The 144,179-nt window shown below is 41.9% G+C and overlaps 2 protein-coding genes and 1 pseudogene across 3 annotated transcripts; all 3 read left to right on the top strand.

Annotated features, from left to right (window-relative positions):
• Nucleotides 1-35,434: 35,434 nt before the first annotated feature.
• C11H13orf42 (chromosome 11 C13orf42 homolog) lies at nucleotides 35,435-60,433 on the top strand. The gene is made up of 4 exons (XM_090341733.1): nucleotides 35,435-35,854; nucleotides 56,155-56,302; nucleotides 58,464-58,713; nucleotides 60,256-60,433. Exons 1-4 carry the CDS (start codon nucleotides 35,435-35,437, stop codon nucleotides 60,431-60,433), a joined length of 996 nt encoding a protein of 331 aa, XP_090197859.1.
• Nucleotides 60,434-79,440: 19,007 nt separating this feature from the next.
• Nucleotides 79,441-126,595, top strand: LOC150057006 (putative guanylate cyclase soluble subunit beta-2). 2 transcript variants are annotated; one of them, XM_090342192.1, is made up of 15 exons: nucleotides 79,441-79,785; nucleotides 80,809-80,903; nucleotides 91,996-92,156; nucleotides 95,492-95,591; nucleotides 96,907-97,103; nucleotides 97,263-97,374; nucleotides 98,787-98,890; nucleotides 104,217-104,433; nucleotides 106,409-106,729; nucleotides 108,644-108,792; nucleotides 110,062-110,208; nucleotides 114,160-114,314; nucleotides 115,921-116,072; nucleotides 118,871-118,939; nucleotides 126,314-126,595. In XM_090342192.1, the coding sequence occupies exons 2-15, from the start codon at nucleotides 80,837-80,839 to the stop codon at nucleotides 126,457-126,459; spliced, it is 2,097 nt and encodes a 698-aa protein (XP_090198318.1). In that variant the 5' UTR covers nucleotides 79,441-79,785; nucleotides 80,809-80,836; the 3' UTR covers nucleotides 126,460-126,595. The 2 variants fall into 2 exon arrangements, with proteins under 2 accessions (XP_090198318.1, XP_090198317.1); XM_090342191.1 differs by lacking the exon at nucleotides 79,441-79,785 and adding an exon at nucleotides 80,588-80,620.
• Nucleotides 126,596-133,256: 6,661 nt separating this feature from the next.
• Nucleotides 133,257-133,534, top strand: LOC150057005 (ragulator complex protein LAMTOR5 pseudogene; annotated as a pseudogene).
• The last annotated feature ends 10,645 nt before the right edge of the window (nucleotides 133,535-144,179 follow it).

The following is a 144,179-nucleotide window of genomic DNA, read 5'->3' as shown; positions in this document are numbered from 1 at the left end:
TTTTGAGGGTCACACAGCTGAGTAATATGTTTTCTATCTTCCTGCTGGTTTGCTGGGGGTTACACCTCTGGTATGTGGGTAATGATAAGTTTCCTAGGTCAAAATGACTGACTTTACTTGTAACCCATTAATGTTCCATGAGTAACTCATATGAGGTAAAGAGCTTAAAAATCTCTGCATATTAGTTGGGTACATCGGCTCACACCTATAATCCTAGCTACTCAGAAGGCTGAGATCTGAGGATCAGGTTCAAAGCCAGCCTGGCACTAAAGACTGTGAGACTCTTATCTCCAATTAACCACTAGAAAATGGGAAGTGGGGCTGTGGTTCAAGGGGAGGGTGGTAACCTTGAGCTGAAGAGCTCAGGGACAGCGCCCAGGCCCAGAGTTCAAGCCCCATGACCCTCCCTCCCCACACAAAAAAATCTCAGCATATTATGTTTCTCTTTGCTGTCTTAACCCATGAGTCAAATTTTCCTCAGCTCTCCATGTAAATATGATGAGCCTTTAAAAAGACAATATATTACAGAACTCACTTTGGCCTATTGTCCTGTGGAGATGGTAGCTCCTCCATTCCTCAATCTTATAAAGCTCAAATCAAACCATGAGACCAAGCCATGCAGGACAGTAAGTAACTAACTCAGCAGTTCTTGAGATAAGTCGATTATCCATTAGCCCACCAAATACAAAATCAGGATGTTTACATGTTGGGGTTTTTAGTCCTCCTTCCCTCCTGACCCGCAGGAGGGATAGGGAGAACAAGCCCTGACCATGTCAAGCTGAGAAAGGAGAGGGCCGACTGACCACCCACACCCAGCCCTCCCTCACTGGAAGACAATCAGATGCTGTCAGGGAGATCCGTTAAGGCAGGAACTCATTTATTGAGGAAGTCCATTCAGCTAATATAGGATGCCACAGCCTATCAGCACAAAGGTGGGCAGGGTGGGGGAGGTACTCTAATTGAGGAAGTAGGTTGTATGTGCTGTCCAATAGGGCAGAAGGTTCGATCTCAGAGGTAGCCTTACAAACCACAACCATGCCCTCCAACCAGGCGGCAGGCATATCTCAGCCAGGTGAGGTCCCAAGACCAGGGAATGAGCACTGGGCTACGAGTTAGGCCTCCTTTTAGAGCATAGGTTTCCATTTCCCTGATGTGACATGCCCCACATTTACATACCCCCCAAAAAAGACCTTTTGAAACCATGCCTATAACTGCTGAAAAGTTGTCAAATTTAAATTATAAAGAGCCTTCTGACTCCACTGCTATGCAAGTAGCCTGATCAACTCTGGAATCAGTGTTAGCTCTCATTGCAATTGCCTGTTTTGTTCAAAATATGTGGCTTCTTCTCATTTTTACTGCTTCCATACCATAATATCCCTCCATACAATATCAGCTCTGCAATGATTAATGAATCTGCTGTAGAGGAAGTCCCACAGTAAGTCTCACATTTGCAATCCTTTCTGAGCGGGCCCACAGCATTTAAGAGAACTGAAAATTCTTATCTTGGTGGAGTCCATACAATTAGCTATTAGGGATATAAACCAAACTTGTTTTAGGTCCTTAACCTGCTAAAGGCCAATGTACAATCGATATGTCAAACAATTATCAAATTTTCCCAAAGACTTAATTTCATCACATAAGACATTTTCAACTTAAAGACAAATCATTGTGAGACAAATTATAACCAGGAGGCTTCTTGGTGTGCAATTGATTTCTATTAAAGTGTTGTTCCAGAGAATGATCATGCTCATAGTTTCTCAACCCTGTCAAGACTACATCTTACAGTTCAATGCTCTTAGTTAAATTTGAAGTTGGGATAAAAACAGTTAATCAGTTTCTACAATTACAAGAGAAATTTCTACATTTCTACAAAATTTTTTTTTGCTTCTTATAAAAGCAAAACCACAAACACATGACAAGAGAAAAATACCAGGCAATGGAAATGTTCAAAAGTGAGAAAGAAATTTGTAAGCCCAAATACATCTTGATCTAAAAAGTAACTTTTTACTGTCAACAGGACAGAATGTTTTGGTAGAATGCTCTCATTTATTAAACTTTCTGCCCTGAGGAAGATACAGCAGTGTAGCAAATAGTCATTTGATTCCTCTCTCTTGCTTAGGTCTTAGAAGAAAAAAAAATAACCACAGAGAGATAAGCAGTGTGCTTCTGTTGTGATTGCCTTGGGGAAAAGAATCAGTGAGAAGTAATGTCTGCTTTGATGAACAGAAATTGAAGCTCCAACATGCTGAGATTTGTGAATTTTCCCTGCCTTCGGGCGATGGACATTGAGATTTTGTGTGTGTGTGTATGTGTGTGTTGGTATTGGGGTTTGAACTTAGGGCTTGAACACTGTTCCTTGGCTTTTTAGCTTAAGACTGGTGCTCTACCACTTGAGCCATAGCTTTACTTCCAGCTTTTGGATGGTTAATTGGAGTTAAGAGTCTCATAGACCTTCTTGCCTGCGCTGGCTTTGAACCTCAATCCTCAAATTAGTTAGGATTACAGATGTGATCCACCAGTGTCTGGCTTGGTATGAGATTTTTAACTCTGAGCCAGATACTGTTCTGCATACCTTAAGTATATTAACTCATTGAATCCTCAAATCCTTAACAGGTAGATATTTTACTTACTCCTAATTCATAGATAAGAAAGTTGAGGTGTGGTGAGGCAGTAACTTGCCTAAATAGAAAGCCTAAAAAGCAGTTGAGTTGGGATTTGAATCTAGACAATTTGATTCTGGAATTTCCAGAACTAACCACTTCCTTTTGCTCTTTCTGAAGGGGAAAATATATCCAAAGTTTAATATCCATGGTCCCAGGGAGAGCCAATAACATCATGTCTGCAGTCAGTCACAGCCACTTGAGGATATTTGTCTTCATGGAAGGGTATTACCAGGAGCTGGAAGAGAACAGGGATCATGTAGGATCTATGATCTTGCTGCATTTTTCCTTTTTTCTTTCTTATATACCTAAAACTGGAATTCCTCTTTGGCAGTTATGCAGTGTGAACTCAGAACCTTCTCCTGCCAGACAGAGACTCTACCACTTGAGTCAAATCCCTCAACCCTTTTTGCTTTAGTTATTATTATTATTATTATTATTATTATTATTATTATTTATACAGTCTTGAGTTTTAGCTCAAAACTGTCCTGGATAGTAATCTTCCCTTTTATGCTTCTCCATAGCTAAGATAGCAGGTGTGTGTTTATGTGTGCACGTGCACACATGCACACACAAACACATACACATACATCCAATTTATTCATTTGCTGGGCTGGCTTCAAATGAAACTCTTCTGATCTCTGATTCCTGAGTACCTGAGATTGCAGATATGTGTCACTGCACCTGGTCTAGAAATTTTAAGTACTCTAGCTTCAGGATGCTTACCTCAGACAAGTGGTAGAGGGCTGTTGGAACTTTGGTTAGTGCATCTGGGCTCATTCATTCTGATCTGTGTATTGGGCAAATGGATAGTATAGCACATGGCTTTTCTCTGGGCTATATGCTGAGCTATCCTTTCATTCAAAATTCTTCTCAGAAGGAACAAATTCTGATTGCTTAGATCCTAGCTCTCTTAATGAAAAAATCTCACTCCAATTGCTATTCCCAAGCTGGCCTGATTAAGTTTAGGCAAACACAAATTGCATCCATTTTCTATGCAAATGCCATCTTTTTGCTTTTGTTTTCTGTATGTATTCAATGTTACCCACTGAGTTATTGGTTTTCTGCTTAACACTTAGCAGAACTTACTTACATGTTTCAGTGGCCACAGGTGGAGGTGGAAATAGGCTCACTTCTTATGGGTTAACCCTGGGACAAAGTCAGAGGCAGCTTAGTCAGAACCAGCCAGGGGGAGACAGAAAAGAGACAAAACATTCTGGGAACATGAGCAGGAGGAAAATGGAAAGAAGGGAAATAGAAGATGAGTGAGAAATAATGCCAGGATAGCCAAACTAAAGTGCGAGTTTGGGAAGAAGGGATAGGTCTATCACAGTAGTAGTTAATCAGAGATCTTACATAGGCAGGTCAGATAGGACAGATCAACAAAGAAGCCTTGTTGAAAAAGTATGAAAAGGTGTCAACACAATGGTGGAAGAAGCTGGAGCAGAGTGAGAGGAATGGAGAATCATGTGGTAAAGAGGTTTGTTGCTTCTAGTCCAGGGGGTAGAAGATTCAACTGAGACTTGACAATTCAAGTTTATAGACTGAATGAGGAGTGGCCTTGGCATCCTTATTGGAAGAATGTCTGTAAAGGAGGCTCAAGTCCTTTGCTCAAGATCATTGGCATAACTGATCTGAGTATCTTCAACTGGTTTATAAACATCATTCATTCTCAGAGGAATGACCTTGACGTTCTTGGGCCAGTCACTCCAATTCTCTTAACTTCAGCTACTAACTTCAGCTTGCTCCAGTTCCCATCTGCTGAGAGCATAACATTATTGTCTCAGTATAAAGAGACTAAGTCAGGCTTCTCTTACCCTAATCCTGGAAGGCTTTGGGCCTGCAGTTCCCAAGGTCTGGGATTCAGCTGGTTCAGTGCATCCATGTAACCTTGAGTCAAATGTACATGCATGGCCTTGTGTGGCCATCCTTGGCCAAATGCCACTTTTGGAGAGGGTAAAAAAAGATGCCACTGAAGGACAGCATGTGATGGGGCGAGACCACTGTTGGACAGTATGCTCTTGTGCTCTGGGATGCTGCTGCTGTTACAGTGATGAAACTATGGACAAAGAGCTTTGAATAAACATGACCATCATCCCTACTTTCCCAGGCATCTTTCTATGGCCTATCTGAGCATGCAACACACTCAGTTAATGCCTGGGAATGAAAGAAATGATGAAGTAGATCAATTCCTTATGTTAAGTTTGGTAATAATATTTATATATTTGAAGGATGAAGTTGGAAAAAACCCCACTAAGTGTATTGTTTGATTGAGCACATTCTACTTCAGGGCTTTTGCACTGGTCATTCATTTGCCTGGAAATATCTTCAATCAAAAAACATCACATCCTAATTTACTGAATCCTTTCAGTCTTTACTCAAGCGTCAACTATCAGAAAACTTTCCCTTTTAAAAACAAGTCTTAACTTTCCCCCACCCCACCCCTGTTTGCTTTATTTTCTTCCTAGCAGTGGCAGCCATCTGGCAATCTATTTTATTTAGCACTGTGCACCACGTCCTCTTCTGCATGCTAGAGGTACAGGAATAAGTGAAACAGAATTAAAATGAAAATTCTTTAATTTTTTTTTCTAGTTTCAGGATTTGAACTCAAGGTTTCACTGATGCTCTGCCTCTTGACCCATGCCTCCAACCTCGCTTTTTGTTGGTTACTTGGAAATACGAGTCTCACAGATTTTTCTTCCTGGTCTGGCTTTGAACTACAGCCTCCTGAGTAGATAGGATTATAGGCATGAGGGACAGGTGTCTGGGACACTTCTTTATTTCCTTTTTGAAAATTGTAATTAATAATAATATGAATTAATAATTATATTCACCAGCTAGAAGGTGCATTATTTAACAATCATTGCTACCCCTTATTTCCTTTTTCTTTAAACTACCTCTTTTTGCTAGTGCAGGTAAGAGCAAATCTTCACAGATGTGATCAAGTGGCAGAAAATGGCAACCAGAAGGTTTTCTCAGGCACAGTTGAAGAGAAGACAACACAGGGAATAGGATCAAAGTTCTTTACATGTCCGCATGGCGATATCACAATGAAACCCTTTGAACAATGCACACTAATAAAAACAGAAAAACAAGGAAGTAGAAAGAACAAAATGTGGCATGATTTTAAACATTTTAACACATATTAAATTATTTTAGTATGTTGTATTAAGTTATTGAGTTAGTGATGTATTTTTTCTTAATTTATGACATATGCCTATGACTAGAAATTTCAAATGATACAATAATAACTTTCATTTTATAATGAAAAGGAAGTTCTTTTTCCACTCCAGATTTCTTGATTCATTTATCAAGCTCCTACCAATAGTTGTTTTGTGTGTGTGTGTGTGTGTGTGTGTGTGTGTGTGTGTGTGTGTGTGTGTGTATGTGTCTGCCTTATTTATTTATTTAGCCAATATTGGTTGCTGTCCCTTAGCATTTTTTCTCAAACCTGGAGTTCTACCACTTGAGCCATAACACCACTTCTGGCTGTGTATGTGTATGTGTGCAGGGGTGGGCGGGGAGAGAGATAATTGAAAAGACGTAGAAAAAACATATTAGGTGAAGTCAGCCAGACCTAAAGGAATAAAACGAACATAGGCTCCATTGTTTCCCTCATTTGTAACCATTAGTATACGTCTAGGATCTTCCAAGCAGAGGATCACAATAGCTCAAAAGCTATATACATATGGCCATATAGGACGAGGCTAAGTGAGATGAACTCCAGGATAGGGAAATGACATTTATCCTGTGGTTGATGTTTTTAATGTACTAAGTGAAGCTATGCCTTTACTCTTCCTTTTTTTTTTGCCAGTCCTGGGCTTGAGCTCAGGGCCTGAGCACTGTCCTTGAACTTTCTCAAGTCCAGCACCACTTCTTTCTTTCTTTCTTTCTTTCTTTCTTTCTTTCTTTCTTTCTTTCTTTCTTTCTTTCTTTTCTTTTCTTTTCTTTCTTGCCAGTCCTGGGCTTGAGCTCAGGGCCTGAGCACTGTCCTTGGACTTTCTCAAGGCTAGAGCTCTACCACTTGAGCCTCAGCACCATTTCTGGCTTTTTTCTATGTATGTGGTACCAAGGAATTGAACCCGGGTCCTCGTGCATGCTAGGCAAGCACTCTACCACTAGGCTAAACTCCAGGCCCATAATATTTTTTTGTTGTTGTTGATTTGTCCAGGAGTACATAAGTTGTAGGATTGATAGAAGCAAAATTGCTGTTATGGTTACATGGTGGGGAACAATATTTGCTGCCGGGGACATTTGAATCTTTATAACATCATTTGAGGACCATACAAATTGTCAGTATAGGCGGACCAGCTGTGAATGAGATAAGAGCCTTCTAGGGCTATGTATCTGCCTCCTCAGGCTCCAGATGATTTTATGGGCCTTATATGGCCTTCCAGCTGGACCTTTCCCATCCCTGGCAAAGTATTGTTTTCCTTCAAACTTTACTTCAAATGAATATAAAACTTGATTTTACTCCTAGCATTCCCACTGTGCCAGACTAACATAGGGCTTGAGACTTCATCCCTTGCTGCCTAATTTCCTTTCCTAATAACAAAGATCTTTAATAGCTATGCAAATAACACTCTGGAGATGTAATTTATTAAAGTGGCAGCACAAAGTACCACTTACACACTAGGAGACTGACTTCCTAATTCAATTCCCCAAACCTTTATGAAAGGCTCAATTCAGGGGCCTGATTTCTTCCTTTTGTGCACATCTCTGTCACCTGTGTGTTCTTCCTCCGCTACAGAGAGGCATGCGGGGTGCCCTCAATCGGAAACTGGCCAGGCTTTACTAGCCCATCTGTGGCCATCAGAAAGTCTGTCTCCCGGGGAATCATGGGACATCTGATCCTCGCAAACATCTCTGTCAGGGACATGGCAGGAATGCCATAGCCCACGTGGAAGTCGTCACCAAAGTAAGAGTAGGGGAGGACAAACCGTAAGTCTTTGGCTCATAAACAGCACTTATGCCATTTTTTAAAGCAGCCTAGAGAAGAAAAAGTAGTTAATAAACATATCCTCTTCCTCTTTTGTGTTTTTTTTCTTTGACAATAAAGCAAATAATAAAATTACGAAGTAAAATTTAGATGGGTGAATTAGTGGCTCACTCCTAAAATCCTAGCTACTCAGGAGACTGAGATCTAAGGATCGCAGTCCAAAGCTAGCCCAGGCAGAAAAGTCTATGAGACTCTTATTTCTAATTAATCACCAAAAGGCTGGAAGTGGAGCTGTGCTTCAAATGGTGGAGCACAACTAGCTTTGAATGGAAAAAGCTCAGGGATAGCACCCAGACCCTGAGTTTAAACACTGGGACTGGTACACATACACACAAAAGATGTAAAACTATACGTTTCCAGTGGCATATGGGTAAGCCAATTCTTTGGGAGGGAAAGGAGATGTCCTGATTTGAATTGTTTACCAGTTTCAATGGTGTGAATACTCCTACTAGGCATGTGAGTGATTCAGCATTGCCTCTCCTTGGCTGGTCTGAGCTGACCTGAGCCCAACAGTGCACATGACCAAGAGAGCTTGACAGATTTTTAATTATGCTGTGGGGTCACTTGTCTAGTTGATACTGAGAAGTCATAAATCTTTTATAACTAATAATAACAAATACTGGTGTTTCGGTCACTATTGATTCTAACCAATCTTCAGAAACAATGCCTTCAAAAATTTGTTTATTGTGCCCATGGGTTTTCTGGGTCAGAAATGTGGACAGAAGAGATCTCTGGCACATGATAAGGACACCAACTCAGGCAACAGAAATGCTGTGGCCAGTTGATAACAGAAGATTCGATTCATTAAGAAGTTTCTCCACTTATACATCTGGTTGTGCTGCTGGCTTTCATCTGGGCCATGGCTGAGACCATTGGCTAGAATGTGTTAATGTGACCTCTATGCATAGCTGCTCTGCCAGTTTCATGGAATGGTAGCTAGATTTGAAGAATAAGCAACTCTAACCTTGTTTCTTTTAGCTTTTGTTTGTTTCTTCAGGAAGGGCTTGGGAGAGCTTGTATCATTTCTACTAAAGGTATAAGGGGGGGGGGGGCAACTTCAAGAACTCTTGCCTATAAGCAAGAGTGCCAAAGGCACAATTGTAACAAGGGTATGTTGAATGGAGGCATTTTTGTATTCAGCTTTTGGAAACAAGTATGTTTGAATTGACATGCAGGAAAGTCCCTAGAGAAGTAGGCTGGGAAGTGGCTCCTGGTTCAGCCCTTTTCCACTCTGGCATCCAGGTTTTTGAATGTTTGGAGATGTCTAAAAGCTCTGGCAACTGTTTTCTTTGGGGGTTTTAGACTCTAGGCCTATGTCACCAGAAAACAATATGAGAGGGCCATCTTACCTTAGGAAGCTAGAAGAATAGCATTCATTCATTCATTCATTTGTTCCACAAAGTTTGTCAGATACCTACTGTGTGCCTAGCACTGCACTGGGGGCTGAGTGCTGTGATAGACAGGTGTGTTGTGCATTCTTGGTGAACCAACAAAGTAACAAGTAAGTTAGGAGAATATTGACGGTGTTTCCAAGAAAAGCAGTAGTATGTGGGGGAGTGTGATTGACGGGATACCTACCTTAGATGGGAGGGTTAGTGATAGTCCTTCTAAGGAAATGACATTTGGGATGACAGGAAGCAAGTCTGATGGAAAAGTGTGAGGCGCATTCCAGGAGCAGAGTGAGAAGAGGAACTGATGAGGCTGTGCATTAACTTATGGATGCATCTGCTCGAAGATCGCATTTAACGTGATTTAAATTGCTCTTCAGCCTTGATCTGTTTCTCTTTCTCACACACACATACACCTTCAACTTATAGAGAACATTATGTATTAAATTCCTTTCTGCTAGTGGCCAACATTGCTATTCTCAGTGTTCAAGATATCCCCAGCCTGTGGAAGCCTGTTCTAGGAGTCCCCTGAACTCCTTTGACTTGTCTCCACTCATTTGTAAGTACAACTTTGCCTTCGGACACAGAAAGATGTCCAAATACAATTAATTCAGAGCCAGCTTAGGCATCAAAGTTCTCTACCTCCAATAAACCAGTAAAAAGCAAAACAAAAACACAAAAAATCTGAATGGGGGCCAGGCGTGTGGCTTAGTGGTAGAGTGCTTGTCTAACATGCAGGAAGTCCTGGGTTTGACTCCTCAGTACCACACACACAGAAAAAGCTGGAAGGGATGCTATGGCTCAAGTGGTAAAGCACTTGCCTTGAGAAAAGCCCAAGGACAGTGCCCAGGCCCTGAGACTGGTACCCAGGACTGTCAGGCAGTCCTGGCTCAAGTAGCAGTGGAGAAAAACCACTGTGGGAAGTCTGACCTTAATGTATGTGATATAATTTTATTCTGTGTTTCCATTAATACATGCTGACCTCACACATGCTGGCTGGCATTCTCAGTTAATATCGTTCTCTGTGGATTACTGCTCAACATTGGAGGTTGTGTTATGGTTGATTCAGGATCAACAGAGTGCAAGAAAAACTATGAGTTTGGTAAGTGAAAGATGTCTGGCCAGACAATGGGATATCAGGATCGAGCATTTCCAAAGTGTGCAATTCCTGTTAATCATTATATTCACGACTCGTCGTGGGGGAAGTAATTGAAAGAGAATGACAATCAGTGATAGTTTTAGGAACTGAGGTAGTGAAGAAAACTGGGCAGAATTCATCCTTCTTTTATTCTGGGACTGGGGTTTGAACTCAGGGTTTCATGTTTGCTCACTTGGCCCTCGATCTGTTGAGCCACATCTCCAGCCCACCTGGTTATTTTTGAAGACGAGAGAATTATCGACCTTTCTGTCCAGGCTGGCTTTGGGGCAGCATTCTAAGCACCAGGCACCAGGCTTAGAACTCTTTCCTAACAATGTTCGTGCTCTGATTATGATTCTTTGTTCATTACTATGTCATTATGATAATCAAATCATGGCTTTTGTAAGTATTTTCAACATGCCAAGTCTTTGTAACACAAAATACCCAAATGGAAAGTAAAGTAAATCAAGAGTCTTTATGGAGGTGATTTTGAGAACCACTAAGCATTGCAGCAGTGGGAAAATAAAATGTCAAACTGATGGATGAATTTATAATTTCTCCTTTTCATGTGCAACTGAAGTAACCAGCAAGTGGATATTGGCAGACAATTTACTCGACATTGAATTTAAAAGATAGGGTAGATCATTGTACCTAACCTGAAAGACTGCAGAGAAAGGAATCTCCAAAATCTCCAAAATGAAAGATGGCCAAAAAGTTGATGAAAAGTAGACAAGAACCTGAGAAAATATGTCAAAGGAAGGGATTAGAAAAGGCAAGATGCCAGATGAGTGACATCGCCACAGCAAAGATTAAAAACAAACAAGCCTGGGAAGTAAAATCTAGAAGAGGTAGGACAGAGTAGGAAATATAGAAGGAGAGGTGGTGTTCTGGACATGGACCAAAATCTGCTATAATATATCAAATTAGATCTTAACAAATATAAAGTTGGCTGGACCCTGGTGTCTCACATTTTAGACCCTTGCCACTCATGAGGATGACATTTGAGGATCACAGTTTAGTTAGCCCAGGCAGAAAAATCCTTGAGACTTGTATCACCAATTAACCACCAAAAAAGCTAGCTAAGGGGCATTGTTTAAGTGGCACAGCACCAACCATGAGGGGAAAAAGCTCAGTGAGGGTTCAAGTACTTGAGTATAAACTTTGCCACAGACAAATGGTAAACAAACAAACAAAAATCAAAAAGTTAGGCTGGATGTTGGTGACTTACATCTATAATTCTAGCTACTCAAGAGAATGGGGTCTGAGGATTAGGGCCCAAAGCCAGCTTGGGCAGGAAAGTCTGAAAGATTCTTATTTCCAGTTAACCACCAAAAAGCTGAGAGTAGAGCTGTGGCTCAACAGCCTTTATAAAATAAAAAAAAAATCCAGGGACAGAGAACAGGTGCTGAGTTTAAAGTCCAGTACTGACACACACACATCACCAAAAGTAAAAAGTTGGATGACTATCCTTAACAACTGCACACTTCAAAACTGCTAGGAAAGGTGCTAGGAAGGTGGCCTAGTGGTAGAGTGCTAGCCTCACATGCATGAAGCCCTGGATTTGATTTCTCAATACCACATAAACAGAAAAAGCCAAAAGTGGTGTTGTGGCTCAAGTGTTAGAACAAAAAGGAATCTCAGGGACAGTGCCCAGGGCCTGAGTGCAAGCCCTATGATGAGTGGGGAGGGGAAGCTAGGAGAGGATTTTAAATGTTCCTATTACCAACCCTGATGTGATCTTTATATAGGTATACATGTATTGAAATATCACATTATATTGCATGGATATGTGTAAATATTATATCAACCAAAATATTTTTAATATATGAAAATAAACTTAGCTGGGCACTGGTGGCTCATGTCTATAATCTTAGTGACTTAAGGGTTGAGACAGGAAGGGTAGAGGTAGAAAGCAGTTGAACCAGAGCAGTCTGTTCTTGTGAGACAAGGCTGAGTGATTCTAAGTGCTCTGACTAGACAGGTCTCCATCTTAGCTATGTGTAAATACACAGATGGCCTCTGACTAGATACACAGATGACTCTGACTAGAGTTCAGGAAGCAGATAAGTATTTGGTTTTTTTTTCCGTATATTTTTTATTGTAATTAATAGAAGGTTACATGATATTTGCCAGATAGAAGGTGCATTAATTCACATACATTGATACCCTTTCACTGTGGCTTGCATGTTGTCTGTGAGTACAGCTTTGTTCACAAATACTGCATCCAACTTGTAATGGGTTCCCTGGATCCACACACATTCTCAAGATGGCCACTAGCTTAGCCAGTAGAAAGGAAAAGCTCTGAGAATTTGGAGATAGAAAACTTTAGGGTTATTTTGGTTTCTTCCTAACTGAAAGGCTTGTCTGGAAGTCATCTGTCTCTTAAGATGATTCCATGTCCCTTACCACGACATCAATGAGGATGTGCTTGTTATGCTATTATAAATCTTTTACCTTAAACTATTATTTTGCAAAGTACTGGATTTTGTACCTGGATAGCTGACAAAGGCTTTCCTTTTTATCTTTTGCTTAAATTCCTTTTAGAGAGTCACCAACACTCAGCAAAACAGATTTAATTTTTTTCATGGGTTTTAAAAATTAACTCTAAGTAGTTATACAAAAGTTGCCATTTAACAAAGCAGATTATGACCATATCTTTATCAGTGTCACCCCTTTAATAATTCTAACCCATTCCTCCCCTACCCGTTTCTACTCTTCTTAATTTAGTAGGCTATTCACTGGATTCTTGACTGCATTCTCCCAATTTTTCTTTTCATTTGTCCACTCCTTTCGGAGTAAAAACACCAAGATAGATTCTTAAAAGTGGAATTACTGGGCCGGGAGTTTGGCCTAGTGGTTAAAGTGCTTGCCTAGCATGCATGAAGACCCGGGTTCGATTCCTCGGTACCACATACATAGAAAAAAGCCGGAAGTGGTGCTGAGGCTCAAGTGGTAGAGCTCTAGCCTTGAGAAAGTCCAAGGACAGTGCTCAGGCCCTGAGCTCAAGCCCAGGACTGGCAAAAAAAAAAAAAAGTGGAATTACTTGATCAAAGAACATGGACATCTTTAACCTTTTAATATAGGTTGCCAAATTGCCTTCTAGAAATATACATTCACTTCTTAATAGCAGTCCTTGAAAACACCAGTTCTCTTGAATCCTTACTAGAAGATATTAGCTGATTTTATAACATTGACAATTTTGAGATAGTGTTCTTTTAATTTGTACTGTTTTCTTGCTGGAGAGCTTGCAAATTGTTTGTACAAATTATGTGCCTGCCTTTTATGCTCATTTTCCTATCTAGCTGTTAATATCTTCTAGATGGATTTGTTGCATATCATTTATATATTAAAAATATTGCCATATTAACAATCCAAGTGATTCTTCCTTGCTGTTGACATTGAGGTTATTTTTTTTCATTCTCTCATATTAGGTTTGGGAAGTTTTTCTTGGGGTGGAGGCGGTAATGGGGCTTGAACTCAGCCTGGATGCTGTCTCTGAGCACTTCAGCTCAAGGCTATCGCCCTACCCTTGAGCCACAGCCCCACTTCCTGTTTCCCAGGGATTAATTGAAGATAAGAGTCTCTCGGCTTTGTATTGCCCTGGCTGGCTTTGAACCATCACCCTCAGATCTCAGCCTTCTGAGTAGCTAGGATTACAAGTGTGAGCCACCACACCCAGAGTAGATTTGGGAAGTTTTTATGAGGACAGTTCTGCTGTGCTTTCTTTGTCTCTTAATGGTTTCTGCTTAGAAAAATCTATTTTTTACAATAAAATACAATTGAAAAAAATTTAAAAAGAAAATATATTTTTTTCTTCCACATAAAAACATGGCTACCTTCTATTCCTTCTTTGTTTTGTCACATTTTAACACTTATCTAAATTCATCTGCAACTTATTTTAGGCCAAGTTGTAAAATGTTGACTACTGATTTTCTTTAACACCCAAACTGAAAATCACTTAGATAAATATATCTTTTCTACAGGATGTGGCTGTGGAACGGAATGGAGTGGGATAGAATGGGATGTCACTGGGAGAACTGGGTAATGTGTCATAAAAAGGCAGGTGAGATAGTTTGTACTAACTTCCATGTGATTGTACAGACAGGTTGGTGTGAACTGAATGATGTTGACACATCTGTTTGATAACAACAACTACTAGAACTAAATTCTTTGAATAATAAGGTTATTTTATTTTATTTTTTGGTCAATGGACCTTGAATTCTGGGCCTGGGCATTGTCCCTGACCTCTTCAGCTTAAGACAAGTGGACCACAGTGCCACTTCCAGTTTTCTGATGGTTAATTGGAGATAAGAGTCTCACAGATTTTCATGCCTGAGCTGGCTTTGAACGGTGATCATCTGATCTCAATCTCCTGAGTAGCTATGATTATAGGCATGAACATTGGAGCCTTGGGCTTTTTGGTTGATTTTGTTTGGTTTGTGTGTGTGTGTGTGTGTGTGTTTGTGTGTGTGTGTGTGTGCGTGTGTGTGTGTGTGTGCGTGTGTGTGTGTGTGTGTGTGTGTGTGTGTGTTGATACTGGGACTTGAACTTGGGCCTCCAGCTTTTCTTGTCAATGCTGGCATTCTACCACTTGAGACACATCTCCATTTCTGGCTTTTTGATGGTGAATTGAGATAAGAATCTCACAGACTTTTCTACTCAGCTTGGTTTTTAATCATAACCCTCAGATCTCAGCTTTCTGAGTAGCTAGAATTACAGACATGAGCCAGTAGTGCCAGGCTGCATCCCAGATTTTAAAATAAATTATAATTGAGCATTTTAGATTGCATAATAATTTTGCTCAACCAAGATTTAACTTGAGGGTGCAATTTTAAAACTAACAGCATTGTGTCAAAACACACACACACACACACACACACACACACACACACAAAAAAAAAAAAACCTTTCAATCTGGCTCTTAGTGTGCTGCTCGGACTTTTTTCTGTCCTACTTAACTGGTCCAAGAGCAGGGCCACATCGTAATAAATGACATCAAATAGCAAACTACTCTGGATCAAAACTCTTAGTGTTACATTTCCCACTGTCTATTGATAGTATAGTCTTTCAGATCCTACTCATTTCAATGACATTTTAAAATTGACTTTTTATGATAAAACTAGTTGCCTACATTGATCTTCAGTTCCAGATATCTAGAATGGTGCTCAATAAACACCAGTTGGTCCAATGAATTACACAGAATACTCATTTATCTTACTAGATTTTTTATTGAACATCAATTTGAAACTCTCTTTTTTTTTTTTGTGGATCATGAGGCTTGAACTTGGCCTGGGCACTGTCCCTGAGCTCTTCAGCTCAAGGCTACCATCCTACCCATGAGCCAAGCTTCACTTCCCGTTTTCTAGAGGTTAATTGGAGATAAGAGTCTCAGGTCCTTTTGTGCTGGTTTTGAACCTTGATCTCAGAGCTCAGCCTCCTGAGAAGCTAGGATTATGGACATGAGCCACTGCGCCCGGCCTGGAACTTTCTTATTTAATAATTCTAAGTACTTGCAAGGCTTCTTATACACACATACATTATAACATATGTGTACATCTTACAATATTGAAACCTTATAAGGTTTCAATCTTGAGATATATCTCAAGATTCCTTTATGGTAAAAAAATATCAACTGCGAGAAATGACACTTTGGTCTTTTATTTCCAACCCTTTCAAGTTTGATTTCTTTTTCTTATTAAAAAAAAGTCTCCAATGGGTGAAGTCTCCAATGTAAGGATGACCAATTCTGGACACCTCGTTCCTTATTTTAAGAGAGAATGCTGTACTGGTCATAGAGACTTGTGCTTGCTGTGGATTTTTTTTTATAAGTACTTAAAAATCAAATGAGGACTTTTCCCCCTATTTCTCATTTACTATGAGACTTTAATCATTTATAGGAATTCCCATAAATTCTCTGCCCTTTGTAGGTTGTTCTCACATTATTGAAAAATTATCAACTTTCCAGTGCCTCATAGTCAAATTCACCATCCTTCATTCATTTTCATCAAGGGAAATATGTGATCTAGATTTTCTTTTGTGTGCTGTAAATGCCAGTGTAGGAGAACAAATCAAAAATGTAAAAATTGACATGCTTTACTATCACAGTGTATTACATGAGTTGGCAGGAACTGGGTAAGATGCACAAAAATGTGAAGTGTGCATTTTATATTCCAAGTAAACAAACTTGTGGAGCTTTATGGTGGGTGAAACTCCACACCCTGAGATTCTGGCTTTTCCTCGCTTATTATATGGGAAATTTCAGTTACACATTCATTTCTATAACCCTGGGATCTTAGCCCAGCAGTAGGACTTCAAATGATAGCCACTAAGACTTAGAAACTGATTTCTTTGGAAGTTAATATAAATTTAACTAGAATCTATTTCCTAAATGGTGGATCAGCAAGCTTACATCTCCCCACAGCTGAGAAAAGTGTAAGAACTCTGTGACTGAAAGAAAGGTTCCAGAATTCAGTCAGATCAGATCTGTGGCTTCTCATCATCCCATCCTTTCACCCCCAGTTCTGTCCTGACATCTGTTTTTAAAATCACTGTCAGGAAAGCAAGTGTGTGGCTGTGTGACATCCACAGAAAGCAACCTCCAGAGAAGATGGCATAAATCGTAAGTATGTGTGTCATCACCCCGAAGATTGGCAGGCTGTTGACTTGCCTGGGAGCTTGAATTTTCACTTAATGCAGGAAATCAGCTGTGTTTCTCATGCTTGGTGGTGGTGGAAGCATATTGAACACAGTGGTTTCAATGACTCAGAACTGAAAAAAGTCTATGTGGGAGTGGGAGGGGAGAGAGACTGGTGGATTCGTTTTGGCATTGACTAGAGAAATGGAAAAGGAGTCGAGCTTATCAGCATTTTGGCATGCAATGACAGGCCTCTTAAATGCTTTCCAATTCCACATGCAAAAGAAGTAGAAAAGGAAAACCACTGTCCTCAGAGGAAAAATTTATTTGCTAGAACCTTCTTTTTAATAAGCAGCTTCATTCATTTTTCCCTCCCCTCCTGGGGTCCACAATAGCATTTTGTCTCCATCACACTAAAAGAATTGGGTGCAATTGGTGTCACAGAATCCTATCAATTCAGTTAAACAACCAGTGGGGAGAAAAAAAACCCCAGAAATCAATAACAGTTGTTTCACTGAATTGATGTGTTACTTCAAGTCATTCAGATCTATGGCTCGACGTGTGTGTTCAGTTGCTGCCATGACAGTGAGGTGTCACGTGAAGATAGACCCTCAAATGCAGGCTCACCATAGACAGCACTACAGATCAGGCTGGGCAAGGGCTTGCTGTGGTGTGCAGTAGTTTTTCTGGCTGGCACTGCCTGCAGTAGGCACTTTTGACTGATGTGGACAGTTACCTCATCAGAGTGCCTTTGGCAAGCATGGCTCTGTGGGTGTTATGATTACTTACCTTTTAGCGAACTGACAAGGTAGGAATGGTTACTCCCCCACCCCCATTCTTTTCTTACTTGGAGACTAAAGAGAAGCTGTTTTCTCTGCTTTAATAGGAGAAGTCGAAATAACCTCTGTTCATTGTCAAAGCCACTGTCCTTTCTTTAATCTCCTCTGCCCTCATCCATGCATAATGCAGTGGCTGAGAACATAGGTTTCAGCATCAGCGGTGGGCCCAAATCCCAGTAATTTATCTAACTGCTTTGAGTTTCAGTTTCCCTATCCTCAAAGTGGAAATTACATCCCTGCAATAGGACAAAGGATATGGAGTCTGCTACTTAAGGCCTGGGGCATTGTCAGTGTGGCCAGTCCGAAATTAGTTTGCTTGTTTTTTAATCTTTATTCTTATCACTAGAGATGATGATATGAGGATGTCTAATTTCAAAGTATGACTCATCACATCCTTCCTTCCTCACACACACCTTTTGACAAACTCTCTGAGTACTCTTTGTGAGAGCCACAGCAAGGGTCAGTATTCACTTACCAAGTTCTGAATCAGTTCATGACACCCCGAGGCTTCTAATGATCCTTCTTTATTCATTCAACATTGTAATGATGCCAACGGGTAGCCTGGAGCTGCAAGCTCTGCCAAGATGTGGGGATGCAGTGAGGAGGAAGGCATTTGCAGCACAGCCATACATATCTCATTCTCCTGCCTGGCAGAGAGCAGGAAGAGGCCACTAAAGCAGTGTAGTCCACAGGCAGGCGATCCCATCTGTGTGAAGTTCAGACACATGTAAGGCATTAGAAGTCAGATCAATGTCTCTGGGCATGAAGACTGATGGGGACAGGACACGGGAGGCTTGGGGTGCTGGAGGTACTCTAGATTATTGACTTGGACTTAAGTCTATTTTACATCTGAGCTGTGCATCCACAATGTGACCCTCCCTGTGTGTGTATGCATGTGTGTGTGTGTGTGTGTGTGTGTGTGTGTGTGTGTGTGTGTGTGTGTGTGTGCTTTAACTCCACTAAGGAGAATTAGAAACATAAACAACCAGAAATAAGCACTGCTAGTGCTGTCACTCAGCACGCAGTACCAGTAGGTACCATGACTGATCCAGCTGTTTTTCATACCTGTGGCACAGAGTTTCAGGTACACTGATGACTCTGAACACAGAAGGTCAGCTTAAATCACAGTTAGCTCAGGTGGGCAATTCCACCGTGGAAAACAGGGCCATGCCCAACAACAGAACTTGTTACCTGAAAGCCATTCAAATGTCTATGGGCTACATGTCTAACAATAATAGCTAGCTTTTGGTTAAGTGCTTATTTGTTCTAAGTGTTTTCTGGACACAGACTGTCCTGTTGTCTTTCCTATGATCTTATTAGGCAAGTGTATTTGGTTTGGAGAACAGGATGTAAAGATGATTGTGCGGGTTTTCATGTCTCAGTTCCTAATTTCCTTATTATGTACCATTGGAAGGAATCTTTGATGGCTTATATTTTAATTTTCTTGTCTTCAGAATGGCAGTAATGGCAGCTGTATATCACCAAGCTACTGGGGGTTACTCGGGTAGAATATTGAGAACACATTCCTGTGTGATACATCATGAGAAATGTAAACCTATGTATCACTGTTCTGCTTTCAAAAGTAGGAGGGCTGGGTCAGGAGTTTGGTAGAGTGCTTGCCTAGCAGGCAGGAAGGCCTGGGTTTGATTCCTTGGTACCATATACATAGAAAAAAAGCTAGAAGTGGTGCTGTGGCTCAAGTGGTAGAGCTGTAGCCTTGAGAAAAGTCCAAGGACAGTGTTCACACCCTGAGCTAAGCCCCATGACTGGCAAAAAAAGTAGGAGAGCTGAATCCCATGGTTTTCTGAGATTAAAAAAAGCCCAATCCTATGTGCTCTTTACTTTTCTCCCGCAAGTTAAGATAGCCAAATGTCCTGACAGGCTTATGGGTCTGCTTTCCTTCTTCTGCATGTCCAGGGCCAGATGTGGCATTGAGGTCCTCAGTTATTTTAGCTCTTGATTACATCTCCAGTATCCTCAGGGTGACCTAAGAGAAAATGTTGTTCTAGTTTTGCTGGCAGGACTTCGACTATTTGAGACATTAAAGAGTCTGAGAAGCTACTGGAATGGGGGATTGTGTTCCCACCTGGATTGAGGAAACTGCCTTCCTTCACCTACATGGTAAAGGTGTAAATCTGCTCCCACTTGTGAGATCCAAGACCCCAGCGTACATTCCACTATAAACATAGGGCTGCACTTAGGAAAGAAGAAGGTCAAGGAGCTTCTTAACATTGCCATCATAGAATATGGTACCACCACCTCTTCTGAGTGGGAGGCCCTGGCCCATTCATCCCATAACCCCCAGGACACCAGGCCTGGTTGTGCTACAGAAATGTAACAGAACTTTAGCAGCTTGCATCTCCCTGAAGCAAAAGTGTTTCTGGGCTTCCAGCAGAGTGGTACTCATTTCCAACTGTGTACAAGACCCTGAGCTCCCTGTACCAGGAAATACAGCATAGCAGAAAACAGAGATAGAACAACAGGTAACAAAAACACAGCTAGAAGAGGGCTATCAGGGACCATTCCCAGTGGTCTAATTCCAGGGACCACTTCCTGAGAACTTCCTGAGAACTGGGTCTTGGGTTTGTGGAGTCCCACTAATAGGTTTTATTGATGGCATGACAAGTAAATTGAAGGTCTGTGATTTAAAGATTGAGCTGCTGGATACAACCGGTGCCATCTTGGTCATATGGTGGATATAGAGTATTGTGTGGCACTATCTTGTCTTCATGGTAGTGGCAGGGAAGTCCCATCTCCCAGGGGATGGGTATGCCTGAATTCCTAGAGGTGGGGTTGGGGACTTTAACAATAGGTTACTAGACCTATCAGTCTTGGGTCATGACTTCTCAAGCTCCTTGTGGCCCTGACCCCTGACCTGACCCTACTGAGGCACAGACCATGTCAGACACCATTACACCATGCCTCGTGTTCCCATGTCTCCTGGCTCCTGGCTCTCCTCTTGTCCCCATGGTGTCCCACTTCAGCTCTCCATTGGGGAGATCTGGTTTGTTGGTATGTTTTTTTCCCCTGCTCTTTCTTTGCTTCACTACTGTCATGGCTCAGTTTTCTAACGTTGTTAAGTATACTCAAGGGGCTGCAGGAATCTACCAGCAGCCCCCAGATCTCCAATAAAGACTCCCAATTCGACTTCTCAAAATGTGGCATCTCTGTTTCTCACCAGCTGAGATCCCTTACAACATTAAGATAAATTATTATGGTATTGAAGTCATCCAGCTAGAGGGGAAATTTTTTCTATTAGAATTTCTAGAGCTCAAGTCACTTTTTTTTAAAGGTAAGGTAATGCATTGTATACAAGTTTGACCTGGAACTCACTATGTAGCCCAAGCTGGCTCCCAATTTGTTTTCTCCTGCACTAGCCTCTTCAGTTCTGGGATTAAAAGCATGTGTTACCATTCCTGGCTTAAAGCCACATTTTTCTTTTAGAGAGATAGGTGATATGTGTGACCATATTTGAACAAAGTAAACCTCTGCCAATAGGTTTCCACAGTAAGTAGAAATGTGAATAGTAAATGTTTATTAAGTATTTTTGCCTCAAAATCATCCTCAAAGCCTGCTAGTTTCCCTGCTTGTGGAATTCTGTTGCAGCATTTCAAACTTCAAAATATGTAATGAATTTACTTATCAAGGGATCCCTTTATGCATACAGAATTCTCGCGTTGTTAAAAATTATGTCTTATGTACTGTTTTCTGGAAAAGTGTTTCTTAGGCTAAAATATAGTTTTACCGAGATAAAATTAGTGTCCTTTTTTAAATTGGTGCCTGACAATTTCAACTCCACTTAAAAATGTCAGAAAGGGCTTTTTATACAGTGAAGGAACAAGAAGTATGCTCTGTCGCTATTTACTATTGATGATGAACATAAAAAAAAACAGTAACACAGTGAAAGGACTTTACATTTGAAAACCCTGAATTGCCTTTTTGCTGGCAGTGGCTGAATTTTATTCTCAACCTTCCATGTTCTCTTGATTTGGGTATCTGTAGCCTGGGGTAGCTCAAGGAAAACCTGGCCTTTATTGATCAATCAAAATGGTGAACATGGGGCTGGGAGTTTGACCTAGTGGTAGATTGCTTGCCTAGCATGCACGAAGACTCGGGTTCAATTCCTCGGTACCACATATATAGAAAAAACTAGAAGTGGTGCTGAGGCTCAAGTGGTAGAGCTCTAGCCTTGAGAAAGTCCAAAGACAGTGCTCAGGCCCTGAGCTCAAGCCCAGGACTGGCAAAAAAAAAAAAAAAAAAAAAAAAAAAAAAAAAGAAAAAAAGAAAAAGAAAAAATGTGGTGAACATGACCAGGCCAAAGGGTGTCGTCAGCTAGATTTTCTGGGATTAATGAATATAGCCTACCTCAAAAGAGAGCAAACTGAATTAGTTTTCAAAGTAATTGTTTGCCATGCGCTAGTGGATTATGCCTGCAATCTTAGCTACTCAGGAAGCTGAAATCTGAAGATTATGGTTCAAAGTCAGCCCAGCCAGACAAATTCTCAAGACTCTTGTCCTCAATTAACCACCAAAAAAGCTGGAAGTAAGGTTGTGGCTGAAGTGGTGGAGCACCAATCAAGAGTGAAAAGGGTAAGGAAAAGAGCCCAGGCCCTGAGGTCCAAGTCCTACCTCCCTTGTATATATAAGGCTTCTTAATATGAGTCATTTCTAACTGATTCTACTTGTATCCATACTTTCCTGGGCAAACATTTTTTTAAATCACATTTGCTAATTAAAGCAGATATACAGAACAGATTTCTAAGAATTTTTCTGACTTTGGCTTATCTAGCTCATGGCTACTTCCTATAAAAGATTGCCTTGAATAAAATTTCTGAGCAGGCTTCAAAAGAGATCAAGGCCCCCACCTAGTGGGGAAATAGGAAGCTGCCACTGCAGCTGAAATTAGTAGAGTCATTGGAATGAATGTCTGCCCAGTCCTTCCAGTGAGTGCATGGGCTTCCTGCAGCATCTTTAGGATTCTTTCTGGTACTTCTCTGTGGCTGCATGGGGCCAAAAATGACAGAAAGATGCTCTGTTGAGGGAAACAGAAAACAGCTTCCCCAGCCTCACGTGGCAGAGAGAGTGCTCCATGTGGCTCTCCACCCACAGAGGCACAGAGGGACTCCTGGCCCTGCATGAAGAAGGCCCTGTCTGCAGGGGCTACCTGTGTCCCTGCCTTGGACAGCTGCTTCTATCCTCCTTGGTGGAGGAGAGCATTTCACACAGCCCATGAGCCTAAGGCCCTGTTCTCTCATCTGTTTAAGGGGTTTAGCTCTTCCATTATCTAAGGCTCATGGGGAGTTTATGCCTGTCCATAAACTAGTCCAGCCATGGGGTAAAGATAATACACTCCTTTTCCTCTTAAGACACTTTACACTTGACCTCCAGGTGTCATCTGACGCCAGACAGTGGCCAATTCATGTTCCATGTTCCCAGTTGTCCATGTGTGAGCCCCTGGCTCTGCACAAGAAATTTTCTTTTCTTTTCTTTTCTTTATCCTTCCTTCCTTCCTTCCTTCCTTCCTTCCTTCCTTCCTTCCTTCCTTCCTTCCTTTCTTTCCTTCTTTCTTCCTTTCTTTCTTTCTTTCTTTCTTTCTTTCTTTCTTTCTTTCTTTCTTTCTTTCTTTCTATCTTTCTTTCTTTTGTAAAATACCATCTCCTCCCTGTGGGCTTCCTTCCTGGTGCCTGTCACAGCTTTCCATCATTTCATGTTTTCCAGTACATGATTATCCTGGATGTTGTCTGCTGCAGTGCCTGTTGCAGAGCATCATGTGTCCTTACTGGTTTAAAGAATACAGAGGCCAGAGTGTATGACCGAGAAGTAAGGCCTTGGAAGAGCTTTGATTTGCAGGCCCTTGTAGGTCTCCTCTCTCTCTAAGAGAAGCTGTTGTTAAGGAACTCATTTGGGTATAAAGTGCCATGTGGATGCACAACTTTCTCAAGGGCTGAGTCATCTTCATGTGCTTGATTCCATTTACTGTAAAAGAATCTGCTTTCCTGGGTCCCCAGATTAGAGGGAAGAGATGTGAGATGGAGAAGGCCAACCATCCCCGGGAGCCCCAGAACAGAAGGGAAAACACCAGAGGTGGGAGCCTTGCAGATCCTCCAGGCCAGGGTTTCTGGGACTGAGTAGGAGCAGTTTTGGCTCAGGCCTTACCCTCTGAGATTCTGATTGAAGTAGTCTATATGGGCCTATGTTTAAGGAGTTTCAGGAACGTTCCAGGTGATTCTGATGAGGGCTGAGGGCAGCTGTGGGTTGAAGAAGCTGGTCAGGAAAGACATCAGGATGAGGGAAAAATCCGGAGTTCAGCAAAGAGCTGAGGACACAGGCATGATTGTAAAAAAAAAAAAAAGTAGGGGGTAGGTAAGACATCTTCGGATGCACAAAAGCAACAAAGAAAATAGAAAAGGAATTCACTTCATCTCTGTTGTCAGGAGTGAATGATGAATGGATCACTAAGTTACCTGTTGACTGATGCTAGTAATTCTTGGTCATTTTTCCTTTAAGACATGGAAACTTCCTTGCAGTTCATCCATTTCCTTCTTCTCCCCCTCATCTTAAAAATGACATGTCAGATGTCAAATTAACCATTACTTATTTCCTCATTTGTCAAAGCAGTCAGGTCTGACATTGGCCTTTGCCAACCAAATAAAGCTAACTGTGATTTTCTCCTATCCTTTCCCTATTGTCCTAGGGCTGCCCCTACCTGTTGGTCCTCGTGGTCACTTTCCACAAGGGATGGCTAGGTAGTCATCCCTCTCAGAAGTCTGTATTTTGGAACTAGCCATATATTTGTGCCCCTTTCCCCCTAAAACAGCATCAGACAACACTGGGTGCTTGTGGACAATTCAGCAAATAAGGAGAAGGTAAGGCTTTTGAAATGTGTAGCTACATTCAATACATTCACTTCAAGGAAATCATTCTAACATTTTCTGCTGCATCTCTCTCTTATCCTTAGCTCATGAAATCAGAGTTTTGTTTGCATGTAATTACTTTATAATGATATTACTAACAGGAAAGATGCCTCTATAAGCCAATTAGATGGTGATCAAAAAGATTAGAGGGAAAAGCTTATTTTATCTGTTAAGACAAATTATTTCTATGTATTTCCATGGTGCCATCCTTTGCATAAAATGCCCATGACAGATCATTCTTCATGAAAGGCAAAACCTAAAGCAAGTAGTCCAATTTCTGGCCAGGGGTAGGTGTTCAATAAACATTGAATGAACTGGTGACAATGCCTTTAGCAGCAATATGTACTTGTAGTTCCACCATCCTCATCCATGGCCATAAAGTGAAGCTGCACTTAATAATTCCGACAAGCTTCCTTCTCTCTCCCCAGCCCTTGTCAGAATTATTTCTTGTGCTATCCATGTGGACCAGAGCTGGGGCGGAGTGTGTGTGACATGCTCCCTCTGATGGAAACTAGAAAAATTGCATGTTTAGCAAAATAAAAGAAATCAGCCATCAAACAGCAAGAGCTCAGTGTTAGCTCATGTGGCATTTTTATTTTTATTTTAACACCAGACAGATGAAGAGGGAACTATGAAGGACTTGGAGAGAAATCCACATTGGGCATAGGACATCCATGAGCCTCACAGAATCTCTCCCAGTAAATATTGGTTGCATAATTAAGAGTATAAGCCTAAGGGCTGTGGATGATGTTGATTTTAGACACAGGGGCGGTGGTGGTGGTAGTGATGGTGGTGGTAGGAGGTGGTCTGAAGGCCGGCAATTGAGGGGGCCTGAATAATTCTGCATAAGCCTGGGAATCCTGCTGAGTCTTGAAATATTTCAATATTCACTTTCAGTAATCACTTAATCTACCCAGCACTATTAACAAGGTGTGAGGCTTTCCTCCATAAGTGTTTTGAATTATAGCATTGAGATGGTCAGCCATTTTCCACTCAAAGAGAGTTAAAGGGGTTAGAGATGAAATATGCATTCTTGACAGGTGCAAGGCCTGCCATGGAAACCTCCCTTCAGCCTGGCATCAATATTCAATGTGAGGTGAAGTAGCGATTTCATTCGGGCCTTTCAAGAAGAGGCAAAGAATAAGTTTGGCTGGAAGGGGTAAGCTGGGGAGCTGAGCACTTAGAGGGGGAGATAATGTAATTACAGGCCAGGCTGGACAGGTTGCTGGCATGTTTGCCAATCTTCTGCAAACCTTGAAGGATTTGCTGACTCTAGCTACACCTGTTCCTAATTTACTTGTCACAAATAAGATGGGCACCTTTGCCCAGGAAAGAGGCTGTTGCTGAATGGAAAGATGAGGCATGCTGCTAACTCTCAGAGCTCTGAGAAGTTACAGGCCCCCTTTCCATGAAAACTTAAGAAGGAGACTGGGAGAGGATGGAAGTGTAAGGTCTATATGTATTTCTGTGTTATTCGGGTTGGTTCAGGCTATCTAGCCACTGCACTGTATGTATATTTTAGTTAGTATTGCTGAGAATTAAAGAATGAATCTTAATGCTCAAAGTAAGAAGATAATAATAATCCCCATATTAATGTCCTTTTGTTCCTTTCTAGGAAAAGCTGTCTTATGGGAGTGACCTTTATTAAGTCTCCTCTTTGGAGCTAGTTTTGTACTGAACATAGTCTCTTGAATAGTAAAGAGGGAGAAGAGGAAGGTGAGGGGAGGGTTCTTTGTATTTCCATATCTAGAAGATCAATTTCAATTCTAAGCATTTATGTATCTTCTTGGTATTTAAAGTTTATGATTCCATATCTAAGTATATAGATGTCCTGAGGGAATAGTATATAGTCAAAAGTAGAGCAGTGAATTAGTCAACTTGTTAATATTGAGGACCAACAGAAAAGATGCATCTTGAACGTAGGATTGCTATGTTACCACCAGGTAATAGAGTCAGGATCTATTCATTAAGCAGGCAGTGGAGGGGCAGAAAGGAACCTGCAGAGAGAGATGTGTGCACCTGTGCTCAGATTTACATTTGGGTGGGAGCCATTGACACATGTGCTTCTTTGGGCTATGCCATAGATACATAATAATTCAATGGGAACATACCTTCTTGCTTATAGAAGCATATATATGCATGTGTATAGACACACATACATAAATGTGCACATACATGAATATTGGTGCCAGTCCTGGACCTTGAACTCAGGGTCTGGGTGCTGTCCCTGAGCTTTTGTGCTCAAAGCTAGCACTCTACTATGTGAACCGCAGCTCTACTCCTGGCTTTTTTGGTGGTTAGTTGGATTTTTCTGCCCAAACTGGTTTTGAACCATCATCCTCAGATCTCAGCCTCTTGAGTAGCTAGGAGTAAAGGAATGAGCCACTGGCACCTAGAACTTGCTAATATTTTAATAGGACAGGTCTGATATGAGCTCTCTAAGAAAATATATTCTAGTGCCTTCTGTTGCTTTACGTTTCATTCTAAGTAGAGCACTAGGGGAATGCAGTATTTTGACTGATATTCTGACAACTCTGTTTATTGGTATTAAGAGTTGAACCCAGGGCCTTTTGTCCTGAATCACCTGCGTGGCATTCTCTGCCTCAGCCCTTTTGGTTTTTAGCTTGCTTTTGAGACAGAGTCTCCCCATTAAGCTTTCGCTTGGGCTGGCCTCAAGTTGTGATCCTCATGCCTCTACCATCTGAGTATCTGGGATTCTAACTGAAGTCAGGGATGAGGCCCAGAGCTGTGCTGAGAAACACAGTGAAGGAATCAGCCAAAGGGGTACAGTTATATAACCTCTCTGTAATCACTTTTACCATAAAAATCACATAAAAAAAAGAGTACATTTCTTTTTGGACAGTGTCATCCCTTCCCTTGCTCTCTCCCACCCCACCCATAGTTATATTGTTCATTTCAATATAGTGAATCAATGGGTCTTGTATATATAAATGTTCTCTTCATGAATTAAAAAAACAATACAGGGGCCGGGAGTTTGGCTTAGTGGTGGAGTGCTTGCCTAGCATGCACGAAGACCCGGGTTCGATTCCTTGGTACCACATACTTAGAAAAAGCCCGAAGTGGTGCTGAGGCTTAAGTGGTAGAGTTCTAGCCTTGAAAAAAATCCAAGGACCGTGCTCAGGCCCTGAGCTTAAGCCCAGGACTGGCAAAAAAAAACCAAACCCAAAAAATAAAAAAAACAAAAAAAATACAGTACTTATAGCACCAATAGCACATGAAATATTTATGATTTGAATCTACAAAATGACTATTAGTTTATAGACTATTTTACACTAGATTTTGTTCACTTGGGACACTATAAACATCTTATTGTGTTATTAACCATTTTCTAGGGCATCACATGAGTATTATTTATTTAGCTAATTCCCAGTTGTAGAAAATTTATAGCCAAATGTTTGCACATAACCATGATTGCTTTTGTAGACTGGAGTGCCCTAAGTAGAATAGCTAGGTCAAAATTATTGCATAATTTTGAGGATTTGGATTTTTATTTTTACAAACTACCACCACTAAAGTTATTCTAGTACATACTCTCACTCATGGTATATCTGAATGCCACCCTGCCTCTCCTCTCAGCTTTTCCTATCCTCAGAACATAGTTTTTTAGAAGTTTCCTCCCAAGATGGACATAGTAGGATACATGTGTAACCCCAGCAACTTAGGTGAACTAGGAAGATCAAAGTTGGACTAGCATGAGACATCATCTGTAAAACAAAGTAAAAGACTTAGGGGCATGGCTCAAGAGGTAGAGGGCTTGCTGATCAAGCATGAGGTGCTGGAAAAATGAAGGATCATGTCCTTCAAACATTATTACCTGAATTTAAATACCTTTGATTACCTATGATGGATGGCGTTTGGAATAAGTCTATACTTCCCATTGTAATTTGAAGGACTCTGGGCTCCAACTCTGACTGGCTGAATCTTTAGTCGTGTTCCTCAGCATAACCATGAGTCTTCTGAAGGCAAGACTTTATTTTGACCACAGGGGCAAGAGCAATGAGCTGGAAAGCTCTGGGGTGCCAGGGTGTTAACCTGTCGCAGAGGCATTTATCCTGGATTGTCAACCTCCAACTGTGGACATTAGGGAGAAATAGTGTGAATAATCTTCATCTCTTTTCTGGAAGTCTAACTGATCCTTAGACAGCAGAAGAGGGCCTGGGAGCTGAGGTAGGGAGAAGGAGACTGGTGTTCCTGAATGTGAAAAAATCTCAGCCAGCAGGTACTTGGTTTTATCTGACATCTGCAGGCTTTGCCTACATTGTAGCTGAAGATTAGAAAACTGCTCCCCCATCTTTCTGTTGATTGTTTGTGTAAATGTTTGGCAAAGAAATGTAAGTATTCACAAGAAGAATGTATGCTTATTTCTGAAAGTACAGATAAAATGCTACAGTATTGGGAAATAATTATGAATAAGGTTGGGTCCCTTGGTTTGTCTTTCTGAGTGTGACACAATCTGTTTCTAATTGTTCACATTTTTCTTACATTTTGGGACTATAACATGTATTTCTTCAATGATTTATTAAATGCGATTTTGAGTAATTTAATTTCATTTGCATTAATCTTATCAGAATGCACCTAGAAAAAGAAAACTAATGCACCAAGAGACTATTAGCTCCTTAAAGGAATGGTAGGCCTTGTAAAGGACTGGCAGTCTCTGCTTGTCTGGAGTTAGAGGGAGATTATCTGATAAACCAAACAACTGCAAGTGCTGGGAACATAGCTCAAGAGGTAGAAAACCCCTGGGTTCTCTCTCCAGTACAAAATAAAACAAAACCAGAAACAAAACAACAGCATGCTACACTGTTGGAGAGACCAGTTGTGGAAAGGACAGGCTGGGATTCCAGTTTCACTCTCATCTGAGACCCAGTCAACCAGCCCCTGAATGTGGCACAGGATAACCACTGACATGCCAGCCCGGAAGTCTACATTGCTTGCTGACTTGTGAACTAACACAGTCCTTGTTGTTTTAAGCCAACAAGTCTCGCTGTGGCTTACACATAGTGACAGAGAAATAAAGAAATCAAGCTTTCTTGAATCTGTGTGTGTGTGTTTTGATGGGTCATGGGGCTTGAACTCTGCCTGGGCACTGTCCCTAAGCTCTTCAGCTCAAGGCTAAAGCCCCACTTCCCATTTTCTAGAGGTTAATTGGAGATAAGAGTATCAGGTCCTTTTGTGCCCTGGCTGGCTTTGAACCTTGATCCTCAGATCTCAGCCTCCTAAGTAGCTAAGATTACAGGTATGAGCCACTGTGTTCAGCTCTATGGGGTTTTTTTTTTTAAATCTAATCTTTCCAAGTGGAATTTTATTGCAATTCCATGTGTCCTATCTTCTGCAGTAGGTTTCTAAGCAGTCATTGTTGCTGTAATGACTGGTGATGGCAGGCCCTCTTCAGGAAGCCTGACTGGCCTTCGCCTGCAGAGGGCACTTTTTCTGAATCAAATGAACATGCTTCGTGAGTTTTTGAATAAAGACATCTTCAGGAGTTACATCCAAGATTGAATTTGCCAAGTGTCAATGGCTCACACCTGTAATCTTAGATATTCAGGAGGCTTAGATTTGAGGATCATGACACCAGGACTTTTGAGGCTTGCAAATCTCAGTGACCCTAATATTTGCTTACCATTGACATGTTTCCAGGACCTCTGAGCACACTGAAGTAAGCAAAGGGTGAGGCCACTTGCTTTTGTGCTTTTGGTCTTCCTATGTGCAGGGTTGATCCCAGGGAGAGTTGGAGCTGTGCTGACTCTAGACTGTGTTTTGCCAGACCAAAGGCCCACTCTACTTCATTTAGTCAAAGAGACTGTCTGATACAGGAAGCTGGTTGACAGGGAAAATTATTTTCCTCTTCATTCATAGCACAACCACACTAAGATGTTCTAGTACACTGTTGCAAATGGACCAGCATGACATGGGATACAGGTTGTCTTACTTTGTCATCTTATCCTTCATTAAATATGCAATGCAATTATTTGATCTCTTCCTTTTCTCAGCTTCCTTGTTCCTCTGCACTCTTCCTTCCATCTTGCTCCATGCCACATTTCCCACATCTTGGAAATACTGAATTGACTCACAGTCTTTCTTTTTAAAGACACAGCCAATGGGAATTCCACACAAACAAGGGACAAAGCTATTGATAGTTTCTTGGAGTCAAGACACTTTAGAGGAAATATAGTTTTAAGCTGATGGGGTGAAGTTCACTATGACTTTGAGATGTATCTCACCGAGACTATTTCAGGTGATTCCATGCGCTATTCCAGGCAATCAACATGCCCTACCATAGGGCACGTGACAAGGTGCTCACCTGAATCCATGCTATGAAGGTGTGCGATTGGACAGGTGTCCTATGTACAGGTAAGGTGTTCCTGATAAGTGACCCACTTAGCCACATTCAGAATGGTGGGCTGATCTAGGATTTCCAAGCTGCCTGATTCTAAGGCTGGACCATTTGAGTCTGTGAATCCTTACAAATATGGAGTATATTTATCTGGAGATGGGAGGCCTTTAGAATCATGGCTGAGTCCTAAACATTTGCCTAGGAGAATAATTTGCCAATTGTATAACAGGAGCTACAAAATACCAATCGTAGTAATAGAATCTCATATTTTATAAAACAATAATTGCTACCTCAGATTGATCAAAGATGATAATTAAGTGCTCTATATTATCTCATGTAGTCTTTATTTTATTAATTTTTAAAAATTATTAAGTAAGTATACAGAGGTTACAATTCCATAAGCCAGGTTATGAGCACAATGCTTCTTGGTCAATGTCACACCTTCCAAAATTCTCCCCCATTTTCTCCCTCCTATTCCTACCCTCAAGGTATATAGTTGCTTTTTATTTTTGATTATAGTACATTGGCTATAATGGCTGCATCTGCTTCCTTCATCCATTTTTATTGTATATATTTAAGGTACCCAAATATGATGTTTGATACATATTCCTAGAATATTCATAATTTTACATGGCCACCCCAATTTTGGGGACAAGAGTACTGAAAACAGTCTTTTTTGGCAAAAGTCCCAAATACGACATGGTGTTATTAACTCTAGTGCTTATGTGGTCCATTGGATTTCCAGACTAAGAAGTCTGGAAATTCACAGGCTGTGAACACAATGGAATAGTACTCAGTCTTAAAAGAACACCCTACCACTTCCATGACATGGACAGATCGGAAAGATATGTTGATAGGTTAAAAAAAAATCCTGCATGATTACACTTATATGTGGACTCTAAAAATGAAAAAAGTTGCCTCCTCAGAGATAGTGAATGAAACCATGATAGGCTGGAGGGCAGAGAATGGAGACATGTGTCAAGCGTTGCACTGTTGGATGGCTTGGATGTAAGTACTCTCTAAGAAGGCTCATGTGTGGAAGGCTTAGTTACCTGTGAGGTTTTCTGAGGTGGGGCTGTGGGAAGTGATTGGATGGTGAAGGATTACCAAAGATGGATTCCCAGTTTGATGGCATTATTGAAAGGTGGTGACAGTGTTAGAAATAAGGCCTCACTAGAGGAAACAAGGTGACTGAGAGCATGCATTTGAAGGATGTATCTTGTCTCAGCTGTTCTTCTTTTTCATTCTTGCTCTCTGGCTGGAGGCCAACAGCCTCCACCACAAATGTACCTGTTACCATGATGTTCCACCTCACCTCAGGCCCCAAATTAAATAGAGCCAGCTGACCATACACTGAAACTTTTTATTTGTTTGTTTTTGTGCTAGTCCTGAGGCTTGAATTTAGTGCTGTCTTTCAGCTCAATGGATCAAACCTAGCATTCTACCTCTTGAGCCATAGCTCTACTTCCAGCTTTTTGGTGGTTGATTGGAGATAAGAGTCTCATAGACTTTCCTGCCCAGGTTGTCTTTGAACTGCCTTCCTCAGATCTTATGTTGAATAGCTAGGAATACAGTTGTGAGCCACTAGCTCTTGACCATATGCTGAAACATTTGAAACTGTGAATCAAAACAAATCTTTCCTCTCTTAACTTGTTTACCCTAGGCATTTTGTTACAGTAATTAAAACCTAACATAATAATCTCATTTAACCATTACATGAACCCTAGAAATAGTTAGTAGTGTGGTTTAAAATATTTGTTTAATCACGTGCATTTTGATGGGGCATATCTAATATGACCAGCATTCATTCTGTATCATCTCATTGAATCATTTCAGCAATGCTACTGTTACATAGGAGTGATTCCAAGCTTAGAGTTTAACTGCCCTAAGCCAGTAGGTAGCTAAGCCGAGAGACAAAGTGGAGTGGAGGGAGTTCCACTCACATATCTTCCACTGCTATGCCCTGCTCTGCCCACAAGGCCACAGGGCCACAGGGCCATAGGCATGGACTCAAGAGCAGACTTCATAACTGCAGACAGCTTCTCAGTCATCCTTTCTATGTCTACAGCTCTTGGCTGTTTGTGCCTAGCATTATTACAGAGCAGATCCTCGGGACAGCTCTGCTACCACCTAGGGACTCTACGCTATAACGCGAGAGATTTACCACACCGTGTCATCATTTCAGCTCCTGAACTGATGGTCAAACCTCAAGGCTCAGCTATCACCTGAAGTATAATTCTGGTCTGTGTCTGGCCCACAGTGGGGGTGGACAGCAGGGACTGGGCCTCTCTCTCCTGCAGCTCAGATGCTTATGTAGAACTCACGAGGATTTGAGAAAGAGTTAACCTTGTGGCGCCCCATTTGGAATCCCAAGGCCATTTGCAGTATCCTTAATACACACATGGAAAGCCACAAGGTGATTTACCACTTTTTTTTTTTAATAGCTGAGGTCAAGAGAAAATCCAAATGAAACACAGAAGAAGCAGTTACCATTTAGGCTGAATTTCCACCATTGTGCAGAAATGATGAGTGTTCTATTCTGAGACACCAGTTTCTCTTCTCAAATCCTTTCACCCAGGGGCTCCTGAGAGGCGACTGGGTTCTAAGGGCGGGGCTGGCACAGCAGGTAACCAGTGTGTGGAATTGTGGCTCCTGCTCAGTGTTTCCTCTGTTAGTATTCATGAAGTTCGATGCAAGTGAATGTCAGTACAATTTTCTCTGAATGCGCTCCAGAAGTCTGGCCTTCATGAAGAAAGAGATAGTTTTATTCCCTTGGTGATCAAGAGATTAGGTTGTATATGACATCCCAGGTAGGAAAGTCAATGTAATTTTCATCTACTTATGCTTTTTCTCAAGCCATGTAAAATCAACACAAGCCTGAACCCATAGGCTTGACAGGTCGTGACATCAGAGTCTTTGGATAGCTCTGAGAAGAAATCCCATCAGCCAGACGCTGTCCACAGTGCGGTGCGGGAATGAAGCCAGAGTAATGCCTGAGACTTTGGATCTTAATGAGAGAGTGTATCAGACTCGCAATCAGGATGTTAAGGGCTGAAAAACTCATCACCTTCCTAGGAAACTCCTTCACCTGGGAACTGATGCTCACCAAAGATAATAAATAGAAATGACTCCTATCTCATGGAAGCTAATATTAGTATTGTTCAGGAATACTAAATAATAGGAAGCTAATGCCTCTTATTCTCCCTCTTACAGCTCTTGGCCTAAGCTAGGCTTACACATTTTTACAGATAAATAGGCTGAGGCCCCCACCAGGCCTAGAAGAAGGCCATCCATGGAGAATACCCTCCATATGATTACAGTTATAATGCCATTTTATGGCTTCATGAGAGGACACAGTTGTTATTGGAAAGCAGGATAGAAACACTTAAAACGGTTTTTCTTTGTATCTGATAAAAGCACCAGACTTTTTCTCTTTCAGAATAAAGTATAAAATAACATGAAGCTAAACAAATAACAAAACCCAAACCATTCTGATATACACATCACGTAACACTTATGACCATGCATGCCTGTCCAAGCCGTGTTGGGGCTTCAGCTGCTGGACTGAGATTCTGGAGAAAGATAGCCTGTGTAGAGAAATGAATGGAAATTGATAGAAGAATAGAGAAAACAGCCCTTGGATAGGAATGTGCCATGTTCTGGGGGAAGAAGTAGTTTATGTGGGCTCTAATGGGTCTGAATTAAAATGCGCTCAGGTGAAGAGACCAGTGTTCTCCATTTTCACGTGGCTATTCTACAGCTCACTGATATATTTATGCAAAAAGTCATGGTCCAGATATCCGAAGCCTCCACCTTCACAAAGAGCTGCTATCCGGTGACGGCCGAGCTCCCCTTACTTCTGCTCGGCTCTCTCCTCGGGTGCCTGCTCAGAACCAGGCTTATCAGGGCATCTGCGAGCTCCTGCCAAGGGCCTTGCCTTTATCCTTCCTGGCTCATCTGGGGGGGGGGGGGGATTGAATTTTACCCTGAGCAATACACACCCCTTTTCCCTTTCTGTTCGGTTTGGCTGTGAGTTGGCCTGGCCAGGTAGGACTTGGTTTATGGATCTAGGGGATTCTGCCCCAGAGCCAGCGAGGTGGAGATGTAAAAAGAGATCCCGGGGACAGATCAAGTCAAAGAATGGAGTGAGGCCACGCCCAGAGATGGAAAAGGAAAGGGAAGAAAGGGAGTAACCGAGCCTCGATCGCCCGCCCGCGCGTCTCCAGCCAGCCGGGGCCTTGCATGGACGCGCACTGCCGGGCACGGCGGAGGGGTCGGCGGGCACGCGTGCTGCTGACCCCACAGACCCTGCCCTGGCTGCCCCACATCGTAGGCCCCAGGCCCGGCCCGGCCGGCGGGCGCGCGTGCTGGGAGGGATTCCAGCCCGGGACAGCCTCCCGCCAGGCGCATGGCGCGGGCCCTGGATGTGGGCTCCTCTACCCCCAGCTAGATCAAGTGGCGGCGGCGCAGGCCGCTGGAAGGGACCCACAGGCAGAAACCCAGCACCATGCTCAGAAAGATCCATTCCCTCTTTAACTCGGGGCCCCAGAGGAAGGCCGCCGCCGAGAGTCCCTACTACCCTGGAGCCGGGCCCAACGTCAGGCTCCTTCGAAGCACCTCCATGTACGTGGTTGGGGAGCACGGCGAGAAGTTCAGCGAGTCCTTGAAGAAATACAGAAGCACGAGCAGCATGGACAGCGGCCTGTGCCCGCTGCCGCGGGAGGAGGACCGGGCGTGGATGTACTCGCGCCCCCAGGACTGCCTGCAGTACCTGCAGGAGCTGCTGGCCCTGCGCAGGCAATTCCTCAGCAGCCTGGGCGACCTGAAGCCGGGCCGGGCGCACGCCGCCGCCGCCTCCTCCACCTCCTCCAAGTCCTCCAAGGCGGGCAAGAAGCCCTTCGGCCAGTCCACCTTCAAGGAGACCAAGGTAAGGGTGGCTGAGCAGCGGGCAGCGGCCTCCGGACTTCTCCCCAGAACCCCGGGCATAGGCTGCTTAATCCAGCTGAAACCTTCTGAGCAATGGGTCAGTAGTCCTCCAAGGCTCTACCTGGCCTGGGAGGGGCCAGGCCTCCTGCTTATTCATTTATTTGTCCGGTAGTAAGGCTTGAACTCAGGGCCCAGGGACCCTCCCTTAGTTTTTCACTTCTGGCTTTTTTTGAGGGAGAGGTTGGCGGGGGAGGGGGGGTTGGCAGGGGTGGTAGTGGTGGTTAAGTGGAGATGGGAGTCTTGTGGCTTTTCCTACTTGGGTTGGCTTCCAATCATGGTCCTCCGATCTCAGCCTCCTGAGTAGCTAGGATTCCAGATGTGAGCTCTCAGCCCCCCACAGCTTCTCATGCTGAGGATGTAAAGAAGAGTGGTGGAGTGTCTCAGGGCTGACTGTTTGCACCTTCTTCTGTCACTTGTGGCCAGACTTTATAGATAAGATAATGTGTGTATGGTATCTGGATGATAATGAGTGATTTCTCAATAAATTATTGTGACTTAAAAAATTACCCCAATTACACTGAGAAATCCCAGTGAAAAGTGAACTGTTCGCATGTACTGAAGAACTCCCAGTGTCTTAGTGCTTAGCTCCCAGGCCAATGAAAGAAGTGGACGTGGGCTCAGGTGTTCTGGTGGCTGAGATATGGCACCAAGAATCCGTGGCTGGCAGTAGATTGTCCAGGGCCTCCAGCCAGATACAAGCATGAAATTAGTGAACGAAATCACTTGTGTTTATCTTGTCATTTATGCTTTCCAGAGAGTTTTGTACCTCTTAAGGTTTTCGTGAGCATACACGTAACACCAGTATAGAAGGTGGGGAGACATTTCCTCCTCACAGGAAGCTGACACCCAGTTAGCCCATCTTTACCTGCCACATCACCTGGTGCCAGTGGTGTCCTTCCCAATTTGTCAGTTCCTTTTCTTTTCCTTTTCTCAAATTCATTTTGTTTTTCATGTCTGGAGCTGAGGCTCTTTTGTTGCACATCTCTGCCAAGCATTTTCCTGATAGCGAGACTAGCAGGCATTCAGAGCAAGAAGGTTTCTGTCTTCTTCCCGATTGGCTCCACAGAGCGTCCTGCGGGCCATACATCATCCATTAATGTTGAATGACTGATGGGACTGTGATCAGATCTCTAGGACTTGGCACAGCCTTACTGGTTTCAATTGTCTGCATTTAATGCCAAGTGGGACTAGTTTAAATAACCACTTTAACTACAAAAGTATGTCAGTGTTGGGCTCTATGGAAAAGCCTTCCAGAACTGGGCCTTAGAGTGGAGATCTTATGGCCAGTCAGCTATAGATCCATAAACCATCCTTTCTCTTTGGAAGCTGCCTCTGATTACAAAGATGATTTCAGGACTTTGAGATTTTCTTCTAGCTTGAATCTTCTAGGGTTATAAGCTCTGTTTAGAGACGCTTTTGGGACCACAGATAGGGGAGAATGAGAGCAGCCATATTCTGTAGTCCCAAGGTGCTCCCTCCTGCTACCTTCTCCAGGTAGCAGTCTCTAGACCTGTCAGAGCCTGGCTTTCTTATCTGCCACTGTCTTAGGAATAGTGTCTTTAAACCTATTTTGATCAAGATCCACCTCAGTAAGAAATATACTCTTGATATTGACCAGTTTAGCCCGACATACAACCAGAAAGACAGTTTTGAGAAAGACTTTATTCCTCCTTCTTTACTTGATACTGTGATGTTTTCCCAAAGCATTCTGTATTATTTTATTTTAAGGTGTTGGACACGCCACATTAATTTGATCTCACAAGCCACTGCTGGGGTCCAGAGGTACAGAGTGTCATGCTCTGGAGTTTTAATTTTAATAGGCTGGTTGAAGCATGAAGCTTAAGACATAAAACACTAGGATGCCAATTGATCTGCTATCCTGTCACTCTGGGAAAATCTTGAGCCTAAGAGGGTTGAGGCAGTGAGAATAACCTGAAAAGGAGTTGAGCCTAGGGTTAGTATAGAAAGCCCCCTGAGACCCTGCATGTGGGGGTCCCAGCCAGTCCCTGTGGTGATCTGCTTCTCCTTCCAGGCAAGAGGTTGTTGTAAAAATGAATTTAAAATGGTTTCCAACATTTTAAAAGTAAAACAACAGCAATCAGATGACTTTCACATCAGTGCTACTAGCTACAGTTTGAGACTCAGGGTCTGGATATTCAGATGTTAGAATGGCCAACTCAGAGCCTCATTGCAGAACGACAGAGTATTTGAAATGGAGTTTGTCCCAGAATGTGAAGTCTCTGAGCTGACAATGCAAGAGCCTCCTGCTCTGGGCCTCTTCCTTGTGTCAGGGCAAAGAAGCAGTAATACTCTCCTACTCTTCTGCTCTTGTGCCTCACCATGACATAGCAGGGACAATCAGTTGTTATTCTTCACTTCTGATCATCAGATCAGCTTCTGCTTCTGACATGGAGGTGGTAAGCAAGCCCCACTCTACAGATGAGAAATGTGAGGCTCAGAGGCAGGGAAGGATTTATGACAGGCCAAGTTCCTGAGTAAGAGAGAACCAGTTTTTTTAAAAAATTGAAATTAATAGAGTGGTTACAGATAGATTCGCCATATAGAAGGAGAATTACTTCATACACATTGATATCCCTTCTCATGTTTTTGTCCCCATTTCCTTCCCTCCATGAGAACCAGGCTTTTAAATCCATGTCAGAATGCACATCTTTGTTTGTATTTACCAGCACCTTTCTTTTGGGAAAACACATTTTGAGCATATGTAATACAAGATTTTAGAGTGTGCAGCTTGGGAGGCATTGAGGGCTGCTGTATCCTGTATTTCTGGGCCAGGGAAAATGGCGAGGGAGAAGCCTGTTTGCTGCTGAGCACAGACTCTGTGATAAAGTCTCCGGAAGGGGTCTACATGATCTGGTCTCCCTTTTCCCAGGAGAAACATGGCTAAAAGAGCACCAGAAATATATGACACGAGCACCTCTGAACAATTCATACATGACATTCTCTTCCATTCTGACATCTTTCCTTTGCAGATTACTATTGATTCCATTTCACCCAAGGTCTCAATAGCACTCACATACTGTCCTGCCTGCTTTTGTGCTTTTCAGCCTGCCTTAGGAAAAGACAACATGGATAGTCTTTCCACAGGTGTGTCCTCAGGGTAGGAATTGTGGTCTCTATTCATTCTTGTGCAAGTGCTTCCTCACAGCTTATCCTACAAAATATCTGATGTGAGTGAGCTACCCTCCAGAATACTGAAGTAGCAACAGAAAGGAGAACAGAGGGGGTGGAGTAGAAGTGGGGGGGGGAGAAGAAGATCCATGGAAAGTCAACATCACACCAAAGCATTTGCAGATCATGTGAATCATGTCAGCCAGAACATAGATGCTGAACTCTAGATTTGGCTCTTCACTGGATGGAAGTTAAAGTCATAGAAAGCCAGACTCACTTCACAATTCTCACAATCTGAGAAGAGATACATACATTGTTTAGGATAAGTGAGGGTTCCCCCCCAACTTTGAATTCCCAAATTTCTCAGTATTTGATATTGGAAACCTTAGGTGACATGATTGATAATGCTTTTAGTAACTTTGGAATAACCATTCATGAATACATTATTTATGCATCCCTGAGTATGCTTATCAAATTCATGCTGTGAGTCAGGAAATGTTCTAGATGCTGGTGAATAAGACAGAGAATCTGGCCTGGAGATGCACCAATCTCAAGGGACATTAGGAAGGTGATAAGCCAGTGCAGAGTTCCTGACTTCCAAGAACTACAGCTGTAGCAACCAAAGATGGGCCTTGAACTGCGCTTTAGTGAGGGCTGAAGGATGCATAAGCATGTAGCCTTGCCCATCCCTTTGGGCCCCGGGAAGAATTCAGAAGCCTAAAGTATGCATAGACCAACACCTTTCCAATACCCTGTGAAATTTTTTTTGCTGAATTCATCTCAAGAGAGCAAACTGAAAAGTAAAATGTTGCAGGACAACACTTCTGTTTACCCCCACATCTTAGCAAAAGCCAACTCTCCCTTCTGCCATTTCTTCTCAGGCCATGTCTGTCCCAGATGGGCTTTTGCCTTGATTTTTCTCTTTACCTGTTGTCCCTTGTTGCTTTCCTCAAGCTGCAGCCCATCCTCTGTAAGGGGCTGTGGAGTATTTCACTTCTCCCTTTCTCCTCCTTATAGCATCTCTCAGTTTGGCACAATAAAATAGCTTTAGCCCATGTATGTACAATATGCTTGCACTACAAGAAATGGCTAGTAGGTGACTTCGTCCCTGTGTGACCATCGGAAAGTACATTTACACTAACTAGGAAGGCGAGCCTGTCAAAGCCTGTAGAGTCCTAACAGGCTGCCGTCACCTGTATGTGGGTTCTGCTGTCAGTGGAAAACATCAGTGCATGTCTGGAAGTGGAATAATGTAGTATTACACTTTCATCTCTGATTTACTTTGTGGACTACAATGTTTTCTAGGTTCATTCAGATGTAGCAGGCATCTGAATTCCCTCTATTTTTTTATGTTCTATCCTACAACTTTTGGTTTTTCCTGGGAGGTAGAGAGAAGTATGTGACTGTGTTGTCTCTGACAAGGATGTTTGCTGTCATCAGGAGAGGATACCTGTTGACACTTTTAGGGCTAGATAAACAGGTACACAAACAGCATCCTACCATGAGAAGTCAACCCTGTCCGTGGAGGTTGGCCCGAGTGACTACCGAGGAGAGCTCGGAGCTTCTGGGCGCAGAGTTGACTGGTGACGGCAGGCTGTTTAAGAGAGACCACAGTACTGTGTGAAACTCATAGGCCTCATCAGCTCAGATTGGTTACTGTCAGTCAGAAGAAACCTAATCAATTAAAGAATTATGTGTGCAACACAAGCTATGGGAAGCTTGCATGTATATATGCCTAGACTATACAAATCAGAAAATGAACATCCATTCCCATCCCTTGACTAAGGAAATTCACGTGCTATAAGAATGATTTCAAGACAAGCACTGGTGGCTCACACCTGTAATCCTAGAAACTCAGGAGGCTGAGATCTGATGATTATGGTTCAAAGCCAGCACAGGCAGGAAAGTCTATAAGACTCTTATCTCCAATGAATTACCGCAAAAATGCAGATGTGATGATGTGGCTCAAGTGGTAGAGCACTAGCTTTGAGGCTTTGAACACAAAAACCCAGTGATGGGCAATGAATTCAAGCCCCAGAATGAGCACAAAACACAGAAAGAAAGGAAGGAAGAAAGAAAAGAAAGCAAGAATAATTTCAGAAGAATCAGTTGAGCTCTGGAGAAAGGCTGCCTAAAGTGATAAAACAGTTTTATTCTGAACATAGTTAGCTTTCAGAATCATTTTTCAATTAAGATCACATAGTCTTCATTCATAAAATATAGTATCAGTAGCAAATACAGCAAATAGCAGATGGGTCTGAATCTCGTGCTATCAGTAAAGATTCAAATCATCTATAGATTAATGGCATAAGAGATGGGAAGTAGACTCTGGTTTGCACTTCTGGGAACTACTTTTCAGATGCAGTGATACTAAAATGCAGATTTTTCTGTATCAGTACTAGAGAGTGGGGGCAGGAATCTTTCTCTTGGTGTATATCTAGTTTGCAGAGTGGAAAGGCAGTAAAAATTCAATATGACCTGCAAAGAGTATTCCATTATGCTTGGCAGAACTTTCTGCAAGATGGCAGGCCATGTAACAATGATGGATAACAGAGCATGTGAGGCCAGCAGTCACTTACTCTCAGTCAAGCCACAAAAGATGTGATTGCTTTCCAAGCCTGCCCTCCACACAAAAGCTCTTGGCCTTGCCTAGAAACAATACTTTTCCTCTCCCTCCACCCTGTTCATCTGGCTGACTTCTTATCCTGTGAACACTTCCCCAGATTGCCTCTTGCCACAAATGTAATCTAACTCTGTAGATTCCCTCTTGCCTCAGCACTCAGCCTATGTGTTGAAATGGTCTGTTCATTTGCTAATCCTGGTCACTGACTGTGAGCTCATCTAATGGACAGTTCATCTTCTCATTGATCTCCTTAACTCCTGTCTCTAGCAGAAATCTAACACATGGTAGATGCACAGTAATCAACAAGCTGAGAAATCGTAAAAGAAAAAGAAAATGGTTACAAAATTTAATGGCAGACTGGGAAATACCAGAGATCAGCTATTTGGATAAGTAGAGATTTGCCTTTTCTTTTTAATGGGATAAAATGCTGTTTGAATATGTTTATATGGAACCATATTCTAATGATCAAAGCATTCAGTGTGTAATTGGTCCAGAGCCCATCAAAAGGATGCTTTTTAGTGACACATTTTCTATATGTTTGTTAGGTGAAATTTATGAAACATAGAAGGTATAAGAACAAAAACAAAAACAAAAATTTATGACCCCTACCATCTAGAGATAATCACTATATAAATTTTAAGCCTATCCTTTTTTTTTTTTTGCCAGTCCTGGACTTGCTCAGCGCCTGAGCACTGTCCTTGGACTTTCTCAAGGCTAGAACTCTAGTACTTGAGCCTCAGCATCACTTCTGGCTTTTTTCTATGAATGTGGTACCGAGGAATCGAACCCGGGTCTTCGTGCATGCTAGGCAGGCACTCTACCCCTAGGCCAAACCCCCGGCCCCTTAAGCCTATCTTTTAAAATATCTTTATCATAAAGGTGATGAACAGGGGGGTTACAGTTACATATGTAATGTAATGAGTACATTTCTTCTTAAACACTGTTACTGCCCTCTCTCATTGTCTCCCACTTACCCTTCCATCCTCTTCTCTCCCTCATTTATCTACTAATATATTTGCATTTAATATATATATATATATATATATATATTAGAGTAAATAAAATGCGAATGTCTAATTAAATTTGTAAGGTATCTGATGGGTGGCCTTGCTTGTTTATTCATTTATATGGTGGTACTAGAATTTACTCAGAGCTTCTCACTTACTAGGCAGATGCTTGAACTTTACCTCTAGCCATTTGGGCTATTATTATCTTTGGGATAGGGCCTCTCTTTTTTCCTGGGCTGTCTTGGACTGTGGTCCTCCTACTTGCATTTCACACCGCAGGTGGGATAGCAGATAGAACTCAATCCACATATCTGTTTTCCTATTGAGGTGGGGGTCTTGTTTTGCTCAAGCTGGCCTGAAACCACAATCCTCCTGAGTAAGATGTCAGATTTAAGCCACTGGTATTTGGCTATCTTGGATAACTCTTTTTTTTTTTTTTTTTGGCCAGTCTTGGGCTTGAGCTCAGGGCCTGAGCACTGTCCTTGGACTTTCTCAAGGCTAGAGCTCTACCACTTGAGCCTCAGCACTATTCCGGCTTTTTTTTGCATGTATGTGATACCGAGGAATTGAACCTGGGCCTTTGTGCATGCTAGGCAAGCACTCTACCACTAGGCCAAGATCCCGGCCCCTATCTTGGATAATTCTTAAGTTGTGTGTATGTATGTGTGTGTGGATATGTATAGGCATGTATGGTGTTAACTAGTTTTTGTATACCAGGATTTTAAAGGCAAAAACTTTAACACATTATTTCAAGCAATTATCAAACATTAAACATAAACACATCTTATCATATGGGCTGTAAAGCATTTTAAACGGATTTCTAAAGGTGTGATTAATGGGTAACAATAAAATGATATTCTGAAAGAATCTTCTTTAAATGTGAGGCTATGAAATATCTATTTCCTCTTTCAAGTTCTTTGAACTCTTCAAGTCAGTAAGAGTCTGTGTGTGCTGAGTAGATTGGTTAGCATCAGGATGGGGGCTGGTCAATAGAAAGACCAAGACAGGATAAGCTCCATTACCCAATATCTGGTCATGGAGTGGGGGAGGGGTGGTTAAAGTTAAATTGATTACCCATGGCTAATAATTGAATCATCATGCCATAAATCTCTCTCTCCAAAAAGACTGGGATCAGAATGCTTGTGGATGGTAGGGCAGAGCACCTGAAGGTCCTAGAGTGTGGCACTCCTAGAGGAAGGATGTGGAAATGGCCTCATATAACTTCTGTCTCTACTGCTCTTGAGTATCCTTTACCATAGGCTTTATACAAACAAAACAGTAAACATGCTTCCGTTTCTTGTGAGCCATTCTGGCAAATTAGTTGAACCTAAGCAGGAGATTGTGTGAATGCCAACTTGGTCAGTCAGAGCACAGGTAAAAAAAGCTGGGGCTCATGACTAACATCTGAATTAGGGAGGGAGGAGAAACTTGGGCACTAAACTCCCTGCCCTCGGATCTCACACTGCTTCAGGTAGACAGATGAAGGGTTTAGAGGCCACCTACTTGTTGTCTGCCACAATGCCGGTTGCTCACTTGATGTTCAGGGAAACCACCCCCATGTTTTGTCACAGGTTTTTGGGTGGATTGTTGATGTTTGTTCATAATAGCTAGTACCAAGGTTTTGTTCATCTAGAGATCTTCTTTTCTCCTTTTTCTCTCGTTGTGTTGAATTTTTCCTTCACTAATGTTTTTTTTTCTTTCTTCAGCTATGGCAACTCTACCAATTATTTAGCTTATCTATTGAAAACTTGCATGTGGGGGTGTGTATGTATGCATTTAAATGTCAGTGACTGTTCTTTTGCTAAGGTGTCTGCTTTTAATAACTATAATTCTTGTTTTTAAACTACTATTTGTTTTTCATAAAACTTTGGTATGGGTGTCTATTTTCTTAGGTGCTACAATAACCAACGGAGAACATAAATTTTACTTTTGACTGGGCCCTGAAACTATTTGAAGTATGGCAGAAGTTGGAGCTCTTAAGATTTATCCTGAAAATCTTCTTTCAATGTTTTTTTTTTTTTTGTGGATTGATTTGAGCCATTTGGCATTTAATTTCACCCAGTTGAATGATTCATTGGTGAAACCATCTTCCCAATCCAGACCAATTACATGTTCCTTTCTAGAAATTACATTAGGTGACATTTGGACTTACAGCTCTGATTAGCCCAGAATAGTGTTACCACAATTCTACAGGAATAATAAATACAAATCATCTGTAACATGTGATACTTTGACTTTATGATGATGTGAGAGTATTGCCAGGCAACCATTCTGCTTTTCAGTTTTGATGCAGTGTTCAATAAAGAATGTGAGATATCAAACGTTTTGTAAAACAGGCTTTGAGTTAGATGAACTTGACCCAAGTGTAGGTCACTGTTAGTATTCTAGCCAGGCTTGAATTCTGTGAGTATTCAGAACAGGCTAGGGCTAAGCTGTGATGCTTGGTAGATTACGTGTATTGAATGTACTTTCTACATACAAAAATTTTTTTAAAGACTTTATTAACATTGATTTTTACATCATATTTTAAATGACAAGTTTAACAAACAAGTGTTCAAGGAGGGAATCTCTATTTACAATCACTGGGACTTAGTATTTAGAACTTAATCACAATTAGGCTAAGGGTTTGTATGTCATAGAAACATTAATTTATGAAATAAAACATTATGTCTATAGAGTCATAGGTTTTTATGTCTATATAGTTATGTTTGTATTTCCATTACCATGTCTATAGCTTTGGGTATGCAGTTATTGAGTCCTCGCTCTTGTACTCTTTGGATTTAATAGCCACATATTAAGGATACCATGTGCCTTTTGATCCTTAGGTCTGGACTTGTCTCACAACATGATTCACTCTAGATTCATCCATTCCCTGTGAATGCCATTATTTTATCTTGTCTGTTGGCTATGTAGAATTCCATTGTGCATATATACCACATTTTCTGTATCCATTCATCTGCAGTAGGGCATCTGCATTGTTTCCATCGCCTGGCTATTGTGAATAGTGCAGAGATGAACATAGCTGAGCAGGTGTCCTTGTAATATCCTGGGTCATGATGTTCAGGATAGATGCCCAGAAGTGGTATGGCGGGATCATAGGGAAGGTCTATTTTCAGTTCTCTAAGAAACCTCCACATTGCTTTCCAGAGTGGCTGAACTAGTCTGCATTCCCACCAGCAGTGTAGTAGGGTTCCTTTTTCTCCACAACCCCGCCAGCATCTGTCATTGTCTGAGTTCAAAATCTTGGCCTTGTTGGGGTAAGGTGGTATCTTAGAGTTGTTTTTATTTGCATTTCCTTTATGACCATAGATGATGAACATTTACTCATATGCTTTTCTGCCATTTTAATCTCTTCTTCTGATAAATCTCTCTTTAGTTCCCTTGCCCATTTAGTGAATGGTTTATTGGGTTTTCGGGGGATTAGTTTCTTGAGTTCCCTGTAGATACTAGATATTAAGCATTTGTCAGATGTATTGTTGGTGAATATCTTTTCCCAGTTGCTTGGCTGTCTCTCTACTTTTGAGACTATGTTTTATCTGTACAGAAACTTTTTATTTTTAGGAGTCCCATTTATTGAGTCTCTCTCCAATCTGTTGTGACCCTGGGATTCTGTTCAGGAATCTTTTGCCTGTGCCTTTGAGTTCCAGTGTCTCTCCTACTTTATCATGTAGCAGTTTCACGGTTTCTGGTCTGACGTTATATACGAAATTTTTAAGTGAATATCAGTTTGTTAGAATGTATTGGAAGCTGATGGGGGCACCTTGAGAAGTAGAGTTTTTCAAACCTGTAAAGTTAAATTCCAGAGTCATAAATTAGCAATACTCAAATTGATTGGCAAATAAAACACTAGGTGATAGTACATACACTGATTCTATTAGCAGGCTCCAAAAGTAATTTTACTCCATCTCAGGCACTAAAGTCAATGCTGAATGTTTAGAGATGAAGGCAAGGCTTTCTCTCTTTAAAAAATTTAAAGAAAACTTTTGATGCTGGTCTTGGGCTTTGCACTCAGGGCGTGAGCACTATTTTTAACTTTGTTCCTCAAGGCTAGTGCTCTACCACTTGAGCCATACAGCTCCACTTCCAATTTTGTTGGTGCTTAATTGGAGATAAGAGTCTCATGGACTTCCTGCCTAAGTTGGGTCGGAACAATCTTCAAATCACAGCCTCCTGAGTAGCTAGGATGACAGGCATGAACAGCTGTGATCTGAAACAGCAGCTCTCAATGCCGTAGCTGGAGCCACACACATGTGGGGAGGTTCCACTGAATGGAAGCGGGTAGATGTATTATACACATAAACTAACATACTGGGGGGCAACCCCTTTATACAATTACTTAAAGACAATAACATTATAATTACAAAAATTACAAACAGATCATTAAGAAACCAGAAGTGGCGCTGTGGCCCAAAGTGGTAGAGTGCTAGCCTTGAGCACAAAAGCTCAGGGACAGGCCCTGAGATCAAGCCCCATGACCGACAAAAATAAAATAACATTTATAAACAGAATTCTTGGAGTTGCCAGTATTCAATCTGTCTCAGTCAGGAGGGAGTGTCTATCAAAAGCAATTCCATTTTTTTTTTTGGTGGGTCGTGGAGCTTGAATCTGGACCTGGTACTATCCCTGAGCTCTTCAGCTCAAGGCTACTGCTCTACCCCTTGAGCCTCAACATCACTTCCCATTTTTTCTAGTGGTTAATTTGAGATAAGAGTCTCACTGTCTTTAGTGCCCGGACTTGCTTTTAACCATGATCCTCAGATCTCAGCCTCCTGAGTAGCTGGGATTACAGGTGTGAGCCACCATGCCTTGCTAATTACATTCTATTTGTGAGTGCTGTTTCCCAAAGCCATCTCAAGGAAGAGACTCAGAATCCCTGACATAGGACAGGGCTGCAGGGATGTGACACAGTGTGTGACAGGTGCATATAAGGCAGAATCTGAGCATAGAAAATCATGCTGCAATCAGCACAAATCCCATGGCGGAGGGGACCCATAAAATGACTCCCTATGGAGGGCAAAGACTTTGATAGGTAGGAGAGGGAGAAAGAGGATTGAATGCTTGTGATGACTGCCTTTAGGATGGCTGGAGTTAGAATGTTCCCTTACTCTATCTTCTGACAGAATACTGCTGTCTAAAACAGGTGGTTATTTTGGACATTTTATATCTTCTGCTGAGTCCAGCAGAAAATGAACAGATTGGAGGAAGGGACAATGTAGGTTCCCACAGGGCAGATGAAACCCCAGGGCAGGTCGGAAACTGATAGGAAATACAGAAAAAGATCAGAAATCACCTTTAGGGATTCAGGCATTGAGGTAAGAAATATCATGGGGTTTGGTTTGGGAAAATGAGAAGATTCCATCTGGGAGAAGAAAGTTGAGTCCTCAGCCTGATGAAAGATAAATGATGGGAGGCAGAGTGCAGCACTGATGTTGCTAGAAATGTTCCTTCTCCCTGTGGCTGCTGCAGGGAGGATGGTAAAAGGACCCTGGAGATCTCAGGCACAGCCAGGCAGGACCAGCAAGCCTCAAGCCTTCCATGTGACCTTCACAAAGATGTAGTACAAAAGTTCTGTTCTAAAGCTGGGTGCGGTGGCTCACACCTGTCATCCTAGCACTCAGGAAGCTGAGATCTGAGGATCTCGTTTCAAAGCCAACCTGGGCACTAAAGACCATGAAACTGTTATCTCCAATTGACCACCAGGAAACTGGAAGTGGCGCTGTGGCTCAAGAGTTAGCCTTGAGCTGAAAGCTCAGGGACAGCACCCAGGCCCAGAGTTCAAGTCCCTCAATTGACCAAAAAAAAAAAAAAGCTCTGTTCTAGAAGATAGCTTGAAAAGGCATTGTTCACTTTTGCTTGGAGTGCTGAGTTCAGGAAAGACTACTTATGCAAGAGTATTGATGACTCCTGTCCCAATGTGTACAATTATGAAATGGATATTCCTGAACCCAAAACCCTGAGCCTCTGTCAGTGTGGTAAGAGGAAGCACCAAGAATGTAAGGCAGAAGGTACATGCAAGCTTAGAGGAAAAAGCTAGAATTGAGCCAGGACTTCACTCATGGCTAAACTTTGGCATAAAGAATATGATCATAAAATTAATTTAGAAACACTTCAAAATGGACTTATAAAGGACAATAGAAGCCTTGCTCACTAAACTCCATTTAACTAACTTTCTAGCTCATTTGATGCTTACTTACTGTCTTTTCTTTAAAATGTAGTGTATTTTAAAGATGTAAACTTACATGTAGATGTAGCTTGAGCTAGTGTTCTGCTGGCAAAGTGAAGAATGACAGGCACAGGACTCTTCATTTCAGTGCCAATAATTGTTGTAGAAGATGTAAAGAACTGATAGCTCCATTTGCACAATGTTGTCATTTGTTCCCATAACAAATGTATTTAGTGGAGAACTGTTCAGCTCTGAAGAGGCTGAGGAGGCGTTCATTGTAAAGCTAGGGCGTAATCCTCCATAGACATAGAATATACAAAACAGTGTCCTTGCCGTGTATTGTGAGCTTCCTTTTGTCTTTTTTTCTGTTACCAGTGCTTAAACTCAGGATTTCACTTGTTTGCTCATGCACCTCCTATCTGCTTTACACTGATGAGTTTGGAGATGGAGTTGCCAAAGCTTCCAGGTTTCAGCCTTCTGAGTAGATAGGAATGAAGATATAAGCCACTCTTGCCCTGCTCCCCTTTGCTTTGGCTTTTTAATCTTTCTTTCTTTCTTTCTGCCTGCCTTCCTTCCTTCCTTCCTTCCTTCCTTCCTTCCTTCCTTCCTTCCTTCCTTCCTTCCTTCCTTCCGCAGGAAAATATACTCTGTGTGTGAGAAATTCTACAGAACAAATAACTCAGGTTCTTCCATGGCATTCACATTCTTCTTAAATGGCAGACAGAAGACTTAGAGATTAAGAACATGGACATGTGCACCTTGTTTGCATCCTAACCTGACCAAACCACTTACGCAAGGCAGATTTTTGTCAGTCAGGAAAAATACTACATATACTAGACACGCACTGATTATGTATGAAAAAGCAATCCCTTTTGTTCAGTATGATATTATTGAAAGCTTAACTGTTAGAGATATATTTTGAAGCATTTAAGAGTAAGATTATATATATATATATTTAAGATTAGCTTTAAAAAGTGAGGAAATGGCAGGTGGCAATTCTGAAAGCTGGTGATGAGGATAAAGGATTCATGGAAGTCACTCATATAGTATTTTTTATTTAGATTTTAATATATTTACTGTATATGTAATATACAGAGGGGTTATAGTTATCTAAATCAGGCAATGAGTACATTTCCTGTTGAACAGTGTGATCCCTTCCCTTAATTCCTCCCAGTTTCCTCCCTCTTCATTTCCCTCTCCTCTGAATTGTATAGTTCATTTCCAACATAGTGTCTAGTGTGTTTCATCACTGAATTGGTTCACTCTTTGTCCCACCATTTCTGTGCTTCCCTTTCCCATCCCCAAGGGAGATAAATTTATATACAAGACAAAGGACACAGAAATAAAAAACAAGCAACAGAAAGGAATAAGCAAAGAAATAATCAAAGAAGAAAAAAAGAACTGCCATCAGTGTAATTAACAACCTCATTTCCATTTTGTAGAGTTCATTTCAATAAATGCTATTTTATATGATCATATGTGCATAGCTATTAAGCCCTTGTGATCCTAAGAACAATCTCCTTTGTTCTTGCTGTGTGAATGTTTAGAGTGTTGTTCAATTAATTGTGTTCAGGTGTAATTATTTGTCTTTTACTACCATTAGGTTTACTTGTAGATTTTCAGGCACATTCTAATTATTACAAATGAGTGGAACCATGCAGCCTATGTGTCTTTGGGTCTGGCTCACTTCACTAAGTTTAATTTTTTCCAAGTCTTTCTATTTCCTCATGAATGAGGCAATATCACGTTTTCTGATGGAAGCAAAGAATTCCATTGTGTGTATATACCACATTTTCTTTTCTTTTCTTTTCTTTCTCTCTCTCTTTTCTTTTCTTTCTTTTTTTTTTTTTTGCCAGTCCTGGGCTTGGGCTCAGGGGTTGAGAAAGTCCAAGGACTTTCTCAAGGCTAGAGCTCTATCACCTGAGCCTCAGCGCCACTTCTGGCTTTTTTCTATGTATGTGGTAACAAGGAATAGAACCCTGGTCTTTGTGCATGCTAGGCAAGCACTTTACCACTAGGCCAAACTCCCGGCCTATCACATTTTTTTTCATATACTTTTTATTGTAATTAATAGAAGGGTTACATTACATTCGCCAAATAGAAAGTGCATTACTTCATATACATTGATACCCTTTCTCATGTCTTTGTCCCCATTTCCCTCCCCCCCAACATTTTCTTGATCTATTCATTCATTGGGGACATTGGGTTGACTCCATGTCTTGGCTATGGTAAACAATGTTGCAATAGACATGGTTGTGCTGGTGTCTTCAGTGTAGCCTGGTTTGTGGTTAATTGGATAAATGCGCAGGAGTTGGAGCGCTGGGTCATAATTCCTATGGTTTTTACATTTAAAATTGTTTTTAGGGCTGAGAGTTTGGCCTAATGGTAGGGTGCTTGCCTAACATGCACAAAGACCCAAGTTCTATTCCTCATTACGACATACATAGAAAATTCAGAAGTGGTGTTGTGGCTCAAGTGGTACAGTGTTAGCATTGAGGAAAGCCCCCCAGGACTGGCAAAAAAAAATCATTTTTAAAGTCAAGTACCAGTTTCTCTTAGGGTAGCTACTCAGAATGTTGAGATCTAAAGATCGTTGTTTGAAGCCAGCCCAGGCAGTAATGTCCATGACACTCTTATGTCCAATTAACCAGCACAAGCCAAAAGTGGAGCTGTGGCTCAAATGGTAGAGTTCTATTCTAGACTTGAGCAAAAGAAGGTCAGGGACAGCTCTTAGGCCCCAAGTTCAAGCTCCAGAACGGGCATACACAAAAAGTGTTTCTTAACTCTGCATTTACATTCATTGCAACTACTAATGAGTATGTGCTTGTTAAAGTAATTACATTTATACCCAATCCGTTTGTTTTTTTGGATTTGTTATCAAATATATTAATTTTTAATAGGCATTTTCATTATAACAGGTAATGAGTATGTAAAAAATTTCTTCTAAAAAATTAGATAGCTAATTTTTTAAAAAGAAAAAACATGCTTGGACAAAGAAAATATGGAATATCAGAGAAAAATTGTGAAGATCTTTTTCCTTCCTTCCTTCCTTCCTTCCTTCCTTCCTTCCTTCCTTCCTTCCTTCCTTCCTTTCTTCCTTCCTTTTTCTGGTCAGTTGTGGGGCTTGAACTCAGGGCCTGGGCACTGTCCCTGAGCTTCTTGAACCACAGCACTACTTCTGGTTTTTGAGTTGTTCATTGAGATAAGAGTCTCGTGGGGAGTTTTCTGCCAAGGCTGGCTTGGAACCATGATTCTCAGATCTCAGCCTCCTGAGTAGCTAGGATTACAGGCGTGAGCCACCTGCGCATAAGATCTCAGATTTTTATACTCAAGTTTTTTTTTCCATGAGGAATTTAAAAATACTAGATCAGATACTAAATAAACCGAATCTGGAAGTTTGAGAAAAGGTATTGTGCACAAAATTACATCAAGAAAGATAACTAGGAACTCAGATCAAAGAATGTAAATTTGTGAATCATTAAGAAAAATACTCTCATAGGCACATTAAGTTGTTAGTAAAATGGACAGTCTGCCAACTGCAGAATTCAGAAAATGGAGAGATGGCATAAATAGAATGCTGTGAGTGGAGAGACAAGGCTATTATATCTCAACTAGACACACTTTTGAGAATGGGAAAACAGCCCTAAACTAGGACAATTCCTGAGCAAACCAAGATATTTGGTTACCCTTGGTGGTAGGAAACTACTAGAATCCTTAGCCTTTAAAACACACTGAAGCCAGGCACTGGTGGCTCACGCTTACAATCCTAGCTTCTCAGGAGGCTGAGATGTAAGGATGGCAGTTCAAAACTACCAAAAAGTCTTTGTGAGACTCATCTCCAATTAACCAGCAACCTCCCTCCCTGTCCCCTAGGAAATGGAGGTTTAACTCAAGTGGTAGAGCACCAGCCCTGTGAACACAAACATGAGGTCTTGAGTTCAAGCCCCAGTATTGAAAAAAAACTGTTGATACAGAAACTGTGTCTAAGCAGAAGGCAGAGCTGGCTGCGAAACACTGAACCCAGAAAGCAAAACCCCTCAGGAATACAAGCAGAAGAGAGATCCTGCCTGACGGAAGGCCTGGGTAAGATTGGGGCTGGGAAAGTACACCCCTGTGGTGGGGTGCTCTTCTTCTTAGGTAAGGTGCAAGGAGCTGGGAGGACCTCTTATGGGCCAAGTACCAGGAAGTACACAAGGGTCTAGGGCGCTTAGTCCAAGACTTTTGTTCTGTTCTCACTCACCTGTTTTTTTTTAGCCAGTGAAAAATGGCACCTTATTGTTTTTAACCTATCTTGGAATCCATTTGATTAATAATACCTTCATGCTTATCTCTTGACTAGAGCTTACTCACCTGTTCATCCTGACTAGATGTGGAGTCTTTTGCCCAGCACCATCATCATCATGAGACACTTTTGTTGGCTCTAGCAAAGCCAGAGAGTAAGACTAGAATTACAACAGGGACTACCTTAAACTTCGAGAATTTAAAGAAGCAACCTTAAGTCGCTTTTCCCTTCTAGCTTCACTTTTTTTTTCTTTTTGCTGGAAGCAGAAAGTCTTCCCCCAAGTCATGGTGCCAAGGAAATACACAGAACCAGAACTGTAACCCACACATGCATACAGCCCTTGGACCCTGTCTTTGTCCTTTTCCTATTTAGTCCCATAGATAATGTTTGAATAGGGAAGACAGATTTCTAGACTGTCTTCCTGGGCTTGGTTAAACAGAATACATTTTTGCTTTACCATAGTTCTATCTTTGTAAATTTGACTTTTAGTGTGGCAGTATAACAGGAGGCCTAGGCCAGGGGCCTACCTTCAGGGTTCAACATGTCCGGTTCAGTAAGTCGGCAATCCAGTGTGCCAATTAAAGACACACGTAGAGGTAAAAGCCAGGGAAAGGAGATTGATGAACGCACTGTCTGCTTTTGGAAGAGCTCATCTTTGGAGTACTTGCATCAACTTTCCCATAAAACAGAGGAAGAAATGGGGCAGGGGTTATACAGTATACATAATTAAGCAGTCCTGGGAATAGTGTGGTCTGGTTGGTCATTATTTCAGTTTTGGTCCTGTGAGGAGCTGAAATTGTTATCGCCATTGTCACTGGAGGGCCACCTAGTCCCTATTAGATGATTCTTCTTGCTCCAGGATCCAGCACCATCATTATAGATAATTGCCCTCCTTTGGTAGGTGGTATGTCCTGGAGGATTACTGTTGCTTGGGGGGGTGTTTGGATTTTGTCATAAAGAGCTATGCTATCAATCAGTCCCGTCATTCCTGGAATCCAGGGTGACTCTAGGAGATTGAGATGGAGAGCAAAGGAGAGAGATACAAAATGGAGGCAGAGATGCCAGGGATTACCCTGCTTCTAATTAACGCCTGGCCCCAAGCAAAGAGTCACTGTTTTCTTTCTTTTAAAAAAAATTATTTTTGCCAGTCCTGGGGCTTAAACTCAGAGCCTGGAAGTGTTGTTCTTGAGCTACTTTGTGCTCAAGGCTAGCACTCTACCACTTGGCCCACCTCTGGCCTTTTCTGATTAGTTTATTGGAGATTAAGAGTCTCATTGACTTTTCTGTCCTGGCTGGCTTTAAACCTCGAACCTCAGATCTCAGCCTATTGAGTAGCTGGGATTACAGATGTGAACCACGGTTCGATTACTCACTACCACATAGAAAAAGCCAGAAGAGATTCTGTGGCTCAAGAGGTAGAGCTCTAGCCTTGAGAAAGGCCAAGGACAGTGCTCAGGTCCTGAGTTCAAGCCCCAGCACTGGCAAAAAATGGGGAGGGGAGAGGCACAGAAATGGAGGGACAAAGGGTGAAAAACGTAGCAGTGACACCCAGTGGATACTATATTGAAAATGAAGTATACAATTTGTGAGTAAGGGTGGGAGGGGAAAACTGGGAGAAAGTGAAGGAAGGGGTGACATTGTCCAAAAAAAGAAATGCATTCTTTTCTTGACTTATGTAACTATAACCCCTCTGCACATCACCTTTATAATAACAATAATAAACAATTTCAAAAAGACCGAGGGCTATGTTGTAGTCCTCTAATATTTCTTATTAAGAAAAATCTTTGTAATTAAAATAAGGAAAAGAGCCCATAATTTAAGGGTTTCCTAGAGGTATAAAGCACATACATATCACAAAATAAAGTATACACATAGGAATGTCTTTCTTTTCTTTTCCAGCACGCTGATCTGTAATGTAATCGTAGTCACTGATAAAACCATCTCCATATTCCACTTCCAAAATGCCGACATAGAATAAAAGAATTCTACATTAGATAAAAATAGCCCATAATCACAGAAGGTGGAGGGGTTCCATTAATTCCTAAATTCTTCAGTTCATATGTCTGTTTTGTCTCTCATCTGGAGTTTCCCTCCATGGCCCTCACCTGGTGCCTGGACTTTTCAGTGGCTCTCAGCTCCCAGGCCTCCGTGAGTCATGTTGAAGAAGAAAATAACTAGAGATCGAATCGGCACAGAACCTGGAACTTAGTTAAGCACTAAATAGAACTTGGACTCAGGGCTTCTAGTTCTTGCTTTGCATTTTTGCTCAAGTCTGGTGCTCTTTCACTTGAGCCATACCTTCACTTGGGGCTTTTTTGGTGGTTAATTGTAGATAAGAGTCTTATGGATTTTGCTGGTCTAGCTGGCTTTGAACCTTGATCCTCAGATCTCAGATTCCTTAGTAGTTAGAACTGCAGACATGAGCCATCAACACCCAACATTTATGCTGGGAACCTTCAAAGTCTTCTCTTTTGGTTTTATATAAAAATATTTAATACATTGTTCTAAATGTTGACATCCGGTCACACTGCAAGCTGTTAGAATGTGTGTCTCCTACTATTCTGCATTTTGGCACCTGTTGTCTGACCTCCTCCAATGTTCCTCACACCTCCCCTTCTTCCCCTCACACCTTCCCTTCTTCCCCCGAGCACAATTCTGCTGCTCTCCACCTCTATGAAGTGAACTAGTTCCTTTCTTCATGTGAACTAGAATGTGCAGCTTTCTGTGCCGGAGTTATTTCACTTAGATAACGGCCTCCAGTTCCAACCATGCTGTGGCAAATGGCAAAGTTTTATTCTTTTTCTGCTGACTGGATACGTTTCTACCATGCGTACACATTTTCTTTATCATTCATCCACGGACAGGTAATGCCAATTCCATAATATGACTATAACATTTACCTCTGAAACCCCACATATTCCCAACTCTGCATCTCATTTTAACAGCATGTGGTCTCTTCAGCATCTCCGGCTTATGCACAGGAGCCATTCAGAAACTGGCCCTGACCACTGTGTCTCCTCCCCTTCACCTTTAGCAGAAAGCATCCTCAAAGAAATACTCCCAGTTCAGTTCTGATGTGGCTGAGGCCATCGCCTTCTTTGACGCCACCATTGCAGAGCTGGAGACCGACAGGCGTCCGAGGGCTGCTGAGGCTGACCTGCCCAATGACGACGTGGACTTTGATGGTGAGTACTGGAAAGGTACTGGAGCATGGTGGCTGACGGTGGGCAGGGATGTGGGTGGGCTTCTCAGACAGGCCTAAGGAATCCCACCTCTCCCATCAAAGGGAGCCAAGCCCTGCCCTTTCATAGTAACCCGTGGCATCTCCCTTTGATTCCTTGAGCAGGCGGAGACTTACTTCCTGCTTTACTGCTTTAGTTGTCCCTGCTGCCACTGCTTGGACAGTGTTTGGAGAGAAACGTCTGTCGGGAGTCTACTTAACCCAGCTAAGACAGGGTAGAACTTTCCTAAGACTCGATTTGGGAAAGCAATAGAGAAACAATGAAAGGATTGATTGGGGTTTTGTTTAACAGGGACATATTCAGCTTTATGAGTTGAGAACTTTCTAGAGACTGTTTGCACAGTAATGTGAATACACTTAATAGTATGACTGAATGGCAGCCTTACAAATGGCTGAGATGGAACATTTGATGTTATGCATACCTACCCAAGAATTTTGTAAAACTAGAAAGGAAAAAGATAAATGATATTTGAAAATCCAGCTCTGATTCTAAGCTAGGCAGTGGGATGTAAGGGCACCCTGAAAGAGGGAATGAAGATAGGGCCTAGGCCTTGACTTTGTCCTTACCATCCCTGGTACTATCCTCCTGCAGAGTGAAAATCCAGCCCCTTCATGCCACATTTTCTTCACTCATTTATCCATAGATTGATATCATTTATCCATTTATAGATAGGCCCAAAGCAAGTAAAACATTTAAAAAATGAATAAGTACTTGGGTTAAATAGTCATTTTACATTGTAAAACTGTCCATTTCTCTAATCTTTGATTTATCTGCCATGGAGCAATTTAACAATAATGTTATTCAGAGGGTCACTATCTTCTGGACACTAAGGTAAGAGCTTTTGATACCACTATTAAATTATCTTCAAAGGCATAGCTAATGTTTTAAAGAAGGCATGCGATGATTTGTAGTTTATGGTTACTCTGGCCTCAACAGCAATATGTCTGTGAGGTCTGGGTTCTGTGTGATTTCACAGGTTACCCCCATTACCCAGGCTGTAGTTCAAGGGGTAGGGCAGTAGCCTTGCGCTGAAGAGCTCAAGAACAGACCCAGAATTCAAGTACCACAACCAATATAAATAAATAAATAAATGTGTGTGTGTGTGTGTGTGTGTGAGAGAGAGAGAGAGAGAGAGAGAGAGAGAGAGAGAGAGAGAGAGAGAGAGAGAGAGAATACTGAAAATCCGTTGACAAGACATGCTCTGATGTTAGCAGTAATCATTATCTCTGAGTAGCAGTGTTGCAGGCTGTATTTTATTTTTATTTTTTATTTTGTCGGTCATAGGGCTTGAACTCTGGGCCTGGGCACTGTCCCTGAGATCTTCAGCTCAAGGCTACCACCCTACCCCTTGAGCCATAGTACCACTTCCAATTTTCCGGTGCTTAATTGGAGATACAAGTCTCATGGACTTTAGTGCCCTGACTGGCTTTGAACAACGATCCTCAGATCTCAGCCTCCTGAGTAGGTAGGATTACCAGCGTGAGCCACCACACCTGGCTATTTTTATTAACAAAAATTGGGTCTCGTTTCCCTATTAGCATATAATACACCTTTAGTAACTTTTCAAGTTGATAAATACAGATCTCTGAAGAGGGTGTGTGTGTGTGTGTGTGTGTGTGTGTGTGTGTGTGTGTGTGTGTGTGTGTGTGTGTGTGTGTGTGCCGATCCTGGGTCTTGAACTCAGAGCCTGGGCACTATCCTTGAGCTTTTGCAATCAAGGCTCTATCACTTGAGCCATGGCTTCACTTCTGGCTTTTTTGGTAGTTAATTGGAGATAAGAGTCTCACAGACTTTCCTACCTGGGTTAGCTTTGAACCATGATCCTCAGATCTCAGGGTCCTAAATAGCTGGGATTATAGGCATGAGCCACTAGTGCCTGGCTAGCCTCATTTTGAATGGAAAATGTGTTCTGTGTTCTGTCTGCAACAAAACTGGAGGATCAGCTGCCCCCACCCTCTTTGGTTGGCTTTCCAGGCCTCCAAGAGCTGGCCGGGCTGAGTGAGGTTCTCTCCACCTGGCCTCAGCCCACCCACCCTGTCCCTCGCCTCCTGTTTCTGCTGCTGCTGAGCCCTCGGCGCCAGTGGCCCTTGCTTCTCTCTTCCAGTGGCCACCAGCTCCCGGGAGCACAGCCTGCATTCCAACTGGATCCTGAGGGCGCCGCGCAGACATTCTGAGGACATGGCTGTGCATGCTTCACATTGCCCCGGAGGCCAGCTGGGCCAGCTGCGAAGAAGCACTGAGCGCAGGACCATTGGCATCCAGAGGAGACTGGAGAGACACCCCATTTATCTGCCCAAGGCTGTGGAAGGGGCATTCAGTACCCTGAAATTTAAGCCCAAAGCTTATAAAAAAGAGTAAGTACTTGAACTAAATATTGTAATTAGAATAATTGCCTATGTCCAGGTTCTGTAATGCTTCCCCCCACTCCATCCCTTCTTTCATTCTTTCCTTCCCTTTCTTCCTTTTGTGTCCCTCCCTCCCCCCTCTTTCCTTTAAGTAGTTATATAAAGAGGTTACCATCCAACATGTCCATTTTTAAGTGTTTTGCATCTTGATCAATTTTCCCCCATTCATCATTCTCAGCTGTTCCCCCCAACGGTATGCCTTCCCTTCTGGTGATCCTCCCCCTTCTCTCTCTCTCTCTCTCTCTCTCTCTCTCTCTCTCTCTCTCTCTCTCTCTCTCTCTCTCTCTCTCTCTCTCTCTCTCTCTCTCTCTGTGTGTGTGTGTGTGTGTGTGTGTGTGTGTGTGTGTGTGTGTACTATTCCTGGGGCTTGAACTCAAGGTCTGGGCACTACCTTTGAGGTTTTGTGCTCAAGGCTAGTGCTCTACCAGTCAAACCACAGCTCTCCTTCTGGATTTTTGCTGTTTAATTGGAGATAAGATGCTCACAGACTTTCCTGCCCATGCTGGCTTTGAACCTTCTTAAGATCTCAGCCTCCTGAGTGGCTAAGACTATAGGCATGACCCTCTGGCACCTGCCTGGAGCTGGTTCTTTACGGGACTTTGCAGCCCCATCCTACATGCCAACTTATTCTTTTGTATTTGAGGTGGGGGGGCTGATTAGAATTGTGTTTTTCATGGTACTGTAGCCTGGTGAACTGCTATTCCTGCCTGTGAACGTGTTCTAGCTCTTTATCTGCCACCTTCTCTCTCTTACCCTCTTAGTCCTCATGCTTTGGGCTCCACTTTCCTCCTCTCACTCAGTGCCATGGGCACATGGTGTGCCACTGGTCTTTAATGAGAGTTCCAGGCTGAACAGCGCAAAACACCAGGAAGAAGTAGCAAACTGAGAAACAGGTGCTCCTGCCTTAAAGGCATTGGCTAGACTCAGGTGGAGGGCTTCCTGCCAGCCAGGCCCCTCTGGGGCCATCTTGTCACTTTCTCTGGTGGCTTCCCTCTCTTGGATTCTTTTTCCCTAGCACTAGTTGTGTAGTAATGTAATTCTCTCTTGCTCTGGCCATTCCAGTCCATTCTGTAAGTTCTGTTCCATGCACTGGCATGCATGGTAAGAGGCATCAGCTGCTTCCTTTGCTTCTGCACAAGTAATTCAACTCTAAAAGAATGAAGGTTCCCTGGACAGCCTTCTCCTCCCTCAATCACTAGACTTATGGTAGACATAGGATAATGCAATTATCAACAACAAAACATAAGCACAAATAGTGCCAACAAAACCATAACATGACCCAGCCCAAATCCTTGCTTTTCTCCTTCTAGGCCAGGCCCAGGCTCACCTGAGGTCCTCCACAACCCCTGATGCCACTGCTTGACCCTTCCTGAGGCCCTGGACTAGGGGGCAGTCTGATGTTCTCCTCAAGAACAGTGGTAATCCAGGCATCTCTTCCTCTGTGCAGTGGCCAAGCTGAACTTGAACCTGTGCATCATTCTTCCCTTGCAGACTGGGGAGCTCCAGGCAGATCCTCTCCCACTTCTCTGGAGAAGACATGGAATGGGATGCAGAACTCTTTGCATTGGAACCCCTGGCACCTCCAGGAGAGGACTTCTACTATGAGACAGAGAACCCCAAGGGGCAGTGGCTGCTTCGGGAAAAACTCTGGGAGCGGACAGTGCCCTGACTGCATAAGGGTTCTTGGACTTGTCTCAGGCTGGTTTTCTGAGAAGCTGTTCTACTTTCGGTGTAGAGTGAGATGGTCTATAGGATGCAAAGAAAATGGTAACACAACCAAATTCCTCAGCACTGCATGCTGGTGCCCAGCTTATGCCCAATTAGTGCCAAACAGACCTGTGGTTTTCCAGACGGCATGCCTCAGGGAACTTGTAGCCTGTGTCCCCGTTCCCCGCCCCCCCCGGGTGGTGAACAGGTATGCAGGGGACATTACATACATCATTGCAGACATCTGCTCATGTGGCACTTGTACTATGCTCAGAACCAGAAAATAACCTACCCCTACAGCTCTGGGCCAAAGTTTTCAAGAAGGTGGCCCCTGTTCCATGGGCTTAGAAACCTGCAGATTTGGTTCATCAGATGCCTTTTTGGGCAGCAGTGACTTTTTTTCTCTAGATTATCTCAGAATTTTCAGGAAACTTCTACATCTGAATTAGGCTGAAGATGAAGCCACGGTCCTGGTGGTAGGTAAGGGCTCTGCATGAAGGACATGAGTCTCCCACAGCCCCAAGGCTCAGCTGCAGTTCCAAAAGGCAACTGGCTAAAGTATGAGGACATCAAGTAGAAAGAAAGGGCTACTCCATACCTGCCTGCGTGCCTGCCTGCCTGCCTGCCTGCCTGCCTGCCTTCCTCCCTCCCTCCCTCCCTCCCTCCTTCCCTCCCTCCCTCCCTCCCTCCCTCCCTCCCTTCCCTTCTTCCTTCCTTCCTTCCTTCCTTCCTTCCTTCCTTCCTTCCTTCCTTCCTTCCTTCCTCCCTCCCTCCCTCCCTCCCTCCCTCCTTCCCTCCCTCCCTCTCTCCCTTTCTCCCTCTCCCCTTTCTTTTCCTTTCCTTCCCTTCCCTTCCCTTTCCTCCCTCCCTCCCTCCCTCCCTCCAGCCTTCTTTCCAAATAACCACACTAAAAACATTTATTAGTATGTATGTGAAGTTTATGACAAGCCAGACATTTTGAAGGTAAGCAGCAGCATACAGTTCTTTTTGTCTCAAAAATATTTCTGTATTCCAGGAACTGTCTGAGTCAGAACTCCATTTGTAAATTAAACATATTTTTCCTTTTATTAATCATAAACAAGTAGATGAGTGTACTTCCCTGAAGCCAGAATTAAGTTTCAAATAAAGCATTTTTTTTTTTTTTGCCAGTCCTGGGCTTGAGCTCAGGGCCTGAGCACTGTCCTTGGACTTTCTCAAGGCTAGAGCTCTACCACTTGAGCCTCAGCACCACTTCCGGCTTTTTTCTATGTATGTGGTACCGAGAAATCGAACCCAGGCCAAACTCCCGGCACCAAATAAAGCAATTTTTAAAGTGATATTTTTAACAACAGCTGAGGTTGTAGCTCCTATGTGTGGCAAAAATATCTTCAATTTTTGAACAAAAGAAGAAAACAAGTTCAAGTGAAGGTATAATGTAAGAAAGTAACATATTGAGTATAAAAATCTTGTCATGTAATGAGAAAGAGTAAATGAGATATTCTACAAAAAAAATCTTCGTGGCCAACAATTGTTTCTAGAAGTCTTTTTTCATCATTTGTATTTGTATTTATTCTGTTATTTGGTACTTGGGCTTGAACTCAGGGCTTCAGGCTCACTAGACCTATGCCCTCTCCATGTGGGCACTCCATTTAAAATGTATTTGTGTTTCTAGCATACGGTTTTTCTCTCTCTTTCCGCTTTTGCCTATAGTTGTGTCCACTTGCACTTGAGAACCTCGGCTTGGAGAGCACACTATCCTAGCTTGCTTATTTTTTTTCTGGCATCTTGTACAGTGATTAGTTGGAGAACGCCTATCTGTGCCTGGATGACTGGACCAGGGGACAAGAGAGGGAAATTTGTGGGAAAAAAACCTCATCTTCTAAGCCAAAGATGCATTATACATGCTAAAGTCACGCTAAAGTCACTCTGAGAAGTGGATGAAGGCATTCTTTTTATAATTTAATTTTTTATTATTTTATTTTTAGTGAAACCAAATGTATCAATTCAATAATTATGTCTAAGTCTATACTCACGCTAGGCTTTGTACCTGGATTGGTTAATAAAACATGTCTTCTGGAGCTGACAGCCTAGTGACAATTATTTATTACACAGGAGTTGAGGGTTAAATTTGTCATTGTTGTGAGGCCTTACAGGAGAGGCATTCTTTTTGCCAGGCTTGTGTGATGATATTGCTAATTTTTGTTTAGACAAGCCATTGTTCACATGAACCTAATGATCCGAAGCTAGGTATGTTTAACTCTTAAAAGGGAAAACTAGAAATCGTGCAACATTCTTAGAAATTTTATAGCAACACCTTTTCAAAATGAAAAAAAATTTTTTGGAGTGCCAATGTCAATGTTTGGGAGATTTCTTTCATTTTTATTGTGGATACAAACCCAGTTATAGCCAGAAGCTTGACTAAAAAATATTTGGGAGATTTGTTTTCATAAACTTCATTAAATCACTGCAACTTCTCCTTTGTGGATCTTCCTTTTCCCTTAAGGGGACCTTGTTTGAAACCTCATGTTTAAATGTTCTCTACTGGGGATAAACTCAGGATAAAGGTCTCTTTACTCTGTCCCCATCAGACCACAGTGTTTTGTTGAATCAACCTGACATTATGTAGCAAAGGCCTTGTGTAGATTTTGCTTTTACAAATATGAAAAAAAAATAGGACACAGAAAAGATGGTTGGATCCTAATATTTTTCTTTTTTCTTTTTTAGCATCTACTTCCTATGGGATGTGAAACTGTGATTTTTCTATTTTGCTTCATGTTTTGTATACTTTTCTCTTTAATAAGAATATACAGAGCCTGCTTGAAAAAATTTATGAAATATATGCTTGAGAACATGAGACTAGCCTGTCTTTGGGGATGATTTTTATGTCTGTGAAGTTGATAATAGACCCTAGGATCTAGGCTCTGCCTGGTGAATCAGATCTAAGCCTAAGCAAATCAAATCTAACATAATAAAAGTCAGTTGAAGTTGATTTGGCTGATTTTTGTGTCCCTGCAATATGTGGAATCAGCTGCTCATTGGAACAGTTCTAGCTTTCCCAAGAAGAACTCTGTTTGTTTGTTTAGTAATATCATCATTCTTGTTTTTTTATTTTATTTTATTGTCGGGGTGATGTATAGAGTGGGTACAGTTACAGTCATCAGGTAGCGGGTATGCTACTTCTTGAACATTGTTATCCCTTCCCATGTTCTTTTCCTACTTTCCCTCCCCCCTCCCACTCATCTTGGTTTTCCCTTACTTTCCCTTTTTCAAATAAACAAATATACAATATACCCAGATACCAAAGTCAGATACAGTGAGATAAGATCTTGCTGACTTAGCACTTGAGGTCTTCCTGCCTCCGCCTCCTGACTGCTGAGGGGAGTCTGCAGGCATGCACTAACACTCCTGCACGGACTCAGTTTGAATACATGAAAATCTACTTATCTCTAGATAAAATATTTTATTTAAATGGAGATGGGGGAGGGGTTCTGGCTTGTTCTTTAGCAACTGATTTTTAGTTTCGAATACACAGTGTCTTCTTTTCATGAAGGAAGTCGTATGAATGTGTGTGTGTGTGTGTGTGTGTGTGTGTGTGTGTGTGTGTGTGTGTGTGTGGTGACTTTGGTTTGCATTGTGCTTGGTTGCTATGCATCTAAAGGACATGGCTGTCAAGGCAGAATGCTCTCTCAGACGCAGAGTCCAGAGTGGTTCTTAAAGGCATCTGCGTTCCCCCCACCACTATTTACCTTTTCCAAGTGGGTCAGCCTCTTGCTGCTGCTGTAGTAAGTTACCATACATTTAAAGGCTTGACAAAACCCAGACAAGTTTGTTCTCATAGTTTGGAAGTGAGAGGAATCCAGCGGGCAAGTCAGAGCTGCAGCAGCGGCATGAGCCCTCTGAGACTCTGGAGGAGAATCCCAGTTCTCAGAGGCTTCCTGCATTCCTTGGCTGGCAATTCCTTCCTTCTTTTGCATCTTTTCTTACTTCCACAGATCTTCAACTGCTCAGTCATCTCCTGCTTCCATGATTAGACGAGTCCTCACCAGAATCATCCAACACACTTTCTCCATGTCAAGATGAATTTCATCGGAAGATTTCCACATGCCATGGAAGGTGATGTTCTGAGCTTTGGGGGATTAAGATGTGAATCACCTTTGAGAGGTTTGTTACTCAACTAGCAGCTCCTAGTGCCATAGGATAATCCTAGTCCTTCCTATGAACCTAGCTCAATTTTCTACTTAAGCTTGGTTAAAACAGCCCAACATCTGTGGTTAACTTGGACTTGGCTAAAATGTTCAGATTCCTTTGGTTCTAGCTGTTACCCTATATTTTTGTAAGGTGAAATTCTTTCTCGCCTGATGGATTCCAATTTTAGAGTCTTTGATTCTTCAAGTACACAAAAATTTCCAGTTAGGACAACATAGCACTTCAATCCTGTGATGATGAGGATAGATTTTTGCTGTGTCAAGACTGGTGTTTTCCTTCAATCAATTCATCAAGTCTCTATTAAGGCCACTGGATGTAAAAAACAACTCCAAAATAGTATGAACCATGCTTTGTGTTTATCAGCAGCTGGTGATCCAAAGAGAGGAACCCAGATAGAAAGGTGCTGAGTACCTGCTGTTTAGCAACTTGTCAGATCTGGGAGGGAAGAGTTTCACAGGCATGGTGGAGTTTTGAAAGATGGATTTGGACTTCAAGGGAAGGCTGTTAAAAGTGGCTGGCCTTGCACTATGGGAGGGAGAAAAATGCAGGGCAGTTATTAAAATGGTCGTGGGAGTGTACTGCCGTCAGGAGATGCCTTTGACAGAGGAGAGAGCTTCTATGTGTGAAAATCAATGGGGGAGGGGCAAAAAGAGGAACCGGTTTGATGAGGATAAAGAATTGAGTCATCAAAGATTAGAATGAGAAGAAACAGAGTAAAAATGGCAGATTAGCAACACCCTCTGTTTAGCCCCAAGAATAAAAAAAGATCAGGGTAATAAAGAAGAGACTATGTTTGGAAAAATAAAAGAACATCAAGAATTGAGAAGAGGTAACAAGATAACAGAAAAGGGTAGAGAAAGGCAACAGAAAAGTAGAAAAAGTCTATAACTCCAAATTTAGCTTCCTAGGAATACAAGATTAGACAAAGGACTCTGGGAACAGATGGACAACTAGATGCACAAATCCCAATACAAAAACAAAAATAAAAAACCCCAAACAGAACCAAAAACCATGAAAAGAGAAAGCAATACAGATTTTTCCAAAAGCTAACAGTTCCATGGACATAATTTTAGGTACACATGACAGTGAAGTGGATGAAATCCCAGATGAATAATTCAAAACTGTGGTTATAAGAATGATCAAGAAGATTAAAGAAGATATGGATCAAAATGAATGAATTCTAAGTGTATATAGATAAGTGTATAAGGCTTAACTTAATAAGGAAAGATGACAAGGCAGGACACAACAGAGGAATTCAGTAGAGTTATAGAAAGTCTGAAAAAATTAAATTGAAAGTCTGGAAATGAAAAATATCAAGAAGTCAACTAAAATAGCTCTATTGAAAGCCTTCCATAGATTGGATCAAGGTGGAGATAAAATATTCATAGTATGAATACAAGAAAAATAAATCAGTATATTCAGGTGAAGACCAAAGAAAGCACAAGTGGAATATGAAAGATGATTTGGGATATCATTAAACACATGAATCATAGGTATGATCACTATTGCACCTAGTGAGTGTGTGTGTGTGTGTGTGTGTGTGTGTGTGTGTGTGTGTGTGATTCCTGGGGCTAGAACTCAGGGCCTAGGTACTGTTCCTGAGCTTTTGTGCTCAAGCTTTCATGGCTCTACCACTTGAGCCACAGTGCTATTTCTAGCTTTTTAGTAGTTAATTGGAGATAAGAGTCTCATGGCCTAAAAAAAAGAAAAAAAAAAAAAAAGAGTCTCATGGCCTTTCCTGCCCAGGCTGGCTTTGAACCATGATCCACAGATCTCAGCCTCCTAAGTAGCTAAGATTATAGGTGTGAGACATAGACACCCAGCTGTTACAGTTAGTATCATTAGGGCTTCCAAAAAGCATCAAACTATGAGTTACAGTTAGTTCATTGCAGTGTGACAACACTTTATATCTCCTTCCAGATCACCTGATTTTTTGGTGGCTTTCCCTGAATCAAGCAGAAGCATAGATTAGGTTTGATTTGAGGGTAGCTTCATGTTATCCAAAATGAGTGCTAACTTGGAATGTCCCTGCGCTGTCTAGCTTAGCACCTTCAGTCAAGTGTGCTTTTGTATTTAATATGGAAAACCAAATGCATATTGCAACTGCCTTTCACAGAATGACCAAGCCTTGAGACCCTTTTCCTGAGCAATACAGACCTGGACTGAGTTCTCATTCTTCTGCCTGGTCCTTCAACACACACACACACACACACACACACACACACACACACACACACACACACACACACACACACACACACACACACACACACACACTCACTTGGGCTTCCTTTCCAGGGGAGGAATTAATCACACAATAGCCAGATGTTATTCAGTACTTTGGCCACACAGTGGTGCTCCATCCCCAACAATCTCGCTGATCCTTTCTGAGTATCAGAAAAATTTAAAATCCGAATGGAAAGGAAATAGCCCTGTTCTTGCCTTCTTAGCATACACAGATGTCATTGTCAGATAGCACTGGTTCCTTACTGATTGCCACACAGTGAAAAAAGTCTTAGTTTTTGCTGGATTCCTGAGTCTTAAGGGAAGGAAAGCTCTGATTCAAAATGTAAAAAAACAAAAAAAAAACAGTTTCTACAGTCAGGGCCCATTTTCTTTCCAGAACATTGCACCCAAGTTCACACATAAATTGTAATGTTATCTTCCAGCTTGGTGTAAGGAAATGGACACACATTAGCCAGAGATTTTATTTTCCTGGAAAAAAGAGATTTGAGGGAAACGATCACCCGATTCTAAGACAGTCCCAACCTTCTTCCAAAAAAAAAAAAAAGGCAAGGGATTAATTTTAGCCATTTGTAGTCTTTTCCTGGACGTAATATAAGATTGGGATAATATAACTGGCGTGGGAGCCTCAGAAAGTTGCTTAATTTCTCTGTACCTGGCTATGAAGAGATTAATGGACAAGTTGCCCATGGCTCACATCTTTAACCCTAGCTACTCAGGAGGCTGAGATCTGAGGCTCACAGTTTGAAACTAGCCTCGGCAGGAAAGTCTATGACTCATCTCCAATTAAACACCAGCAAACTGGAAACTGGAAGTGATGCTGTGTCTCCAGGTGGTAGGGTGTAAGCCTTGAGCAGAAAAATCCTGAGATCAAGCCCCACAATTGAAGGGAAAGGATATCGGGGGGCAAGGAAGAAAGAAAGAAAGTAGGTTAATAGATTAAGAAGGGATGACTAAGTTGCATGAAATTCTGTAGTGGTTGATCTACAAACACAGCAGTGCCATGTGATTCATGGTAAAATGTGATGTGCTTTGTGCCAAACATGGTAAGGCTCTATAGAATATTTTCACAAGTGGTGTGATGAGAGAGGAACAGGCATATCCTATGAACATATAGCAAACAAAAATCACCTAGATTTCAAGATTTGCTTTCCCCCTGAAGAGTTTTACTGATTGGTCATGGTGCCAGTTTCTGCACATAAAAGAAGTCCCAAACATGAAAATAGGCCTGAAAGAAATATGATGCTTATTATTATTATTATTTTGTTAATTTTTTGCCAGTCCTGGGCTTGAGCTCAGGGCCTGAGCATTGTCCTTGCACTTTCCCAAGGCATGTGGTACTGAGGAATAGAACCCCGGTCTTCGTGCATGCTAGGCAAGCACTCTACCACTAGGTCAAACTCCTGGCCCTATTTTTAATTTTTTTGAGATGTTGGCTAGGCTGGTCTGGAACTTCTTGGTTCAAGTAATGTTCCACCCTCTGTTCCCGGTGTCTGGCCTAAACATCTGGCTCATTATAGCTCTAATTTTAGTTATGTCTCCACCATAGACCATCTTTTCATAGATGTTGGTCTCACTGAAGGAGAGACTCAAGGCTAACCCAGGCCTGCATGAGTAAAACGAAATTCTTTTTCATCCTTTTTCTCTATCATCCCTGGAAGACGGTGCCTTCCTCCCTGCACAGCCGCTCCCAGCACTCTGTGCCTTGACCTGACATGGAAATGTAGCCTTCTGTTTCTGACGCAGACTCTTTGGTGATTGGTAATATTGTTTTGCTAGACGATGTCAAATCTATAGGTGAAAAGAATGACAATTTCAGGCACCTGGCCAGCCAGGGTGTGGTAGAGCTCAGAAGGTCAACTCTAGCCCCCGTGTGTCCTGAGACACCTGCCTGTGCTGCTGTAGGAATAGTGTACCATATGGTACTTAACATCAGAATCAAAATGAGTTCGTGTGTGTGTGTGTGTGATGCTAAAATTTATTAGAAAATCAGAAAGCCTAATTTCCACCAAGTTCCTGAGACTTGCCATCTGCTGCATGAAAAAGGCTTTTTTTTTTTTTAACCATTTACTTATTGTGAAATGTGAGCATGCAGGCGTGTGTGTTTGAAAAAGCAGGCTGGGAGTGGAGGGCTGGAATAGAGAGCCAGAGCAAGCCCACTTGGCAGGGCAGAAAGAAGAATTGTCAGCTGAATGGTGGCAAAGGCTTGGGGAGCATAATTATGGAAATCATCGATTCCAGAGACTTTCTTTTCCTCCTCCTGACCACATGTCTCTACTACATAGGATCAGAGCACAGAGCTCAGCTTTCACAGATATTCCGTGTCCCTGACTCAGAAAGCATGAGGCGTAAGCAACAACTCATGTGTGTGAGTGTTAGGTTGTTGCACAGAGGAGGTGTGAGCTAAAGCTGGAGGGAGAATAGTCCACAAGGGAATCTGAAAGGCTCAGGAGCTGACATGTCTGGTTCTTTCTCATGGGAGCTTCAGATACTGGCTAGACTGGATGAGCGAAGAAGCTCAACAGGGGAGGGTGGTGAGGCTGGAGATGCAGAGATAAAGATGATGCCAAGATGATGGGGTGCCTGGGTCTGCCTCAGCCTCTAGCACCATCAAGTGTAGAGAGGGCTGTCTTAATCCAGAGTCATGTGCAAATAGCCACAGAAGTACCCACAGAATTCACCTGGAGGGCTCAACACACCCTCACTTGAGTGCATAGTATTGTTTCTCTCTTTCTCCCCCCCCCCTCCTCCATCTATCATCTGGATCTCACTCCTCTATCTATATCTATTATCTGTATCTATCACCTCTCTATCTTCATGTATGTATGTATGTATGTATGTATGTATGTATGTATGTATGTATGTATCTATCTATCTATCTATCTATCTATCTATCTATCTATCTATCTATCTATCTATCTATCTATTTATCTAGACAGTACTGGGGTTTTAACTCAGGGCCTCAGGCTTGTTTGGCAGCTACTCTACCACATGAACCATAGCATGGTTTTTCTGCATTAGCTTTTTCTTTTTTTTCCTCTTGGTCATGGGGCTTGAATTCTAGGCCTGGGCACGGTCTCTGAGCTCTTCAGCTCAAGGCTGATGCCCTATCACTTGAACTACAGTACCATTTCTGGTTTCCTGGTAGTTAATTGGAGATAAGAATCTCATGGACTTTAGTGCCCAGGCTGGCTTTGAACCACAATCCTTAGATCTCAGCCTCATGAGTAGCTAGGATTATAGGCATGAGCCACCTCGCCTGGTGACTCTTGTTTTTGCTTGTGTGTACTTGGACTAAGGCCCTTCTACTTAAGCCTTCCAGTAGCTAGAATGTCAGGTGCATAATCAGGTTCAACTTCTTGATTCAGATGGTGTCTTGAGTACTGTGTGTGTGTGTGTGTGTGTGTGTGTGTGTGTGTGTGTGTGTGTGTGTGTGTGTGTGTTGGTTCTGGGGCTTGAACTCAGGGCTTGGGCACTGTCCCTGAGCTTCTTTTGCTCAAGGCTAGCACTCTACCACTTGAGCCACAGCACCACTTCTGACTTTTTCTGTTTATGTGATACTGAGGAATTGAACCCAGGGCTGCATGCATGTTAGGCAAGCACTCTATCACTTAAGCCACATTCCCAGTCCCAGCTGCCTTTGAACCTTGATTCTCAGATCTCAGCCTTTGAGTAGCTAGTGTTATAGGTATGAGCCACTATGACTGGCTACCTAAACTTTTTGCTGAACTCTCATCTTCCTCATGTCTAATTCCTGATAGCTGGGATTATCGTCATGAGCCACTATGTCTGCCACTCTATTTGTATTCTTGCTTTTACCCTGGAGCTGATCGTCTGTTGGAACTTTCACAGACAATATTCATGGGATCAGTTTAGTGGCTGGGTTTCTTTCTTTCTTTCTTTTTTTCTTTTTTCTTTTTTTTTTTTTTTGCCAGTCCTGGGCTTTGAGCTCAGGGACTGAGCACTTTCCTTGGACTTTCTCAGGCTACCACTTGAACCATAGCACCACTTCTGGCTTTTTTCTATGTATGTGGTACTGGTGAATCGAACAAGAGCCTTTGTGCATGCTAGGCAAGCACTCTACCACTAGGCCAAACTTCTGGCCCGTACTGGGTTTCTTTTGACCATAAACAGCCTGTCTAAATCAACATGGAACAGTGATAGTGCTGGGGTTTAGTGCTGCTCTTGGCAGGCCTTTTCCAGAATGCTCTGGTCAGAGACTCCTCTACAGACAATGGGGCATGCATTGTGAAGGACCTAGTGGTATTTCCATAGCCAAGTGCAGGATTCCATGAATGTTCTGGAAGCAGAGCCCGTGTTCTCAGTCCCTCTCATCCTCAGATGTTCACCATGGTCACGTCATGCCCATCTGTCACCATTGCTGGTCTGTCAAGTGTAAAGAGGGGTGACTTGGAAAAATCCCATCAGATGTCAAGGATCTTGGTTTTCTGTATCAGCTTATCTGAGAAAGAATGCCACCCCAGCCCACACCTCTGTAGGGGACTAGAGAAGAGGGGAGGGGGAGTCTGAGGCCATATGATGAGTTTCTGAATTTGCAGTTGGATTCCATAGGAATGGAAGACAAGGCGGAGGTCTAGCAGGGCCAGGATGTGCTCATTCTCCAACCCTCCCCTGCCCCATGCAGGTGGCAAACCTGAAGGGCCTTGACTCCCTAGGTTCTGTTTCTCAGTAGCAGAGATCCAGGCACTGGCTTGGTGCTGGCACGATGGCGCTACTGTGTGTTGGCGCCTCAGGGAGATGCTTTAGCTTTCCCAAGAGTCTAGTATCCACAATACGTGCCCCTTGAGGCTGCCAGGCAGTGGGTCCCTCTCACTCACAGGCAGGAAGAGTTGTACTTTTTACTCCCTGGGTGACTGAGTGTTCGCCAGTTTGCGCTGGGCTAGCAGGTGTGTGAGAGTGACGCACTCCTAATTTCCCTGGGGACTGCCCTGACTGCTTCAAGATAGATCAGCCCTGAGCAGTGCCACGACCTGAGCAAACCCCTCGGTTGGGGGTACCTGGGGTTCCACCGTGGAAGAAGGACCTGAAGACACTGGGCAGCATCATGGTAAGCAGCCCTGTCATCTGTATTTCACCCCCGGACTCCATCTGTTGAGCACTGCTTCGTGGTTCAGGATGTGTAGATCCTCTGTAAGAAGCGTGGTCGTGGCCCTCCAGGCACATTTGCTGTGTGCTTAACCTGTTATGTCTCTGAGCCAGCATGGGGAAGGAAGGGTCATCCCAACACCGTTTTCCAGATGAGGTTGGGGGAGATTTAAGGGGTCAAGGTCAAGGTCAGACCACAGATTAAGACTTGGGGTCGGCAATCAGCAGGTAGGCTCTGACTTCAGAATCATTTCTCCACGACACTCTATTGGTCTTTGCAATGGCCCTCCAACCAAGAAAGCACTATCATTTCCAGCCTTGCTCATGGAAAAACTAGGTTCAGAGAGGTTGGATAATTTACCCAGACACATGGCTTCAAGACATAGAAACAGAAATCTATTTGTCTCCAGAACCCAAATCCTTTCCTCTCAGCTGCACCTCTGTCTCAGTTCATGGGGACAAAATTGCAGTAGGGAACCCCTCATTCCCCACCCAGAAGCCAGCCAGATCAGCAAACGGGACTGGAGATGGAAGGAGTGTCATGGTTACAGGACAAGGTCTGGGCTAGCTTGTAACATTTCAGATATTTTTTTTTCATATTTACCTCCCTCCCTCCCTCCTTCCTTCCTTCCTTCCTTGTTTTTATCCTTGCTTTCTTAGTACAGGAGCTTAAATTCAAGGCCCAGTTTCTGTCTCAGTGTTTTCTACTCAAGGCTGGTGTTCTACTATGATCCACAGCATTTTTTGATGGCTAGTTAGAGATAAGAAATATAAGCCAGGCATGGGTAGCTCATGCCTGTAATCTTTACTACTCAGGAGGCTGAAATGTGAGGATCATGGTTCAAAGCCAGTCCAGGCAGAAAAGTTTGTGGGACTTTTTATCTCCAGTTAACCACTGAAAAGCCAGGAATTGGAGCTGTACCATGAGGGATTTCCTGTGTGGGGAGTGAACACAGCTCTTAAAGTCAAGAGAATCCAGGAAAAGGTGTAACTTGGGTTCCCCAAGTTTTAGGGTTTGGTGTGCATTTCCTAAGAGACATCATGGAAAGGTCAGTGAGGGTTTCATGGTTAATTATACATGCTTTTCCTCTCATTCTGTGTTCTAGTATGGATTTATCAACACCTGTCTGCAGTCGCTGGTCATAGAGAAATTTGGTGAAGAGACATGGGAAAAATTGAAGTAAGTGGGTTAAGGAAACAATGGAGCACTGGGGCCACCAGTGAGATTCTAGGGTACAGGCTTTGCTGACCCATTGATTAAACCAATTAGGTGACTAGTTGGCCTTACTATCATGTTATGTTGGAAGTTCTCAAAAAGATTCAGTTGCTAGAAAGATTAATTCTTTTTTTTTTCTGCCAATCCTGGGGCTTGAACTCAGGGCCCAAGCACTGTCCTTGGGCTTTCTCAAGGTTAGTACTATGCCATTTGAGCCATAGTGCCGCTTCTGGATTTTTCTATGTATGTGGTACTGAGGAATGAAACCCAGGGCTTCATGCATGCTAGGCAAGCACTCTACCACTAGGCTATGCTCCCAGCCCAAAGATTAATTCTTAATTGGATCCAAAAAAGAAATTGATAAAGTTTTTTGGATGTTAAGGAAAATATCAATTTCTACTCCTAAAGCCTGCCTTAAAACAAATGTAAATAATGTACATCATTCACACTTTTACTTCCTGAATAAAATTTTTGTTTGCTCTTATTGTTTCTGGTGATGCTGGGCTTTGAACTCAGGATCTGGCATTTGCTAGGCAAGCACTTACTTGTTTGAGCCACACCCTTAGCCTTTCTTGCTCTGGCTATTTTTCTTAAAAGGTCTTACACTTTTGCCTAGGTTGGCCTCAGACTGACCTCTTCCACAGTGTTTGTCCCTTGGAGCTTTGATTACAGGCATTCCCCTTAACACTTGGCTTGTTCTTTGAGACAAGATCTTGTTAATTTTTTTCCCTGGCTTTTTGCCTCCAACTCAGTGTCTTTTCCTAGGAGAAAGACCAGGATTCCGGAAATACCTAGAAATAACCAGAAATAGCTGAAGCATTTAGAAATACAGGCATAAGAGCATTTGCTTTACCTCTGCCCATGGCCAGCAGCTGAGATATGCTATTTATTTAAGGGAGGCCTTTTGCTTTTTCCTGCATTACAGAGCAGGTGTAACACAATCAGTCCTGGAATTCCAAATGGCAGAGGGATTCAGAACATTATTATGAATCCAGGAGGAAATGTGTGTAAATATGTGGAGGAAACCCTTCCCTTGTTGGAACCTGATGTGCTCTCATTGGCAGGATAATGGCATTTTCCCATCCTTCCAGGGAAACTGTTTTGAACAAACAAGAATCTCTTGACTCTACATTGGAACAGGAGTGGAAAGCTTTCAGGGGAACCAGAGAAAATGTGATGGGGATTGAGAAGCCTGCTGGGCAGGGTTCTGAGTATGTGTCTCTAGGTTTTCTCTCTTCAGTTTCAAAGTTTGTGTTTAGCTGAGCCTCAGGGGGTATATTCATATACTGGACATGAGGTGCTTAGGTGATTGCATTGAAAATGTATTTTTAAGCCAGTCAAGCCTATCTAACAAGTCCAATCAACTATGAAAATTGCATTGTATTAGAGGAAAAAAAATCTGTGTACAGTCAAGGCAGTTTATAAAACACAAATTAAGGCAAAATTATTTTTTGTGTAAAAGGATTTGCTTCAGGCTACATTTAAATAACAAATTCCCTAATGCTTTTAATTTTTTTTTTGCTGTAAAGGGGAAAAACCTATCAACTCCCACACAAATTTTAAGAAGAAATGATGAGGTAAAAACAACTATGTCTCCAGACCTTATGACATAGATTTTATTTTATATGAAACAATCAGAAACAGATGTTTCATCTCCTCTGCCTGTATTGTTGGATTTCCCTCTCATTCAGTCTAGATTTATGGATTTCTAATTATGAACCACTCTTTTATAAATCCTTTGGCTAAAATCTCTCCCCAGAACTCAACAATGAGAGATGACTAATAGATTAAGAAGAGCAAGGCTTTGGGAACCAGATAAGCCTTTATATCTTGCCTGGGCCACTCACTAGCTATTTGACTTGGGCAAGTTTTTCCATTCAACAAGTGCATATGCAGCTCCTAAATAAGCATGTGCTGAGCAGTGTTCTGGACACTGGAGACGGTTGTGATATGTACAGCAAGGGGATATGATGTCTCTGGGAAGTATTCCAAAGAAAATAAATAAATAAGCCACTAAGTAAAAGTCTTTCAAATTTTGCAGAGCACTATAAAACTATAGAGCATTTAATTGTGATTGTGAAGAGACATTAGTTTTTCTCAGGTGATTAGAAGTCTCTGCAGAGAATCTACACTGAAAGGGAGGACAGAGCCTGCGTTGGGTCATGGAAGTATTTTGGTTCCAGGCACAGATAATAACAAGGGTCTAGGTTCTTAGGGTGAAGTTAAGGTTGATGGAGATGAGGTCCAGAAAACAATCCAATGTGATTGGATTGTGATGGTTGAATTGTCTGACAGAGATGAGAAATTTCATTCTAATTGCATGGGTTACTGAAGTCTCTGGCTTTAGTGGCCTCGTGCAAATACAGATAACACTGCCTGCACTCCAGAGGATGGATGCAGCTATCAGATGTGGTGATAACAGCCTCTGGTACATTGATGGGAACTTTGGACTTGTGTTTTGATGGTAAGGCTCTCTGACCTATGATGTGAGTGACTGTGGAAGAATGTTAGTGTCAGGGTTCAATGGACCGTCATGGAAATCAGCTGCAGAAGGTATTGAGAAAGCTCAGAGGAAATGGGAGGCAGTCGCTGCCCACATCTGCATCTTTCTCATGCTTGTTCTGTTTGCCTGGCTCCTTCTTCAAGTCTGAATTTCTGCTTCTTCTATACTTTTCTACATGCCCTTTAACTCAGGAGCTTGCCATCATCTGACTGGCTCTGTTTTCAGGGTATCTGTTCCAGATGCCTGAGAGGCCGAGAGATTAGTGTTTTAAATGCATTTTGAATTCAGTGAAATTTCCAGTGTGTGATAGGCTCATTGGAATGTCACCCAATCTTTAAATTGAAGAGCTCCTCTATTTTGAAAAATCATTCTGATCAAGACAAATCAAAATGGCTCTCATTCTTCCTCCTTTGTTCTGTACCTTCTTCATATTACCAACTTATCAGAACTCTCACTCCTTGTGACAGGATTAAAAGCCCCTCTTCTTCAGGTGCTTTAGTGTTGTCTTAAATAAAGGCTAGTTACAAAACAGTGGAGAGCAGGGCATTACTGGAATTACTAGTTCTCACCAGGAATCCCAGCTATTGAGTCGTGGGAGGTGGGGTGATCATGACCAGAAGTTGGTCCCAGGCGAAAAACACAAGATCCTATCTGAAGTAGAATTAAAGTAAAAATGGGCTCGGGGTATAGCTTAAGTGGTAGAGCATCTGCCTAGCAAACACAGGTTGCTGAATTCAAACCCTAGTACCAACCCCTTTAAGCAAAGGTAGGCAAAAGTAGAGAGCTATTATTCCTGATGTCATCTGACAGTGTTGCCTGTCTTTCCCTTTGCTTCACTGCTAGATAGGAATGTGTTGATTGGCTTATTTCTGCCTTAACCCACAGGCCATCAGATGACCTCTTAGAAATCCAGGTGGCACAAGTGCTGGTTCCTCACTCCTGTAATCCTAGCTACTCAGGAGTCTGAGATCTGAGGATCCAGTTCAAAGCCAGCCCGGCACACAAAGCCCGTGATACCCTTCAGTGAAGCACCAGAAAACCAGAAGTGGCTCTGTGGCTCAACATGGAAGAGTGGAAGCCTTGAGCTGAAGAGCTCAGGGACAGTGCCCAGACCTAGAGTTCAAGCCCCATGATGGACCAAAAAAGAAAAAAAAGGAAATCCATGTGACCAGACTATTTCATTGGGGAGACAGTCTCCAAGAGATCATAGTAAAACACCCAAGGATGTAGGAAATCTTTTAAAAAATACAGCTTATTTTATAATATTATTTCCTTAAAGTACAACTTTTTTTTCCTAGAAAAAAAATCATTACAGCTAAGTTTTGAGAACTTTTGTTTAGTTTTGTAGGATTACATGGAAATTAAATCTAGCATAAACAGAGGCAGGTATTTTTTTCCAAAACAGATATTATGAACTCTGAAACATATAATCTAGAGACCTTCCTTTAGAAAGAATGGACAATTATGAATAGAAATTTAGCTGCAAATGTGTGTCCTTAGTTTTCTTTTAGAATATAAAAAATCAATTAAAGCTGATGGATGACATAAACACTAAAACCTCAAAGACGAAGGTTTTATTCTTAGGATTCATTAGCTGGCTTACCTTGTTTCCTTCCATCTTTGACTACACTTGGTTTCCTGTTCATGATGTAATGATTTTGTGTCATTTTCTATAAAGAGAATAGGCCAAATATTCATATAATATAACCAAGTAGAGATGGATTTTTATCATGTGCTCTCTTCATCAGAAGCTAAGACAATTTTTTTGTACCCATCCAAAACATGCTTGTGGAGTTATGCCTTTTTCCTTGGAAGAACTTCTCTCCTAAGGTCCCTCTACTTGCCTACCTTTAGGGCAAGTCTTGTGGGGCCATGTGGTACCACAAAGAATGTGTACAACTGCCTTTGGAGACTTTATTGACAGTCACATTAAGGTCTGAATGCCAAAAACTCTACCAGAGGGTAGGTAGTACTGGGACTAGGTGCCCCAAACCCCATCCATAAGCACTTAATGTGAACCCCCAATTTGAGATAGCTCCGGCTAGATAGGACTGGAAATGGCCACTTCCTCCCTATCCTGGAGGATGCTTGAACTGGAAATTACTGGTTTACACTGAAAAGTTTTCAAGTAGGTTAATCTTAGGGAGCTTTTATATCTTTCAAAATTATGAAAGACCTCAGAGAGCTTTCATTCATTCATTTCTGCATAGAGTTATGGAAATTAAAACTGAAAAAATAAAAATTGTCAATTCATCTAAATTAACAAATCTATTATGGGTTAGCACATATAACATCTTTTAGTGATACATCACTGTAATACCAACAAAAAATCCAGAAAAGGGGTATTATTTTAGATTTTTTTAGAACAAATTCCTTTCATGTCTGACTTAATGGAAAAATAACTCCATTTTCTCTTTTGCATTCTGTTGTGACATGTGGTTTTTGGTTGAAATACATAAAGAAAATGTAAAAGGAAGAACTTTAATACTCCCCAAACTGTGACTGTTTTCTTTCAGACTCTCCAAAACTTAGCAAGCATAGTTTCTCCGAGGTCAGTAATCGTGTTGAACCTGAAGCCATTTCAGTGACCTTTTTCCTACTGTGTTATGAAGTTATAGTGAAATAACTATTACAATGAAATGGCTTCATCTGCATTCCACTTGAGTGAAATCTTTTGCCATCATTTTGTATTATCATCCTCGTCAGTTACTGGGAAACCATTAGCTCCCCAAATGGTTAAGTTCTTAATAGCGTTAATGTGTTTCATTCTCCAATACGAGAATCACTTTAGTAATTATAGCCAACTCTAACATTCTCACCAGAGAAGCCTCCATGAATGGGATGCTTCTCAGCTCACAGCAACAGATGCAAGTTTTTCCGAATCTCTCATTTTTATTTGAAAGCTTGAATTTGATTATTGACAACGCATTCCACTACTTGTTTTCCTTACAGTGACAGGCTAACTTTGTTCTGTTAGTTCTTTTGAAGGACATCTCTGCCAAATATTCTAGTCTGTGTAACCAGAGCTCATCTGTCAGTGGCTCTTTTAAGGAAAAATGATGTTCCCAGGAAAAAAGAAAAAGAAGAAAAAGTGGCTAATTCAGCTCTTAAGGCAGTGGACTCTCTGAAAGTGGCTATCCACACTCTAGGGTGGAGCACAAATGCTTTCTGCATCCATGTACTTCCCATTTCATCATGGAAATTGCTCAAAAAACTGGTGCTTAGGGTACACATGTAATAGACTTGATCATGTTTACTGCTTCCAAAAGAACAATCTCTAGTGAAACTGGCATTGCTTGTCTGCAAGAATGCAACAGTGGTAAAGGACATAATGAAAAATTTAATAATTTGGTACTATTGCCTGGATCAATGACAGGCACCACCAACCGATGCTTTTGCACAACTAGCTCAAATGACAACTTACAAAATGTCACTTGGTTGGCAAACAATGTCTTTGTTTTATTATTTAAACCATTTTTACCTGATGGTAAAACACATGTATTACTACAAACCTATTCGGAATCCCTAAGGGTTCTATGGATCATACCTTGAGAACTTCTGCTTTTGGTGCCAGATATTCTTGTTTTCTTTTTCTTTCAATGAATCAGAGATGAGGAGGGACACATCCTTGGTGACTGGAGGCGTATGTCACAATCTCCATGGTGTTTGTCACAATGAAGTAATGGCAGTTAGAGTGAGATTTGTTTCAAGTTACCCAGATAGATGATAAGAGGGCCAGACGAAAGGTCTCTTCCTGATTTACACACAGTGAGTGTGTAAGCCTCTGTCTTGAGAAGTCTCTCTTCGAAATCTCTAAGTATAAGGGAATTCTTGAAGGAACAGATCTCCATCAACTTAAGTTGATCCTGTTTTCTTGGCCTGAAACTTGCTACTTTTTCCTGTGGGCTTTACCATTCACTTTGGACACTTAGGGACATGACAGCAGTTTTAGAAGGTTGAATAATATGAAATCCACCATTCATCACCTGTCACCTTGCTGGATTGGATCTAGAAAGGGCTTCTGAACATGGATTTCCCAAACTGGAGAATTAAGAGGCAAGTGAGTTCAGGCATATGTGTGCTTATTTTCTCCCCCAACTTATTTTAGCTTTGTTTTTCTGCCCAGATAGTTTGGGTAGCATCACTAGGAACTAATTAAAGAAGACCAACCATTTAATACCTCATGATTCTAACTCAGTATCAACAACAGCCCAGGCCTCTGTGTGTTGACGTATGTCATGGTATAGGCCATGTGCTTCAGACCATCGTCTGAATTGGAAACACTGAACTCTTGCTGCATGTCAGATCTTGCGGCTTTCCAGCCCTCTATACATAGCTAAATCAGCACTGGATACCAAAATATTCAGCTCAGCCTGCAGGAAAGAAGCAGGTGCTCAACAGGGGATCCCACCAGAGGGCTGAGAAGAGCCACAGAGAATCTTAAGCTCCCCAAGGGAGCTTGATATCACAGCTTCCTTCCTTGGATGGGACAGCTCGTAGCCAGGTGTCAAGTTTAAATTGATTTCCTGCCCATTCTGACCCTAGTTTGCTCATAAATCCCATGGGAGTGAGTACAGAGGTAACCTGAACAGGAGGAAGAGCAACTCACTTAAGAAAGTAACGGTGATGGCTTGCAACAGGCTTATCCTACCCTAGGGTTCAGCTAAGTCATCTCAGAATAGCTGTATTTGATAATGCTTAGAAGCCATTGCACCAAAATGGGACATTTTATAAATAGCAGGAAATTCAGAGAGCTAGCCCCTTGAGCCATAGATGCAGGTACAAGGTCTCCCAGGCTGTTGGTGAGAACCTGGAATGGGGTGCAAAGCAAAATGCTCTTGCCTAAGGATTCAAAGACAAGTCACAATGAACTTCAAAAGTCCAACTTCAAGGAGGTGAGATCAACAATCTTGATGTAAATTGGGGAATGGCAAGCCTATTCCAAGTTCTTGGGGACTGGCCCAAACACATTCATTAAGCTCCTGAGTCAATTGTTACACTAGTCCTTGCTGGGTCTTTGGCTATATCTCCAGGACTAAGCTTCAACTACTGGGTGTTCATTTTTCTTTGCTTCATCCTTCAGAGCTTCGGCAGAAGTACAAGATGCCTTCATGACCTACACAGTGTATGATGACATCATCACCATGAAGCTCATTCAAGAGGCCTGCAAGGTTCTGGGTAAGCCCTTAGGGTTAATTTTGACTACTTAGGGCTTCTATGCCAAAATACAGTAGATTCTGATTATTTACAGCTGCTGCACTCTATGACATTTCTGTGAATACTGAATTATTGCTCCTAGAGAAATACAGGTCTAGGTTCCTGAGATTATCCGATCACAGCATTCCTGTCAGCTGGTCAATGAATGTATAATCTTGTTTGTTTCGGTTGGCTTTAACTCATGCATCTGGAAATGACAGAATGGAGAACTAATAATGTTCCCCTTGGTTTTCACATGACAATCTGCCTGACATTTGGGTCTCTGCCGATGTTCACGGTGTCATGCAGAAGACATTCCGGGATTTTGCATCTGGGAAAGGTCAAATGACTTCACCAAGGCCAAAGTTTGGGAAGCCAAGTGTGTGTAAGACACTTGGAGTTCTCTCCAGTAAAGAGCTGTTCTCTTTGCTACCTGCTGTCTGCTCTGACTCATCAGACTGCTCTGGTCTGTTCTGGACCATAGAGCCACACAGGACCTAGAGATACCAGCAAGATCTGGCAGGATGTTGGTGATGGTAGCTGAGAGGAATCTAGGAACTGATGCTTATAAAAATAACTTCCAGGCAGACCTTGCTCACCTTCTACCTTTATTTCCTGGCTAAAATTGGGCTTGAGGCTGGGAATATGGCTCAGGATTAAAATTTGTCATTGTTCCTTCATTTCCTGGGCCTCAGATTCCAAGCTCAATAACATTTCCTGGCCTTGCCCAAACAAGTACCCAGGTTCTACCCACCATGCTGGGTTCAAGTGGGCTTCCAACCATCACAGCTGGACATTTCTTCCTCTACCTGTACTCTCTCAGAGAAACTGCCATAGAGAGATTCTAGGAAAAAGGAAAAAGCTTGTCTGGCAATTGCAGGATTTCCAGGGCACCTTATTCTTTCCCTGTGTTTGGAGGGTAACTGGGAGAAGGTGTTTGCAGGCCCTTTCATCTCCTCTGCAGCAACAGAAGAGATAGTTTGTGGGTTATTGGGTGCTGGTTATGGAGATGCAGATGTGGCAGCAGGCTTCCTATGCAGATTCCTAAGTCCAGGTTGAGTGTGCTGCTCTGGCAGGGCTGTGGGAGCCTGGGGACCTGGGTTCTGGCCTCTCTGCTCTGAGCTATTAAGCATACAATAGCAGAGCTGCGCCTTTCAGCCTCTTTGCTTGATGCATTTTCTGGAGAGTCTCTGTTTTTATTTTCTTGAACATCTGCTTTCCTTAAAAATTTAAAATACATAATTACATTAAATATGCTTCACTAAATTGCAAAGACAGCCCCCTTTTTATCCTCATATGTACCACCACCACAGTTAGTCAAGGCCCAGGTGCTACTTCTCTAGGGACAAATGTGCAAGTTTGTAGTTCCGAGTAGGGGCTGGTGGCCTACAAGCCACCAATTGTTTACAATTATGGCTTTCTTCTAGGTAAGTAGGAGGAGCTGCTAGTCATTTTCTTTCCACAGAAAGACTACAGGGTATTAGGTGAGATTTCTGCAGGAAGGTACCTATTTCCTATATTAAAAGGTGGAGTCTTTCTTTTTTTCTTTTCCCTCTCCTTCCTTCCTTCCTTCCTTCCTTCCTTTCTTTTTGTTTGGTCATGGGGCTTGAGCTCTAAGCCTGGGTGCTGTCCCTGAGCTCAACTCAAGGCTAGTGCTCTATCACTTGAGCCACAGCACCACTTCCAGTTTTCTGGTAGTTAATTGGAGATAAGAGACTCATGGACTTTAGTGCCCTGGGCTAGCCTTGAATTGCAATCTTCATATCAGCCTCCTGAATAGCTAGGAATACAGGCGTGAGCCACTGGCACCCAGCTTCCTTTCCCCCCCTTTCCCCACCTCCTTCTCTCTCTTTTCTTTCTCTCTTTCTTAGCCTGAGATTCAACCTTAGTCCCGGGCTCTTTTGCTCAGTGGCTCGTTCAAATGAGTCATACCTCCAATTCCAAAAGCTGAACTTTTGACAGAGTTTAGAAGACAAAAGAGCAACAACAAGTGGAGAATTGTTTCAATTTTTGTGTATGTGTTGCCAAAGCCAGCATAACAAGTTGAGAATTGAAGGTGAAATTCAGGTGGGGAGATGGGGTCTGGCCAGTGCCATCTTGGCCACATGGTGGGTGGTAAGGTCCGGCATCTTGTCTTCATATGGTGGATGGTACAGTCCGGTATCGTGTCTTCACATGGTGGGTGGTAGGGTCTGTTGGTATTGTTTTTGTTCTTTCTTTCTTCTCCTGTATTGTAAAAGTGTTAAGTGTTATTTGCTGGCTGCTGGTCTTTGAGATGGGTCCATCCTGCAGTCAACAGCCTTTTAATAAAGATTCCAAAATCTTTCAAAATGTGGCTTCTCTGTTTTCTCACCATACGACAAAATGAAGTCCACCTTTAGTCCTCTCCAGTTTTTTCCAGGAAATCCCAGCAGCTGGATGGTATGGAGGCTGAATCATACAGCCTTGACTTGGTTCATAGCTTTCTGCCAAAGAAATGCATCTTCTTGCTATTCTAGAATGTACAGCAGGGTTCATTCTGCTCTGTCTTATCAGCTGTGACTTTGACTAGAATGTCTTTGAACATTGATCTCCTCCTTGGAAAGGAATTCCTCACAGGTTTGTGGGAAGGAATAAATTAAATCAAATAACAAACACAAGGCATATAGTAATGTGCAGACATGACCAGCACATGTGAACTGAACGTTGAACCTGAAACTAAGGCAGGGGATGCTACTACATTTTGTAGCTCTGAATTAGAGATGGGGCTCAGGAGTGTGGCCTAGTGATAGAGTGCTTGACTAGCATGCACAAAGCCCTGGGGTCAATTTCTCGGTACCACATACACAGAAAAAGCCAGAAGTGGTGCTGTGGCTCAAGTGGTGGAGTGTTAGCCTCAAGAAAGCTCAGGAACAGTGCCCAGGCCCTGAGTTCAAGCCCTAAGATTGGCACAAAAAATAGAGAGATGGACTGCTGTTCTATTCAAATGATTATGATTTTAAACTATGTTTTGAGCCCTTTGATCGATGGTCAGGGGAACTACTGATAACCTGTGGGCAAAATCTAGGCCCCTGCTTGCTTTATATACATAAAGTTTTATTAGAACACACCTATACCTATTTGTTTATATGTCTATACACACATTGCAGTATAATGGTTGTGTTGAGTTATCACAACCAAGACCATATGAAGTACAAAGCTTAAAACAGTCATTAGCTAACTTTCCTAGGAAAAGTTTATGATCTTCCAGAGAATGGATAATGAACAAACAAATTTGTTTTTAAGATTTGAAAAAAATGTCTTTGTATGAAATTTGTTTTTCCTTGAGGACTGTTACAGATTGAATTGCATTCCTGCTAGAGTCCTATGTTCGGGCCTTGATTTCCAGAGTGATAGTACTTAGAGAGAAGCCTTTGGGAGAGTGTGTCCACAATGTGATTAATATCTCTGGAGAAAAGTTATCAGAGAGCTTGCCCTGTGCTGTTTTTTTTTCCTCCCATCATATTTCACAGCTCCTTACAAGCTGGTAAGAGCGCACGCACCAAAAACTAACCAGATCAGCCGCTTGACCTTGTACTTTCAGTCTTCAGAACCATGAGAAAATAAATTTCCTTTGTTGAAGTCTCTGGTTTATGATCATCCGTTATGGGACAACAATAAGAACTTTAGTATGTTTCCAGACTTTCAGAAATAATACTCTATACATCTGATATCACTCCAGCCAGCTTTTATATTGCTGGGCTTATAAATGCCATTTGGTGTGTCGCATATTTAGCAGAGAGATGCTCTCCATACCTGCCCCAAATGGTCAGGTTTCTAACCCAGCCAATACTTTTAGAGACAGCAACAAGTTTATCGATAGATAGGTGCATCTATCATCTTACCCAGAGCCAAAGCAGATACTGTGGTTCCACTCTGCTTTGTGTTACAGTTCGTAAGCATTCTGTCTCCTTGTTCTTTATATCCATGACATCTGTTTGCCTATATCTAAGATGGCAAGTAAGCAGAGCGTGTACATTTTTCACAGTTAAAAAAAATCAGAAAGGGGTGACATTGATCAAGATTCATGGTGGCAACTGTTTTGTACAACTACTTAAAGATAAAAATGAAATTTTTTGAAAAAGAAAAAACAAATCAGAATTCAGAATCTAGTAAACATATACCTGAGAGTTGAAATCAGGATGACCCTGGGCTATTTTATTTCCCAAAATATACTATCTCACTAATCCAAGACAGGGAGGCTACAGGGCATTATTACTGTTTATATGTACTGTTTAAATATACCTACCGATCAATTGAGATCAGCTCTCCTTTTCCGTGAAAGAGAAAAGGATTCTTAGTCACCACCAGCTAGGACTCAGCTCTCTGAGTTGTGGGCTCCAGAATGCATTTTCTTTACCTTGAAGCAATTGTTGGGATTTTTCCAGATCCCTCTGCCATTGCATAGCTCTGTGCTTGCTCATTAGCATAATTCAGGATGGGACCAGATGGCAGGTTGAGTATTGCATAAGGAATTGTTCTGTACATGAATAAGTGCCTACTTAGTGTGTAAGTGGGTTATTAGTGATCTGAAGTGACAAAATTCAAAACAACACCCAACAGCCATTTAGCACAGCTGTGTCTGTCTAGACTTCCCCTGCTAAGAAAACCAGAGTAAAAATGCATTTCAACAGTTAGTCCTCAGCAAATGCCAACAACCCTTCTCGCTTCTTTCAAAAAGAAAGTAAGAAAGAAAGAAAGAAACAAAGAAACAAAGAAAGAGAAACAGTGGTAAATTTACAATTTAAAAATGTATACTAGTTTTCCCTCTACTCGTCTGAGAATGGGACAAGTAGTAACCCAGGCTGTGTAACCAACTGAAAATGGAGATTTGAACTTGGGTTTCCTGATTCCAGGGTCTATGCAGGCTCTGGAAGACTGGAAGAGACATTGACAATGTCCATAGCAAGGGCTTGGACATCAGACATATGCGAGTGGCTATGTCCTTAATAGATCACCTCCTAACAATGTAACCTTGTGCCTGTTTCTTTTTGGTAAACTAGCCCAGAATACCTCTGTGTACCCCAGAGCCATGCTCAGCAAACTACTTTTATGCTGTCCACTTTCCATGCATTGCACCTAACAGTTCTGCCTCTCTTATGGTGACTGCTTAGGCTGTCAGCTCTGTTCCCAGGTCAGTTAGGATATGGGCAGCTGTTTATCTGATTGCCCCCTTGAGCTGTCATCAACCATTTCCCAGCTGTGTTGGTTTCAGTGTCCAAACATCATGCCTCCTCTGCAACTTAGCTCTTCCCACTTAACCTGCTTTCTCCCTCAAAAGCACCACCTCAGTGTGTGTGGCTGTGTCTTCCTTTTCAACTCCATTTTCTCCTACTCAGAGGAGACTCCTCACATTTTAGCCTGCGTTGACCTCAGTGACCTCATGGTGAAGGAGAACATATTCAATAAATGGCTCTTTCCAGGTGGATGGAGCAATCTAGAAAAATCCAATGACTCATTTTGGATGAGATACTTTATAAGATGTAGGACTTGTGTTTCCCTATCTAGTGATTCAGAGGTATCTCTATGATGAATAGGCTCACTGCCTCCATCTTGGGTGATGGGAGGTGGGCAGGGGTCCTGGGAAATCCGGGCTTGCCTGGGTGATCCATCTCTGAGTCCTGCCAGGGCTGGGGCTTTTCTCCCTCCTTCCACCTGCCGTCTCTTACTGGGACTCCAGCAGTTGGCATCTCACCTCTTGCCCAGAACAGCCCACCTCTACCCTTTCCAGTCCCTGGAGCTGTAACTCAGCAAGAAGTAAACACTGTCTGGCAACACAAAAGAGCCAGGCTTGTTAAGGAGAAAATTCCATTCATCTATCATTTCAGTTTAAATGTCTATTAGACAGCTCCACCTCTTTCCTGGGAAGCCAAACATAGATGAAAGTATTCAAAAAAGGCTTTTTAATGGAGTTTTGAATATATGTGCTAAAGTAGAGAGACGTATATTGAAGTCCAGTTTCACTTATTTTTCAGTGTTTTGCCAGTCTTGTTTAATCTATCTTGTCCCTCCACCCCTTTTTTGGTTTTGTTTTGGCTGAAATGTCTCGAAGTAAATCTCAGATTTCCCATAATTTCACTCACAGTATGAGTCTCTAACAAGAAAAAGACACTTGAAAATATATGATAATGCCCTCATTACATCTAACACAACTCATAATAGGACAGAGGTCGACTTTCTAGCTATGTCTCAGCTAGTCATGAATAAGTGATCTTTGTGGTATTATTATCTAAGACTTCAAAAGGTCTTTTCAGGGCAATCAGCGCAAACTTTTTATTTTGACATAAATTTAAACCCACAAAGGTTTGTATGAATAGTGCAAAGAGGTCCCATAGATTCTTTACCCACACAATCCACATGTTAACATCTTAACCATATTGGCTATGTTCTCTCCTTAGCTGCCTCTCTATTTTGTTCATAAATTGTTAGCATATTGTAGATATGACACTTCTTCATTTCTAAAGATTCTCATATAACTCAGGAAATCAAAATTGACACAGTGCAATTATCTTTAACCTAAAGACTTTGGAAGTTGGTTTTTTGTTTTTGTTTTTTTTTCCAATTGGCCTATTAGGCCTTTTGTTAAAAAGAAAATCTTAACTCATGTCAGTTGTCAGGTCGTTACAGCCTTTTTTAGTCTGGACAAGGTCCTGAATCTCCCTGATATCTGTGGGACATTGTGTTCAGCCATTTGGTAGTGTTCCTCAGTTTAGGGTCATTTGCTAGATCTTTATGATATAATTATGTTTTCTTGGCAGGCAGGTTACAAAAGTGGCTAATAGTATTATTTTTTTTTTTTGCTCCTCTCAGTTAATTCTATCAGATGTGTAGGTGCTTCATTATTGGGTCACTTGGTGAATTAGAATCTGCTAGATTTCTCCAATCTCAAGTGATGACTTTTCCGTGTATGATTAGTGTCTATGAGGAGGTACTTTTAGATAGTGTACATAGATTGCCATTCAAAACCAGCTAAGGCAGAAAAGCCCATGAGACTCATATCTAATTAACTACAAAAAGGAGAAGTGAAGTTGTGGCTCAAATGGTGGAGTACCAGCCTTGACCAAAAAGGCTGGGACAGTGTCCAGGTCTAGACTTCAAGCCCCAGAACTGGCACACACAAAAAGTATTTTATTCTTGTTCTTTATTAGTATCAATATAGACTCTTGATTTTTAATTTTTAAAATAAGTTATGATCCTTTATTTGTATTATTTATTTTGATACTTGAATTTCCATTCCCTCTCAACACTGACTTACAGTATACTTTTGACCTGTACCTATTTATTCTTTGATCATGTCTTTGCTTTCTGGCACAACAAAATACATGTGTCTCTATCTTTTGTCTGTCTGTCTGTCCGTCCGTCCGTCCGTCTGTCTGTCTGTCTGTCTGTCTGTCTGTCTGTCTGTCTGTCTTTCTACCTATCTACATATCTGTCATGTCAAATGGGCTTGTAGTTAGGTTTTATTTGCAAGGGGGATTATGGGGCTTGAACTTGGCCTGGGCCCTGTCCTTCAGCCTTTCAGCTCAAGGCTACCACCCTACCCTTGAGCCAAGCCCCATTTCCCATTTTCTAGAGGTTAATTGGAGATAAGAGTCTCAGGTCCTTTTGTGCCATAATGAGGCATAAACATTTTATTTATTTATTTGTTGTTGGTCATGGGCTTGAACTCTGGGCCTGGGCACTGTCCCTGAGCTTAAGGCTACCTCCCTACTCCTTGAGCACAGCACCACTTTTGGTTTTCTAGTGGTTAATTGGAGATAAGAGTCTCATGAACTTTAGTGACCGGGCTGACTTTGAACCTCAATCCTCAGATCTCAGCCTCCTGAGTAGCTAGGATTACGGCTTAATTCTTTAACGTTTTGAAAATATTTTCAGAATTACCAATCCACACTCATATGAAAGGAAACTTACCTTTATAACTATCATTGAATTGTGTCCAAAGTTCCTTTCATAGTTTGTCTAAGGATCACAAAGTCTAATACTGCATTCAAATGTTATTTTTTTTCCTGGGTAACTATTAAAAACTCTTTTGTTGAAATATTGTTCTGTTAATTTATTCCATCTTAAGGTTTTAATATGTCCTTATTAAGCTTCTTTGTTTTAAGTATTATGACTAACCAGAACTGTGCAAAAAGTTTTGCTCAGAGGGATACTAGTCCCCTGCCTTTGACCTCCTTCAAATCTTTTACCCCCTTCCAACAATGCCCTGGAGATAGCCAACTGAATGCCCCTTGATTTATCCTGCTAATATTTAATTTTGTACAAATAAGCAGATAGAAACATACTTATTTATTTCACATTTTTTCTTGCACAAAAGTAAATACTATATGTGTTACAGTCAGCTTGTTTTTAAGTATCAAATAACAGTTCAAAGCAACAAAGCTTTGTGTTTTGTTTGCTCATAGGTTTTCTTACTATTTTTTGTATATCCTTGAACCTTATGAGCTAGACAACCCTTGGAATTCTAAATCCACAGGAGTGCAACTATATTTATAAAAAGAAGGTGGACACTGATTTTAAAAAGAGGCCTTTGTCCTCTGCTGGACAAGCATTTTGAACCAAGAATCCTAGAAGAGTGCAAGCCTAGCACAGATGGAGAGCACTACATGCAAGCCCTGGGTTGTTTAAGAAACAGTCTCTTGGCCAGATGTCTTCTGTTAACCAAGCTAGGTGCCCAGAAACCAAACAAACAGGTTTGGAATGGGCAATTGGAATGGATTTTTTTTGTAAGTCTTTAGATTAAAAAAAAAGTCCAACAGGCAATCTTTCCACACCTGGTTGCCAATATGGCTCGAATCTAACTTTGTTTGGCTTATAGTCGGCCTTAGTCCTCCTGGGAGATGCCCCTGGGAGAAGGAAGCCTTTGGGGACCTGTGCTTTTTCTGGCAGGTCACAGGAAGCACCTGCACAAAGCTCCAGCCTGCAGGCTGCAAGGCACAGCTGGTTTTCCTTAGACTGAATTAGTTAGATTTAGAGAGAAAGGAGGGGCGGACAGGGAGAGGAAGGAGCGATTCCACACCTGTCCATTTATTTTCCAGGAGCCCTGTGAGGCATTCAGAAACATTGGAAGGGACCTGAGAAGAACATACTTCAGTTCACTTAGGAGTGAGCAGGTGGTTCCTGGTTACGGGTACAGACAAGCCCACCTGCCTCCAGCTAGGTCGAGCTCTCATGCGAGGCACCCAAAGGAGGCTAAGAATTCAGGTCATGGCCACGTGCTGTCCTAATAATTCAGGACTTGGCCACGTGCTGCCCCAAGCTTCTTTAGATTCAAAAGAGTTGGCTAAGAGGCTTTTGATTTCTTTTGTTGAGAAGTATGTATAACTTATCTCTGACAATACCAGAACAACTTGGTGGGGATTGTATTCTACTCAGATTATAGAACCACGGTCTGCCCACATGTCTGTCTGGCTATGGGGAGCTGTTAGACTATCTTAGGGAGCAAGTAAAGGTTGGGAGTGGCCAGAACTCCTTGAGTCTCTGACTCTGTATGATTCAGTTCTGGAGAGCTCTGCAGCCTCAGCATGCCCTCTGTATGAGTTCCAGATCCAGTTGGAGCCTCATAAATTCCTTCAAGGATGAATGAAAAGAATTGTGAATTCCTCCAGTCTCCCATGGTAAAGTCACACATATTGGATCTCTTACTTAGCTCCAGGACTTACAAGCGTCCCGACGAGGTTCTCCTAGGAGCTCCTAAGAGGCATGGATGTCCTGCCTCCTGTGGGAAGGGTGGTAGCTGTCATCGTGGAGAGTTTCTTGCTTGTCTAACTGCTGCTCCAGAGGCTTTAGGATATGATATGAAGAGCACTACATTTAGAATTCATTTCTGCACAAGCAGATCTGTCCCCTGACAGTCTGTTGGTCAGAGGCCATTCACTAATTATAACTTTGATTCATGATTTTGGAGGAACTGTAAAATGCTTTCAAAACACATTCGCTACCTTAACAGCACACATACAGAATGGGGAAGTGAAGGTACTAGCGCCCACCTAAGGCTGCAAATCTATTCCCAAGAATTTCTTAAGCACATACTTTGCATCTAGCTCAGAAAACATGTAAGAAAGGTTGTTGCCCACCCGAATTGCCCTTCATTTAGGAAGAAAAAAGTGCACAGCTTAGGAAGAAGAAATTCAGAGAAATCTTCATGGAAAATGTGATACAAAGATGGAAGTTAAAAAGGAATGCTGAGGTTAAGAAAGGAAAAATCACTTCAGGTATTTGCTCTAATTGTGTGTGTGTGTGTGTGTGTGTGTGTGTGTGTGTGTGTGTGTGTGTGTGTGTGTGTTGCTGTTTTGGGGACTTGAGCTCATGGCCTGGGCACTGTCTCTAAGCTCTTTTTTTTTTGCTAGTGGTAGGCTAGCGATCTACCACTTTGAGCTACAGCTCCAGTTCAGATTTTCTGGTGGTGGCTAATTGGAGATAAAAAGTCTCACGGACTTCTCTGCCCTGACTGGCTTCAAACCACAGTTCTCACATGTCAACCTCATGAGTAGCCAGGATAACAGGCATGAGCCACATTGCCTTGCTCTATTTTTTTTTAAAACTAAATCAGGAGCACATAACCTTGGAGAAATTTCTTTTACATTGTGATATTAGCAATTTTGCAGAGGGAGTCTTTGATTCCACATGAAATTGTTGTATTGGAATAGTTGCGGGTAGGAGTGATTACAGCAGACTGCAGTCTCCTTGATCCAGAGTGACCCCTGATCTGGATGCTGGATTAGTGATAAAGGAATACGATAGCTCCACATTACTACCTAGACTATTGGGAAATGTTTACCGTGGATGTCATGGGAAATGCTGGGTAAGGTGGGATTGGAAAGGATTGGTGGTTAATGAGAAGGTACTGGTACCAGGGCTGCTTTGGGCATCTCATGATGGATGGGCCTGTGACTTGGAGGTTATTGGCTTTTCATGGATGGAAGGTGAAACCTTTGGTAAGCAATCTTGGGAAGTGTGGCACAGCAGGGTTTTAACACTGGAAATATATGAAGAACAAGGGAGAACGAACTCCTCACTGGGGACCTCACTGAAGGATGTGCTCTGGATTCTACAGGTATATCCATGGAGGCCATTCTGAAGCTCTTTGGAGAATACTTCTTTAAATTCTGCAAGATGTCTGGCTACGACAGGATGCTACGGACGTTAGGAGGAAACCTCACAGAATTTATTGAAAACTTAGATGCCCTCCACAGTTACCTGGCACTGTCTTATCAGGTGAGGCCATCTGAGCCTGGTGTTGGTGGTCCTGAGAGGTAACGTTGCTGTGTAGCATTGTGTACCATCCCCCATCTCCTCTCAATGGAGGAGCTAGGAGTGGAGAGATTTCTTCTCTTCTGCTTTGTCTCTGGTGTTAGTGGGTCCCAGAGAACTCTTAAAAAAGAAGAGGAGACTAAATATCCATTAGCTACCTTAATGGATCGAATGGCAAAGCAAAGCAAAATAAGACAACGAAGAGAAATCCAGCTTTGTAGTGGGGGGATGGCCTCTTCCACAGGGATGGCATGGACTTGGAACTAAACTAGGAGGTTGATCGCAATTGGAACAAAAGCTGGTAAATAGTCAGGTTTCAGTGGATTTGCAATATCTCTCCTAAGGTTTCCTGGCCTGGGTAGAGCTGATAAATAGCTTGTACAGCCAGATTTGTGTTATTCAAGTATCAGAAGGAAAGAGTTGACAGAGCCAAGAGCTAGGCATCGGAAACCATCCAATTCTGATTAACCACGGAGTGACTGAGGTGTTAAGAAATGAATTTCCCTACTGGGACCTGTCCTTCTGGAGACTGTGTCTTACTTTTCTTCTTGGTAGAGGCATTGGAAATTCAGAGGTCTATACAACCTTTTCTTTTTCAAGAAAATATTTGATTAAAAAGACAAGTTGCATTTATGCATATCAGATTAGTTTCTTATTTTAGGTAAAACAATTTGTGTTTGAAGGCCCTTGTAATCTACCAAGATCTTTCTTTGTTATTTCTGTATTTAGTGTTCACAAGCACTCTCAATTTGTCAGGGATTAAGCATGCAAGAACCATTCCTCAACAATTTGCACCCTCATATATCTAAAAAGCAAAAGGAATTCTTTTCTCCAGTTTCCAGATAAGAGATCTAAGACCTAGAAACCTTAATTGCTTCAAGGTGGAGGAGTTCTCGGGCTATTTCTTTTGTTATCCTGTGAACTTTTTAAGGACACAGCATGTGAATAGAGCCTTGGCTACGGAGTAAGACCGGCACCTACTGCTTTCTTACCAGACCTACAACTTGCCAGCTATGTAATCCTTGGCAAGTTATTATTCCATTATTTATTTAATACACAGTTGTTGAGTTATTGTCAGGCATATTGTCACATTCCTGTAAACCTGTCTACACAGGGAATAGGAGGTTTGTAGTTCAAGGCCAGCACCAGGCTAAAAGCATGAAATGGTACTTGAAACAAACAAAACAAACAAACAAACAAACCACAACCACCATTACAACAACAAAACTCTGAAACATAGGGCAGGGGGGGCATGGTTAAAGTGGTAGAGCTCTTGCCTAACACACCCAAAGTCCTGAGTTGAGACCCCAGCAGTGAAAAGAAAAAAAGATAGATTAAAAACAAAGAGAAGAAAAAAAGAAAAATTGTTAAATGTTACTATGTAGTGACCACTTTTTAAGGTAATGGGCACAGAGGCAAAGAAAAATAGAAATTAAACAATCTACCTCTAGTGATTGTGAATTAGGAAAGAGATAACAGATAGAGATCCCTAGCATTGCAGTAGACTCAGAAAAGGCATTTCTACTTTCCCTTCCCTTTCTCTCTGTTGAGTATAGCCAGTTTAACTTATAAGAATTCACATATCAAATTTCCTGTCAAATTTTTAGCTTAAATGTAACAATTAGGATATCAAAAAATATAAACCTTTTCTATAAACTTCAATAATATTTTATTTTATTTTGTTTTATTTTGCCAGTCATGGGCTTGAGCTTAGGGCTTGAACACTGTCCTTGGACATTCTCAAGACTAGAGCTCTACCACTTGAGCCTTAGTACCAGTTCCGGCTTTTTTTCTATGTATGTGGTACCAAGGAATCAAATCTGGGTCTTCATGCTTGCTAGGCTAGCGCACTACCACTAGGCTAAACTCCTGGCCCTTCTATAATATTTTAATATCTCTTCTCTCATTTGAATTTGTCTAATCTAGTGTGTCACTATTTTAGAGAAAGAACTATATTTTATTTATTCATTAAATAGAAACCAGTATCAATATCAGTTATATATAAGATCTTTCTAATGGCATTTCTACACCTCCTGAATAAAAGTAAAAGAAATTAAGGTTCTCGGTACTAAGCCAACTATTTTTATACCCAATTCCACTACCCCTTCACTAATCACCAAAACATAGTCATTTGCCAAAACGAAATTGAATAGACTCTCTCTACGAATACATGAGCATGTTTTGCATATGACAAGGTAAATAAAATGTTTAAATGTTAAGATGTACAAATTGGGATAAAGTACAAGTCGCCATGCCAGATAGCTACATAATGCTTTCTAAAAGACAAAATCTGTCTATTAAAGACAGATTGTCTTTGTAGGCAAAATTAAGTAAAAATGGAGATGATTTCCCTTAATACATCCATCCTGACTCCAAATTTGTCTTTATTACTGTTACTTTTTTAGCCAACTTTCAGTGATTGCTAATTGTGAGTCAGGTGTTATGCTGAGTAATTTATAAACATTGATACACACTTTTATTCCATTAATAGTAGATCTCGTCAAGATAAGAACACAAATATATAACAATATATTACCTATGTATATGCTTTTGGAAATAGAAACATTTGAAAACTAAGGAACTATTTTCATCAGCTGCCCTGCATGAGAGGAGACTGCAACCCACCTCTCCAGCCTCTTTATCCCCTCAGACTAAATGCTGTGTGTTCATGACACTTACTGCCTGCTGATTAAGAAGGAGGAGAAGATCGCTTCTCTCAAAGAATTCCCCAGCAAATTTTTCAGACCTTCTATCCTAAGGAATATCTCACCAGTCATGAGATGGGGCTTTCTTGAATGCCAACATTCATTTCTGGAGAAAGGAAAGTTCTTTGTACATGTATCAACTCATTCCATTAGGAAATCCCTCTGAACCTTCGATCTTTCTGTGTTTGGAGACACCCATTGTGACTTGGTTGGAGACCAAGCCTAGCAGAGATTCATTCATCAAGACTTTCTGGCAACTTCTAGCCAGGCATTCCTTTCAGTATGGGTAGACAAAGTGGTATGGCATGATACGAAGGCTGGTTTGGACGCAGGGGTGGATAAACATTGTCTTTGCCACTAATCTAGCTTTAACTTCACCGCACCTCAGTTTCTCTTCTCTAAACTGGAAATAATACTTGCCATGTGGAATTGTTTGGGGATTAGGAACAGTTGAGAGAGATAATGGTGGGTGTTCTGTGACAGGACCAACTTGGGGGAATACAGCCCATGCACTATCATCAAATATTATTATAGATTATTTCATGAGGATTTAAAGTCATAAAACAGTTTGTATTCCCTGTGTCTTTCAATTAGGAGATGAATGCGCCATCATTTCGTGTGGAGAGAGGAGCAGACGGGAAAATGCTCCTCCATTACTACTCCGATAGAAGTGGTCTGTGCCATATAGTACCAGGTAAAAATTAACTCCATCAGGGGCAGGAGTTTGGCCTAGTGGTAGAGTGCTTGCCTACCACGCACAAAGCCCTGAGCTCGATTCCTTGGTACCACATACACAGAAAAAGCTGAAAGTGGACCTGTGGCTCAAGTGGTAGAACATTAGCCTGGAGAAAGCCCAAGGACAGTGCACAGGTCCTGAGTTCAAGCCCCAGGACTAGTAGTAATAATATTAATGTTAATAATAACCCCATTAGTGCTGGATATCTGAAGTCTCTGAGTGAGGAAGGAGTCACCAGGAATTCTCCAGGATGGCCACAGCTGGTGGTGGGGAGGGAGGTGACTCCTGTTGTCTTCCCAAAGCACTTGAGCTTTGAAAAGAAGTTGCCAAAATTTTTGGGGGGGAAAAATCATGTTTATTTTAAACATTTTCAAGCATGCAGGTGTTTATAGCATTATAATTCTATAAGTATTTTGCATCATTCCTTTTTTGTTTTTAACATTCTAGAGAAAACATGCTTTCATGCTTGTACATAGTCCTCAAAACCACATTTAAGCTGAGGTTTTTTTAATTTGGTTGTGATGTGCGATGTTTGTGTGAGTGAGCTTCGTGAATAGTGAATATGCACTCTACCATTGACCTACATTTCCAGCCCTTAAACCCACATCATATGAGTGAATGATTTTTGTATCTGAACTAGTCTCCTGTAGTTATGTTTATAGCTGATATTAATCTTTCACTATTATAAAAAGTACTATCATGAATATGAGAGGAACACTTGAAAATATGATCATAAATTCTTAGAAAATTGAATTTTGCCTGTATTATTTCCAGAGTTTGTTTAGTGAGTCAAACACCTCCCTAAAAACAAATCAGTAGCATTGAAGCAAAAATAAGAACAGTGGGGTTACAGCTGGGTGTGGTGGCTTGCACCTATAACCCTAGCAACTCAGGAGGCTGAGATTTGAGGATCAAGGTTCAAAGCCAGCCTGAACACTAAAGAACGAGGGACTCTTATCTCCAGTTAATCACTGGAAGACAGGAAGTGGGGCTGTGGCTCAAGGGGTAGGGAGGTAACCTTAGCTGAAGAGCTCAGGAACAGTGCCCAGGTCCAGAGTTCAAGTCCCATGACTCACAAGAAAAGAAAAAAGTGGGGTTACATTCCATCTCTGCATATTTTTACTTCTTTGGTCTGTCATAGGGTCCCTATCTTAAGATAGAGCTTGTACATGAACCCTAAAACATTTATCAGAAGTTGCATAACTTCCTCCACTTCCCTCCCCTGAAGTACTGGCTTCTGCCATTCTTCACAAATAGATGTTCTTCTCTGCAGGTATCATTGAGGCTGTGGCTAAGGACTTCTTCGACATTGATGTGACCTTGGATATCCTTGACATGAATGAGGAGGTAGAGAGGACAGGGAAGAAAGAACATGTTGTATTTCTGGTTGTGCAGAAGGCTTGCAGGCAGATAAGAATGGCAAAGCCAAACATGTTACAAGATCAAGAGGACTTCCAGCAAGACCAAGAGGTACTGGGTTTGCTATGCCTTAAGAAAGCACAAATCCTCTACAGATCTGTCCAGGGACCCTGTTCCACATATGAAGATGGACTCTGTGGAATCAGGCAGGGCTTGTGTGTCTCCACTCATGTGACCATCTCCCTCTGCTTCTCTCCCTGCCACCTGCAGGCTCTTGAGGCAGCTTTCCACAGGATGAAGGAGAAATATTTGAGTGTATCTGCATATCCTGGGAAGAAATCTCCCTGGGATATTGTGAGAGGGATAGTCATGTTTGGAAAAGGTAAGTGGGATGTTCTCCCAGCCTGGACTCTGAGCAGAGATCGCCTAGTTTGTAGGGGAAACAGTTTCTCTATGTACAGGGTGAAGCTCTGTGTGATTATGATATCCCTGATTTCATCAGAGCTTGGATTTACTGGTCATAGCTGGGCACTGGTGACTCATACCTATAATCCTAGGTACTAAGGAGGCTGAGATCTTAGGATGATGATTTGAAGCTAGCCTGGGCAGGAAAATCTGTATGACATTTTATCTCCAAGTAACTACCAAAAAAGCTGAAGTGGAGCTGTGGCTCAAGTAGTAAAATCCTAGTGCAAAATAAAAGCTCAGAAGCCACACCCAGACCCTGAATTCAAGTCTCAAGGCAGGTATGAAAACAACTCCCGACTCCATCATGCCTTCCAGTGGACCTTTTGTGTGCTGGGTAACATGGAGATGAATCTTGCTTTATAACCAATGCAGAGAGGGGTGGAGTCCCAGTTGGTGAGTAATTGAAGACATTGATGACTACTGAGAACAATCAGTTTTCAAAAGCTCTTCTGGATTCACGCCTTCTTAATTAGGGTGCATCTGGGGATGGGAAATCTGTGGATAATAACTATGGGTATCAGCAATGCAAAGGACAGTAGTAGATCAAGAGCCAAAAAAGCAGATTTCTGGCTCTATTCCTTGAGAATTAGGTGACTTTAGATCAGGTCCTCCATCTTATCATTTGCAAAATGAAGATGGTAACGTGGGCCCTTCTGCACCCATAAGCTGCTCTAACAACCAGGACCTAATGCTCAAGTTAGAATAAGGATTTTGGTCCACCGGGAGAAGGGAGCTGGGTCTCCTCCGTGGCCCTGTGAGTCAGATGACATGCATCTGGGAGAAGTTCTGCAGGGCTCAAAGCGCTTCATTCTGAGTCAAACATGCAATTGACATCCTTTGTCTAAGAGATTTTCATATCAAAAAGGCTCCTGCCTCCAATCTCTACCCCCTGCCAAATAGGACTGTTGGTTAAATTTTCATGTGCCACCCAAAACTGTCAGTCTAAAAAGCTCCATGGCAAATGGCCCTGATGCTGGGCCGGGCACACACGCTCTGCTCTGCTAGCTTATTGTCTGCCTGTCACCATTTCAATGCTGACTCTGTTTTCATGGCAAGACATACTCAATTGGCCCAGAAACTCTTTAGCGGCAGGCAGAAACTTGGCAGGGGGCAGGAGGGCTTCTCAACCTGGTAGCAAGTTTTCTGTTTGTTTTAATTTGGAAGAATTGCTGGGGCCATCTGGAGATGCTGAGAAAGCCTGTGTGAAAAAGTCGGGATTGCACTTCTGCTGAGATGCTTAAGATTCTAAGCCTGTCCCAGCACAGCTCTAGGCAAGGACCACAGCAAGACTTGCCTCTCATTACCATGTTCCCTTTCTACATCCAGGGCACCTCAGGGACTCCTTCCAGCCCATGTATCCTGAGAGGCTCTGGGTTGAAGAGAGGACATTCTGCACTGCTTTTCCTTTTCACATTGTCTTTGATGAAACAGTAAGCATCTAGAGTTCAAACCTGGGAATCAGCCCAAGAAAGGGCATGACTTCTGTTCTTATGGGGTTGGTGGGGACTTTTACTTCTCTGAAATCTTCCAGGGCTTGGGAGACTTGGATTTACCCTTACAGTACCATGAACTTTGTTTCATTCAAGTTATGGAATCCTCCCTAACCATGTGCAGGATCTTTCTGATAGATATAGGAGGGAGGTTTGAATGAATCATGGGGAAATTTTGCCATCAGAAAAAAGCAAACAAATATGGTACTAAAATTCACTCTATAAAATCATCAGAATACTGGGTCTGGTGGCTCACACCTGTTATCCTAGCTAGTTAGGAGGTTGAGATCTGAGGATCATAGTTCAAAGCCAGCCTGGGCAAGAAAGTCAGTGAGACTTTTCTTGGTTGAAATATGAAGGTGGTTTTTCTTTTTTTTTGGTCAGGGTGATGTATAGAGAGGTTACAATTGCATTCATCAGGTAGTGGGTACATTACTTCTTGAACATTGATACCCCTTCCCAAGTTTTTCTCTTACTTTCTTTCCCCCAACCCTCCCACCTTTCTTATTTTCCCCTTATCTTTCATTTTTCAAACAAACAAACAAATATATATATACAATATACTAGGCACCACATTCAGATACAGTAACAATATGAGATAAACTATAAGGGGAAAAGAAGAGAAAAGAAATAGCTTCACATAGTACATTAAGAAAAACAATCACAAAAATAAATCTCTTGTTTCCATAGCCTGGAGTTCATTTCGCTTAGTCTCAGCCTATACAGCCATATGTACATAGCTTTTGAGCTGTTATAAACCTCTGCTAGGACAATCCTAGATGCATACTAATTGCTACAAATGAGGGAAACTATAGAGCCTCTGTTTCTTTGGGTCTGGCTTACTTCACTGAACATGATTTTTTTCCAAGTGGCAGCATGAAATTCCATGGTGTAAATATATCACATCTTCTTGATGCAGTCATCTACTGATTTGTTGTGTTCGGGCCTTCATTAAGAAAGTTTCGATTTGTGCCAAGGAGCCTAAATATGTATCCTATTTCTTCCTGTAAAAATTTCAGGGTGTCTACTTTTACATCAAGGTCCTTTTAGAGTTGATTCTGGTGCAGGGAGACAGATAAGGACCCAACTTTAGTTTTCTACATATGTTTAGCCATTTCTGCCAGCACCATTTGTTGAAGAGGTTGTCTTTCTTCCAGCCAGTATTCGTGGCTCCTTTACTAAAGATTAGGGTTTGTTCTGTATCTTAGCTTATGGTAAATAATGCTGCAATGGACATGGTTGTGCTAGTAGGTTTAGTATGGCCTTGTTTCTGGATATTTGGGTAAATGCCTGGAAGTGGGATTGCTGGGTCTTAGGGGAGCTCTATGTTTAGTCTTTGGAGGAACCTCCATACTGCTTTCCAGAGTGTTTGAACAAGCTTAAACTCCCACCAGCAGTGTAGTAGCGATCTCTTCTGGTCACATCCCCACCAGCATCTATTGTTATTAGATTTTTTTGATAATGGCCATTCTACCTGGAGTGAGGTGGAATCTCAAAGTTGTTTTGATTTGCATGTCTTTTATGGCCAGAGATGTCAAGCATTTCTTCATGTGTCTATTGACCATTATTTCCTCTTCAGAGAAGTCTCTCTTTAAGTCTTTAGCCCACCTTTTAATGGGATGGCTGTTTCTCTGAAGATTTGTTTTAGATGGATTTAATTTCTTGAGTGGTAGGTATATTTTAGATATAAGACCCTTGTCTGATGCATAGCAAGTGAAGATCTTCTCCTACTCTGTAGGCTTTCTATTTAACTTTGTCATACAGAAGCTCTGTAGCTTAATGCAGTCCCATTTGTCTAAAGTTTGATTTGTTGTGTTCGGGCCTTCATTAAGAAAGTTTCGATTTGTGCCAAGGAGCCTAAGTATGTCTCCTATTTCTTCCTGTAAAAATTTCAGGGTGTCTACTTTTATATCAAGGTCCTTTTTAGAGTTGATTCTGGTGCAGGGAGACAGATAAGGACCCAACTTTAGTTTTCTACATATGTTTAGCCATTTCTGCCAGCACCATTTGTTGAAGAGGTTGTCTTTCTTCCAGCCAGTATTCGGCTCCTTTACTAAAGATTAGGTGGCCATAGGTCTGTGGATTGACTTCTGGATCTTCAGTGCTATTCCACTGGTCTTCGGGCCTGTTCTTGTGCCAGTACCAATCTGTTTTTATTACTATAGTTTTGTAGTAGAGTCTGAAATTTGGTATTAATATTCCCCCAGCACTGTTCTTTTTGCTAAGGATTGTTTTTGCTATTTGGGGATCTCTTATTATTCCATATGAATTTTTGGATTGCGTCCTCTATTTCATTAAAGAATGACATTGGGATTTTAATGGGTACTGCACTGAATTTGTAGAAAGCCTTTGGCAGTATTGCCATTTTCACGATGTTAATTCTTCCAATTCAGGAGCATGGGAAATTATTCTACTTCCTTAGACCTGTTTTAATTTCCTTTTTCAGGTTTTTAAAGTTTTCATCACAGAGGTCCTTTACTTACTTGATTAGGCTAATTCCTAAGTATTTAATTTTCTTTGAGGCTATTGCAAAAGGAGTTGCTTTCCTGATTTCAGCCTCACTCTTCTTTGTTGACATACAGGAAAGCCACTGATTTTTTGAGGGTTAATTTTATATCCGGCTACTTTACTAAAGTTTTCTATTAGTCCAAGTAACTTGGGAGTGGAGCCCACAGGGTTCTTCACATACAGAATCATGTCATCTACAAAGAGGGACAATTTTACTCCCTCTTTCTCTATTTGGATCCCCTTTATGTTTGCTTCTTGCCTTATTGCTCTAGCTAGGAATTCTAATACGATATTGAAGAGGAGGGAAGGGAGTGGACATTCTTGTCTCATTCCTGATTTTAGTGGGAATGGCTGTAATCTTTAGCCATTAAGGATAATGTTAGCAGTAGGTTTGGTATATACAGCCTTTATTATACTGAGGAATGTTCCACTGATTCCTAGTTTCTCCAGAGCTTTTGGCATAAAGGGGTGTTGGATTTTATCAGATGATTTTTCTGCATTAATTGAGATAACCATGTGGTTCATGTCTTTGCTCCTGATGATGTGATGAATTATATTGACTTGTGTATATTGAACCAGCTTTGCATCCTTGTGATGAATCCTTTCTGATCATGGTGCATGAGTTTTTTGATGAGAAGCTGAAGTCGGTTGGACAGGAATTTGTTGGGTTTTGCTTCAACACTCATCAAAGAAATTGGTCTATTCTTTACTATTTGGGGTCTCTTGTTATTCCATATGAATTTTTGGATTGCTTCCTCTATTTCACTAAAGAATGACATTGAGATTTTGATGGGTTTTGCATTGAATTGATAGCCTTTGGCAGTATTGACATTTTCATGATGTTAATTCTTCCAATCCAGGAGCATGGGAGGTACTCTTTCTTTGATGTGTCCCTATCTGGTTTTGGGATGAGGGTTATACTGGCTTCATATAATGAGTTTGGTAGAGAGCTTTCAGTTTCAATTTCATTGAAGAATTTGAGGAGAATTGGTGTGAGTTGTGCTTTGAAGGCCTAAGTCAGTGAGACTCTCATTGAGTGCTAGTCTTGAGTAAAGCAGGGACAGTGTCCAGGACCTGAGTTCAAGCCCTAGGACAGACAACAGCAACAGCAACATCAACAACAAAAATAAACATCAGAACATAGTAGCAATTTTTGAGTGGAATTCTAAATATTACCACCTAACATTCTTATGCTGTCTTGATATCACCATACTTCATGTCTAACTTTTTAAAGGTACTATGTTCTGTGAGGGCTGTAAGCATGTGTGTTTAAGTTTCATCCGTATATTCATTTATCAGGATAAACTACCAGTCAGCTGAGTTGATTTTAACTCATTTCAAGAGCAAATAAACAAAATGGCTTTGATGAACAATTCAGTTAGAATGATTTGAGCCATTATAATTTCTGTTATATTTATTATAATCAATAGACATATCAACTCACCTACTTCAGATCCAGATTCTATGAAATTTACTCATTTTAGGTTGTTTCTGACCACAGAGGAACTCCCATTAATGTAAAAAAAAAATCCCCATGTCAAATAGTGAGAATACATTTCTTTTTGAATAGTGGCATCCCCTCCCCCATTTTCTCCCTGATTTTCCCCTCCTCATCCTCCTCCCACCTAGTTGTACAGTTCGTTTCCAATGGTGTCGAGAAAGTATTACTGCTGAATTAGTTCAGCCTTTGTTCCAGGGTTTCTATGTTTCCACTTTCCTCTCCAAATCAGATAAACTTACATACAAGAAAAAGGTACAGAAGTAAAAAACAAAAGAGAAAGAGCAGAAAAACAAAAACCAAAAGACCTCAAAAGTAAAATAAAAAACCTCTGTTCCCACTTCTTGGAGTTCATTTTGATGACCATCATTTTATATGATCATAAACACATAACTATTGAGCCTTCTGATCCTCTCTTTAAAATATCTTCTATCGTTCTCACTGTGTGTGAATTCAACTTTAAAAAAAAAAACATTGTTAGTGTGCCTGTTCTGGAGCTTGAACTCAGGGCCTAGGCACTGTCCTTTTACTTGAGGTTAGTGCTCTACCACTTTGAGACACAGAGCCATTTCCAGCTTTTTAGTAGTTAACTGAAGATAAGAGTCTCATGGACTTTTCTGCTGGGGCCACTTGAACTATGATTCTTAGATCTCAGCTTTCTGAGAAGGTAGGATTGCAGGCATGAGCCACTGACACCCAGTAGTATTAGGCAAAAGACATATATTTTTTCCTTTCTTAATGGATTCCTTTACCTAGGCTTAGGTATCAGATCCAAAGCTATGGGATGTGTTGATTTTTTCATGACAGGCAGAAAGAGAGAGAGAGAGAGAGAGAGAGAGAGAGAGAGAGAGAGAGAGAGAGAGAGAGAGAGAGAGAGAGAGAGAGAGAGAGAGAGAGAGAGAGAGAGGAGGAGACAGAGAAAGGGACAAAGACAGAGACAGAGACAGAAACAGAGAGAGGGACAGACTGACAGGCCGAGATAGAGTATCCAGAGCTAGTAAAGTGGTACTGAACTTATTAAAAGCTTTGACCCATCTTTCTTCCTAGCCAAGCATATACTCCTGAGGACTCTTACATTATAGTATTCCTTTTCAGATGTCAGCTTCAGATTTGTTTCTGCACTAAAATCCCTGGTATTTATTCCATTACCCAACGCCTTTTCTCCTTAGTAAGTCATAAAGCCTGGCTCATATTTATAAGGGGAGGATCATAGTGGAGGGTGCTTTCTGCTCTCCAGTCTGACATATGCTCTGTGGACAGCTGAGGATCAAGCAAGCTGGCACGAATATTCAGAAGTATGTCCCGGGACTCCAGACCCAAAAGATCCAACTAGATGAGTATTTCTCAATCATTCATCCTCAAGTTACCTTCAACATTTTCAGCATCTGTAAGTTTATCAACAGCCAATTTGTCCTGAAGACACGAAGAGAAATGATGCCAAAAGCATGGCGACATCAGCCCACACTCAAACTTCGAGGTAATACCTCCTTTCTCTTCACTTCCTGCCCTTGTAGGGAGGGCAGAGATTTCTGTCATTCTTAACCATTGCTTAATCCCTTCTGTACAAAATGATAAACCTGAGTAACAGGAGTGGCAAAGTACTAGTGTGATAAAAGAATTGGAACCAAGACATGAGAAATTATGTGAATTAATGCACCTCCTATCTGGCAAATATAATGTAACCTTTCTATTAATTACAATAAAAAATATATGAAAAAAAGAATTAGTAATAAAAGAGAAAAATGCTATGAGGAGATAGAAAATATCAGATAGATTGTGATGAAAAAATACTTTTAATGGAACTATAAAATGTCACAATCATCCTAAAGGGTAATGTGGATATATATATTATATATATAATATATATATATATACATACCTTAAATACAAGCATTTTTGTCTATCTTTAACAAAAGTACCATATTATACCCACTTTTTATTTAAGCAAAATACACAATAACTATTCAGCTAGAAAAAAATAAATATAAATCTACCTTGGTTTTTAAGAGAATATCTATCTATCTATCTATCTATCTATCTATCTATCTATCTAGTGCATATGTGCTAGTGCTGTCTTTTTGTTCACAGATATGCTCTACCACTTAAGCCATGTCTCCACTTCTAGCTTTTTCTGGGGGTTAATTATATATAAGAATCCCACAGACTTTTCTGCCCAAGCTGGTTTGGAATGGTGATCCAAAAATCGCAGTATCCTGAGTGGTTGGGCTTAGAGGCAGGAGTCGTTGGAGCCTAGCTGTTACATATTTTAAAACAAAATTTTCAGATTGCACAAAGATACCTGATTGTCCCTCTTTTGGTCATACAAATATGTTTGGTGTAATTTCAGGCAATTTTCTTTATTCTCTTTTTATCTTTTCTGAAATAAATATATACTGAAGTAAATAAGGTAATACATGTGTTAAAGCTGAGAAGCATGATTTCTCTGGAAATATAGACTCACTGTTAGCACAGTGTAAGATAGTAATTTTGTAATATTAAAATAGAAGAAGAATTAAGACCAAGTTTCAGCAAATGCAGAAACAATAGTGTGTGTGTGTGTGTGTGTGTGTGTGTGTGTGTGTGTGTATATGCTGGTATTAGAACTTGAACTAAGGGCCGAGGCATTGTACCTGGGCTTTTTTGCTCAAGGCTAGCACTCTAGCACTTGGTGGTTATTATAGATAAGAGCACTATGAACTGTTCTGCCTAGGCTGGTTTTGAACTTCAATTCTCAGATCTCAGACTCCTGAGTAGCTAGGATTACCCCATGTTTGTTACATTATATATTATATATGGGGTAATTATATATATGTGTGTGTGTGTGTGTGTGTGTGTGTGTGTGTGTGTGTGTGTGTGCGCACACATATTTCAGGGAGAAAGCCCCAGGAAGTGAGAGTTCAGGAGACCAAATAAAGAAAACTGAAGTCAGTGCTGGTAGCTCACACCTGTGATCTTAACCACTCAGGAGGCTGAGGTCTGAGGGTGGCAATTCAAAGCCAATCTGGGCAGGAAAGTCCCTGAGTCTCTTATGCCCAATTAACCAACCCCCCCCAAAAAACCCCAACAAAACAGAAGTAGAGCTGTGGCTTAAGTGGTAGAGCGGTAGCCTTGAGCACAAAAGCTCAAGGACAGTGCCCAAGCCCTGAGTTCAAGCCCCATGACCACCACCACCACGAACAAAAATGGAAAAGATAAAACTTAAAAGCTAGTGTTGGGCTGACGATCTAGATGCCTGTGGGAGCATCCGGAGTCTCCTTCAAATGAAAAGAGCAGCTACACGGTGAGCTGTGAGGGAGGGAAGGGCAGAGCAGGAGATAGTTCACAGGACACTTGACCACAATGGGAGAGCAGACAGTGCAGTGACTAGAAGGCATATGCATGGAGGATGGGGGCCTCCTTGATGGGCTCATAATCTCACATCCTCTTGTCGCATTTCTCTTGGTGGTGTGAAGGCCAGATGATCTGGATGGAGTCACTGCAATGCATGCTGTTCCTGTGCTCTCCAAAGCTCCGCAGCCTGCAAGAGCTGGAGGAGCACAAGATGCATCTCTCCGATATTGCCCCCCATGACACCACCAGGGACCTCATTCTCCTCAACCAGCAGCGTTTGGCCGAGATGGAGCTGTCCAACCAGTTGGAGAGGAAGAAAGAGGAGCTGCGCGTCCTCTCCAAGCACCTGGCTGTGGAAAAGAAGAAGACAGAGACGTTGCTATATGCTATGCTGCCGGAGCATGTGGCCAATCAGCTGAAGGAGGGCAAGAAGGTTGCTGCAGGTGAGATGTCCCTTCTCTTTGGGGGGACTTTTGAGCAAGGGACCTTGTGGCCTCATGGATGGGGAAATGAACTTTGAACCAGGAAGTTCTGAAGTTGAATTTTGGCTTCATCAGCTGTAAGTGGTACCAAACCTGCATCACCACAGTTCCTTTTCTCTACATGAAGAATAACCAAGATAATATAGGAGTAAAATGTACATTAGATAAAAATACTTATCGATGACACATGAATGCCTTAGGTTCTCTAAGAATTGAAACTGTGTTCTAGGACTGGCCTTATGATTCAGTGACTAAGGACCAGGTCTTTGTCACTGGAATTGACACACCCACATCTTAACTAAATCATGAAGGACCTCCGAGGAACATTCTGGAAGCACTATTTCTGAAGAGAGGGACATTGTGTTTACACTGAGCTCACTTCCTTATTACCCGTGATGCATTTATCCACAGACATGCCTGATGAATAGTGTCAGAAGATATACCAACTCTGAGAGACTCAAAGGAACTCATAGCCTTGTGGGTTTGGCAGACAGATACAGAATCATAGGGGTGACCAAAAGAAGGAGGCTAATGTGCATTAGAGAGCAATTATTATGCTGGGAACTGTGTTAAATATTTCACATATGCCATTTAATTTATTTTTCAACATTTCTATAAGGGGGGTGCTTCCCATTCTTTTTTTTTTTTTGCCAGTCCTGGGCTTGAGCTCAGGGCCTGAGCACTGTCCTTGGACTTTCTCAAGGCTAGAGCTCTACCACTTGAGCCTCAGCACCACTTCCGGCTTTTTTTTCTATGTATGTGGTACCAAGGAATCGAACCCAGGTCTTCGTGCATGCTAGGCAAGCACTTTAACCACTAGGCCAAACTCCCGGCCCGGGTGCTTCCCATTCTATACATATGTATTGACATTGGTTCCCACTTGTGAGGTAGAAACAAATCACTCTAAGTCCCAATTCCCCAATGCATGCTCTCTCTAACCCATACTCTTGTCAAGAGATGTGGAATCACAAATCACAGGAAAATGAATCATTAGAGGAGACAGGGTAGAATAAGGCTGTGAACATACTCTATTAAAGTGTGACTCTAGGTAGGCTTTGAGATTGAATTCCATCAGGCAAAGAAGGGAAAAGCATTTTGGAAGGATGTCATAGCAAGAGCAAAGATTGGACAACTTGAAAAGAAGTTCTCAGGCGGTGGCAGTCCTTGTGTCTAGAATGCAGGGACATGGACAAGTGATGTCTAAGGATTGGAAGGTTCAAGAGATATAGTGATAAATCTGGCTTATTATAGTAAAAGAAACTAGCTTTTATTTTGTAAACAGTGGGGATTCACTGACATTTGTTTCTCTTATGATGCAAATACTTAGTTTTGTAAGTGTAGTTTGTGCTGGGCTATAGCTACTGTAGCAGCGCAAGGCAGGCTGAGAGAAGGTCAAGGCCTGTGCTCAGGTGGTACAGGGAGAGATAGCAGACTCACTTCTCAATAGGTGAGGAAAGTCAGAGATGGGAGTCAGCAAGGAGTCTGAGATTGCCACTAGGGAAACATATGATGGTTTGTCCCCACATGGAACAGAAAGAAGTATAGGCCTGATGGGGATTCTCCATGTAGTGTGGAGGAGTTGTGGGAGAGCTTAAGAAAACGTTGCAGCATGGAACTACAGGACACAGAAGTTACTGCTCTGTGGGTGAAGGCAATCGTAGATCCTATGAATGATTGTTACAATCATCTGGAAAATATGAGACGAGATGAAGGAAAGTCAGGAATATCTAATATTGAAGGAAGTTGAGATGCCAGTAACAGCCGTAAGGGGAGGAAGGTTAGAAGAATATGAGAGCAAATGTGGATGTAAATCCCAAATCCACAGATATATTATTCTACATCCTTGGCTATCATTGACAACTATTTCCTTTGCAGGAGAATTTGAAATCTGCACGATCCTTTTCAGTGATGTAGTAACATTTACCAACATCTGTGCTGCCTGTGAACCTATCCAGATAGTAAACATGCTGAATTCAATGTACTCCAAGTTCGACAGACTAAGCAGTGTCCATGAAGTCTACAAAGTGAGTGTGGGAAGGAGCTGGGAGTAAGTAATATGGCATGTGTCAGGACTCGCCAGGCAGACACTTGAATGTAAGTGTTTCTTCAGCTGTATCTGCACTAGTCTTGGTATGAGTGGGAGTAGGATAAAGAGGAGAGTCAAAAGGAAATTGAAAGTATTTTAGAGCTTCATGCATGCATTCTACCACTTGCATTACATTTTCAGCCCATGAATTTGTTTCTTAGGAACCTTTTTTAAAAATATAATATTCAGTGTTAAGATGATGCTTTGGAGCCCTTTAGAAGTTTTCTGCTCCTGAATTCAATAAAAAATTTACATTCAACAAGTATTATCTAAGAGCATCATATGACTACCCAGAGGGTCATCTTCTCTGGGATTTGTTTCCACTAACAGTAGAAAGGGAGATGGGATGTAGCTTAGGAATGGGCCAGGTTCTATCTTCAGAAGAAAAGAAAAAGGAGCTAGGTACCCATGTATTACGTCTGTAACCTTAGCTACTTGGGAGGCTAAAAACAGAAGGAACGTGGTACAGAGATGGCCTAGCAGAAAACATCTTGAAAACCCTCGTAATCCATAGCCGAGTGCAGTAGTGCACATGTGTCATGTCAGGCTATGTGGTAGAAAATTCTGTGAAACTCCAGAAGGAAGCTGTATGAAGTGGCATGTGTCTGTGATTCCAGCTACAGTGGGAAGCCCACAGCAGGAGGATCCTGTCTCAGGCACATGCCCAGGAAGGAAGCAAGACCTACCTTAAAAAATAGGCAGTAGAGAGCCAGGTGCAATGGCTCATGCCTGTAATCCTAGCTACTCAGGAGGTTGAGATCTAAGGATTGTGGTTCAAAGCCATCTGAGGCACTAAAATTTCTTGAGACTCTTATCTCCAATTAACCACTAGAAAACTGGAAGTGGTGCTGTGTCTTAAGGGGTAGGGCAGTAGCCTTGAGCTGAAGAGCTCAGGGAGAGCACCCAGGCCCAGAGTTCAAGTCCCACGACGGACAAATACTGAATAGGTAGAGTAGAGTGATAGAGCACATGCCTAGAATGTACGAAGTCCTGAGTTCAACCCCAGTGCTATCAAAAGAAGAAATCAAGTCCTCATTGGCTCTTCCATATCATATTCCTTCTCCCACCTCCTTCATGTTCTTCAAACCCTTAGCAGAGAGTCACAGTTGTAACATGGTTCTTGTCTCAATGTTAGGAATTAAAAGCCAATGTAGTGATATGTTCAGTATGTGGAGGAATCTCTCTGAGTACCTTTTCCCCCTGGCAGGTGGAAACAATAGGTGATGCTTATATGGTGGTCGGCGGCGTGCCAGTTCCAGTAGGAAGCCATGCTCGAAGGGTGGCGAATTTTGCCTTGGGGATGAGAATTTCTGCGAAAGAAGTGATGAATCCTGTTACTGGAGAAGCCATCCAGGTAGAGGACAAATGAACACCTTGCTTCATACAAACATGTCTTACACAAAAGCGGAATTCTCCTCTGCTCAGGACGGGGTGTGTCACAGTATTTAAAATGGAGAATTTCTCCAAAGGCTTTTCTTCTCTTGCCTATGTGTCTAAGAAAAAAAGATAATCTATCTATCTATCTATCTTTCCATCCATCCTAGGGTCTCAACTTCTCTCAAATTTCAGAAAAGGCTATGGGTTTTCTTGTGATTCACTCCAGCCCTCCTTTGTCTATAACTCAAGATGGTGCTACACATGTTTCTCTATTTACTTTGTAGGACTCCCTTTATTTTGAATGCTAGCTCATTTATAATTCCTGCTTTTTTGTTAAAGCATTTCAACAGGTGGCTTAGGTTTATAGCACAGCCAACTTTGCCCCGTTTGGGAAAATTGCATGTTCAACATGCTGTCTGACAGTTTAGAGCTCAGGCTGAGGTGTGAAGCTGCCTTCTGTCTGCAAACCCAGGCATGGTGATGCCCTAAGATATTCAGGATGGCTTTGCTTCCACTATGTACTGTTAGCACGACATCTGCTCGCCTTTCTCTCAGGAAGCACTCTTCCATGCATGTACATCTATTCACATGATGGAAGTTGGACAGCCTGGGAGATGAGAATCGAAAGAATTCTTTTGCCAACAGCAGTTCCTGATCTCCCCTTGGAGATGGTTTGGAGCCTGTCCTCTCTACCTTTTTACATCTGCATCCCTGCCCTACCCGTGCCAAAACTCAAACTAAATTTAATAGCCAAATGAAAAGAAAACCAATTTTAAGATGGATAATGACTTTTCCAAGTTATAACCCTTTATGGGAGGTTCTGAAAATATGCTCTACTTACCCATACCACAGAGATTTGGAGACAAAGTAGTGTGGATCCTGGCTAGAATAGCCATTGTAGTTTTCTAAGTAAAACTGACTTTAGGCCATCACAAGAACAAAACAATCACAGTCCCTTGATTTATTGGAAACTCATAGTGCATATCTGTTGCATAAAACCTTCCATGTAATAAGTAAAAATCAGAATGAGGAAGTGGTGAGAGGGTAGAGATAAGGTCAGGTAAGAGATGAGCCTTTCCATTGAAGGACTGTAATGTAAGCCATTGAAGAAAAAAAAATAATTGGAAATATATGCTGTCAGTAGGAGGAATGGAAGAGAGTAGCAATAGATGGAAACAATGCTGCACCAATAAGAATGAAATTAAAGTACCAGATTTCCAGGTGTACTAAGACAAAACCTTAAACAAACAACTATGAAAGGATGCTAGCAATTCTAAGTTAAGAATAGAACATCATTCCTCAGCCATCAAGAACAATATATTTTGTGATTTATTCAAGGATGTAGTGGCAAGGACTAACGTGCCTTACCTCTTTAGAGAATTGTGCCACCATTTCTCGACTAGTATGTACTGAGATGTTTTCTTCTTTTGTTCATGAACTTTCTAATATACATTTAGGGAAGACATAGCATGCATGTAGGAGATAGTATTATGAGATGCTTTGAAGGATTTAGAAATGTATTAACAGGCCCTTTTCTTTATAATCTCATTTCAGGCAGAAAGAAATCTAATATGAAAAGACAAGAAAGGCCCAGTTAGTAGATTTTTCAATCCTAACAGTGAGCAAAAAATCCTAACAGGAATAAATTATAGAAAACGACTCTTACTTTCCAAGAGAAGACATTAGGATTATACTTATTCGAGATAGAGCAGCAGGAAAAGTGAGCCTGCAGAGGTGAACATAAGAACAGTACAAGCTAAAATTTAGTGAGCTTTTCATGATGATATATGGGACTAGAACGAAAGCTTAGTGTCCCTAATCTTAGTTCCTTTAGTTAAAATTCTCAGCCACATGGTTCGCATTTATCTACTAGTTCTTTCCCATAGGCCTACACCAAACACACAAAATTCTTTAGCCAAAGGCTGGGGCTAGCGGAGAAGAGTTGAGAATTTCTTGAGATGTGTGGGGTCCCCCTCAAATGCAAGGGAGTGGCCCATGAAGGGCCACGTTAAGAGAACTAGAAAAGCTCTTATGATGTATGTACTCTGGGCTTTTGCCAAGTACATGGTAACAGCACTTCAAAGGATGGGGCAAGGAGCACTCTAACCATAAAAACTAGAATTTTTGACAGAAGCCCTTAGGAAAGAGGTTCCAGGTTCAGTGTAGAAAGGCAATGAACAGAAAAGCAATAATAATAATAATAATATGTATTGTGAAGGGCAAAACTGTGTTCCTCAAAATTTATGTGCTGAGGTCCTGGACTTTAGTTCCCGTGACTGTATTTGGAGACAAGGCCTCGATGTAGTTAAACAACATAAAAGGAGACCTGGAGGGAGAGGCTACTTCACTCTGACTGATGTCCTTATAAGAAGAGAAAATGGACACACAGAGATGTTAGGGTGGCTCCCTGCACAGGGAAAAGGCCATGTGGAGACATGGTGACAGTCATGGAGTGGGGCCCCAAGAGAAACTCAATCTGCCCACATTTGGACTCAGAATTCCAGCCTCTACAAATGTGAGAACATGAAGGGCTATTGTTTAAATGCCCTGTCTGGAATTTCATATGAATGTTTAAGCAAGTTAGTGTATTGAACGATATCAAATGTTCTTACTATTAAATAAAATAAATGGGGCAGAGAGTTTGGCCTAGTGGTAGAGGGCTTGCCTAGCATGCACAAAGACCTAAGTTCGATTCCTCGGTACCACATACATAGGAAAAGGCCAGAAGTGGTGCTGTTGCTCAAGTGGTAGGGCTCTAACCTTGAGAAAAGCCCAAGGACAGTGCTCAGGCCGTGAGTTCAAGTCCCAGGACTGGCAAACAAAAGAAAATGAATATACAAAGGCTAAGGAATATTTCACATGTCCAAATAGATAGGCAGTTACATCTTCATTAAAAACAAATGTGTACAATCCGATTTCTTAAATGAGAAAAGAAACTTGAACAGGCTTTTTACAAAAGAGATACCATAATAGACAATATGTGTGTGAAAATATGCATCATTAGACACTAGGGACCTGCAAATAAAAATCACAGTGAGACACCATTTTCTATACACTGGAAGGCCAAAATGGTAAAGACATTTGGACTTCTGGAAGGATCCTCTTCCTGGTGGACTAGACAATGGCCAACTGAGAATGAACTCTGGAGAATGGTTCAGAAATTTTGTTTCAATGAGAAAACTACACACACACACACACACACACACACACACACACACACACACACGTGACCCAGAATTAGAGCTTCCACTTGTGCATATTTACATAAGAGGAGTAAAAGTGTATGTCCACTGAATTATTTGTACAGAAATCTTCACAGCAGCTTTTAATGCTGTAATAGTTCCAGACTACAACGAGAATGGATCAGTGAATCATGGTGGAGCCTTACTATTCATCAATAAAAATAACGAACTGCTGGGCCGGGAGTTTCGCCTAGTGGTAGAGTGCTTGCCTAGCATACACAAATACCCAGGTTCGATTCCTCGATACCACAAAAAAGCCAGAAATGTTGCTGTGACTCAAATGGTAGGGCTCTAGCCTTGAGAAAGTACAAGGACAGTGCCCAGGCCCTGAGTTCAAGGCCCAGGACTGGCAAAAATAATAATAAACTGCTGATACACAACAGCAACCTAAATGAATCTCAGAAACACTATGTTAAGTCAATGAAGACAGATATGAGACACTGAAAACTGTATAATTTCATTTATGGGATGTTACAGAGCATGCAAATTAATGTTAAAGGAAATAAGAAATTGGTTTTTTTCTGTTCGGGTGATGGCAATTACAATGATATATATTACATATATATATATTTCTGTACTTACGGAGCTAAATATGTTAGTATCTGTGGTTTACACTTTATGTAAATAAAGCCATAAAAGCAAAAGCAAAAGGATAGTCTCTTTTCAGTGTGGTTTCCTCTGTGCAGATCAGAGTGGGGATTCACACTGGACCAGTCTTAGCAGGTGTTGTGGGAGACAAGATGCCACGGTACTGCTTGTTTGGTGACACTGTGAACACAGCCTCTAGGATGGAAAGTCATGGGCTTCCCAACAAAGTGCACCTCAGCCCCACAGCCTACAGGTATTCCTGCGTTGACTCATGCCTTCTTCTTTTCCGTCCCTTTCTTCTTCCAGAATGTAGCCAATGCCTAGTACCCCTGGGATCGGGAATAGTGGAGGGATGCGTGCTGTATTTCCTGTGCATCACTGAGACGCATTGTGATAGATAATAAATATATTCAACTTCTACTCTAGCATAATGCTTACTCTCAAGAAATATATAGTTTAGTGAAAGAAAAACAAATTATAACTGACAGGCTACATATAAAACTGGACGCTTATTTTTATTGGTATGTAAACATATTCTTTATTTTATGTCTTGATACAAGAGCAGTATTGAGTAGTTGTAACAGATTGTAAGGCCTAGAAAGCCTGAAATGCATATTATCTTATCTTTTATTGAAAAGATTTATTCACTGTTAGTCTAGAGGAGGAAAAAAAGAAAGTTAGTAATTAATTATTTTCCTGCAGTGCTGAGGTTTTGAACTCGGGCTTTGTGCCTACCAAGCACACACTCTACTACTTGAGTCCTGCTGTTCTTGCTTTAGTTTATTTTTCAGATAGCATCATGTGATTTTGTTCAGCCCTGTCTTAGACAGTGATCCTCCTACCTCTGACTCATATGTGGTTGGCATTACGCATGCATCCCATCATGCCTTCCTTATTCTTTGAAATGGTCTTACCAACCTTTGACCCTGGCTGGCTTTAAACACCTATTTCTTCATCACAAGTAGCTGAGATTTACAAGTGAGAATCTCTATGCCCACCCTCCTAGTAAATTATTTCTGAAGTGAGCTAAGTACAATTATATGAATTTAATATATATATGTGACATGTCATGTATATAGCATATATAGCATGTGTATGTCATACAAATAGTATATATAACATATGTGCTATATATACTATATAATATAGAATATATATATATATATATATATGAGGCAAGCTTACAATTTCTTAAGCACTTGCAGTGGGCTCTATTTAATTCTATTTAATTCCTGCACTCATGTTAATTCATTTGCTGTTGAATAACTTCATAAAGATCGAATACTATTATTCTAACTTATATATGTGAAAAATAGGCTGAAAGTGTTAATAACTTGCCTCCTATCCAAGTAGGCCAGGAAAATGAACATAGGTGCAAGCCGTGGGTCAGACTCTCTGATCTCTAACAACTCTACTTTGTTGCCTGCAGAAATTAGAGCATGACATGGAATTCGGGCAGGGGTCTGACCCTGGGAAGGAAAGATTTGTGGAGAGACCTGAGATTAATATTGAATAAGGAATTTCAAAGAAGAATTTAGACAAAACTGAGGCACTGGGGGGTGGAGGTGGGCAAAACTAACAAGCAGTAACAAGGAGAAATGAAGAGGCCTCCTGTGTGAGGGATAGGGTGCAGCACTGTGGTGGACTCAACAGCGATTGGGTGAGCTGGCCCTGAACACTCTTGAGATCTTTGGTTCCCTGCTCAGAATACCTGCCCTGGTTTTCCTCCTTTCTCCACTGCCTTCCCTGTTGCCCCTAAGCTCTGGCTCATGTCTCAGGTCCCCCCTCCTCTGGACTTCTTGCATTACCCTCTCTGTGGTCTTTCATCTCTGGCATCATTTTTTTTTGTCTCTGTGCAGAGCCTTGGAAAATCAGGGATTTGAAATTGTTGAGAGGGGTGAAATTGAGGTGAAAGGAAAAGGGAAAATGACCACCTACTTTCTGATTCGGAACTTGAATGCCACAGAGGATGAGATTATGGGAAGACACAAAACTCCACCTGATGACAAAGGTAAGCAGAAAGGAAGAGGCCTCATCTTTAACGTGGGCTGTTTACCCATGAATGACTTCACATGTTTCCCTATGAATGATGTGTGTCCAGCTGGTCCTGTGGTCTGCAGGTTTGACCCAGATTGCATCCTGTCCACTAGCACCTTCCAGGTGGCACATACTCCTGATCAGTTTGCTGATTGCTGATCACATTCTGAATGTTTTTCTCTTGTGTTCTGGGGAGTGAGATGAGCCTGGCTGCTGGGTGCATCTTCACTGTCTTCTTCCATGCTTTTCTTTAGGACTCTTTTCTGTCCAAAAAAAGAGAAGCTTTTCCACAGTCAATCCAGTGAAGGGGAATGCTTTTAATGTTCTTTCTGTCTTCAGCTCTAGAGGTGACTGCCAGACCTTCCCTCACATACCAGAACCTTCCTCCTTCCTTATTCTCCTGTCTTCTAAAATTGGGAAGAGAAACAAAACGTGTTAGTTCACACTGCTCCAGGAATGACAAGGCAGTGGGAGTTTAGGATAAAGAAAACTAGTGTTAAAACTGGATCATGGTTCACTCATTATTTGGCTCCTGGTTCCCCCCAAAGAATCTATAATCTAATAAGGTCTCAAGGCAGAAGCAGTCTACCCACATTCTCAGACTTGTCCCAGCCTACCTGATTCAGATGGCAATGTGAACCTGAAGGGGAAATTCAGTACCAAGATGCAAATCTTTATGAATTACTGAAGGAAACAGGAGATGAAAATGGAGTCATTCTGATAGTTGTTAATCTTCAACTGCTCCAGAGGCCCCAGACCTTTCAATCTAAGGGTCCCTTACTGATATAGCTGATGTATGCAGGATGCTCATTTGAATGATGGCTATCCCATTTGAAAAGAGTTGGATATTTGCAGAACTTTAAACAAAAGCCTGAGCATCCTCAGGAGCAAAACCTTGGTTTTGCCAAGCTTGAATAGATGGGGACACTTAAAAGAATCAACTTAGATGAAAGAAACAAAAACTAGAAACAACTGTCTAATGAAGACCAAGAGGCATTCTCATAAGTGATCTTGGCCCCTGAGCTTCTATATTCTTAGCTTCTTACTCACCAACACCATCCCCTCCCTCCCCCAACATGCCATCCTCATCACACAGAAGTTTGCTAGAGTAATAATTTTTTCAAACTTTTCTTTGATGTCAGAATGGACATCAAAGTGAAAGAGAGAAGGATGTTCTGCCTTGTGAGGATGGGAGAGAGGAGAGGAGAGCTGGAGGCTTTAGCACTAGGATAGGGCTGAATTTTCCCAGAAGATATATACAGGTGAAACCCTGTATAAACCACTGTATCCATCCACCAACAAGGGGTTCCCAAGCTTTCTAGTGTGGGAAACAGCATCTGGACCACAGCTTTGGTCAGTAGAATCTAACTCACGTCCATTTCTGCACCAAGGAAATGTACCCCTAGAGTAAAATGAGTAAGGGTGCCTCTATTGGAGATTGAAATAAAGAGGAAGAGAGGGGGTGTATAAACAGGGAAAGGGGATAGCCAACCCCTAAGGCTCCAGACAATGTCACTGTACAGATTAGGAAAAACCATCCCCAAAGAAAGAATCCCACCTTTTCATGCTTCAGCCCTTTTGTGAGAGCTTCGACTTCCTGTTGCAAGCCTTGGCCTTGGTCCTCAGGCTTTAGGCCTGGGCATGTCTCTTGGGGGTCTGCTCTGGGGTCCCTAGAGTACAGGGACTTTCAACAGAACTTGGAAGGATGGGAATTTCCAACAGACACAGGTGCCGATGTTGATTGCTGAAGGACCCCACAGTACAGTCAAGCATCTCGGGCATTTTCCCCCATATGCATGCAGTTGGATGACCCACGGTGGAAGAGATGATGCAGGAACATTGCTACATAGGCCACCTCCTTTCTCATGCCATCTCTTTCCCCTCTGTGGTCTTCCATGGCAGACACACTCTGGTGTGTGTGGATGGTTGGGGAAGAGTAGAAGGATGAGCTTCAGGAGACTAAGGAGTAACGGTGTCAAGAAAGACCAAAGTAGCCCAGCAGAAGGGGGCTCAGCCGTGCCTTTCCTGTGTTCTTCATATGGGAGTCAGTTCCACTCCACTCTGGCATTAAGAGAGCCAGGAGGGGAAGTGGTACTGTAGCTCCAGGGGTAGAGCACCTCCCTTGAGAAAGTGCAAGGACAGTGCCCAGACCCTGACTTCAAGCCCTAGGATGAGAGAGAGAGAGAGAGAGAGAGAGAGAGAGAGAGAGAGAGAGAGAGAGAGAGAGAGAGAGAGAGAGAGAGAGAGAGGGAGGGAGGGAGGGAGGGAGGGAGGGAGGGAGGGAGGGAGGGAGGGAGGGAGGGAGGGAGGGAGAGAGAGAGAGAGAGAGGGAGGGAGGGGGGAGGGAGGGGGGAGGGGGGAGGGGGGAGGAGAGGAGAGGAGAGGGGAGGAGAAGAGAAGAATGGAGGGAGGGAGGGAGGGAAGGAAGGAGGGGTAGAGAGAGACACAGAAAGAGAGACAGAGAGACAGAGAAATTCAGAAGCAAGAAAGGAGCCATCTTGGAGAGCCTCTCCTTAAGCCATTCTCTGGTCCCCAGGTCTCAGAATCAGACACATTCCCAGGTCTTCTAGGGACCGAGTCCACTACACATGTGCAATGTCTCTCAGCCCTCCCAGCATTGCATTTCACCACTGGAACTGTGGTATCGCTCTGTGCCTGGTGGGAACATCTGAGGGCTGCTGGGTTCACAGGCATGGAGAGCCTTCTCCCGCAGACCCGGTGCCCATATATGTGGCGGTTCTCACTGTTCTTTCCCCTTGTGCTCTTTCACAGAACCAAGTGCTCAGGGAAACCAACACAGGAAAACTATTGCCAGTGGAACCAGCGATGATGTGGCAGATGGTGAGTACCAGGCTAGCTTCAAATACTTCCAGCCCTCCTTCCCTCCTCACTGTCTTCCCCAAACTATTCGTGGGCAAGGGGTATAGCTCATGGGATAGGAGAACAAGAAAGGACTGGCACAGGAGAATTTGGGGTCTTAGGATCTAGCTCTATTCTGGATACATTTTCATTTTAAACTCCCCTACCCAAGGCACTCTCACTCTAGAAGATTCCTTTATACCTTCTCCTCAAAAATTTAACATTTGGAAATGTCTTTTCCTTTTTCTTTTTGATATTGGGGATGGAACCCAGGATGTTGTGCCAGCCCCAGAAAATATCTTGCTCTGTATGTACTCCTCCTGTCATTCCCTCTTGGTGCTTTACACAAAACCCTGGCATTGGACAGTTACAAAGCAGCCTGATGGATCCTTTGGCCCTGATTTGCCTTTGAGGAAGGGGCCTGGGATATCCTTCAGCTCTCAGCTCTCTTCGGGGCTATTCTCAGGACTCAGGCAGCTTGGTTTTCATCCATGGTCATAAAGAAAGAGTAACAAAATACTAGAAGTGGACCTGAAGAATATTTATGGCTACCATCCTCTGCTTTCTGGAAAACTCATGCCAAGTGACCCATATGGATCCCTAAGGAAATCAGATCCTGAGAGAGGCTGTGGTATGCATGTCACAGAGGACAATGCCCCATACCACGGTCACAAAACTTCCCTTGTTGGGGCCAGGAGTTTGGCCTAGTGGTAGAGTGCTTGCCTAGCATGCGCCAAGACCCAGGTTCAATTCCGCAATATCACATACATAGAAAAAGCCAGACGTGGTACTATGGTTCAACTGGTAGAGTCCTAGTCTTGAGCAAGACCCAGGTTCAATTCCGCAATATCACATACATAGAAAAAGCCAGACGTGGTACTATGGTTCAACTGGTAGAGTCCTAGTCTTGAGCAAGCCAAGGTCAGTGCTCAGGCCCTGAGTTTCAGCCTCAGGACTGGCAAAACCAAAACCCCAACAAAAACCAACAAAAACAGAACAAAAAACTTCCCTAATCACTTAGTGCCTAAGACAAGAACAATCCACATGGAAAGTTAGAACAACCTCACTGTTTTGGGATCCATGTAAAGAGGCTTTAATTTAGACAGTGCTTTCAGAGTGTGACTTGAGCTGTGGGCATAGGTCACAGCCTCAGGGCCTGAAGCCTTCCCTCTGACTTGTATCAGAATGGGAGAGATGGTCAGCTGTGTTCTGTTTAAACCAGGCAGCACTGCATCCTTGGCAAGAAGGGAGGGGGGGAAGAAGACAAAGAGGTGGCCAGGAGCTCCAACAGCCTTAACCTCCAGCTTTCTCACAAATGTGAAGAACAAATGAACATGGAGTTTGGGCTGAGCTGAGGAACGGCTGGGGGCTCCAGGTATTGTTAAATGGGAACAGGTCTCTGCCACTGGAATTCCACAGGCTGCTTATAAGAGAAGGCCTAAGCCTTCTTCAGGTTTATTTTCTTTTTCCAATCTTGGGGCTTGAACTCAGAGCCTGAGCACCATCCTTGGGCTTTCCTCAAGGCCAGCGCTCTACCACGTGAGCCACAGCACCACTTTTGGCTTTTTTTCAGTGTATGCAGTACTGAGGATTCGAACTCAGTGTATATTGCATGTTAGGTAAGCATTCTACCACTAGGCCAAACTCCCGGCCCCAACAAATTCATTTTTCAGACTCCGCTTGCATATGACCCCCTCACAAGAGACCCACAGCACATCTTGTGTAGGGGCCAAGATGAGGACTTTCTCAACAGGGTCCTTGATTCTCCACCTTCTCTAAAGGGTTGCATTCCTGCATAGAAACCAGTGCTGACAGTGAGAGGAGAAAACAGAAAAGGTTGAGAAGGGGCATTTATTGGGCAACTGCTTTATTCTATAAGGCATTTTACTCCTATTGTCTCATTTAACCCAGAAGTAAGAAAACTGGAGTTCAGATCTGTATAAAGCTGCACAACTAGAAACTAGAAGGAATAAGATTTGACCTCCAGGCTTGGCTGTCTTGGGCTGATAATATTCATTTGAGCTAACTGTCAGTGATGCATTAAGACAATGGCATAATTTCCCTCAAGTGGTAGGCTAGTCTGTGTGGATGTCTTAGCTTAATAATGGCCCAGCCATGTTTACCTTAGATTTTTCTGAATAGATTTTTGATTGCTTAATGTGTTGATGACAAACCACTTGCCAGCTGTGTGAATATGATGAGTTATCAGGTATATGTCAGAGACTTGGAGAAATGAGTTCAGTCAGCTGGAACCTAGGCCCCAAAGCTACCCAAACCCACATCTTTTCCCACCTTCCTCGAGTGATGTCACTGTGAGTTCTCCCATGGTATGAGCTTTTCCTTGTCTCTCATGATTGGTAATAGATATACTTCTAGGCCTTGAGGGATGCACATCTGTCTCTTGGTTTCCATGTCAACTCTTGTTAGGTCTGTGAGGTTAAGGCTGCTAGAGAGGTCCTGCAGGAGACCCTTCCCCCAACCTCCCTGCCACCCTGTATCTCCTATGCTAGAGTCACGATGGAGAAGTGCTTCCCTCAGTAGCCAGTCAGGGAAGCTCTGAAATTTGGCCATGGAATCTGGCTTCCTTTGGATCTCTGTGTAGGGAGCAGGATGAACGTTCACTGCTTACCTCATTCACCACAGCTGCCACCCACACACGATGGCATGCCTTTCTCTCCAACTTGGCTCCGTGGTATAGGATCGAGAATCCTCTGCCTCCTCCCTGCCCCTATGAAGAACAGTGCTCAGAGGACTGGCAGCATCTGGTTGCATCATGCAGCTTTCTCTGGGGACCAGCTGAGACTTGATGCTCATGCTTATCACCCTCTTGATCAAGTTCCCTCTACCTGCTGCCATAACAATAGGAAGCATGGGCAAGACCCAGGCCTATAGGCTGCATCTAGAACCCTGTCTGCACTTTAGTAAAGCACTTTTCTTTCACTCCAGGATAGATTGGTGTGTAAGATGTGTTTTCAGGGAGGGAGACTTCCACACAATTAAATGATTAAACAGGAATATTGAGCCTTGAGAAGCAAGGGGAGTTAGTAGGTGTGTGGACTCAGATAGTTAAGTGGATACCTTTCAGTATTGACTGAAAAAATTGGTCTTCCAGCTGTCCTAGCTGGCAGGCTCTTCTGGCATCTCATCAGGCCATATTAATGTGTTTTGCAAATTTTTGCTTACTTCAACTTGTCTCTTAACCAACTCTCCTGATAATTATATTCGTTTTCCAGGCTGACCTGCACACAGAGCTTGGGCTAGTAGCTTATGCCCCTATGCCCTCAGAGGTGTCCTCAGTCAGAGTCCACCTGCTGGGTTTGTGGCAGGTTAAGCCGGTGGGGGGGGACTTCTTAAACCAACTCCTAATTGTTCCTCCAGAGAGCTTCAGAGTTGAGAGCCGCTCCTGTCCTAATTTAGGGTTTAGTGGTATGCCTGATGGAAGTTGCTGATTGTGTCCAATCTGGACATTTGCAGACAGAAAGAACTTTCTTCCCATTTATAATCCTCCTCCCAGAAAACCAACACAATGATCACTGGATGGATTTATGGTCACTTAATTACCAGGGTCCTTGTTCCTTTCTTTACAAAGTCCCACCAATATAAGCATCCTTCCAGGCATGTCCAATTTGCTTGGATCTGGTTATTTTGGAGGTAGCTGCTCAAGAAGATCCCCATTCTCAGCTCAGAAGCCTCTCAACAGCCTTTCTGAGGCCTTTCAATGTGTAGCCATCATATCTCCTGACCTTTTCTATCTGGAATTCACGAAAACTATAGCAGTAATTTTTTCTTTTTCCTTTATTTCTTTCCTTTGGGATAAGATATGGAAAGTCACACCTGAGGATGATACAGAGGCCTGAAGTGGGGCCATGACTCTTTTGTATGTTATGTTGCTTTACAGGTGATTTTGATGAGCTACTAGGCTTGGGAATACCATCACCACAGAAAGAGCCTTAGTCTAAAGTGGTTCAAGAAGAGCAAGTCCTTCTAGTTCATTTTTATTGCCCCAGAGGAGGGCATGAGAGGCCTGCTTCACAATGTCTCTCCAAGGAATAGATGAAGTAGAAGGTATTTCTTGAAACCACAAAGTGCAGAAGATATTCAAACAGGGCAACTACAGTCACTTGGGATGCTCTTGCCAAGAGTTCATTGAGAAATAGCCAGATACCAGTGGTTCATGCCTGTGATCATAGTATTTGTGGAGGGGGCTGCTGAGAACAAAGAGATTATGGTGAAAAGCCAGCGGAGGCAGAAGAGTTTGGGGGCCTTTCTTAGCTAATAGCTGATGGCTTGTTATCTGACTTAGGATCACAGTGCCAGGCCAATGCAGACAGAAAAGTTCATGCAACTTCAGCTCTGTGCAGGCAAGCTGAATGTGGTGCCATGTGCCTGCCGTCTCAGCTATTTTGGAATGTCTAAAACAGGACTAAATGTATGGCATTGGCCTAATAAGCATGATACCCTGAGTTCAACCGAAAGAAAGAGGAAGGAAGAAGAAAGGAAGATAGAAAGCAAAAAGTAACAAATATGTGGTCTTATTAAGTTCACACAGGGACTTAAAAAACCTGCTGTATGCATGAAGTTTTGGAAAACAAACCAGAAGGATCCATTAGTTGGCATCAGGACCTCAGCTTCCACTTCACTTTTATTTTGTTATTTAGGCAATATTGAGGTTTGAACTCAGGGCTTTGAGCTTACTAGGCAGGTGCTTTACCATCTGAGCCAGGTTCCAAGCCTTACGACCACAGTTGGTCATAAGGCATCCAATACTGACAGTGGGTGTGAGGGATTCTGGGCGTCCACTGAGGAACTGGTAACGCTCTTAGAGGACATTGAGTGATGGCAGAAATAGGCATAGATAAGACAATGTTCATCAAGGAATTTCTTTTTACAGGGAGAAAAATGAGAAAGAGGAAAGTAAAGAGAAAGAGGTAGGAATGGATGAGTCAGACACCACAGTGAAGGTACAAACAAAGAAAATGGCAAATGGACAGGTCAGAAGACAGAAGAAATGAGTAGAAGGATAGGGGAGAAGAAATCAGAAAGAAAAGAAATCCATGAAAAGGTCTTGAATAAAAGGCAGACTAAGTCAGCTGCTGGTGGCTCACACCTGTAATCCAAGGAGGCAGAGATCTGAGTTCAGGGTTCAATGCCTGGTAGTGCTGGGCTCAAGGGGTACACTGTTAGCCTTGAGAAAAAGAATCTCAGGGCCAGTGCTCAGGCTCTGAGGCCACGCCCCAGGACAGGCACACAAAAACAAGGAGACTAAGATCTTCTATGAAATACTGCTTTCTATATTAAATGTACTTCTAATATGCTTCTGAGAATGTATTTCTAATATTCTTTTGGAGAGGTAAAGCCAGAAAACTGATAATTCAGTTGGTTACAAAGAACTCATGTGCTCTTTGTAAGCAAGGAATGTCTCAAACAGAGCCTGACTGCACGTTGATAAAGGGACTACTTTCTTTGCTTATTTCCCTCTCATTTTAGCAAGTCAAAATCCTTTCTGGTCCATTTTTACTTTTATTAGGATAACCCTCACTTTTAGAATGGTCACAAAGGCATTGAACAAATTGTGCAATGACAGTTGTGTTCTGTGGAGGGTTTTTTTTTTTTTTGTCATAGGTTCTTAACTTCCCTATGAGTGGAAAACAGTACTGTTGAGTATCAATTTATATGTAGAGAAACTGAGACACAGAAGAAGGTTGGCGGAGTTCAGTTGGTCTGATAGGTGGTCATGGTTTGGGAGACAGATGGCTATGGGGAAAAAATGATACTTTTGTCTAGAACCAGGTCTATGTCCTATATTTTCTATGATACCAAAACAAAATGGAGCCCAAGCCTTTTGTTTAATTTGCATATTTTAATTTTTGGAATATATAATGCCTTTTAAAATACTAAAATGCTATCGAATGGAAATTTCAATGATCTTGGATATCTTCACATCTATTTACTAATTATCTCAAAGAAAAGTAGCACTGCAATAAATTCTCTAGTTGAACAAAAGGAATAAAAAGCACTCGGAATAATAATAAAATTGGTAGTGAATTAGCAAAAAGAAAAGAAAAACTGGGAAACTTCATAATAATTTCCTAAGAGCATAAACTGAACATGACTTAATCTGAGAGAGAGGGAGGGAGAGAGAGAGAGAGAGAGAGAGAGAGAGAGAGAGAGAGAGAGAGAGAGAGAGAGAGAGAGAGACAGAGAGAGAGAGACAAAGAGAGACAGAGAGACAGACAAAGACAGAGACACAAAGAGAGAATATGCTACAGCTGTCAAATGAACTTATAACTAATGGTGTAACTACGTTAAGCCAACTCCATGTTGGCCACAGGCTACATAAATGTTACATTGGAGATATTAATAAGTACGGATTCTTATAGTTTAGTGCCAATATACGCATGAGCTGAGCTCTCCAGATGACTCATTTGCCAGCGTTTCCCCAAGAACTTGGCTCTACTTGACCCAGATCCTTCCAGTTCCTTTTCTGGATTCTAGAGCCCTCTTCTCAGTTTTCACCTTTGCAGGGCCTGAGACTGAGGTGGGTCTGGAGAGGGGTACAGAAGCACTAAATATTCTATGCGCATGTCATCACTTACATTCATGACTGCTCAGTGCATTAGCAAATGGAGCTTGTCTCAGTCTAATTGAGCAGAAATCGTCCTGCTGCGCTTAGGGTCTTAAAGTTAAATAAGATTATTGATCTGGGTTAGGAAGAAACGGTGGTGCTAATAGCTTTTCATGGTGCTGGAAGCCCCTCTTAATTGTTTGCTTTCTGGAACACTCTGTGTACATAAGCTCTCATCTAACACAGCCACCTTTCAACTTGGGTAACTCTGGAATGATGATTAGTGTAAAGGAGGAAATGGAGATGATAAATGACTTCAGAAATCTCAGATTCTGACCTTCCCAAATGGATCCACATGGTACGCACAGGGCTCAGAGACATACTGACTACTTTACCATTGTATAGATTAGAAAGGATGAGGCCTAGGGGACGTTAAGCAGCATGTTAGCAGGCCCACGGCCAGCAGTGGCTTGCCACTAGAATACATGATGCTATGCTTGTACCTTAGACCCTTTGACATTGCAGCTCAGAAGTCAGATGGGATGGGGACTCCTGCTATTATGTACAGAAGTTACTATTAGAGAGGTAACAACATGCCATGGTGGCATGGAAAGAATGATAGAGCCAAAAGGTATGTATGGATCTTCAAGGCCATGAAGACACTGTCTTGCCCAGGAAAGAAAGACAGCACTCTACTATCCATAGTAAATTCTCAAGGGTCTGACTCAGCTGGAGCCCCTGGTGGGAATGGTGGTCTGAAGCTTGATTTGTTTATGTCTGACTTTTTCCAGCTTCTGCAGAAACTCCACTTTCCAGGAATCCAATGACAGGAGGGGACTCGATGGAATCTGCTGACCGTGGACTATCCTCAGATCAGATGAAGACAAGTCCTTTTCCTAATGACCCCAGGCCATCTGCTTTCTGCATTTTGTTGTAGCAGAGAGAAAACCAGTGCCTGGCATTCATTTCACTCTGGTTAATTTCGTGGCAGTGGAGAAGGGAAACTTCATTTACCAGCTCAAAACTGCTTAAGTCTCATCTCTTCCATATCACCCCTTTGATAATAAAAGTCTAGAAATGAAACCCAAGTCTGACAAGTTTGGAAAATATGCTTTGACATTCATGGTTCAAAGCCAGCCCTCAACTTGAGGCCTGGACCATTTTACTTTTGGAGATGGTGAGTGTGGCAGTTTCTGTTTGCCTCAGACAGGAATGGATGGCTTCATGCTTTCATTATCGACCTCAGCCTCTGAACAGTCCTCTAGGGGCCGACTTCACAGGGCACTCTAAACAGTGGGGCTCACGTGTGCTATGTCTTGCTTAAAGTGATGAGTGGAAGGAAGGGAAAGAGGAGAAGTTGAAGGAAAAAGATTCAGGCACTGCAGTTTATAAATCACTCCCTAACACAGCTGAGATGTGCAAGTCACGCAGCCAGAGTCCCATGAAAGGAAATCATTTTCCTTTCCGAGCCCCGGGAATTATGTGAAGCTGTCTTCTCCAGAGATTCTCTGAAAGTAAAGTAAGAGGAAAATGTGACAATCCCTGGGAGGGCAGAGTTAGGAAAGCAATGGAACAAGGCCAAGTGCAGTCAGACACCCAGGTCCTTTAGGCAGGGGCTCACTTTTAGCTTCTAGCTGTAGGTACAGAGCTTCCTGCTGCAAAGGAGAGTTTGGAGCATGTCCTCAGAGCCTCCTCCAACTGCAGGTCCAGAGGTGCAGTGGCAGGGACAGAGTTGTCTGTGTGCCATTCATCTGAGTTCATCTGAGTTAGTGATGATGAGAACAAACCCAGTTTTGGACCTAGATAATAAAGACAATTCTAAAGGCACAATAAATTTGTTACTCATTCTTGCTAAGACGTGACTTGTCCCAAGAGGAGCCTCCCAGAAGGGTAAGGGTTGTTCCTGACTCTGTCCCCAGCTAACCCCAGCAGACAGAGAGGAAGGAAAGGTGACAAGAATTGAAATCTTACGTAATCTTGGACAGCAACCATGTGTAGACAAGTGTAGAAGCAGAGAAGAGTGGCCTGCCTTCCAGCATGGCAGGGCAAGCTCAGGTGAGACGAGGTCAAGAGAGGTGAGCTCTAGTTGCAGCTCTTGTTCTTTATTGTCTTGCACTTCAATTTTGCCAGCTGTAAAATGGGTCTAGTGACAGCTGCTTTGCTTACTTCACAAGTATTTTGTGATAATTCAGTGGAAAGAAGAGCATCAAGATGACAGTGATACTCACACTAGCAGTTACTCGTTACATCTATGGAACATCAACTGGGAAAGAAAGGGAAATTGTTAGGTAGATAAGGATACAAAAAATGGCTGACCTAACATGTCATGGACAACATAGGGTCCCATGTGGCACTTCGTCTTCCCCAAATGCCTTGGGGGTCCCATTCAACCAATGAAAAGAGCTGGGAAAGCACATGTACAAGCCAACAAGAAATGAGTGCAAAACCTAGGGGACTAGATCAGGGTTCTAAAGGATCCAAATGGATTCCCAGCCCTGGAATCCCTCTATGCTTCCTCTCTGAATGAACTTGCTGGTGCATACTTCACTATTCGCCTGCCTTTTAATTCTGTACTTGGCAGGTTTGGCATGCAGTTGAATGCAGTCTAGAGGTCTGTCTGGGTATTATATTTTACTTCTGCTTCTGGCAATAATTGCGTAAGACATTTTGTCGGGTCCTACCTTGTTATATCCAGGAAGATTCAGTTTCCTGAGCTAGCACTGCTAGGGAAGAGCCAGAGCAGAGTGCATTATGCTTATTATGGTGTGGAGGATACTCTAGAATGAGATAGAGCCAGGAACAGACAGAGAATCCTGTATGAATCCTCTGCCACTTAGCAGCTGTGTGATGGAACAAATTTGCTTCATATCTCTGTGCCTCATCATCTCTCATACCACATGAATATAGTCACAAGACCAGACTGAGGGCTGTTCTGGGGTTTGTTTGAAAAATTCACATTAGGGGAATTGCTGGGAACTGAAATGCTAAGCTTTATTACTCAGGGTCAGTATGCTACCACTTAAACCATAGCTCCACTTCTGGCTGTTATGATGTTTAATTGAAGACAAGAGTCGCACAGACTTTCTTTTTTTAATTTTAATTTTATTGTCAAGATGATGTACAGAGAGGTTACAGTTAAGTAAGTAAGGTAATGAGTACATTTTTTTTGGTCAAACATTGTTTCCCTCTCCCTCAATTTTCTCCTGCCTAGACTGGCTTTGAATGGTGACCCTCAGATCTTACCTTCCTAAATAGACTGGAATTATAGGGGTGAGCCTGGCACCTGGCACCTGGCAACATCATCTATATCTATATCTCTCTATATATGTATATATATTTTGCCAGTCCTGGGCTTGAGCTCAGGGCCTGAGCACTGTCCTTGGACTTTCTCAAGGTTAGAGCTCTACCACTTGAGCCTCAACACCACTTCCAGCTTTTTTTCTGTGTAGGTGGTACCGAGGAATTGAACCTGGGTCTTTGTGCATGCTAGACAAGCACTCTACCACTAGGCCAAACTCCCAGCCTTGTATATTTTTTTTAAAGTCTCCTATAAAGTAATGTATCTATCTCCCTGCTTACTGAGGTGAAGAAAAGACTCTTGTCCTTCCTACATGCTTTTTTCCCCTACATACGCGTTTTCAAAATCACTAGCTGTGAGAACCCTGACTGGAATAATGAGCACTGTTAGAGTGCTGAGCCTGGGAGATGAAGAGCAAAGCAGCTATTTGGTGAGTACCTTTCAGTTTCAGTTTTGGAAGAAGAGTTGGAGTCTATGGTTTTTGCTCCCAGGTGGCAGCTTGCTTTGCTTTCTTGTCTAAAGTAGAGTGTGCCAATGCACCATTCAGTTATACCTGTAACTGCCAGAACTGGGGTAGCAAGTGCTATAACCTTGCCTGACTATGGAGAGGATTTGGCTCTGTGTTTATGACGATTCAAACACTCATATCCAATCAAATCATATCCAGTGAACAGCCATTTCTCCCAGCACTGGATATCATCTTGGAGTCTACTGTTTGTTCTTTTGAGTAAGCATTGCTAGAAATGACCTTCAGATGCTTGGCCTGGCCAAAAGCTGAAGAAGTGTCCCCTGGGCTCCCAGCACCCAAAGTGTGCCTCTATTTATTCTTGGGAGGGGTGGTCCCTGGGTGAGGTGGTGTGTGTGAACACCCAGGCAGACTGGCTTGTGGGAACCCTGTACCACTGTGCACATATGCATCTGCCAGGCTCTCACTCTAGCATCCACTAGTCTACCTGATGCCCACCACCTGATGTAGGTGAGGCTCTCACAGAAGTTAAGAAACTTGCTGATGAGCTGTGAATGTTTTGTTTTGCACTGTGACTCCAGGCCTTCTCAGTTTCAGAAAGTTTGAGAAGAGGAACCTTCCACTGCTGTAGTTTGGAAAGTTCATTTTTTTTACCCCAGAACTTTGCCTGGTTCCAGCCTCCTCCAGCTCCTTCTTCCTCAGGGCACATGTCCCAGGCATGGCATGTACAGATCAGCAGATGGTTAGTCCTCAGGCCACAGATTGGCAAATTTGCTGAACATTAGGCCATGGAGGTAGTTCCAGTCCTGGGCCTGGAACTCAGGGCCTGGATTTTTCAAAGCCAGAGTTCTACCACTTGAATCATAGCATCCCTTCTAGGATTTTCTATAGATGTGGTACCGAGGAATCGAATTATGCTCTTTATGCATGCTAGGCAAGCACTCTATCACTAGGCCAAACTCTTGACCTGTGCAACACTTTTGTATTAGTAAGAAGTTGCAAACACGAGCCACTGTCTCTCCTCAACAGAACTGAACCCCACAGCTTCTATTGTCTGTGCCTGTCCCTCCTCTCAACCTCCTCTACCTCAAGCCTTTTGGGCAGCTTTGGACATGGACAGAAGAAATAGCAATGCACTAGACACCCTGTCTGCCTATCTTTTCCCTCTAAATGGTTGGTTTCTGTGGATAGCTGAAGGCAGTTCCCCAAGGCTGACAGCGACCTGGAGCTCCTGCCCTTCCCTGGGTCACGACTTGCTGATTCTTTACACGCAATCATCCAACCTCCTTACCTCTCTTTTTCATCTTATTTTTCTCTTTTCCAGACTTTCTGGATTTTTCCAGAGGGTAAACACATTGCCTGGCTAAGAGTTTGCTCAGTGTTATCTCTTGTGGTTGCTGTTAGATGGGTGCCTAAAGAAAGCAGAGAACACTCTCTCTCTCTCTCTCTCTCTCTCTCTCTCTCTCTCTCTCTCTCTCTCTCTCTCTCTCTCTCTCTCTCTCTCTCTCTCTCTCTCTCTCTCTCTCTTGCCATCTGGCTCCAACAGAGATGCTAATCTATGGTTTTCTTTCTTTCTTTATTCTTTTTGTTTGTTTTGAGGAGCACTTCATCTGCAGCTGTAAGTTCAGACCTGGTCTTGTAAAGCTGTTCATTTGGCATGCGTGTTTATTCCCACATCATGCCCCCCCCCTCCTGTCCCCTTGTAGGTGTCAGGAAGCCATTGTTATCCTTGGTGGGTTTATGTGGCATTAATGTCAGGGTTGTACTTTCAAATGGAAATAAGGCAATTATGCGCCACATGGAGAAATCTGACAGATGCAGAGGTTTTACACCACTGGCCATGTCTCAGGGACAAAGAAGCCTAGGATTCCCCAGGGGCTGCTAGATAAACAGAATATGTTCCAACATAGCAGAGATATTCAGGCATAATTAACTGTGATAAGATTCCCTGGCTGTTTAACTTAAAAAATGTGATAATGATATGTCACCAACCTCTTGCTTAACTCATCTTTACAAAAGGCAACATTAGAACTCTCATTACAATGCTTCTTAGAAGTGGGTCAGAGATGGCTGTTTGTGAATCTGCTTTGTGGGTTCCATACATGGAAAATCTTTAAGTGGTTTTGTCTCTCCTTTCACAGGGGCCTCTACCTCCTGTGAGAAGAGGAAGAGATGATGACAATCTGAAATCTACCCAGTAGACCAGCTTTCTGTCTGTATTCAATGGTGTCTAATCAGTGTCTCTATAGACTGCTAACACTAGAGCATCTACCCAGGCAGCCAGGCAGGAAAAACTAGACCTTATCACAGTACTTTGGAAACAACACCTGTCACACACCAAGCACCCAGTTAAGTGTTGGCTCTGGCTTATAGTCCTGTGAATGTGAAGCAGATATGTCACCCGATGTAGGTGAAGATTTGTGAAGTTTCCGTCTAAAAGCAGGGAAACTGAGGCACACAGTGAAATGGATGGATAACTTTTCAGATCTAGTTCTGCCCATCTTTGTCTGCCCTTAGCTATCAGTCACTGCTTAAGCCCTCACTAATACTTCATCAGCCAGCGCTAAGAAAAACATCTACTCACTCACCTACATATGACTTGTATTGGAGTCAACCAAACAGGAGAGTCTTACTTATTCACCACCCCCCCAGAATACAGAGGTGTTTAAATACCTTATTAATTTGGAGCCAAAAACATGAGGAACGATTTGTCAGTTAATGAATCCTGAAGTAGGTTTAAAGTATGAAGAAGAAAGAAGTTTTAGATAACAAGAAAGCAAGAAAACCAAGTTTTGAAAAAATATGGCATAATTAACGGAATTTAGAATGAGGAAGAACTAAAATTGCAGCTAACCACTCTCAAACCATGTCATTACTCATGTCATCCAACTGGTGAATGTCCACAATCAGGTATGAACAAATAACTTATTTTCTATCTTTATCACAATTTCTTTAAAATAAAACAATTTAACTTTATTGTCAGGGTTACAGTTACATTCATCAAGTAGTGGGTATGTTACTTCTTGAACACTGATACCCTTTCCCATGTTTTTCTCCCACTTTCCCTCCCCCATACCCCCTCCTAATCATCTTGATTTCCCCTTCCCTATTTCAAATAAACATATATACAATATAGCAGGTAACAAAGTCAGATACAATAACAACATGTGAAGCTATTTTTCTCTCTTTTTTTCCCCCCTTATGGTTTATCTCATCACAAGTTCTTTAAACAACTCCACCCCAAAGCCCTTTATGGAACTGAGGTTTGAATTTTGAGCTTCCTGCTTACTAGACAGGCATTTTACAACTTGAATTATTTTGGGGATAGTGGGTTACTCTTTTTACCCAGGCCGGCCTGAATGGTTATCTTCAGTTTATGTTCTTCACGATAGCTGAGATGATAGGTATGGTTATAACATCCAGTCTTTTCTCTTGAAGTGTGTATGCATGGGGAGGGGGGGAAGAGAGAGAGAGAGAGGAGTCTCATGAATATTTTTGGCCTACTCTGGCCTAGAACCTTGATCTTCTTTCTCTTAGACTCTTGTGTAGCTTGAACCATACCCGTGGTTTTTGGTTGAGGTGGTGATGGTGGTAGTGGTGGTGGTGATATGTATGTGTGTGTGGTCAGCAGGTCTTAGAAACTTTTTGCCTCAGCTGGCATCAAAATGCAATCCTCCTGATTGCTGGACATGTACAAGGACAGCTGGGACTCCTGCTCCCCCCAGATTCATCCCAGGCCAGCTCCTGTCACCTACCCACCCTCCCTCCATGTGTAAGGACCCTGCCCCCCCACCCATGACCCCAACCTCACCATCCACGCTGTATATTTATGTTCCTTGAGTTTTTATTTATGCTGTACCACGTGTTAGGCGTTGTTAAAGGGGATGTTAGAAGTGTCATGTCAGTAGATGCTCTGTCAAAATACAACACTGGTCTTCACCCCCCCTCTTACCCAATCTTGAGAATAGGAATGTGTCCTCGGGGGAAGGTGAGCTGCAGGTGGCATGAGGCCACCTCGGAACAGCACCCGGAGGACAGGATGAAGACTCTGCCCATTGTTGGAGTCTTGTGCACAGATTCCCAAGGCCCTCATCTTGGCTGCTGGGGTACTCAGTCAGATGAACATGATGGAGTGATGATATGTGACTCATTGATAGCCCTGTGGTATGTCTACAACCAGATAATGGGAACGTGTAATGGGAACATGATGATGGCCTAACAGTGGCAGTACACAAGATGGCCTCTTGACATCGCATGTCAGTTTTCTAGAAGCCTATCATAGGGATTCAACCTATCAATGCTAATTAAAACTTGTAAAACTACTGAATTATGCTTGCAAAACTATTGAAGTTCCAGTGGTTAGATCATTTACTTAATATACATTTGGAACTTTTCTGTATGTATGAGTTTCTTTTTTCTTTTTCTTTTTTTTTTGTCAGTCCTAGGACAGGAACTCAGGGCCTGAACACAGTCCCTGAGCTTTCCTCAAGGCTACAGCTCTACCACTTGAGCCACAGCACCACTTCCAGCTTTTCTAAGTATGTGATACCGAGGAATAGAACCTCTAGCACTAGGCCACACTCTCAGCCGTAAGTTGCTTTTACACGAACCTCTCAAAATACAAATAAGAATTTTTGTGCTCAAGGCTCTACCACTTGATCCACAGCTCCACTTCTAGCTTCTTGGGAGTAGATAATTTGAAATAAGAATCTCATGGACTTTCCTGCCCTGGCTGTCTTCAGACTTCAGTCCTTAAATCTTGGCCTCCGGAGTAGCTAGGAGTAAGTATAGGTATGAGCCACTGGCACCAGCCAGACTAAGAAATGATCACATTTTTATTTGTTTATTTGAAATAGGAAAGGGACTGGTGGAAAACAAGATGATTGGGAGGGGGTGGACAGGAGGGAAATGGGAACAAAAACATGAAAAGGGGTATCCATGTGTGAGAAGTAATGCACCTACTACCTGGTAACTGTAACTGTAACCCCTCTATACATTACCCCAACAATAAAAAGTAAAACTTAATAAAAAGAAATGATCACATTTTGAAGTATGTTCCTTTGTGTCCAAAGAAATAGACGCAGTGAGGAACAAGGGGTTTTCAGCAGGAGGAAATGGCAATGACAGGACTAATCAAAATGAGAAGGTTTGGAATAGCAAGTGATCTAGTTTGAGTGGGTAAGCAAGAGATGAAAAATTTGGTCCATGTCACCTTGTCTATAGAATTTCCTATCTACAATAAAAAAAAAATCTGTTTTGGGTGGGGGAAGTGAACAGTGGTCATCATAGGAGCTGGAATTCTGGGTAATTTTCCTTATCCTTTTACGCTTCTCTGCATGTGCAGAAGGAAGCGTATTACAGTGGAGGAGAGCAACAGGGTGTAGGCTTTGTAGTTCGTTGGCTCCTGCAAACCATTTTCTACTATTGGGCCTTTAGTGTTTTCTTGGTTGAAAGGAAGGCATCGTAGCTCCAAATGTTTAACTTTCATGTGAAAAATGGCAGCTTTGGGTTTGACAATGAAGGAAAATATGTTCCTTATTCTCAGATGAACACTAATGGGGTGATTAATTTGTCAGCCATTAGCTAAAAGCTAGATGACTAGAGACTATTTTCTGGTCTGCTTTTATTGCTTTGGTAGTAAAATGCAAGGAAAGCAGTGGAACTGTAAAGATGGGACCTGCTATTACTTCTTCCAAGTAAGTCCATCATCCCAAAGAAATGAGAAAGGTTTGAACATGTTTTTGCTTTCTTAAAATATAAGTAGTTTTGTTTCAAAATTTGACAAAAACATATAGATTCATTAAGAAATGTTAGTGGGGTGCTGGTAGCTCATGTCTGCAATCCTAGCTACTCAGGAGACTGAGACATGAGGATTAAGGTTCAAAGCCAGTTCAGACAGGAAAGCCCAGTGAGGCTCTTATCTCCAACCAACCACTAGAAAACTGGAAGTGGAGCTGTGTTTCAAAGCGGTAGAGTATTACCCTTGATTTTAAAAGTTTAGTAACAGTACTCTGGACCTGAGTTCAAGTCTCATGACCAATAAAAAAAAGTTTTATTCCTCCACCCAAATATATGCATAGGTATTTTTCCTTATTTCTAATCTTCTTACACAAATTATGTGGTAGTCACCTCCTTATCAATTGCAGCCCATGCTGTATTCCAGAGCCCCAGTAGAAGTCTGAATCCATGGACGGTTAGAATTCTATAGTTTTTAATCTTTTTTCTATAGTATACATTTCTTTTCACTTAAAGGAAGGTCTTAATAGGTTCTCTTTGAATCACATGTTAATTCCAAGGTAATAGCATAACTGTTGTCACATTTTGGGGATCATTATTATGAAAGTACTGTGATACTACAACAGTACATATGATAATGATAACCAATGGCTTCCAAGGGTAGGATCCATTGTACAAAGAGGTGACGTGTGTCCCTGGCAGGATAGCATGCAATCATGATAGTCACAATGACATGAAATGGAAAACTTATGACTTATTTATTTCTAGACATTTCCATTGAATAATTTTGGATTTCAGCTGATCATAAGTAACTGAAACCAAGGAGAGAAAAACTGTAAATGGTGGTGTGTACCATGTTGTATTATTTATATTGTTCTGCATTTTGCTTTTATTCACTTAATAATAAAACCTGACCTTGTCCAAGTTAGTATAGAGAGCATTTCCTTATTCTTTTTTTTAAATAATTGCATGTGTTTTCATTATGAGGTATATTAAAGAAGGTCCCAAATCATTTGCTTCTCTTTCCAATGAGAAGTAGATTCTAGTTCTCCCCTTGAATATGTGCTGGCTTTCGAGATTTATTTGACCCACAAAATGCCATGCAAGTGACAGGCTGCACCAGTGACTGGTCAAACAGAGGAAAGACTGCTTCTGCCATGTGGGACCTTTATCCTTGCTGTAGTCACATGTCTGATCACCGTAACACTGCACCATTGTGAGGAAGTCCAGGCTAGCCATGTTTAGTGACCACCTAGAGGGAGACGCTCAGCCACTCTCTACCTTCCTCAGCCATGCCAGGGCACATAGCAGACATAGAAGTGTGGATGGTGGAGCCTCCAGAGGCATCTAGCCCAGCCAACAGCTAAGTGAGAACTGCCAGGCTGAATGTGGTCAGCCCACAGAACAGAGAGAATAATGAATTGTGGTTTAAGCCACTAAATTTGAGGAAATTTGTCATGTAATGATAGATAACTTGAACCCATTATTCAGACACTGTAATTTAGCCTTTTATAGAGAAACGTTGACGTTTTCAGTCGTTCGTTATTTAAACCAACAACATAACGAACAAGCTTGCCTACACGCTATTTCATCCGGGGAATATATATAAATGCCCAGAACTGAACACAGTGAGCCAAAGGATAAATGTGTTTGTGATTGGGTGCATTTCTTTTTATTAACTGTCCTTCTCTTCATCATTTTCTCTTGACTTGTTCCTTTTTTATCTTTTATAATCCTTGATCTATTTGGAATTTTTATGATCTCTGAAATGTGAATCTACTTTGTAAAAAAAATTGCTAATTGTGCCCAAGTCATTTATTGAATGACTCTTTCTTTCATCTACTGATGTACAATGCTACTTTTATCATACACTAAATCTTAGAATGCATTTGTAGCTTCCTATAGTCTACTTTGATGTTTTATCTTCCTATTAGCTTATATCATGCTTTTAATTTTTTTAAGATTTAAAAATTAATTTCTATTATCTTAGTTACATATACAGTCATATATATGACAAGCATATATCAAACATGTTTCAGTGTTATATATATGTATTTATAGATACACATACACATATATGTGCATATATATAGATACACATGTGTTTACCAATATGAGATTGAGAGGATTAGGGGGAAGTAGAGAAGAAATTTTGCATTATTTCTGTTCTGTGAATGAAAATAAAGATCAAAAGTCACAAAAAAACTAGGAGCTGGGAGTTTGGCCTAATGGTAGAGTGCTGTTGAATAATAGGCGGTAATGAAGCTAGGGAAAGACAGTAAACTGCCAGTTAATCTGACAATAATATTTAAAGTCATGCTTTTAAATTTTGTAACTTAAACATTCATTTGAGATGGTTAAAGTATCCTCTATTATCCTGTGTGTATGTGTGTCTATGCATGCGCATGCATGTGTATGCATGCACACGTACTGGTTACAAGGGTTGAAGCTAGGACTTTGTGCTCTTGCTAGGCTGGTGAACCATTTGATCCATGCATGAGCCTGCATGTGTATGCATGCACACACGTACTAGTTACAGGGGTTGAACCTAGGACTTTGTGCTCTTGCTAGGCTGGTGAACCACTTGATCATAATTTTGCTATCATTTGCAGATGGCATCTTAAGGACTTTTCTGGTTGGGTTACTTTGAACCTCAGTCCTCTGGATGTCAGCCTTCTGAGTAGCTGGGTCTACAGATGTGAGCCACCAGTGCCAGGTCTATTTATTCATGTTTTGAAGAACTTTTCTGAATATTTTATTTTAATTTATTTCCCCAAGGAACTACACGATCAACTTGGTGGGTTATAAAAATATCCAACAGAGTATTTATTATGAATGACTTCATTTAGGGAGGTTTCATGTAGCTCTGATGTTCACTCCTTTTATTCAAGTATATAACATGATTACATTTTTTAAGACTGCTTTGATTCTGTCAGGATTTAAGTTTCTTAAGGTAGTCTGGAATTTTTTCTTACATGTATTCCTGGTTATCTTAGTCTTTGCTGTTGTTGGTGGTAGTTAGCTGGTTGTTTTAATGCATTGTTTTTCCATGTAGACCAGGCTGACTCATGGTTCTCAACATAGTAGGCATTTTTGAACCACAGTTTTGGGTATATTTTAGGTATATTTCTTTCCAGTAAATACAGTTCACTATGGGAGTTTTAAAAAGCAATGACTCTCTTGCCATTCAGAGAACGTCTTCCCTGAAAGTGTGCTTCATCTAGGTGAATGCTTTATTTTTTTTTTCCAGTCCTGGTCTTGAACTCAGCACATGAGCACTGTCCTTGAGCTTTCTCAAGGCTAGGGCTCTACCACTTGAGCCACAGCACCACTTCTGGCTTTTTTCTATGTATGTGGTACCGAGGAATTGAACCGGGTCTTCGTGCAAACACTCTACCACTAGGCCAAACTCCCGGCTCGTAGATGATTGCTTTTTAAACTGTCGAATTAAATAACAGAGATTCCCTGAAGAGTAATAGGTTATCTGTGAGTGGCCTTGAAAAGGATGACATATACCTGGTAAACTATGTGTATCTTGAAAGATGTCAGGGAAAAACAGAACCTTTTATTAGTGTAAAGAGAGAAATTCATGGAAGTCGCTTGGGCATTTTAGGCTGAAGTTGTCATCTGCTTATTGCTTAGAGGTGCCATTTCTCAACAAAGATTCTATCCGGGCATCTTATCTGAATTGCTGTAATTTTATGTTAAAGATAGATCTGGGCTACAGAAATCCATGTTATGTGAAAGGCATGCTGGACATGGGATGTGTGAAGGAATGTCTTGTGGAATTTCTTCTCAAGTCCTTGAAGGAATGATTTCCTCAGACAGGCAGGCATGAGCTTTCTTGCATCCTCCATGATTTCTTGGCTCTGGTTTTGTTTGGTCTGACAAGAAAATTTTCATTTTTGTATCTGTCACTTTCATATCCATGTCATCCTCTGTCTTTCCTAACTAACTTGGGTGCAGGGAAGTTCTTGCTATCTTGGTCTGTGTGATGTTCCATCTGTTTAAATATGGACTTAGATCTTCCCCTGGCCTCACCCCTTCTATTCACAGATTTATTTTTCTGACTTCTGATTTTTTTAGCCATACTCTTCCTTCTTCCTTCTCCTGGATGCACCCTACTTTGTATAGCACTATATTCATTTTGTTGCTCATGGTTTACAGAATAAGCTTATCTAATGAGCGCTGAAGAGCCCTATTCCAGGAAGATGGGATAGAGAGCAGGGGACAAGAGAACAAGGTAGTGGGGAACTGGAGTGCTGCTGGGGATTTCTGGTGGGACGTGCCTCACGCTCTTCCTCTGGGAAACAATTGTGAGCTCCAAACCCAGAAAGACCAGGACTTCAGATCTTTTACTGCCATCAAAAGTCTTAACTTCTTGCAGGAGTGGGAAACATTTTTATAACATTAGTGGAGAACCATACAAAAATTATCAGTCCAGGGCAGATGACAAGGATATAAGAAACATATATGTCTGCTGTGTCATGTACTATATGTGTTTTGTAGGTCTTACATAACTTGATTGGCAGGAACTTCCCCCCACTCCCATCGAATTACTGCCTCATGTGTATTATCTTAAAATGGAGCTGATAATAACAAACAAAATCCCACTCATTTTTCACTGCATTTTACACACACACACACACACACACACACACACACACACACACACACACACATCTTTATTTCTAATTTTTGTGCCAGTCCTGAGGCTTGAACACAGGGTCTGGGTGGTCACTGAGCTTCTTTTGCTCAAGTCTAGCACTCTACCACTTGAACCATAGTTCAACTTCTAGCCTTTCTGGTAATTTATTAGAGATAAGAGTCTCATGGACTTTCTTGCCTGGGCAGCTTTCAACCCGAGACCCTTAGATCTCAGCCTCCTGAAGATCTAGGATTACAGGCATGAGCTACTGGTGCCCAGCAATATTTTTAAGTTTTCAGACAAATTAAAAAAATCATTTCCGACAAATGCATTTTACCTTTTGAACTTCCTTGGCCTTATAAAGCTGTCATTAAAGAAAAGTGGGAGCCAGTTTCCTGAAGTCATGAACTCCACTACCCTTTTTTACAAGTCTTTCTTCTTTGGAAAGGTACACATTTATTTTGCAAAGCATTAACCGGGAAAATAAATGAGCAGCAACGTGATTAGTTTTCAGTTAGTGATTAGCTGCCTCCGGTCTGCTTGTTAACCATGGAAAGGTCCTTGAATGACTCTGAAAGCTGACACCTATTTTCACACCTGGGCAATGAAAATCTCCTGACTTTGCACTTACTCTGCCTGGACTTGTCCAACCCCAGGGCCCCCACACAATTGCTGCCCTTTCAGGTTGTGTGCCTGCCAGCAGGTTAGCAAGCTCTTGTGGTTCTAACCACAACTTAAATTGGAATTTGCACTGTGCCTTTAGACGCAGCAGCAGGGAGAAAAAGTGAAATTATATCCCTACGCCCATGTGCTATTCATTCCTTTCTTGTCCTAATGTCTTGACGTAGGCTGCCTGTGCCTGCCCTATGCTAATTCACTGCAGCTCAGGTCTACCTTTTCTATGAAGTCTTCTTGCCCATACCTCTTTTCTGTTTCTTTTACTGTTAAAAAAAAATTCTATGTCCATCCACTTCAAAAGTTCTCTGCCTGGCTTCAAGGCCTGAATAGCTATACTTCACCCAATTTATTATGCACTGCTCTCAGGCACACATTTCATTCCCGGGCCAGCCATGCTGAGTGTTACACACAAAAGAGAAACCACAGCCCTCTCCATCAACACCTGATTTATCTCATTGTTGGCTGTCTTGCCTAGAGAACTGAAAAAAATAAAAATAAAGGCAAATAGAGGATAGATTTACAGGAGATATAGCTTCCATCCTACAGTAAAGAACATGCATCCTTGTCACAATAGTGAGCTATCAGCAAACACTCACTATAAAGGAATGACCTTCATTACCCTTTTGAGAAGCATCCCTTTCCGGAATGAGTCTGTCCCAGACTACGGCACTGCTCTTTGGGTGGGATTTCACTTTCAGTAGCTCTAATAGGCGTAGTTTCAAATTGCACCTTATTGTCCTAGTTCTCGTGCTTTTGGGTACTACAGCGTGTCTGGGTTGTCAGCTAGGGAACTAGACAACAGAAAAATTAAGAACATGCTTGTCTTGGTGCAAGTGTGGGCCTTATGAAGACTAACACAGCCAGGATGAGGAGAAAGAGAAGGGGAGCGAAACATCAGGAGGGGATGCATATAAGCACCCAGTATCCAGACACACCTAGACCAATGGAAGCAGCATGTCTACCCGGTCATTGCTGGCATGAGGACTTGTTAAAGCTCTGTAAGCCATTCATGATATATGGCTAATGTTGAGATACTGAAGTATTGCTCTCCACAACCAAATTGGTCATCAGTCCAAACACACAGTTGGAAAGAAGGTGACAGTAAGTTTGCAAAACAGCCTCTGGGTCAGAAGGAAGCTTCTGGATCATTCTCCCACCACTGCCACTTTAGATACAGAATGGTCGTCCTTCTCTCCCTTCCTTGTTTGATTCCCCACATAGTATTGAAAAATATATGTTACTACGAGTTTTACGATGTAAAATGTAGTCATTGGAAAAGCCATTTATTGAATTTGGCATCATCCACAGACGTCAGCACATCCCTGTATACCAGTCAATAAAAATATCAATCCTCTAGGGTCAACATTTATACCAAAAACTGCATCCTAATCTCCAAATAAAAAAAGTCTCACTAATATTAAAGTTTCATAATTATATTATCATGCCAAATATGAAGGGAAAATGCAATATTAATTTAGGATCACCCAGCTTCACATATTTCTAGAAGTGGTTCAAATAACTTTAAAGCCATTAAAAGCATAGTCACCTCTCATCTTGACTCATCCATGTAAAGTTCTTTTCAAGAACCAATTAGTAGCGCTCAAGAACTGATTCTCGATTGCTGTAAGGTTGAGCAATTTGGTCCCTGTCTCTAAAGGAAAACTAAGAAAAGGGAGGCTGTCAGTGAGTGTGAATTTCACTGTCCTCAGCGATAGGATGCTTGTTCTTTTACTGTGTGTAGTCATTCCATTCTGCACCCTGTGGATACCCTAGAGCATTTACAATTATTTCCAGGACCCCCTAGAAATAATTTATTTTATTATCCATGTACATGTTCCAAACACATAACTTAAAACCCATCATATATATATGGGTTTTTTGTTTGTTTTTTGCCAGTCCTGGCTTGTGAACTCAGGGCCTGAGCACTGTTCTTGGCCTTTCTCAAGGCTAGAGCTCCACCACTCGAGCCATATCACCACTTCTGGCTTTTTCTATATATGTGGTACCAAGAAATCAAACCCAGGTCTTCATGCATGCTAGGCAAGCACTATACCGCTAGGCCAAACTCCCAGTCCCAAAACCCATCATATTTTTTAAGTAAAGGAGGGAAGCAGGGAATCCCACAGGGAAATCTTTTAAGTCTAAGGACAGAACAAGAACCATTATTTGGCATCATATGGGTAAGTCAATATAGAACAAAGGAATATACACCATTCTGTGCTATTTTCTCCAAGAAAATAAGACAAAAATTTTTTAAAAGGATTATGATATGAAAGGAACTAATTGTATAAATTATTCTTAATTCTTCCCTCCCCCCATTTTTTTCTTTTTTTGTGCTGATACTGGGCCTTGAACCCAGGGCTATACATTCTGGGTTGGGTTTTTTTGCTCAAGGCTGACATTCTACCACTTGAACCACACCTTGGAGACAAGGGCCTTACAGACTTTTCTTCCGGGCTGGCTTTGAACTGCGAACCTCAGATTTCTGTCTCCTGAGGAGCTAGCATAACAAGTATGAATTACCAACGTATGGCATTTTAAAATTAATACAGTAAAAACACATGTTTACCATAGAAGCTTTCTAAAGGAAGAAGAGGGTGAGAGAAGAAAGGAAAATTGGAAAAGGAAAGATAAGAGATCATTGTACTTTTTTGTCTTTATTTTTATTTTTTATTGTCAGGGTAATGTATAGAGGGGTTACAGTTACATTGGCCAAGTAGTAGGTGTATTACTTCTCACACACTGACACCCCTACTCATATTTTTGTCCCCAACTTCCTCCTCCCACCCCTCCCAATGATCTTGTTTTCCCCACTTCCCTTTCCTATTTCAAATAAACAAATAAATGTATATGCAATATACGAGGTAAGGAAATTAGATATAGTAACAATATGAGATTAACCAAAGGGTAACAAAAGAGAAGAGAAATAACATAGTACATTAAGAACAACAATCACACAAGATAAAGCTCTTGTTTCCATATCCTAAAGATCCTTTCATTTAGTCTCATCCTATATGGCCTTATGTACTTAGGTTTTGAGCTATTGTAATCCTCTGCTAGGAGAGTCCTAGATGTGAACTAATTATTACAAATGAGGGAAACCATTGAGCCTATGTTCCTTTGGGTCTGGCTTACTTCACTTAATATGATTGTTTCCAAGTCTTTCCATTTCCTTACATTGTAATTTTAATACCAACATTTTAAAGCATTTTCTCTTATCTTTCAATTTAGGTCTCCCTTTCCCTATTTTCTATTATCAGACCCGCAATGAAGGTTCCTGTAGCTAAATTTTGTCCACACTCATAATTTTCTCTTAAGACTGTAATTCTAACCATGAGCATTGCTGAAGCAAGGATGTAGAACCTGATGCTGAAGGAGATGCAGGAGTTTCAGTGTTTGATGCTTATTTCCACATTGGCTTCCAGAAGCAGTATCCTTTTATGTTCTTGCCAGCAGCCCCCTGACCACCTCCTCTTCTGGTTGAAGCACGATTGTTGTCTAAAAGTCCTCCATAACTTGGGAAGGAGGAGGATTCTTACTTTGTCCATCAGTGACTCATATTCATGTGGGAAGACATGACACCCTCAGCACTAGGGCAACATCTCTATTTGGGACCCAGACCAGATGGTCTCTGCTGGCGTGAGAAAGCTGGAGATCCATCTGGAAAACAGCCTTAGACTTGTGGCAGTAGACATGCAGTGGGAAGGGCTGGTGCAGGCAGTGTGGCTCCATGGTCTGGTCTATGTGAAACCTGAGGTTCAATTCCTAACCTCTAATTCTTTTTTAAGTCCTTACCTGTGTGAATGTATTTTAACTGAAAAATTTCCAAGA

The sequence above is a fragment of the Megascapheus bottae genome, chromosome 11, assembly GCF_031878675.1.
Source record: "Megascapheus bottae isolate mThoBot1 chromosome 11, mThoBot2.hap1, whole genome shotgun sequence".
NCBI classification, from domain to species: Eukaryota; Metazoa; Chordata; class Mammalia; order Rodentia; family Geomyidae; genus Megascapheus; species Megascapheus bottae.
This window is presented reverse-complemented; position numbering and strand designations above follow the sequence as displayed.

Bases quoted from the DNA above. Each gene is read 5' to 3' on its own strand.
- C11H13orf42 (XM_090341733.1), top strand. From the start codon at position 35,435: ATGCTCAGAAAGATCCATTCCCTCTTTAACTCGGGGCCCCAGAGGAAG. The intron at 35,855-56,154 runs GTAAGGGTGGCT...CACCTTTAGCAG, and splicing joins CCACCTTCAAGGAGACCAAG to AAAGCATCCTCAAAGAAATA. The intron at 56,303-58,463 runs GTGAGTACTGGA...TCTCTCTTCCAG, and splicing joins TGACGACGTGGACTTTGATG to TGGCCACCAGCTCCCGGGAG.
- LOC150057006 (XM_090342191.1), top strand. From the start codon at position 80,592: ATGAACTTCAAAAGTCCAACTTCAAGGAG. The intron at 106,730-108,643 runs GTGAGATGTCCC...TTTCCTTTGCAG, and splicing joins GGGCAAGAAGGTTGCTGCAG to GAGAATTTGAAATCTGCACG. The intron at 118,940-126,313 runs GTGAGTACCAGG...GACTTTTTCCAG, and splicing joins CAGCGATGATGTGGCAGATG to CTTCTGCAGAAACTCCACTT.